At 37.4% G+C, this 144,179-nt stretch overlaps 5 protein-coding genes across 7 annotated transcripts in view; 4 read left to right on the top strand and 1 right to left on the bottom strand.

Annotated features, from left to right (window-relative positions):
* The window catches only part of serpina3k.L (serine (or cysteine) proteinase inhibitor, clade A, member 3K L homeolog), an 8,146-nt gene extending 3,319 nt beyond the window's left edge, over positions 1-4,827 (top strand). The window contains 2 exon segments of the mRNA NM_001093827.2: positions 488-635; positions 4,595-4,827. Of these exon segments, the coding sequence (NP_001087296.1) occupies positions 488-635; positions 4,595-4,783 (337 nt within the window). The 3' untranslated portion in view covers positions 4,784-4,827.
* A 7,478-nt stretch (positions 4,828-12,305) lies between these two features.
* On the top strand, positions 12,306-18,596 carry serpina3.L (serpin peptidase inhibitor, clade A (alpha-1 antiproteinase, antitrypsin), member 3 L homeolog). 3 transcript variants are annotated; one of them, XM_041572112.1, is made up of 5 exons: positions 12,306-12,429; positions 13,905-14,574; positions 14,903-15,173; positions 17,126-17,273; positions 18,066-18,319. In XM_041572112.1, exons 2-5 carry the CDS (start codon positions 13,944-13,946, stop codon positions 18,255-18,257), a joined length of 1,242 nt encoding a protein of 413 aa, XP_041428046.1. In that variant the 5' UTR covers positions 12,306-12,429; positions 13,905-13,943; the 3' UTR covers positions 18,258-18,319.
* A 2,743-nt stretch (positions 18,597-21,339) lies between these two features.
* serpina6.L (serpin family A member 6 L homeolog) lies at positions 21,340-31,172 on the top strand. The gene is given in 5 exon segments (NM_001085634.1): positions 21,340-21,354; positions 23,860-24,589; positions 26,265-26,523; positions 29,108-29,255; positions 30,871-31,172. Coding segments are annotated over 4 exon segments (1,311 nt in total). The 5' UTR covers positions 21,340-21,354; positions 23,860-23,880; the 3' UTR covers positions 31,066-31,172.
* Positions 31,173-37,009: 5,837 nt separating this feature from the next.
* serpina3m.L (serine (or cysteine) peptidase inhibitor, clade A, member 3M L homeolog) lies at positions 37,010-44,285 on the top strand. Its single transcript, XM_018230820.2, has 5 exons — positions 37,010-37,105; positions 39,118-39,769; positions 41,137-41,407; positions 41,566-41,713; positions 43,207-44,285. The coding sequence occupies exons 2-5, from the start codon at positions 39,139-39,141 to the stop codon at positions 43,396-43,398; spliced, it is 1,242 nt and encodes a 413-aa protein (XP_018086309.2). The 5' UTR covers positions 37,010-37,105; positions 39,118-39,138; the 3' UTR covers positions 43,399-44,285.
* Positions 44,286-62,597: 18,312 nt separating this feature from the next.
* ppp4r4.L (protein phosphatase 4, regulatory subunit 4 L homeolog) lies at positions 62,598-142,956 on the bottom strand. The gene is made up of 25 exons (XM_018230455.2): positions 142,118-142,956; positions 140,017-140,090; positions 105,343-105,445; positions 103,545-103,692; positions 99,922-99,995; positions 96,771-96,877; positions 95,639-95,746; positions 88,318-88,439; positions 88,028-88,150; positions 87,289-87,452; positions 85,849-85,968; positions 85,238-85,315; positions 83,476-83,559; positions 83,036-83,218; positions 82,349-82,454; positions 75,338-75,485; positions 73,978-74,122; positions 72,736-72,777; positions 72,565-72,639; positions 70,281-70,350; positions 69,932-70,009; positions 68,391-68,490; positions 65,519-65,571; positions 64,575-64,719; positions 62,598-63,546 (listed from the first exon to the last, which is right to left on the bottom strand). The coding sequence occupies exons 1-25, from the start codon at positions 142,262-142,264 to the stop codon at positions 63,522-63,524; spliced, it is 2,622 nt and encodes an 873-aa protein (XP_018085944.1). The 5' UTR covers positions 142,265-142,956; the 3' UTR covers positions 62,598-63,521.
* Positions 142,957-144,179: the final 1,223 nt, after the last annotated feature.

The following is a 144,179-nucleotide window of genomic DNA, read 5'->3' as shown; positions in this document are numbered from 1 at the left end:
AGACTTAAGTATGAAGATCCAAATTATGGAAAGATCCATTTTCTGGGAAAACCCAGGTCCCGAGTATTCTGGATAACAGGTCCCATACCTGAATGTGCTTAGTGATGACACGTAAATTACATAATCCCTTTAAATTATTTGTGTATTGAAAACTTGTCCCTGTTATATAGTATGAGGAAATTAGAAGTCACCTTGGAGTACCATGATCTGTAAACTGCCTTGTGCCTATATATGGTCCTGGAATTCCACAGAGACTAATAATAGATTAATGGGGTACATTGTTCCCTATTATTCCCTGTATATCTTTTTTCAAATAGGATCATGTTTGTTTATATAGGTTTACAATCTAGCTCTATCTAGCTCTTTCTCTCTTCCTTTCTAAATCTGATCTTGCTTGTTGGCGCTATCATTTGTGTCTCCAACTTTGCATCAGAATCCCAACTGATACTGACAAATCCTCTTTTTTCACATCACTTTTTCCTCACAGGTCTGTAAACCTTACACTCCCAAAATTCTCAATTTCTGCAACGCTTGACCTTGTAAAAGAATTGACTAAACTGGGGGTGACTGATGTATTTTCTGATGGATCTAATCTTTCTGGGATTACAGAAGCACCTCCACTGAGGGTGTCTAAGGTGAGAGTTTCATGAACCAACAAATATCTTATATATAATAAATAAATACATAAATTAATAAATAGATAAATAAATATCACATTGGTATAGGTATGCTCCTATAGGTATTCTCACATTGGAACAGTGTATAATTTTACTTTGTTCATACAGAAAATCACATTCAATTTACCAGCCATTAATAGGGACAGTATACCCTCTTTCCAATATGACAGCAATGAATGACCTTGTGTTGAACATACTTTTTACCCATTGTTTTAATAAAGAAAACCACTCCACTCAAGTGCACAGATAATCCCCCCTGCACAATTGACACTTGCGTATGCATAAAACAGAACAGTCACAACAAAGGTGGGAACAGGGATTGTATACTGGTAATCTAATTATCACCCCTGCAATGACCAAACTTTGATCACTCTGTTTGCCCTATTTAGCTGAGGAAATAACAAAAATCGTAGAATTTTTTTTGTGATTAAAAACAATATGCAAAAAGTATGTTGAATGAGGGGTACACGCGTCCTTAATCCCAATTTGTCTGGATCTCTAACTCTAATTTACCTTGCACTTTCCACCACTGCCTCCCACCCTCTCTTGTGTCTCCAAGCAGTTTATACAACATAATATATATATATATATATATATATATATATGTATATATATATATACAGTATATATATACAGTATATATATATATATATATATATATATATATATATATATATATATATAGGGATGTCGCGGACTGTTCACCGGCGAACTTGTTCGTGCGAACATCGGCTGTTCGCGTCCGCCGCAAGTTCGCGAACGTCGCGCGACGTTCGCCAATAGGCGTTCGCGTCAAAATCGTTCGACCATTCGACCATTCGATCTCTAAAATCGAAGGATTTTCGTTCGAATCGAACGATCGAAGCCATTGGATTGAATGAAATCATTCGATCGAATGGCTTCGATCGTTCGATTCGAACGAAAATTGTTCGATCGAACGATTAAAATCCTTCGATCGTTCGAATTGAACGATTTTCGGATGTTCGAAGTTCGCGAACTGTTCGCGAACTGTTCGCATTTTTTGCCGGTGTTCGCGAACGGCGTTCGCGAACACATTATCGGCGGTTCGCTACATCCCTATATATATATATACATATATATATATATATATATATATATAAACACAGCCGCTTATATAAGCTATAGTAGTGTTTCTGAAGCAAACACACCAGCTTTACCAGTGCAGGGAAACAGTACATTATATTTTTTTTACTTTAAAAATTTTTTATGTTCTTTTAACAGGATTACTAGCAGTTTTCTTATTGCTCGCTGCCGTGACTGTGGTGCCTGTCCGGCCATGGCAGTGTCTATTAGTGGTGCTATCTCATTAAAGGAAAATTTTAATTTAATATAAGCTTCAGCTGAAATAAGAAACTTTCTAAATACAATCAGTTAAAAAGTCTGTACTGTTTCTGAAATAATCAAGTTTATCTTCACTATCCCTCCCTCCTGTTTCTCTTCATTCTTTCTTCATGCAGGAGTTGGGTATGAAATAACCATTGGCAGTTACAGTAGATCCAATATATATTATGTATTTTTGGGGAGCTCTTTGTATTAGATGTATTAGAGCTCACTCTATTAAAATCACCACAACTTCTCTCTCTCTACATGCAGAATTTGTGCAAAAGGCAGTTATTTTGTTAGATTATGTTTGTACTGGAATCAGTTATTTGAGTGAGCTCTAATTCATTTGCTAGGAAAGGAAGTCCCTCTATAAGATATACAATAATATTGGATCTAATCATCAATGAATATCTGACACCCAACTCCTGAATGAAGACAGAATGAAGGGAAACAGATGATGAGAGAGGGATAGTGAACATATACTTGATTATTTCAGAAACTGTACAAAATGTTTAATGAAATGCATTTAGAAAGCTTCTTATTTCAGTATGATGAAGCTCATATAAAATTTTCATTTTCACGATAGTTCCCCTTTAAGGTATAAACAGCTCATCCTGTCAGAACACATAGGGAGTTATGTAACAAAGTACGAATTTATCTCAATATTTTCTGAAAAAAACTCTGACCAAATCCGCATGGGTTCTTAGGGGCAAATTCACTAAGCCGCGAAGCGCCGAACGCTAGCGTTAATTCGCTAGCGTTTGGCATTTTCGCTACTGCGCAAATTCACTAACGAACGCTGGCGTAGTTTCGCTAGTGTTACTTCGCAACCTTACGCCAGGCGAATTTTCGCTAGCGACGAAACTACGCAAATTCACTAACTTGCGCAGTGTACTGAACGCTACCTTTTACGCTAGACTTCCTTCGCCACCTCAGACCTGGCGAAGCGCAATAGAGTATATAGGGATTGTTTAAAAAAAAATCAAGCTGGCGTGTTTTCTACATGATGGCTGATAGGCTGAAAAAGATCAAAACATTTTTGAGGCTCCCCTTCCTCCCCCCTACATTTCCTGACTCATGGCAATTTACCTAGACAGTGGGCACATGTGTAGGGCAAAATAAAATTTTTATTTGCTGATTTGAAGGTTTTCTAGGCATTTGTAGTGCAGATACGTGTTCCTCCACTGAAATTTGAATTTCGCGCCGTATGCAAATTAGTCTTCGCTAGCGTAACTTCGCTTTATATAGCGAATCAACGCTAGCGCAACTTTGCAACCTTACCCTTACCAACCTTACCTTACCTTACCCCTGTGCGCAACTTCGGATTTTAGTGAATTTGCGGAGCCCTGGCGAAACTACGCCTGGCGAAGTGCGGCGAAGTTGCGCCTGGCGCAACTTCGCATCTTAGTGAATTTGCCCCTTTGGATTTATTTATTAATACACAAAAATGTTGTTTGTGGGAAAAATTAATCTTGAAAAATCAGATTTTCATGATTTTTTTCGGGTTTTTCATCTGAATTTTATCCATTTTTCACGATTCTTTTGGATTTTTCACCCGAAAACTCCTAAAACTTCGAGGTATTGCCAAAAACCCAGCGCACATCAAAAAATCATTAGGACTTCTCCCATTTACTTATATGCAACCTTGACAGGTCTGAGATACCGGATTTTCAGATTCTGACTTTTCCCATCCTTGGGGTTTAATAAATTCTGAAAAATTTGTGATTTTTTTTAAAAGTTAGATTTTTATAAAAAAAAAAAAAACACACAAATTTTTTGTGATTTTTGCATTCGGAATTTAGTAAATAACCCCCTTAATATATAAGATTATACCTTTATAAGAGAGTACATTGAAAAATGTCCATTTTGTAGATTATAATATGATCGTTTACAATGTACAAAGGGTTAATTCACCTTATTATTAATTTTAGCATGTTGTAGTATACAATACGTACCCTATACAACATTTTTCTCACAAAATACACTGTGGTTTTGTGAAAAAAATTCACCAATGTTAAGAGTCAGAATTTTAGCGAAATTCATGCCTGCCAAAAATTTTTGCTCATTACAAACTTGTTCCTAGGGCAGATAACTACATTCAGTTTTTACACTTTCTGTGATCAAGTCCTCATTTATTGTGCATCATTTGGTCAGGAACACCATTACCTCATTACAGGGTTTCAGATATAAGGGCAGATTTACTAGTATGGATGCACCATTAAAGTTACAGACAGCAACCAATCAACAATTAGTTCTTATAAGTTTATTTACAAGTTAGAAAATGAAAGCAATATCCAGACTGGTTGTTCTACCTGCTTTATATAATCTGGTCTTGAAGCAATACTCTGTACATGTGGCTACAAGGGGGTTTGGAACCTCTTCAACTAAACAAGGAAAATAAAGAGCAGAACAAGCTAGTCCATTGGTGCACTTCCAAAAGTGTACTGCACCTTTAATTCTGTACTGAATTGCATGTATTTACTGAAAAGTAAAAAAAACATATTCCTCAACAGGGTTATTCATTGTTATTGCAAATATTGTTACTGATGCACTTTATTTCTCCTCCTTTTTAGGCAGTGCATAAGGCTCTATTAAGCATTGATGAAACAGGAACAGAAGCTGCAGGAGTTACAGGCATGGAACTTATGCCCATGATGGTACCTAGTCGCATCGAATTTAATAAACCCTTCCTGATTATAATTTATGGTCAGGAGACAAGAAGCAACTATTTCATGGGAAGAATTATGAACCCTAAGAAATAGTTTTAAAACTGTTTCCTTATAAATAAACTAGCATCTCCAAATCTCATCTGTTACTTTTTGTCAATAAAAAAGTGTACGTTTTACGTTTTATAGTAAATTCATTGGACACATTTAAGGCACCCACATTCACATTTATAGACAGAATAACAGAATAAGCCTTTACCCATATAGGCAGTTTAGCCTCAAGATAAGGGTAAGACAACGGGAATGGGAAGCTTATAGTGTAGGAAGCTTAAAAAATATATTTGTAAACATAGTGGTGAATAACTACTGAGGATGCAGGGGCTGAAACTGAACTGGGTCCAGGGATCTCAGGGGAGCCCGTGGGCATAAAGAAGTCATAACTGAAACATGAAACTGTCATTCTTGAATTATAGTGTTAAACTAAAGGATATCAAACTAAAGGATATGAGTTGATTAAAGGGGAACTCCACAAAAACATAACTTATGCTTTTTGAAAAGTAAACATAATTTCAAGCAACTTTGCAATATACATCATTTAAAAAATATGTAGACTTTTCATGATATTTTTAACACTAAAATGTAATATCTATCTATCTATCTATCTATTATCTATCTATCTATCTATCTATCTATCTATCTATCTATCTATCTATCATCTAATATAACCCAAAAGAGGTGCCTTTATTCAAACGCTAAAAAGATCTTTCACAACTATTAGTTGAGGTCTGACAAAGTCAGAGCAACAAACAAAATTTTTAGGAAAAGAAAAAAGATACCCCACCAATAGTTATGATTCTAAGGTTGACAGAAAAATTCTAATAGGTGCTGCAACCTACTTATTTGACAACAATAATTCATAAGAAATTGTACTATAAAAAGGATTTTAAAGTGCCAGTGCCGTTATAACCACATTAAACTTTTCATAAATACTTTAAGATTGAAAAGTTTGAAAAATCGAACTAATTCAATTCATCAGTGAGATAATATTACTCCTTGAATTCATCCATAAATAGAAAAATTCATTACTTAAGTAAAGTGCAGTGCAATAATTTAGAGTATTAGACCCAAAAAAAATTAATTAGTTGAATTAAAAAGTAGTTAAAAATGACCAAACAAGGTAGTGGGTTAAAAAATATAGTCACAATCCAAAAAATTAGAAATAGTAGAAATAAGAAAAAATAGATGGTGGAGTTGTCCCGAAAACTAGCTACTTGATTTTTTCTAGAGCCTGGGACACCACAAAGATAAGGCAGGACAGGGTAACCGGGGCTGTGGCCTTGGTATTTAGCTTGTCCTAGATGTTTAAAAGAGGCTAGGTAACCATATAAAGCCACAAACCGTCGGCCCCTTAGAATGGAAAGAAGATTATAAGAGGTTGTATAGAGTAGAAGAGGATTTGACCCAAAAATTCTTGCCCCCACTTCCGTTGAAAAAAACCAACCAGACTATTAGTTATAGACCGAATTTACAAAAAGATTAAATTTTAGCAAAAGAGGATTACTGAGAACGCCGACGTACGTTTCGCTAAATAGCTTTGTCAAGGCGAAATTCGGCGACGGTTTGTGGCTTTATAGGGTTACTTAGCCTCTTTTAAACATCTAGGGCAAGCTAAATACCAAGGCCACAGCCCCGGTTACCCTGTCCTGCCTTATCTTTGTGGTGTCCCAGGCTCTAGAAAAAATCAGGTAGCTAGTTTTCGGGACAACTCCACCATCTATTTTTTCTAATTTCTACTATCTAATTTTTTGGATTGTGACTATATTTTTTAACCCACTACCTTGTTTGGTCATTTTTAACTACTTTTTAATTCAACTAATTAATTTTTTTATAGTACAATTTCTTATGAATTATTGTTGTCAAATAAGTAGGTTGCAGCACCTATTAGAATTTTTCTGTCAACCTTAGAATCATAACTATTGGTGGGGTATCTTTTTTCTTTTCCTAAAAATCTTTCTATCATCTATCTAACATCTATCTATCTATCTAACATCTATCTATCTATCTAACATCTATCTATCTATCATCTATCTATCTATCATCTATCTATGCCGCCACCCCCCCCCATGTAACACACATGTAACTTTTTACAGTGCATAAACACTGCCTGTGTCTAGAAGGGGGTTTAGGAGAGGGCCTGCAGGGAGCGGGTCTGGGCCGGCGAGGCCCAAAAGAGCCGGGACTCACGTCCATTTCTCAAACATGAAATATGCTCACAAATTGAATCATGCACCTTATACCCATAAATTCCTTTGTTCCTGCTTACAGCACAACCCACTAGCTTTGTCTTAAAGGTACATGGTCGTATAATGTAAAGTTAAACTTCAACTCACAATGACTCAAAATAACATAAATATAGTTTACAGAAAACTTGTCAAGGTCATGTATAAGTCAATGGCAGATGTCCTGTTTTAATTGTAGTTTTATGAGTCTCTTGGAAGTTATTCAAACACACCAGCTACGTATAAGCAAAGGTTTATTACATACATAGAATGAAAAAGATATACATTACCGAATGAGTAAAAGAGCAAAGCAAACATTCTGCAACCAAGACTGGGAGATCCCGGAACAGTCAGCAGATAGAATTCCTCAAACGGAGCACGGAAGGTCCAGTGAGATCTCAACTGACCGAATGGAGACCCCCAGTTTATATATGAGCAAATACAGTAAGCTCATTTAGTGATTTAGTCAATAAAGAAGAATGATTTGGTTAATAACAGATCTTGCTTCCCATGCGCTCATCAGGATCTGGCCAGACTCCCAACAAGCACATCCGAAGCAGAGATCTTATCTGAATAGCATATTGTGCCCCTAGCTACAATAAAGGAAAGTCTAATAAGGGCTTCAGAAATCATAAAACATAATACATATGAGAATAATGAACAAGTATTAGGTCATCGAGTTGATTACTTCCGATGATTTCTCTTGCACAACACTTTATTATACAGGATTATGGATTATAAAGCCACCTTGTATACTATGATACAAAGCTTTGTTATACACAATTATACATTATAAAGCTGTCTTTTTACACTATATTGGGCTCAACAAACAACATCGGGTTCAACAGTAGAACAGTTCTTTGTGTTATATTTTTATACAGTTCTTTATCAAAGTATTGCAATGAGCTAATCAGAGTATTACCATGAGCCATTATTGAAAAAACTCCTATTAATACATTCCACCCTTTGGCTCCTGGTAATACACATAAAACACACATCTTTACCTTCTCTAACATTATATGATGGCTATTGAAAATACATGCTTTGATAATGAATTGCATCCTCTGGGCTGTTAATTTCATTATAATAAAGAAATGTGCCGTCATTATAGGTGACAGAACATTGTTAAACATTATATCATTCAATACATTAATAGCCTAAAATCAGGTAACCACCCAAATAACCAATCCCACAAACCCCATGATTGTATCCTCTAACGCTAGTATTAGAGTGACTATTCCTATGGACAAAAGCTGTCCTGAAATCTGATGCTTTTAACTAAACTTGATTTATATATTGGAGCAGATATATATTGGAAATTATTATGACTAATTATGAATATTAGTTTCCACCTATTGATTTACAATATATACCGATCTGATCTCATAGACTGATATAAACAATTATTGTACTGAAGTGAGCAACACATTCTGAGTGAAGGACATCACTTGGAACAAAAGATTAAACAAATCTCACGTAGATTCCAAGTCATAAAATATGTCTACAATGATTCCTGTCCAGTGAGAGAATCCGTGTCGACAAATAGAAATTTATTTTGGGCAAGCGCAGCAAAACATGTATAAGCATCCCTTTTGCTCTGCATTATTTTATTATAGGCTATTAGCTGGTCCAAGCAATTAGGCTGAGGGTAGGTTACATTGTAGGCGTTACAGAGTTAAACAGTGCTGTCTTAGAAAACATTCTGTTTACCATGTTATCGCCATGCATTTTTGTAACGTTATAAAGCTATCTGTTTACACTATATTGGGCTCAACATACGACATCGGGTTCAACAGTAGAACAGTTCTTTGTGTTATATTTTTATACAGTTCTTTATCAAAGTATTGCAATGAGCTATTGGGTTTAATCAGAGTATTACAATAAGCCATTATTGAAAAAACTCCTATTAATACATGTCTCTATCCCTATTTCAAGATATTGTGGTCTGCAATGGGTCTAGCCCGAAAATCATACTACCGTATATACTCGCGTATAAGCCGAGTTTTTCAGCACCCAAAATGTGCTGAAAAACTCTACCTCGGCTTATACGCGGGTCACCCCCTTCCCCAGCGGAACCCCAGTTCTCATATGTGCCCTAAATCCCTGCACATAGCCAGTCCCTCACCGGCCGCAGATACGAGGCTCCTTCCGCGGCCCCAATACTCCTCCCTCTCCCATAGCGCATCAGGAGAAGACGTAGCGCAGCTCCTCCTGTCTGGTGATGTAGGAGGTTGTCGCTAGAGGTGTCATGGCTGCTCAGAAGATCAATGAGGCGCTGGAGCACCTAGCAAAAGCAGAAAAAAGGTACCGTAATATTAAGGCACCAGGTGATCAGTTTGTATATTCTCAAAACCGGCGTTGCCTTTTATCGTCGTTGGGGTTCAGTGTGACTTTTCCCGACGAGGGAAGGGCTGCTGTGTTCTAAATAATAATAATGGCCTAGATCAATAAAAGAAGTACACTAAGAGCAGGCACACTAAGAGCAGGCCTACCTTTCATTGTTATTCAGTGGGTGCAGGTACAGATTGTTTATCTGAGAGGACATCACAGCTCATTAGTGCAGCAAATACCTGCCTTTCATCTCTGCAAATAAGGAACACACTGCCCTCTCTATTATACACTAGAACTCACATTTTACATTCCCTGACTTTAAAGGGATACTGCCATGGGAATTTTTTTTTTTTTTCAAAATGAATCAGTTAATAGTGCTGCACTGAAATCCATGTCTCAAAAGAGCAAACAGATTTTTTTATATTCAATTTTGAAATCTGACATGGGGCCCCTAGGCTTATACACGAGTCAATAAATTTTTCCAGTTTTCTTAGGTAAATTAGGTACCTCGGCTTATACACGGGTCGGCTTATACACGAGTATATACGGTATTCGGGTTTTCACTTGATTTTAATTGTGTTATTTTTAAGATAAATAAGGGAAAAATCATGGATGGGCATTTGGTTGAGCTTTCTTTATTAAAAAAAATAGATAAAATTGGATTATGATAAATAACCCCCTAACAGTCCGCAGGATTCCTATGGTTTAGAAGCAAAATAAATCCCATCATCAAGTATAGCAATGCCACCTGAGGCAAGGTATTCACGCGTCCCTGGTATATACCACAATACAATCTGAGAATAAATAGGTACAGCCCAGTAACCTTTCACCTCCAGGAGTGGTGCTGTACCAACATCTATATAAGTCCATAAACATATGGAAAAAATATAGTCTATATTCTATGTTGGTGAACTAAAGAAATCCATACAGTGCGGAGAGGAGTATGTCCATGATATCAATAATCACCCAGAGTTACTGGTACACAAAAAGAGAAGACAATTTGTATTAGAATTGTATCTGTAAAAAATCAGAGAAAGCAATGAAAGAATTCATATTCTCATCTAGGCCTTTCGGCTGAACTGTACCCAGTAACCAAATACATTTAGCTTCAATCAATAAAATTAGTTTTTATCGAATCCTCGTAATGGTGGTTTCACCACTTCTAATATGCACCATTTTAATTTTTACATTTTGTGTGAGTGTGTAAAGTGTGTAATAGCAGATTTATGCTCTTAAATGCTCTCTTTTGCTGACCTAATTTAATTTCTGGCTGTAACCAAAATATATGCTCTACCCACAACACATTTTGGGTGTTCTGTAATGAACGCCACTACAGGGGTTTTTTAGGGTAAAATTTTTAATTTTTACAGGGAAAAATAGTCAAATGTTTCTAGGTTTAACATAACCCAAAGCTGCAAAAGGTTGTGAATAAGTAATTTGGAGATGTCCCTTTTACAATTTGAAAATATCTGCACTGGGTTCCGTCTAATAATCTGAGAAATTCAGGGTTTTCGAGTGATAACCCTAAAAAAATCTAGTGTATCGGGCTTCAAATCTGGAAAATTTGTATCATTCGAGTTTTTGCTTGATTTTATCGAGTTTTTTCTTAACCCGACTTTTTGTAGTTATTTTATTGATCAATAAGATAAAATTGTGGATGAGAGTTTAAATAACCCCCTAGTTTGACCAGGAACAGTAACTAGTTATTGGTTAATGCTCCTGGGCAAACTTAGTGCATTTTATTACATATGGGGGTTAGTCTTTTGTTTAGATGAACAATGAAGAGCCCCACTTTCTACTCCTTTTATTTAATTACTAAAAAAAACCTTCTCCAAAATGAGCTATATCTTTTATAAAAGATTGTTTGAAAATACTGCCTGTTTTGTAACACTCTAATAACTGAACGAAATAAATGATTTATCTAGTCTGTCCTTGAGTGGGGATAAAGTCAGCTATTGGTTGGCTATTATGCTCAAGCACATTAAAGAGAGGATATTTGTAATGCCTTAATAGGTTAAGAGTGCGCTGGAAAAGCTCCAGTCTTGCAACAGCTTCTTTTTACAAAATATTTAAAAAAATATTGTCGAAGCCCTAAAATGTCATTTTAGGTCACTGCTACAGAGGGATTAAAGTTATTTTAAAATAAAATCCTGCCATCGTCCCTTGTCTGCAAATTGGTTGGTAAAAGGGGTGACATATTTAAATCTTGCCATGGGGGTATTCCTGATAATTGGAAAAAGGCAGAAGGTCCTCTGTTCATGAAATAAAATCTGTAAGATGCAGTTGTGGGAATGGGATATTGGCATGGCTATTTGACTATTTTATCCTCTCTAAAGTATAAAGGGCCCTAGGCAGTTGCATACTCACCAAGTGATAAGTAAAATGGTTGGTTAATGGAGAATCTTATAAGAGTTATGTTTTTCAATGTTTAAGTATATAAACATGTTTACAATTAATATGTATGTTTTGAATGGTTGGACAACTCACTATGACTAGCATCTTTTTCCATGTCTGCTTTTCATAGGCCTTATGTTTAGCCTTGCTTTGGTCATTATGCAAATATTTCTGATTCTGATTGCTGTTTTCACCTTGCCCCATCATGGTAAATGGGCCCTTGACAGTTCACTAAAAGAGTAAAAACATTCTACTTTTCTGTTGAGAAGGACATGTGGGATAATAACACTTTAAAATGATCAATTTTGCATTGCATAAAAAAGTTTTTTTTAAATTAAGGATTATTAATTTTTTAGAAGGTTTATCTTGCAAAAGATTTCATTCAAAAGACCACATATTAATCCCTACCTACCATGGTGCCCTCATTGTGTAGGTGACCAGTTGCGTACATTCGCCTTCAGAGTGCAAAGGGATAAAGAACTGCAGAAATCCAAGTAAATAATTTACAAACGGACAAGGGTAGCATTTGGTAATTTGATTAAGTAAATAGATTTTCAACACTGGATTTCAAAAAACGTGTGGTCAGCTTTACAGTAGTGAGTTTCTTCGACCTAAATAATTGACTTTTTCTTGTTAGCATTTATGGTTGGGAAATAATCCACATATAAAACATATAAATAGCCTCTACTGGGTTAAAGAAGTGCGTAGCAGCCCAAAGAGGATCTTTGTCTCCTAACGGTATTTAAGGCTTTAATATCACTATTTTGTTAATACCATTGTATTGAATTATATCACAATAGTATATGCATTTAGCAAGATATATTTTGACAAATAAGACATCTTTTCAAAATAATGAACACAGCAGGTACTTAATTGTTTAGCTATGGAATTAATTAAAAAAGCAATGGAATCATTTATGTTTTTTTATGCAATTGTCATCTGTCGGGTGACATTAAAAACACAACAGATTATTGTGATATCAGAAAAGAGAAGTATCAAATTACCTTACAATTAGTGATGGGTGAATTTGCGGCGTTTTGCTCCGCCGAAAAATTCACGAATTTCGCGAGAAATTCGCGAAATGGCGAAAAATTCGCGAAACTACGCCGGCGTCTGTTTTTCGGAAAAAAAATTTTTGTCGCGAATTTTCGCGGGCGTTTCGCGAATTTATTCGCTAGCGACGAATCCCGCAAATTCGCGCCTGGCGAATAAATTCGCCCATCACTACTTACAATTTGTAATATTGTACTTTTCCAATATTCACTCTTGCCTATCCCATATTAACCATCCTACAAAGACCTGGTGTCTGCCTCTTTTCCGTCTAAATTTTTAGGCATATGGGTAGTACTATTCTTTATAAACATCTATTCAAATGCTGCCTAGGCATCACTAAGGAAAAACTACAATTAAGTTTATAAAAACAACCAGAAACATTATGTCTATTTTAATTTTACCTTTCTAAACATTATTGTGTGTATGGCATTCAAATCCTTAATGAAAAAAATATTGATTAGTTATATGTTAATATGTTAATATGTTTATTTTTAATGGGGAAATATCGTGCAAATTTAAATTTAATATAAGATTCAGCATACTGAAATAAGAAACTTTCTAAATACAATCAATTAAAAATTCTGTACTGTTTCTGAAATAATCAAGTTTATCTTTACGATCCCTCCCTCAGCATCTGTTTCTCTTTATTCTCTCTTCATGCAGGAGTTTGGTGTCAGGTATTCATTGACAGTTAGATCCAATATATCTTATAGGGGGGCTCCTTTTGCCTAAAAGATTTATTAAGGCTCACTCTATTAAAACCACCAGAATTTCTGTCTGTCTATATGCAGGATTTGTGCAAAAGGCAGTTATTTTGTTACTTTTTGTTTGTACTAGAATCAGTTATTTGAATGAGCTCTAATTCACCTGCTAGGAAAGGAAGCCCCCCCTATAAGATATATTGGATCTAACTGTCAATGAATATCTGACAACCAACTGCTGCATGAAGACAGAATGAAGAGAAACAGATGCTGAGAGAGGAATAGTGAAGGTAAACTTGATTATTTCAGAAACAATGTAGAATTTTTAATTGATTATATTTAGAATGTATCTTAATTCAGTATGCTGAAGCCTATATTACATTTTAATTTGCACAATATTTCCACTTTAAATAGATATAATAATATATTATGCATTGATAATCTCTGTTATTTATTCAGCAGGTGTATCACAAGTGAGAAGTCTTCAAGTGAGAAGAGATGAAACTTCTTCCTTACCTTGCGTTCTTTATCATCTGTATAATTGCATCGCACAGTGAGGTCTTACATGATTCGCACCAAGATGAAGACAAGATTGCAAAAGCCCAAGAAGCAATAGAGCCAGCAAATATAGATTTTGCATTACATTTTTATAAACATCTTGTTACTGAAACACAAGCAGAAGAAAAATCTGCACCAAAAAACCTAATTTTCTCTCCTATTAGCATTTTATCAGTATTTTCTATGCTTCTGTTGGGAGCCAAATCTGAATCTCACCAACAGATCTTAAATGGTCTTAGCTTGAACCAAACACAGGTCCCAGAGGAAGACATGCATGAAGCATTTGAACACCTTCTACAGGTCTTAAATAGACCAAAGAGTAATCTGAAAGTCAAAATTGGGAATGCTGTCTTTGTAGAAGATGCACTGAAAATCCTAGACAGTTTCACTCAAGAAATAGAACATCATTACCATGCAGAAATATTCCCCTCACATTTCAAGAACCCAGCAGAGGCTGAAAAGCAGATCAACGACTATGTAAGTAACAAAACAGATGGGAAAATACAGGAGCTGGTCAAAGATTTGAGTGAAGAAACTAAGCTGCTTCTGATCAACTACATTGTCTTTAAAGGTTAGTGAACTGGTTCCCAAAGCAAAATAATTACTGAAAACACAGAAGATTAACTATTACTACCCCAGTTCTCCAAGTGTATATTAATGTTCATCTTAAAAAAGCTGAAAATAAGATAAAAGCAGATGAGACACAAGGTGCAGTAGATTTAACTATCTGTTAAGAGAAAGGAATAAAGTAATAAATGGCATATAACAATAAGTAATTGCAGTATCTTTTCTTTTTCTTTCTTAAAGGTGGCAACATTGTACTGTTTGACCTGATTATTTTTTACGTAGAAAAGTGATATAGGAAAAATAAAGTTTTGGGGTTTTTTTTGTATTTGCAGCTGAATGGGAGCATCCTTTCAGTTCACATTCCACATATTCAGGAAAATTCTCTGTAGATGATAATACCACTGTGGAGGTTCAAATGATGTATAAAACCGACGAATATATATTTTTCAAAGATGAAAAGATTCCATGTTCGGTTCTTCAGTTGCCATATAAAAATAATGCATCTATGCTTCTCATTGTACCTGAACTGGGAAAAATCCATGAAGTAGAAGAGGCCCTGTCTGTTGAAACATTAAAACGATGGAAAAGTTCAGCAGAGAAAAGGTTAGTAGCCAAATCTGTTCATTTATCCTAAAACTATGAAGGACTTCCTTTACGAAGAGCTGAACAGCTATAAACATAGCACAGCATGACTACTAGACAAGATATTCTACTCTATGGGTTCAGTAATGTTATTGCACATTTAAATCTATGTGGAACTATATGACCTTGAGTTATAGAGGAATCATTGCAGTTTAAAAGCAAAAAGTGATGATGTTTGTTCTTGATGTTTTTTTTTTTAGTGTGTGAAAGCACAAAAATTATGTGGATTATGGGTAGGATTTACAGATGTCGGAGCAGTTTGGCTTGTTAGCAGATCTACCAGTTGTGGGTCACACTACAAGCATCTATTTTTTCATCTTTCCCTGCACACGGATTACACCACTTATGGGTTATGATGGTGGCATGTCTGGTCTACAATAACATTGTAGGTTCTTTTGCAGGTCTTTGGGTCAGGAATAAGTCTACCCAATTATATCCACACAGAAACATGTCCTGCATATTGCAGCAATGATACCAGACCCATGACTTCTTTTTGTAATGATGCTATATTATCAACTCTCCGTTTGTCTCTCTGTTAATGACCTTGAGATCTTCTTATAGATAAATGGAGTTATGTAATAAACGGCACTAAGTAAGTCCAGGTACAGTAACCCATTGCAACCAATCAGCTGGTAGCATCTAGTGGTCACCTAATTAAAAGCAAACATCTTATTGGTTGCTATGGGTTACTGCACCTGGGCAAACGTATTGCATTCTATTATATATGTATATAATATATATATTGTAGTGCACTGCATGTGGTGAGCAAGTAATCTGGTTGTGCAAGCATCAAACAGATGCATTGTCTGTGCACAAATGCTTAAAGGGAAACTATCACAAAAATTTAAATTTAAAAAAGCTTCATCACACTGAAATAAGAAACTTTTCTAAATACAATCAATTAAAAAGTTTATCTTCACTACCCCTCTCTTAGCATCTGTTCCTCTTCATTTAGCCTTCATGAAGGAGTTGGGTGTAAGATTTTCATTGAACACCCAATCCAATAATCCAACTGAGTTTGGCACAAATTCTGCACGTACAGAGACAAGATTTGTGGTGATTTTAATAGCGTAAACTCTACATCTTCTATGCAAAAGGCACCCCTCTAAAAGATATCTTGGATTTAACTGTCATTCAAAGTCCAACTCCCCACTCCTGCAGGAAGGGAGACTGAAGAGATACAGATGCTGAGAGGAGGAGAGTGAAGAGTAACTTGAATATTTCAGAAACATTTCAGAATTTTTAATTGATTATATATATAGAAGATTTCTTATTTCAGTATGATGAAGCTTTTATTAAATTTTCACATTTCAGTGTTGGTCTAAAGTGGCAACCTCCTCTTCTTTTCAATTACAAATAAGTTCAAATCAATTTCTTTTGGATTTCTACTACTGTATTGTGTTACCTTTGCTCTGCAAAAAACAGTAACGTGTGTAAGTCTACCTGTAAGTAACTGTAATTAATAATATGGAAGTCAGAGGCTTAGCAGTTTGCTGTGATGATCACAAGAAAACAAATGTTGAGAAGCTTTACTTTAGGGCCTCACCCAGCAACAATGTCTCATATGATTTTGAGCAAGAAGAAAAAATCAAGGGTAGAGAAGCAAAACATTTCCTAGCAAGAAACAACGTTATTTCATTATTTTCCAAACCATAATAGTAGGTGACAGAGGTCTAGAAAGCAGAGAAACAAACATGAGTTTGAGTTTTACCCATGAAGACAGAATAAAAAAATTGTAAGATTTTTTTTCAGGTTATGTTACACTCTAGTACTTAGCCTCAAACATTTATCTACTAACATCTGCTAATTAGAATGTGCTGTCAGGCTTCTGATGCTCAGTCACATTTGTAAGTAGAACTCATGTAGTACCAGTACCAGATATGCCATTTAACCCCGCTTCCTATGTATCTCAGATTCTTTGAACTTCACTTGCCCAAGTTTTCAATCAGCTCCTCTCTCAAACTGAAAGACATCCTCACTGACATGGGAATGGGAATTATTTTCACCGATTCAGCAGATTTCTCTGGGATTTCAGAAAAAAGTCGTTTGAAAATATCCAAAGTAGGTTACAGTTTTAGTTACATTCCTAGCTGCTTAATACTAACATATATCAATTGAAATGCCTTAGATGTAGTTATTTATATATTTATAGGCTAAAGTATAGGGTTGGTCAACCAAGATCTAGCATCTTGTTTTACTGGGTATTTAATGTACAGGATGAGTTATCCAGAAAGCCATTATCCATAATGTTTTGAATTATGGGAATTTTTAAAAATTATTACCTTTTTCTCTGTAATATTAAGACAATACCTTGTAATTGATCTCTACTAAGATTGAATTAATCACTATTGGAGTCAAAACAATCCTTCTGGGTTTATTTCATGTTTTAATTATATTTTAGTAGACTTTTGCTATGGAGATCCAAATTATGGAAAAATCCCTTATCCAGAAAACCGGCAGTCTCAAGCAATCTGGAAAACAAATCCTGTACTTTATTCTACTATAATATTGTATATTTAATGTTCTAATCATGACTTTCTTTATCATTGACACTATATAAACATTTATGACTTACAAGTGCCGTGTGCATAGTGAACTTTCAGTTGCAATCACCCTGGTTTTTTTTACCCACAATGCAGCTTTTTCTCCCACTTCCAGCTTAATCAGAGTTGCAAGAGGCAATGTGTCTGATACAATTGCAGCCTATGTGTTAAAACGCACAACTGCACAATTGCTACTTGGTTCTGATTTGTTATCCTATTACTTCACAATATGTATGCAGGAGATATGATAAAAATGTTAACAATAGTTACTGAGATCTAACACACGCCTATGCTTGTATATGAACTCTAGGTTGTCCACAAGGCTGTACTTGATGTTGATGAAAAAGGCACAGAAGCAGCAGCAGCCTCAGCAGCTGAAGCAGTTCTGACATCATTAATGGAGACATTCAATATCGACAGACCATTTATCACCTTGATCTACAGTGAAGAACCATACTCCATACTCTTTATGAGCAGGGTTATAGACCCAACAGAAAAATAGCAAAAGCAGCATCCTGTTTACCCGGTGATCATAACAGTCAAATAAAGATGTTGAAGTCAAAACAAATTGCGTGTAAAACTTTTAATAAGTTAATTAATACATTGATGTATTATCTATTCAGCAGTTATATTCAGCACACTCAAGGTCCATTAATTAATACATAGTTATTATATACATTACTAATTCCAAGCCTGAATCCTTGATCCATCTCCAGTGCAGAAGTTCCACTACAGCTTGCCTTACATTGTCCTTTCACATTTTACTCTTTTTTTAATGGGTCTTACATTTGGCACATCAAAAAAACAACATAATTTACCTAATAAATGAATAATTTAGAAGAACTGTTTAATGGCATTATTTCATTTCCTGAGTTATGGTCATAACCGGGGCAGCCATCAGGGGGGGACAGGGGGGAGAGATGTAGGGGGCCCGAGGGTAAGGGGGGCCCGGCCACGCCGCACTTTCTTGATTAGCCGGGCCCCCTGCTTTCTGAGAGTTGCTGACTTCGGGAAGGCAGGGCGGGAGCACAAGGGGAGGTATCTTTTGTCCATTCCTTTCCCTTATTGGTCACTGAGTTTAAGTCCTGGTTGAGCTGCTCACGGATTGGATAGCTGAGGTTTGAACTTCTCCTCCAGCTCATCCAATCACCATGCAGCTTTACCAGGGCTTGAAATTTTGTGACCAATAAGGGAAGAAAATGCTGTCACTGGAAGAAGATGCCGCCACCTGTGCTCCCCTCCTCCCTTCTGTAGTTGGCAGTTCACTGACAGCAGGTGGGCCACAACAATGAAGTAAGTGCAACATGGCAGGCCCCCCTAAATGTAACCCTTTGTGGTCCCTGTTGTGTGGTGGTGCCCTGGGCACCAACTTCTGGGGGGTGCAAGTTTTTTTACATGGATGTTTAAGGGGGGTCCTGACCACCAATTATCTTACAAGTGGGGGGGCCCTGGCCACCAATTGTTTTTCCCCATGTGGGGTCCTAGCCACAAATATTTTTTAATGGAGGGCCCTGACCACAAATGTTTTTTTTAATGGGGGGGGGCCTGACCACCAATATTTTTTTATTAACATGTGGGAACAATAGCCACCAATGTTTTTTTTTTTTTAGTGTGTGGTGGGGGGTGGACCTGTGGGGTGGGGAGGGCAGACCTGTAGGTGGGGCTTGTGGTGGGTGCAGCCCAGGGGGCCCAGGAAATTTTTTCGTATGGGGCCCTGTGATTTCTGATGGTGGCCCTGGTCATAACACTGCACAGTTTAGATAATTCATAAAATTACTCAAAGGGAACATTTACTCACCCCAACAATGTAATGTTGCTTAAAGTTCTCTTCCACAATTTATATTGAAGGGGTGGTTCACCTGTAAGTCAACCTTTATTATGTTATAGAATGGCCAGTTCTAAGCAACTTTTCCATTGGTAAATATTATTTATTTTTTATAGTTGCTGAATTATCAGCGGTCTTCTTCGGACTCATTTTGGCTTTCAACAGGGTCACTGACTCCATTTAAAAACCAATGATATTAGTAGTGTAAAGCTGCAATTATTATGAAGTTATTTTAAGGAGTGCATCATACGTGGACTGAGGATATTTAAGCAAATTCAGAAATGTATTAGATGTTTAGGAAAGTGAGCAAATGCATGGCAGGCATTACACTCTGGATCAACATTTCTAAACATAAGGGAAAAACCAAAAAGTAGAGGGGTGACTAGAGAAGTAATTTTGTCAGAAGGGCAATGAGTTCTCCCCTCTGTTATTTTGATTGTAAACTCAAAAACACAAATACTCAACTCAAGAACATAAAATGCTGCAAGCAAGGCCAAGGTGTGCAATGATCACTCCAAAATGTCTTTGTCATCAGGTTCAAGTGGTCCATGCACTATTTCCCATTTATTTTATTGCTACCTCCCATTTATTATATTACTAAGTGAGCGATACTTCACAGTTAGCCACACAACATAGAGAAGCCAGCACTCATAGCATAACTTTTATGCTATTATTAAGTGGAAGCAGCTAGCCCAGTAGTTCAATAGTCCCATAATTCTCCATATTCCATCTTGTTAAGCCACTTTTTGCGAGGTTTCAGAAATAGGCCCCTAAATGTCAGTGATCTGCCTCAGCAGATAAGAGAATCACCGCAGTCCTTTTATCCACATGGATTCTGTGATCTGTATCATAGGGTTAAGTAATAAAAAGCACACAGTATGCCCAGGAGCAGTAACCCATTGCAACCAAAGCAAACATTTTATTTGTTACTCCTGGCGTAGAATTCAAGGGATTCTATAATTTCAGATAAAAAGCAGGAGCAGATGGCTGTGCAGGCATAGGAGCCTTAGCCTTCTTGCAGAATAATTTTGCTAAGATATATTGCATGACTAACTAAGGCATATGTAACTATCATTAACTGGTGGAAACTGTAGCACTGTTTGTACAAGCACCATTCAAGAACCTGCTTACTTAAATACCCAACACCCTTCAAATAGTTAAGGCAGACAGGAGCATTTAAAAATATAAATAGCTATATGAATCCATTAGATTAGCCTCGGATTTTCACAGCCTTTTACAATTTCTAAAGATAAGCCTACTGCAATAACTAAGCCTTTGAAGGCCAAATATATATATACTCCTCAATATAATGTTATCTTGTCAATATGCTCAGAATTAGGATGTTACTTATGCCCACTAAGCATGTTCAGCCTTGTACTGTACATTCACAGCATCTAGAGAGTCAGGGGTTGGCTATATCTTTCATTAAAATGTTTCTCTTCTTTGCCTTGTGAAATGTACTGTTCAGAAGAAAAGAAAGAAAAAGAGGCCGATTAGATAGACAGACAGACAGACAGACAGACAGATAGCTACTGTGCATGACAGATGGATAGATAGACAATATGTTAAATGTAGTTTATCCTGTATTTTGTTTTTTTATCTCATTCTGGTGATTTATTCAGTGTCATTTGTGGCATCGAGTTAGTTCTGCAAGGTCAGGTCATGATGACACATTGATAAATAGGTTTATGTAACTGTCTGTCAGAAGATATAAAGCGTTTATCCCAAGAAGAAAATATTACTTGTCAGCCAAAGGATTTTTACCAAACTTAAGGTATTTTTATCTATCTTCTTTTCACTTTAACAAGTTTGTTCTTATCTTTTTATACCTGCTATATCCTTATTGTTAAAGTATTAGACATAAAACATGCATCTGATCCATATGCCATGAAATTCTATGTTGAGTTAAAGAAATTTAGTTTTTATTTAAACAATTCAAACTTAAATGGCCCAATTCTCACTTTTGTGCAGTGAACCAGGAACTGAGGATTCAGATTTTATATTTAAGTGGTTCTTGCTCTTTTACTTTCTCAAACATACTGTATGTATTTCTAGGCATAGTTTGGATGCAGATACAGGCTTACTGCCCTAACTATACTGAACTGTATTTTACCACCTGATCTTGCACATAACATTCCATGGCTTGGCTTGGAGCACATGTATGCAATCATTGATATTCATTTTTTGTAATCAGCCTCAGTGAGTTTAGAAAAATAGTAGGTCACCTGCTCAACAACGTGGGAGGAGAGCAATAATTCACCTTAAATATCTTCAACTGTATTACTATAGTCTGTCTAAGTCAGTGCAAAATGTTACACATTCTACTTGCTGGTGACAGAACCAACACATGGTAATAAAATTTTAGCTTTTGGGCAGGATTGTAACATGTCTAAGCAATTACTGAGGAAAGCAACACTGGAGAAAACTTTAATCAAATGTGGCAATGTCTATATTTTTTACATTATGAGCATGCATACAGACATATATGAGTAACCCATAAAATATGTGCAGGCAAAGGCTTCCTATAGGGACCCCAAACATGGGGGCAATAGCTCAGTATATATAGTCTGCCTGTTTGGTATCACTGATCTAAATCATTGCCATTCAGTAGAACTATTCAGCATGTTAGCTATAATAGAGGTATTTGATATATTTACAAAGTTTTCTTGGTCATCCATTAAATCCAAGAACTGTAAAGAAGTCATGGTATAAAATCCAAGAACTCTTAATATGTCATGGTATAAAATTCATCACTTTCAAATTGCCAGATATCCCAATGCATTAGATGAATTTTGTGTTCCAGTGTGCTGGGCAAAAGAGGCTTTCCCCAGTAATATATTTCCAGAGCATCAGTGAAGAAAGAAAGATGTCTGGTGCAGCACAGAAAATCTCACTCAACTGAGTCATGTTTATTGTATGGATAGGCTGAAAGTTTATTCAGCCTATCATTAAACAACATTATTTTATTATTACATTATCATGTTCACATTGTTCTTGCATGTATCCAGCAGCATTTTAATGATGGTCTGTATGTGTTTTCCTAGATTATTTCTCAATTGAAGCAATGGTAACACAAATTTTGAGTAAAATTGGAGTAGAATGTCAGAAAATTAAATGACAAAGTCATTTTTTCCCATTTTAGAAGGTTTAGAAGGTTGGTGTAAAGCAATTTCTCAATTTTAAAGCATTCTTTCTGAATTTGATGCTATGAACTTCTGCATAATATAGTCAATAATGCCAGGAAAAATTACACCATCTTCAAATTGGTGTAAGCTGTACTCCCATTTCTCTAAAGTGGTGTTCTTGGAATGACAATTTAACGCCAGAGTGTACAAAAACCATAGTACTCACGAAATGCCTTTTGTGTCTTTTACATTCTTTTAACTCCAATAATGTCTTCTAATCCAATTTCAGTTTACTTCACTTTTGGGAATTCACCCTGTTAATTTTCTGTGTAGTGATATGATTATGCAATTTATCCCATATGTAAGGGACATATTTTAATAAATGAAGGAGGGAATGTAATAGAATTTGCAAAGTTAATACACATACAAAATAAAATATAAAATTATATTTCAAAATCTTGTTAGCCTTTTATTGCATTGCGAATTTTAATTTAAATTTAAGACATACTTGAAGGTGGTGTAATCTTTTGGTGCAAACATAACTTTTTCAGTGAGAAGCTTTATTATATACACTTGCACACTATACAATTCACAATTTTTCTTTCACTGCCAGAAGTGGTCACTAAAAAGTTTCGGAGTTTGCAAAAGCTATATTAAATTTGCGTAAAGGAAAATTTCTTCACACAGAGGCATACATTTTCACATTGCGAATATTTTTATTTACCCTTACCATCTTTTATTACATTCCTCCAAAATGTCTAACAAAGACATCTATGGTGTCCATTGTTAGGCTGGGTGGTAACAACACTAACTAATAATAATAACTAAGAAATAACTAATAGCTAAGCACCAGGTTCTACTCTCAGAAGGCCATGGAAGCACTCTGTGAAAATGGCAACTCAATACCTTGTCACCTTTATAAAAATTCTCTTTATTTCACATTTCCTTTCACATCTAAAAGGTACATAGCTCCAAAACAACTTGATGGACAAAATACTTTTCTTAAATTGTCTTTTTCCACTAGCAATATGTGCTGTAGTCAATCCCCCTATTCCTAGTTCAGGTCACCTTGATATTAACAATGTTCATTATTAAATGTAAATTGTCTTTACTAGTGCATTAATTCACAGTTGTTTGCTATTAATTATTTATAGGCTTAATCGCTCTAAGAAGAAATGCATCTTTTGGTTTATCTCTCGCTATTCTTTGCTCTGGCACTTGCATCGGTCACTGAAATTTCTCTGGATAATAAACACAGACACAGACACGAACAACAAGGCCATCATGACAGTGCCAAACATGGCCACCAAAAAGATAAACAGCAACAAGAACAAATTAAGAATGATGAAGGAAAGCTCACAAAAGAGGAGAAGATCCTATCAGAGGAAAATTCAGATTTTTCTGTTAATCTTTTCAATCAACTTTCTACTGAGAGTAAACGGTCCCCTAGAAAAAACATATTTTTCTCACCTATAAGCATATCAGCAGCTTTTTATATGTTAGCCTTGGGTGCCAAATCTGAAACTCACCAACAAATTCTCAAAGGTCTGAGCTTTAACAAAAAGAAACTTAGTGAAAGTCAAGTGCATGAAGCATTTAAGCGTCTTATTGAGGACTCAAATAATCCAATGAAGGCTCATCAGTTCACCATTGGAAACGCTCTGTTTGTAGAGCAGACCGTGAATATTTTGAAAGGTTTTGAAGAAAATGTGAAGCATTACTACCAAGCAGGGGTCTTCCCTATGAACTTCAAGGACCCAGATAACGCCAAGAAACAGCTCAATAACTACGTGAAAGATAAAACACATGGAGTCATACAAGAAATGATCCGTGAACTTGATTCAAACACTGAGATGGTTTTGGTGAACTATGTCCTCTACAAAGGTATATAAATCTTTATTTTGATTTAAAGTAAAATTGCAGCAATGTTATCTCCAAGAAAAAAAAAAGGTTAAGTTTTTTTCTCAATACATATGCACTCTAATGTAGTACCTGAGCCCTCTATTTTGCAAATTTATTGTAAAGATAATAAATGATTGGTGCATTGTATTGCTTTAAATATGCAAATACATTATGCAGATATTTTGCCTTTTAAAGTTCCACCACATGTGGCCATAGATTATAATGGTATTAATCACCTCAACAACTATTTAATAGTAAATAGGCAACTTGCAGCTTGAGGACAAGTTGGGCAAAAAACTATGGCACCTGTAATTCACCTTTCTAACCATTACTACATACCTGTAAGCCTTAATCATTTTTTTTAAAATTTAGTCCTTGACAAGGGGTCTTGGTGCTAAAGTTCATTCAGTATTTAAAGGAAAAGCCCTGCTCCTTCTTTCTTCCCTTTTTGCGCAGAAATATTTATAGGGGGGTGCCCCGCTAGCACTATTGGACAATACTCAAGGCAATTCTATGGCCTAAGTTATTAACATGTTGGGAGAAAATTACCCTGTGGAATGTACAAGTCATCTATAAGTACATTAAATAGCACCTCGCACAACTAAAATACGAAATGAATGATAATTGGCACCGAATCAACTTTCTAAATATTGCCTTAGTGGATTGGTGAACTATTACAAATTCCGGGAAAGGCTATAACCTCCATTTATGGAATAGGGAATGCTATGAACTGTGATCAAAGGTATATGCATTCTTCAGTGATTTGGTTGTTCTTTTAAGGTTTTTTAAAGATTGTAAATATATGATCTACAGCAATTTGAATAATTGATTTATATTTTTAAATTGGTGAAAGTAAATAAGGTAGGCCGACAGAGTTTTAGTACCAATAACATTAATTTAAATTCTGTTTTATTATTACAGAGAATTTTTTTTGATTATATGATATATTTGTTTATAAGGGAGTCCATGGGGCCTTCACATAATTATTTATAGTATTTATACTAAGATATAATTATAAAGATATGGGATCCATTATCCGGAAACCCGTAGACTCCTGTAGACTTGATAGTTTTATCCAAATAATCCAAATTTTGAAAAATGATTTCCTTTTTCTCTGTTATAATAAAGCAGTACCTTGTACTTGATCCCAACTAAGCTATAATTAATCCTTATTGGAAGCAAAACCAGCCTATTGGGTTTATTTATTGTTTACATGATTTTCTAGTAGACTTAAGTTATGAAGATCCCAAATGCAGAAAGATCTATTATCCGGAAAACTTTAGGTCCCGAGCATTCTGGATAACAGGTCCCATACTTGTAGTAGGTTTAAGATATTTTATTATGAATGTGAAGTATAAGAATGAAAACTTATACTTAGGGGCAGATTTATCATAATGTAAGATTAGCATTTATCACAGAAAAACTCACACACCGTTTATTCATTCCCATGAGATTTTTAGAAGTTTTTTTATCAATTAGTTTATCTGTGATAAACGCTAATCTCATATTTTGATAAATCTTCCCCTTCATGTACCTTTATAGACTTGGGTTAGGCAATATGCATTGTGTGTACTGGTAAATGATATATATTTGGTGCATTTGTAAAAGAAAAGAGAAATTTAGGTGTTCTAACTTTAAAGTTCTCTTGTATTTTCAGGAGAATGGGCTAATAACTTTAATCCAACTCTTACTCAGAAGAGTCTTTTCTCAGTTGATAAAAACACCAATGTTACAGTTCAAATGATGAATCGGCTGGGTCTTTATAGAACCTACCAAGACGATGATTGTAAAATTATAGAACTGCCATATAAGAATGATACAGCAATGCTGCTTGTTGTTCCTCAACTGGGAAAAATCCAGGAACTGGTTTTGACATCAAAATTAATAAACCACTGGTACGAGTCATTAGCAACTAGGTGAGTAACCCATTCCCTAACTATGTATCCCATTCCATAGCATTACCAACAGAAAATTCTAAGCACAGCTACTGGACATTTATAAAAATGAATATGATATCCTTCGGAAAATCGACTATTTCTTTTCATTTTCATTTATTCTTTTGTGCTCTCACTTCTTCCATCTGTTTCATGATCCAATTTTTCTTTATCAAAGTGGTAGTTCACTTCAGGGTTAATGCACATGGGATGAGTTTGAGGCGCTTTGCCCAATGGCTTTTCCACACCTATAAATGTGTGCACCACACCTGAGATCATTTCCCACTGCCACCTCTGTGTTTGCATCAAAAGAAGAATCACATCAAAGCATCAACACTTAGGGGCAGATGTATTAAGGGTCGAATATCGAGGGTTAATTAACCCTCAATGTTCGACTGGCGAATAAAAATCCTTCCACTTCGAATATCGAAGTCGAAGGATTTTGCGCAATTTGTTCTATCGATTCGAAGGATTTTAATCCATCGATCGAAGGATTATCCTTCGATCAGAAAAAACTTGGAAAGCCTATGGGGACCTTCCCCATAGGCTAACATGGACTTCGGTAGCTTTTAGGTGGCGAACTAGGGGGTCGAAGTTTTTTCTTAAAGAAACAGTACTTCGACTATCGAATGGTCGAATAGTCGAACGATTTTTAGTTTGAATCGTTCGATTCGAGTCGAAGTCGTAGTCGAAGGTCGAAGTAGCCCATTCGATGGTCAAAGTAGCCAAAAAAACACTTCGAAATTCAAAGTTTTTTTTCTTCTATTCCTTCACTCGAACTTAGTGAATAGGCCCCTTAATGGTTTTTCAAAAGTGCAGCAAACAAAAATGGGCCTTACATTATGATACAGAAGTTAAAACCTATTCAAGCCTTTTCCTATCCATTAGTCTGTAATTCAAATCACAACCTTGCTGCCAGAGTAAGAGGACCTTAGCAGCCATGTAACAGTTTACATTCCAATGTGTAGTTGAAAAGAAAACTACAAAGTCCAGTAAGAAATTATCTAAGAATATCTACAGAAAAAATAGTTCTGTGCACTTTATTCTGCTTGTTGCACCAAATTCACAGCACTAGGGACAACAGATGTATTGATGTTAGGCACAAGAAATATATATCACAAGCAGATAATCTGCTGTTTTAACATATGCAAGTTGCATATGCTTTTTCTGTGCATTTAAAATGCAGCTTTAAACACACATAAGCCTTTGATTCCATCAAAATTCTGCCTGTTGTACCCTTGAGTTTAACCCAGATGTATTTTCAGCGCATTATTTTAGAAAAAGCTTATAAGGAGGTGTATAATATTTTATTGTAAAGAGTACAGGTGACTGTAGCTTGTATTTTGTACTGTAGGTGGCAGCAACCCCAAAGGTTGGGTCTTGGTTAGGTCTTCCACCCAGGAAATATCTAGAAATGGGAATTTTATTTAAAATATTCAAAAAATACACTGATAACAAATCAACTGAAAACACAGAAAAATACAATTCCAATCAAATATCAAACATTAAGCTTCAACAGAAAGAAAAATTAATACCATTCCACATTAATTTGTCCACATCAGAAAAGCAATTTCTTTGGTTTTGATATATACAACGTACCGACAGATTGCATTTGTAACATTCTCTACTGACAGATGAAGTGGACTGGTGGTCAGTCGGCATTTCATGTGTCATATATGGTACCTCCAAACTGCAATAAGTATGCACAATGTGACCCTGTCTCTCCTCACCGCTCTATTTCCCTCCACCACTCCATATGAAAATTCAGAAAAATCAAGATTTTTTTATAATACACACCACATTTTCCTTTAAAGAGGATGATGTTGGGCATTCTAAAGAGCTGCTGTGTCTTCTCCACTCTACATCCCCATGGACACTCTCTATCAATAATGTTTAGATACCTAAGCAATGTCCCAGAACTTTCTGGGTAACCTTTTATACTTTTGAGAGAGAGCGAATTCTTTCTTTTAGTATTTTCCCAGGACAATCTCTTTTATCCTGTCACGAGTAACCAATCTCTAATAAAAGGCAACGCCCCATCTCTAACACTGAAGTTAAACTTCAGAAAGTTAGTACAGAAGAAAACCACTGGACACAGCATGTCCATCCTCCCCGTTTTCTTCTGCAGGAAGGTGATCCCTCTTTTTACCAGGTTGAGCCAACAACGCCAAAGCGTTTGGAAGAACAGACCCTGGATCATTGCAAAGCAGCCCATAGATACTTGTGATTGACTTTATCAAAGACTTTTGCTTGGTCTAAAGAGAATGTTTTATTGGAGTATGGACACCAGGGTGGGGACGGAAGCTGGGTGCTGCACTAGAGAGCCAAAGAACACTAGCTACAATGCTGTAATAAAATAAAGAACCATATCAAGAATTTGCAATTTAGATTTGTTCTTCCATATACTGTAACTAAAAGGGTGCAATGATTTCTATTTCTTTCAGTGAATCACTTTAGAATGTATTCATCTTCAATAGAGAAATAGTTTATTTAATACATTTATTTCTAAAGATTATTCATTTCGCTGAACAATAAATACATTCCTTCTGTATTTTATTTCCAAAAGCATTGTGGATCTTTATATGCCAACATTTTCTATCAGCGGTAAAGTTGTGCTAAAAGATACCCTCCGCAAGATGGGAATATCAGATATATTCACTGATAAAGCAGATTTAACTGGGATTTCTGAACAAATCAAACTGAAGGTCTCCATGGTAAGTGTTTCTTGCTGTTTGATATTATCAGAATGTTGAAGCTAATGTATTTTACACAAGATGTGTGCTTGTGAAATATTGGCATTGAAACTGTTATAATAAAAATGAATTGGTATTTGGGATGAGCAAGCACATACCCCAGCACAATGTGCGGGAATTTGTGTGTGTGGATGTCGCCTGGCAAAAGAAGGTGCATTTCCACATAGATATCCTGTGATGCAAGAGGCTGCCAGAGAGAAGCCGCTGTGAGTCAAATTGATAATATTGTTTGGACACATTAAAGAGACAGTTTGCAGCTGTGGAACCAATGACCATAATCTAATGGCCTAATATGTGGCACCTACCCAATAAATCCTGTGATTTTAACTTTCCATCTCCTTTAATATTTTAATACCATTGGCAATTATTGAGTTGTGCATTATGCTCTCTTGCTATTCATTTTATCTAACAGCTTTGCCTACTTGCTTGACTGAGGGACTGGTATGTCCATTCTATTGCCACATCTGGCTCAGTTCTGTTAATTGCTTCATCACTGTTCTTCATCAGAAGTAAGAGTGTCTTGAATCTTTGAACTAGTCTTAATTAATTAATTATTACCCTCATCCATGTGACTGCCATGCGGTCTATCAGGACAATCACTTATTTGTCAGAGTTTTGCGAAAAAATCCATCAATGGTGAAATGCTAAATTGTGCAGTCAAGCTCTATCAATAGCTAAACAACTGTACTTCTCTTCTTTAATCTTCTTTCTATACTATAAACCACAACTACTGGTTGCCACCTATTACTGTAACTGCTCAAGAAATTGGCCACATTAGACTTTACACTCTTCACCCCTGCAACATTAGAGGAAGTTGGTATGCTCAAACTCCACAACCTGCTCCCTTGACCCCATACCCTTTCACTTCCTTCACCCAATGTTTGATACAATCAGCCCTACACTTATCCACCTATTTACCCTTTCACTTTCTGCCAGTGTTTTTCTTTCATACAAACAAGCGCTAATCAGTAACATCTTCAAAAACTCTCCCTTGATAGTACTCTCTGTGGGAGAATGACTTTATTATTCAGTTACTCAATGTAGAACATAATGAGCAAGTGCGCTACACCCCCTTCCCTTGGTAAATTTGTAAATAGATGCCTTGATGTCATATTAGAAGGTTTTGTAAGGTGAACTGGCTTTTGTACAAACAATTGCAACAGGGCAGAGGGTCTGGAAAGACAGCTTGCTAGTGATACTTGGCAGTGATACATTTCAAGGTGTTCTGCTTTCCCACTTTGAACTCTGATTTCTACCAGTAGTCTGTGTCCCTCATCTGTCAAGATAACCGATTGCTAGAATGGATGCTTCATAAGGTCAAAGTTTTAAAATATCTGTTTACAACTAAGAGTTTTTTTACCCAGAGCTTTTACTAATTCTTTGAAACAATAATGAGCCGTTGTATGTGTGTGGCACAAGCCATTGTCTGCTAGAACAATGTTTTGTGAAAAATATCCTAAAAAAAATCTCTATTAGAGGAAAACTTCAATTAAATGGTTTAATGAGTTTGAAACAAAATGAAAAATAAAATTCTGTTCAATCTAAATTAAATCTTTATTTTTTTGTTTTTATAAAGGCTTCTCACAATGCTGTACTGAATGTCAATGAATTTGGAACAGAAGCAGTCGGAGCAACATCAGCCCAAGCGAGCCCTACTAAACTCTTTCCACCATTTCTTATCGATAGTCCTTTCCTAGTGATGATCTATAGCAGGACTCTAGGCAGTCAACTCTTTATGGGCAAAGTTATGGACCCAACTAATGCACAATGATACAAAGCTAAGACTTTTATGTCACTCAAATAAATCTACACTAAATGCTGTATTGTGTTAAATGTGTTGAAGTATGTGAACCATTTCAATATTAAAGCTGACTGAACCAGGCTCAATGTCTCTGTTGCCATTTTTTTTTTTAAACATTGGTGGCAAAAGTTTATAAAGGTTTTCTATAATATTTTTTTATTTCACCACCGTACTTGACCCATTCAAGTCAATATGAAAAATTCAAGAGTCAATAAACTTCCAGCATAAGACACTGTGTTAAAATGGAAAAAGTGCACAATTTTATGCAAAGCAGTTGATAAATATGTCAAACATAGACGTGGGGTATATTTAAATGCTGTAGTTCTCTTAAAGGAGTCGTACTTATAGTATAATGGAGAAAGTGCTCTGAGACAGTTTACAGTTGGTTTTCATTTTTATTATAAGTGCATGTTTAGTTATTTAGCTATTTATTCAGCAGCTCTCCAGTTTTCAGTTTCAGCAATCTGGTTGCTAGGGTCCAAATTACCCTAGCAACCATGCACTGATTTGTCAAAGAGACTGGAATATGAATAGGAGAGGGTCTGAATAGGAAGATGAGGAATAAAAAATAACAATAAATGTGTAGGTTTACAGAGCATTTGTTTTTAGATGGGTCAGTGGGGCTCATTTATAAACACTGGCCTAATTTGTACCTGGGCAGTAACTCATAGCAACCAATCAGTGATTAGCTCTTTTCAGCCAGCTGCAGGTTGAACAGTGAATGGGAATATCTGACTGGTTACCATGGGTTACTGCCGAGGTCCAAATTTGCCAAGTGTTTATAAATGAACCTCTCTGACCACTATTTGAAAGGCAATAAAAACTTGAAGAATTGAAGACCAATTGAAAAATTGCTTGGAATTTAACTTAGAAGTTAACTATAAGTTAACATAAAGGCAGTGCCAGGCCAAGTCAGCCGGCCGCCCAAGGCAACCCGGCCGACTACATCGCCCCTTCTGAAGGACGCTCGCAAACACAGGCACGCGTGCACTAGGGAGCTGAAGCACACAAGTAAAGCTTACGTGTGCGCATGCGCAGAAGAGCGCACACGTCTAGGAAGTGCTGATTGCTCTCACAAGCGGAGAAAGAAGCGTCTGAACTAGGGGTAAGGTGGCAAAAGAGGTACAGTGCCTGGCACCCCTCCACATTTGCGCCCTAGGCACGTGCCTCTTCTGCCTAACCCTAGTTCCGGCGCTGCATAAAGGTGAAGCACCCCTTTAATTTGAATTCATAAAATCTGGCAATTGATTAAATCTTTTCGGCACACGGGATATGATGTAAGTGACAGAAGATTGAGGAAGATCTAGCTTCTTTTTAGCACTTTGCCTAAAGTCTGAGGTGGCAAAGTCAAATCTGGCGAAAGAGGAAACATTCGGTAAAACCCACACTTTAGCCAGAGTGAAAAGTTTGCCCCCAGGTATCAGGAAAAATACTTTTCAGTAGTCAATAGGATTTTAAACTTTGTTAGGTTTCAGCTGGCTGGCAACCTTTTTTTACCAAGAAAACATATGTTTATATTTGTTATTCATTTTTTTGGGTGTGTTTTGTATTAACGGTCACTTATTACAGAGGGATCTGTAAATGGGTATAGTTTGTTTTGAGAGCATACAACTATTTTAGCAGATGAAACTTTTAATTAGTAAAGTCTATCAAACCTGTAAAATACAAACAAGTTATTATCATCATCATCATCATCATCATTCATTTATATAGCGCTGTCAAGATACGCAGTGCTTTACTGCAGTTATAGCAAACAGGGAATAAATGGTGGATAACAGACAAGGATTACAGAGTACAATAGGATTAGAAGGACCTAGAGATTAGAGTTTACAAACTAAAAGGTTAGGGTATAATTGAGACATTAGGATTATATAAACACTTTGTCATTTTTGATACAGCAATGATTAATTAAGGTACATCGAATAAGCCTCTTTAAACAGATGGGTCTTTAAGGAGCGCTTGAAAGTTTGGAAGGAAGGAGAAAGTCTGACAGCTTGTGGCAGAGAGTTCCAGAGAAAAGCAGAAGCCCGAGAGAAGTCTTGTAGACGAGAATGGGCGGAAGTGACCAGAGGAGAAGTGAGGCGAAGATCAGAAGCAGAGTGTAGGTTTCGTGAAGGAGTGTATTTGGAGATTAGAGATGAAATATAGGGAGGGGTTTCATTATTAAGGGCCTTGAATGTGAGTGTAAGTAATTTGTATTTGATTCTATAGGTCTACCCTCTGTAGCAAAGCCCCTACACCAAACATACAAGAAACTGTTGATGTTTTATTTAAAGAGGGTTGTGGTGTTGTGTGATACGTTTTACAGATGATTGCAACACAATGTTATATTCATACACTAACATGTATTCTAAGTTGGAATAAAGGACAGTTTTCATTAGTTAGACAATGAGAATTTCTTATGGCCTAAACACCTCCAAACTCTCACAATCCTTGACCTTTCATTAAATTAATTTGGCATTTTATTGAATAAATGATCTACATTAACATTAAAGTTAAAATACTTTGGAAAAAAGATTGAAAATTACAGGTAAATCATTTATTTCATGTTTTTATTTACACCTCTTATGGTGCATTACTGAAACAAGGCCAGAAGCAGTTGTTGCAACACCAGATAAGGCTATCAGTACTAAGCTTGTCCTGGAGTTTGATGTTGACCTCAAACTTGCGGTTTACTATTGGCCTGTTTATGGATCCAAAAGGGAAATAGATATTGCACAATAAAATAACTGTTATTTAAGTTATTAAATGTTAAATATTAAAAATACTTATTATATTGAAGGGTCTCTAATTTAAAATATTTTCTCTTAAAACTTGGTTGACTCCAGAGGAGGAATTATGTACCTACTGCAGTTCTTTTATAGGTGTGTATAAGTGCATATGTATATTTTTATTTCAACAAATCAAAAAGGTCTGCACTCGCAGGTCTTTTGTAAAAACAATTAGGTCAGTTTATTAGTGAAGACTGATGTTTCAGCTACAACAGTAGCCTTTATCAAAGTTCTCACTTTTCCAAAACAAGGCAGTTAAAGAAGACAACAAGGATGCAGTTGTATTATGGCTAATAAGAGAATAAAGGTTTTTCATTAGATGGGAACTGCCAATGATAGACCTAGGAGGATTAGAACAGAGTGATATTTGTTTTTAATAACCTGGAGACTCAAACTTGACTCATTAACAGGTAAGCTGGTAAAACATTTCATTGCATAGGATCCAATACATTATAGGTGCAGAGATAATAGTAATGCAGATTAATCTGATACATTTGTGGATTTTAGAGACAAGTAGTAGAAGAAAGACAAGACAATAGCTGGAAAGACAGGACTGGCCTTTTTAAGAATAGGCTTGACACGGGTCTGTTTGAATACAGAGGCAACAGCAAGTTGTGAATGGGGATAAAAGAAAAGGTTGGAGATGTCAGATGCAGTTACATAATCAAATAAATCAAAATGAAGAAGGATGAAGAAGGATAGTCAGAAAGAGGAAATAGAATATGTCTATTTGGAATCTACTTTGTTTTATAGTTGGAATATCCTGAGGAGAGTGTAGAAAGTTAAGTGATCCTGTAGACCGATACTGAATACTGAAAACAGGTTTTTAGGACTTGGTATTGTTCTGTAGTATTCTTGTTTGGCCTTTGATAGGGCAGATTTAAGGTATGGCAAGAGAAATGTGCAATTATAGCCTTATAGTCACTAACAAGAGTATTAGGATCAGGGGAATAGTTAAGGGAAGAGAGAATGGCCACGGCTGAGTGCAGATCAATAGTACATGTATTTTAAATCAGAAATCTGGTGTAGAAGAAGAATATTAGACAAAAATTGTATTTATTAAAAAGGGGGAGGAGACACTGTAAAAATCAGAGTCTGATTTTTATTAAAGACAGGATTAAGAAACTAGACATCCTTATACATTGATGTGTCTGTCATCTGCTGAAGTTTAAAGGAGGATGAGGTTAGATGGAGAAAACAAGACGGCCAACATTGCTATGTATTATAAATATGGCAGATAAAATGACTTCTAGGTTGTCAGAAATCTTGACAAAAAGCCAAATTTTAAAGTCAGAGAGAACAGTAGCAGAGGAGAAAAAGAGAGGTATCTAAATAACAGCCACACATACAGAGACAGGGTAGATGCACTGATCCACAGGCACCTCAAAATAAATGAATTAAAAAGCTGGAGTTACAGAATTATATTTGCCATGACAACAAGGAGAAAGGGCAATCCCTGAACCCCCACTGCAGTCAGTGGTACAAGTGGTGTGAGAGGGTGCAGTCTGAGAGGCATTCTGGGAGATCCAAGTTTCTATTAAGACAAATAAATTAAATGAGTTTGAGAAAAATAGATCATGCAGTAAAAGTAGATGCTAAGAAATCCAGAAAGTATGGTTAGGAAAAGAGGGACAAAAAAGTTGCCGCACACAGCACAGCAATTTTTACCACGCCCATTTTTTGGACACCCCCCCCTAATTAACATGTTCATTTTACTTAATTTGGCAGTTTCTGAAAGTTTGAACATATTTCTGTGTTTTTTTCAGTTATTACAGTTTTGCTAATAAAGGTGAATTGCCCTTTAAGCTGCGAGTCTAACTTCTCCCATGAGACCTGTTACCTTATATTGTTACAATTACTTATTTGCGTATCTCAAAATTGTTACAAAAGTATCTTATCTGCATCTGTGGCTGTTCTGGGCTCTCTGCCAAAAGCCAATTAAGTAAGAAACATTGTTTCTATTTCTGCCTGTTCAGTGCAGAGAAAATTGGGACTTTCCAGTACAAACGAGGGACTGCGGGTTGAGCTGTCAAAAGAGGGACTGTCCCTCTGAAAATGGGACAATTGGGAGGTATGAAAATGGAAGAGTAGTAGTCTGAATAAAGTAACAAGGGGGAAGTTGTCTACTGTTATGGGCAATTTTCCTCTGATAATTATTATTTACTATGGTCATGATCTGCTAAGGAAATCACTCCCTGGCATATATATTGGAATCAGGGAGTTTACTCTTATTCTAAATTAGCAGATAGAAGGTATGCATTTTTTATTACTAAAGGAAAGTTGCATTACATGTGATCACAAAATTACTGACATTGCTTTAGTTTCAATTCACATGTATATCAGAGAACATTTAATCTGCTCTACATTCCACTATTTCATTCTCACTTCTCCTCAGCAATGCATGATCTAACATACTTTTTCATTATATAAGAAAACCGATTGACCTACAAGTCTTACAATCAATTTTTCTATTAGTTAATGTATCAAATACAAAACTTTCCATTCGCTGGAAGAAACATTATATTGATTACTTGTTCATATGGCACACACTAAAAACCATGGGTAGTTATAACTGTATTGAATAGATTATGCTGTGTATCTGGTTTCAGTCAAAGATTTGCTTGGAATTCATTTTCAAGTCTCCATGTTAAGCATTTGTAATCTGATTGCCAAAACTAAAACTTCGCAACATCAAATACATAATTAATGTAACTCAAACAATTGCAAAATCCCTGTGATGATCATGTGACCATGTTTTGGTAACAAGTTCCCGTGCAATACCAGTGTGCCGCTGCATGTTTCCCTATATTATCTCTTCTATGATGAATTTCGTGAAACACTTTCTAACTGTTGCTTCTTACTGAATGATAGTCATGCACTTACGCACACTCCAATAGTCACAATCACTAACACTAACCATTTTTATATAAATATACTCAAACAACACGCACACACAAAATCTTATATATACAGTGTTTCTTTTTGATAATCCTGCATTTGGAGGGCAGGAAGGGCAAATTTGACAGAACAGAGTAAATTATTTACAACTTGGCAAATGTAACACAGAGGAAAACACAGGGAGTAAATATGCCTTTCATCCCAGGGTTTGATAAATCTTTGTTTGCTTTGTAAAGAAAATGATTTAGTAGTTTATTCATTTTAAAAACACAATAGATACAAAGAGACACCCTATGAATAATAAGGCACCAGTTGCAGTGGAGGATCTTTTACAAGTGACGGTATTCTTCTCTTCTTTTGCATGAATTGCACCCTCTTATACTGATTCTCTCACATGCAGATTCACTCTCATTGTATTCACTTCATCCACAGCACACACTAAAATTATCACTCACTATTCATGTATATATGTTTTTGTATCAGTGTTTGCACAAGTTACTTATAGTTATATATATATATATTATACTTATAATTATAGGCTCAGTCAGAATATTGCACCTCATCACAAGCTAACTTGTATTTGTAGTGCATGCAGGCTCTAGCTACTCAATCAAGTGAAGGGACTGGGCACTTTTACAGGAAATGGTAATGATATTTTAATTAATATCCACTATTTTAAATTTATTGTATTTGACCTGATGAACAAAACATATTTAATGGGTAATGGCAAAGTCCCATCAAAATCCCATAATTTATTGTCAAATCAGAGGAATTCATCTGTAATGTACAAGTTTAACAAATCTGAATGACTGCGGATTTACAAAAATTAAAACTGGGAAGTCCTAAGTATTTCCAGCACTTGATGCTGCTATTTATTACATTTATTAACAATTTTCAAACTGCCAGAAAAATGTGTTATTGAAATGTCACATTTTTCATCAGACTCCAAATGATTTCTTTAAAATAGAGGGAAAGGTATAATCACAGGGGGGTGCCAATGTGTTAGGTACACCCCAGTGATCATAACAAATTACCTAAAGATCCTGGGCAGTGGGCAAGTGTTCCTGCTCACTAGAAACTGCGCCAGCCTCAGGGTACATATTTTGCTGCCCAGGGATCCCTCAGATCTGCTGCGTGCATGAGCAGTAAAGTGTAAAGCCGAACTATGAAGGAAATAGACAGCTTTTTGCTCTACTGCTGTGAATTTAAAGTAGTTGAATTCAGTTCTTTCTAATGGTGTGTTTTATATCAGCTACAGCAACTATAAATGCCAAATAAATCAGGGATTTTCTTTCCACTCAACCTCTCTTTAGTAACACAGAAAATACATTTTTATATATCTGCCCCTAAGTAAATAATAATGGTGGAATATTTAATGGAGAAGGAAAGGTAAAGTCACTGGGGGTGGTGCAGAGTTGTTAGGCACCATCAGTGACTTTAGTCGCTTACCTTTTACCATGGGCTGGTATACCTCTTCTACAAAAAATGGCCCTGCCCAGGGGAACTGTTTGCTACATCATCTTCTTCCAGACGTCCCATCAGGATTTGGCAGGTGCATGCGCAGTACAAAACTTTTTCCAATATTTCTATACTGCACATGTGCCTACTAGAATTGGCGCAGGGGACATCTGGGAGAACGAAAGAAGATGGTGCACTGGCAGTCAGCAAAGAAATGCCAGCAAGGTAGCAGGTAAGTGACTCGAATCACTGTGCGGTACATGACAACTTGGCACTCCAGTGATTTTACCTGTCCTTCTCCTTTAAGAAAAAATGAAGACCCATCTACACGAATTACAGACCCCTGTTGAAGAAAACATTGACATATTTGCCGGACGAAGATATTTATATTTATATACTGAGCAATATGTAGTTCAGTATGTCTGTGAGTTTAACAGGAATAGCCATACTGTTTTTGCCATACTTTTCTAACATTTTTATTTATTTGCTCTAATTTCTTTCTATTATATATATGTATATATGTCTTTATATGTATATATGTCTTATTGTCAGGGTTTAACCACACGAGTCAGTGTTACAGTATCAATGCACTCACATCAACAAAATTTTGCGGTAAAAGTGACTTGTGAATGGCACAAGCCCACAAAATACCATAAACATGAAAAATATACATTTTCATAGATATTTATGAATGTCACCATTTGCATCTTGTTTACTAATAATTTCCTATGGCTGCATTGGGGCACTGTTGGGCCTCTCTGCTCACATTGTTATAGGTTTTGAGGTAGAGCAAATATTTTTCTTCATGTAAAAACAAGTTAGAAACAAAAGGTCATAGGGGTCAACATATGTATTATTTGTATCCTGCTTGACTTATCATTATTGTAATATACAGGTATATCCTTAACAAGAAGAAATGAGGGGTATTTGCCTTGTTCTGCTTATCGCTGTTATTGTAGAATCAGACTATCCTGCTGATGGAATTAATGAAGATAACAAGGAACTCAGTGAAGAAGAGCTCAAAGGATTACTTCTACAATCAAATATGAATTTTGCTGTTAATATCTATAAGCAGGTTGCTTCCTCAGCCCTAACCGAGAAGAAATCCCAACCAAAAAACATATTTTTTTCTCCTGTAAGCATTGCCACTTCCTTAGCCATGTTAGCTCTAGGAGCAAAAGCTGAAACCCGTAATCAAATTCTAAATAGTTTAGCACCAAAAGAAACACGCATTCAAGAAGACAAAATACATAATGCTTTTAGGCATTTCCTCCAGGTTCTGAATAAACCAAAGAAAGATCTGAAAATTACAATTGGCAATGCTGCATTTGTAGAAGATGAGCTAAATATCCTTAAGAGTTTTGCTAATGAAGCAGAAAGTTATTACCAAGCAGATGTTTTTCCCACTAACTTCAAGAATCCTAAGGAGGCTGAGAGACAGATCAATAATTATGTTAAGAACAAAACAAATGGGAAAATAAAGGAACTGGTCCGAGGTCCAAGTACAGAAACTAACCTTCTACTGGTGAACTACATCCTGTTTAAAGGTAATGACATGAACTCTAGGAGGGCAAATGTATATATTTGTATAGTGTTACTTGTGTATGCAGTGCTGCATTAAAACAATAAAACAGAGCAGATATTAGTATTACAAATTAAAGGATACCTAAAGCTAAACTAAAGAATTAGGGTAGAAATGTTGTACACAATGTTTTGGACTTCTGTACCAGCCAAAGGCAACCACAGCACTTAAGCATGGAAAATCTGTGTCTCTGAAGATGCCCCAGTAGCTCCCCATCTTCTTTTCTGCTGAATCAATGCATATGCTTGGTGCTGCTGTCAGTTACAAAGCTTAAGGACAGACTCAAAATATACAATACCCATACAGTAGAATATAAATGTCACAGTATAAAGCTGATTAGTAATTAATATAGATAATTAGTACCTGGTAGCACAGAAACCAGTGCAACTAGCATCAGAATTCAATAATCAGCCCTGTAGCATCAGCTTATAATACAGGCCAACCTAATTTCCTGCTTGATAATTAGCAACGATCCCTAAGCTTAACTTCTCAACAGCTGCACAGAGTCCACTGATCATGTGAGTTTCACAGACACTTTCCAAAATGGTGACCCCCTGTAATAAGTTTGAAGTCCTGGATCATTGCTGCTATTGACAAGTTGAAACTTCAGGCTGGTGCAATAAGTTCAGTATATAAAATATGTCATTTTTAGGGTTTAGTTCTCCTTTAAGAGACAAGAAGTGGGTAATGGCTCCATATTGTTTACAATGTAAGTGAATAAATAATGTACTTTTTATAAACTGTGCATAATTTGCTTTAAACATTTTTAAAGTAATGGCTATTGACACAACACAATAGTGAAAAACTTCAAACTATAGTCATGTCCAAGCTGGTGGTTATTCTATGCATTGGGATCGCGCATGGGTGCTGACTAGTGATGGGAGATTTTTTTAGCCTGCTATGGATTTGTGATGAAATTCCGCATTTTGTCAAATGCAAATTTGTTTGCGAAACTGCAGCAAAAATTCACAGCAGAAAAATTTGCCACGAAAAAAAGTTGCAGAGAAAAACTGTTCATAAGAAAAAACGGCCATTGACTTTAATGCATTTGGACAAAAAAGTAGCCATAAGAAAAAAAGCCCATTGACTTTATTACAATTGGACAAAAAAGTAGCCATAAGAAAAAACAGCCTTTAACTTTAATGCATTTGGAGTGAGAAAAATTGTCGCTCACCTAAAAAATTGTTGCGCGTCAAATTTTTGATGCTCATTGACTACAATGCATTTTACAAATTTTTCAACACAAGAATGGTTTCAATATTATGTCATGACAAAGGCTTTGCCGCTGCTTTAGCTGTTTAACTTTCAAAGCTATGATGATTTATTTTATAGGCGAATGGGAGTACCCTTTCAGCCCAGATTTTACACGTTTAAGTATGTTCTCCATTGACAATAACACTAAAGTGGAGGTGAAAATGATGTCCCGTATGGGTCGTTATGATATATACCTGGATAATGAGGTTCCCTGTACTGTCCTCAAACTGCCATATACGGATGATGCTTTAATGCTCCTAATTATGCCAAAACTGGGACAAGTCGAAGATGTAGAAGCAGCATTGTCTAAGGACACCATATTAAGATGGAGAAATTCAACATCTAAAAAGTAAGTGTCAGATTTCTCTTTCCTAGAAAGCTCAGATAATTTAGAAAATTCATGAATCTATTTATATTTCATTAAGAAAGGCAATGTTTATGAACTTGTGCAAAACAACCTTTCATTTTCCTCAAAAGATGCAGATTATGTTGTTCCCATCTTTACAGATTTCTGCGCCTCTACATGCCCAAGTTCTCAATCAGTTCTTCTCTTAAACTGAAAGAGATCTTCAGCGACATGGGAATGAACAATATGTTTAGTGACCAGGCGGATTTCTCTGGGATTGTGGAAGATGGGAAATTGAAATTGTCTAAAGTAAGCCATTATCTTGGTATATTTTGTGACTGTAATACGTGTTTCTAAGGTACTTCCAATTTATGGGACAGTTTGTTTTAGTGAGAAATCCCTTTTACTGCTAACCTCCATTTTTTTCCCACTGGATTTCTGTATTTTTCCCCATGATTTAAAATCTGTGAGGTACCACAAGTTATCTGTGACCACCATTGTATTATCATCTAGAAGCAGCTGTCTTAAAACAGACAATAACAAAATGGTTGTTATTAGAGGATTTCTTTTATATTCACTTTTTTAACCCCACCCACATAGTTAACAGATCATGAAGGGAAAAAGGAAAAATAAACACTGAATAGACCACCCCTTTAACATCATAATGGCACTGCATTGTACAGATATAATTTTACCAAATTCCTGAACTTTCATTGACATTCTGTATAAAAATAAACAGTCGCAATTTAAATAATATAGTTACAAGTGGTTGAAAGGCATTGAGCTGGATGGTCCATCAGACCTCTCCTTCCCCTATCATATGCCTCAGTTACCAAATGTAAATATTAACAGTTTTCAATGTTATTTACTGACCCCTAATCATTTTAAAATTTCCTGTCCACTAAGACCCTGCTCATTGCTTTAGTATACAGCCAATGACCCTGAACAATGTGGGATACAAAATATAACTAGCTCGATTCTCACCCAAGAAGATAGAGTAGGGATCCTACAATAAACTAAAAACCCTCAATGTAACTGGAGGAGTCGCAATTAGGCTTGGGTGGTTTGAGTGCTATTCTCTTAGCTATCACTAGATGTGGTGAATTGATCAGAGCACAAGTTACATGACTGAGGGCACCTAGGAAACTAGCAACATGTCTAACCCATGTCTGATTTCAACATTTTGGGGTTATTTATTCAAGGTCGAGTTGATTTTTACCCCAAAAATTTGAGTTTTCAAAGGTATTTTTCATTCAAAACTCGAATTTTTGGGTAAAAAAAAACAACTCATGTTACATTTTTCAAGATTTATTATACCCCAAGGTTGGAAAAAACTTGAATCTGAAAATAGTCCAGCTAAAACCTATCAAGGTCATGTAGAAGTCAAGGGCAGAGGTCCCTTGAACCATTTGAAGATGTTTTTTTTCAGTAGTTTTCGCACGAAAACTTGATTAATTTGAGGGAGTCGAGTTTTTTTGCTCAGAAAACTCTATCAATTTGAGTTTTTCATCCTGAATTTACTGGTTCGAGTTTTTCCCATTTCAGTTTTTTCATAAATCAGAAAACATTTGAGTTGTGAGTTTTTTTGAGGTATAAAAAACCTGACAAACCTCTAAAACGCAACCTTTGATAAATAACCCCCTTAAAAATCTGCTTGCTTGTTTGAAAAATGGATTTCAATGCATGATTGGGCTGGAGGAGCGCTAATAATGGATGCATTTTGTGATAGAATCCCTATAAAAAATAAGGTTATAAATACATACTGTGATTTTGACATTGCACATTGTATGTTTGTCCTGTAGGTGATCCACAAGGCAGTCTTGGATGTTGATGAAAAGGGAACAGAAGCAGCCGCAGTAACAGCTGTTAACGTGATTCGCTATTCACTATTAAAATCACAAAAAGTTGACAGACCATTTTTGGTGGTTATCTGTAGCAAAGAAACTGATACCATACTCTTCATAGGAAGAATCGTCAACCCAACAGATATGTGATGTTTCCAAGTTTAATGCACATAACAGTTTTAAGGCCTTTCAGGTGACATAAGGTCTAATTTTATTAACTATAAAGGTTTATAAGAAAAATAAAATTCACAGGATGAAAAGTGTGTGGGTGGGTGGTGGGGGATTTCTACTACCCACCCTCCTTTTCAACTGCACCAGATCTAAAAGTCCATCAAATCACACTGAACAAGTATGTTTAAACCAGGGCTCAAAAGACCTGAGCTCAGAAGATGGTTTAAAAAATATATTATATTAATACATTGGGGGTGTAAGGACTAAGGGAAACACGTGTAATGCACAAAAACACAATAGCCTGCATGGGACAAAACATTATGATGACCCATTTCTGCAGGAATATACCAATAGATGTAAATATGATAAAGTACATTTTTATAGTATTTAATAATAATATTAATAATATATACAGCAGGTAACTCACAGACACAAACACTCAAACATTTAAAGAATACTTACTTTGATATAAATATATGAATACTATATTATAACATATTGAAAAATGTAAATAATTAAATATATATTTTGTAGCATAACGTACCTGCAAATGGTGAATGAAATCCTCCAGCGTGGTTACTATTGCAAATGGTAAGATGATTGTAAAAATAGAGTAGAAATGGATTCTTTTTTTTCTTTTTTTTACTTCTGAAATATATATAGTTTACCCCTGTTGTAAAATTTAGGAATATTAGATTTTCCATGGCCATATAAAGGCATAGGGGTAGAGGCTAAATGACAACTGATATACTTGTATTTAAAATAATTTTCCATAATTACCAAGTTTCAGTGAGTCAATTGGCAAATATATGGTCATTTTTTATTGTCAACTTTAATTTTGTATTTAATAAAATTATTTAAAATGCTTTTCTGAATTATTTTGTATTGGCTGCTGAAGTGAGAGAGATGGGAATATTGAGCTTTTGATTATTCAGGTGCTTGTATGAGTAGTGTGCTGATTAGTGATGCATCAGTAGAGTTTCATATGTGAATTGCCATTTTAGAAGAATATTCACATATATGACTATTGAATAGTATAACCTGTAGCTATTGATCAGTGAAAACAGTTAGGTTGAAAAAAGACACACGTCCATCAAGTTCAAACTTTTATGTCTATATATAACCTACCTAACTACTGGTTGATCCAGAGGAAGGCAAAAAAACATCCTCTGCACTTTGCGAGGGGGAAAAAATTCCTTCCTGACTCCAAGATGGCAATCGGACTAGTCCCTGGATCAACTTGTACTATGAGCTATCTTCCATAACCCTGTATTCCCTCACTTGCTAAAAAGCCATCCAACCCCTTCTTAAATCTATCTAATGTCTCAGCCTGTACAACTGATTCAGGGAGAGAATTCCACATCTTCACAGCTCTCACTTTAAAAAAACACTTATGAATATTTAGACGGAACCTCCTTTTTTCTAATCGAAATGGGTGACCTCTTGTCAGCTGGAAAGACCTACTGGTAAATAAAGTATTAAAGAGATTATTATATGATCCCCTTATATATGTATACATAGTTATCATATCACCCCTCATAGATGAGATTTCCCATGCCTTTTACCAGCTTAGTTGCCCTTCTCTGGACCAACTTTAATTCAATAATGTCCTGTTTGAGCGATGGAGACCAAAACTGTACAGTATATTCTAGATGGGGCCTTACAAGTGCTCTATACAGTGGAAGAATGACCCCCTCTTCCAGTGAATCAATGCCCCTTTTAATACAGCTCAAGACATTATTTGCCCTTGGTGCTGCTGACTGGCATTGCTTGCTACAGCCAAGTTTATCATCTACATGGACTCCAAGGTCCTTTTCCATAATGGATTTGCCTAGTGCACTCCCGTTAAGGGTATAAGTGACTTGCATATTTTTATATCAAGTTATGAACAAGTTATACAAAAGTGGACAAAAGGGCTCTGTATTATGAGTGGGTAAAGTAAATAGTATATAAATACATTTAGGCTTACAGAACCTGTTAATTCTGTATATATATAATTAAGCCCATGTGTGTACATATATTATACTTTCAGAAGGGACATTTCAAAAGTTCAGGTGTAATTAGGTATTAAATGTAATCTAAATAAAATAGAGCCAATTAGAAATCTATATTTTTTTAATTAAATACAATATGTCCTTGGGGTACTTGATCACATAACTCATATATCCAAAATGCCACTCAAATTTAAAAGCTGTAAAATATCTCCTCCTTTTAAAAGGGGTCTGTAATATTGCAATAATCTTTCAAATCCTTCTTCTGGTACAATAATAATAATTTGAACTGTAATAATAAGTAATATAATAATGATTTAAACTGTTTTTCTCGATAGAGTAAATATGCTCCCTGATCCTGCTTTTCATGTGGTCTTTCCCACATACTGTTGGTACATTCTAGTAAAAAAACACCTTTTGTAGTGCAATTGCCATATCTCTTTTTTTATAAATTATGTTACATCTAACCGGTTGCTTACTGATGTTACGTTACAGTCTTGCAGGTTCTTATCCTACATTTGTAGGTTCCTGCTTCATGAAGTCAGTCTCAGCAGCATCTGTAGAATATTAGCAACTATTGTAATGGTTATAACACACTCCCATATTTTCTTGCAGTAGGAGAAAGGGTGGACCTATGCTCCCCCATGATCTTCCATAATACAGTAGGTGAGGCAAGAAGGATCTTACTCCTCAACGTAATTGAGGGACTTAAAACAGGAAGCATAATATGTAGAAGGATGTCATTTTATAATGTAGTACACCCAGACACCCGGGCTGGGGCTGATTTATCTGATCCATCTGATCAGATTTGCTATTTGGGATGATTGATCCCACATTTCTGATTTATCTTTCAAAATCAACTTTTATATATAGCAAGAATCCTTTCTTATTACAATTCTGTTTTTCCATTGACATGGCTAAAAAGAATAAAGAAAAGAATACTTTAAATTTAAGAAAATATACCGGTAAATGGATCTATGGCTTCTGATCCAAGTAAAATGTTCATCTTTTTCCTGAATCTGCAAACAAAGGGCAACTGCAGAGCAAGTAAATTAGCATATTGCACATGGGATTAACAGGGGCAATCAGTACAAGTTTCATCGGAAGGTTTCAAAAATCTCTATCTTTATTTAGCACTTTCATTTGGTGACCACGTTTGGGTAAGTCCACACAGGGCGTTTTGGGGAGATTTGGTTGCCTGACGACTAATAGCCTCGTTTCCAGCGCCGGGTAAAATGAAAAAAATGCTGGAGCTAATCACATGCACATGAATATGTGCTGGCTAAAATGAAAAAAAAAACGCCAGATCTAATCACACGCGGCGATTAGTTTTCCGAAGTCGCCCGAAGTTTACTTGTGAGGCAACTTCGGGTGACTTCGGAAAACTAATCGCCGCGTGTGATTAGATCTGGCGTTTTTTTTTTCATTTTAGCCAGCACATATCTCGGGAAGGCAAAAACGAGGCGATTAGTCACCAGGCGACCAAATCTCCCCAAAACACCCTGTGTGGCCTGACCCTTAAGCGTAAGACAATTTTTGCTTTGTATAAACATAAAACAGGATTGTGAAACAATTGGGAACAAGGTATAAAAAACCTCAACCTCCACATCGCCTCTTCTTCGGGTGACTAATCTCTAGGAAACTAGGAAACTTCTGGCGACTTCGGAAAACAAAGTGCTCCAAGTGCCAACCCGCCGGCAATTTAGATTTTAGCCAGCTGGGAGGCAGTTCGGGAGATTAGTCGCCCTAGGAAGAGGCGAATCTCCCCGAATCTTCTCGTCTGTCTCTGCCCTTAGGAGCTATTAGGAGCAGGTGATATTTATACTGCAAGCTGTCATTTTACGGTGCCTTTAATTCATATGATATGATATATTTCATTTTTAAGTATAGAAATTGTTTTAACTATGAGTCACTTAAAAAACGTGAAAGCAAAAAATGACACGCAACTAAAGGTTTTCATGCTTTTTTGCCCCGATTTTGCAAATATTTATGGAGAATCCAAAAAGCAGTCATGATTATTTAAAGTCAAAGTATAAATTGTGGAAAAAGTCCCAAATTATATTTTTCCATGCATGAATCCTGGAGATACACTTCAAATTGGATTGACTTCTATGGCATGGTTTTAGGCAGTGTGATCGGCAGTACAATTTTGCTGAAGTTGCATTTGCCTGCAATTTTTTATTAACTGTGCCCCTAAAAGATTATTTATGGAATTGTGATGTTTCTAAGTGCACAATGTACCTCATAGTTTCACATGGCCTTTCACAATTAAGTGGCCTGGTTATCAAAGGTTAAAGGAACAGTGACACCAAAAAATGAAAGTGTTTTACAGTCATTAATATACAGTATAAAACACAAGAGCCATGAATATCCTGTAAATGATATCCTTATAAATGCTGCTTAGTGATGTCATTGGTTATAATCTGAGAATTTATTGACTTATATATAACTTTATTCACTATACAATGCACTGTTACTCTGCACTGGTAAAACTTGTGTGTTTGCTTCAAGACTACTATAGTTTATATAAACAAGCTGCTGTGTAGCGCATAATCTTGCCTGCATGACATAAAGCATGTAAATGGCCCTAGTTTGCATAGCTATTATAGCTTTTGACTTTACCATAGCTCTTTATCATGTTCAAAGCTTTCTGCTAATTTTTGGATACAATTGACAAGGAACAAGGAAGAAAATGTGCGATTCCAAATGTATTGGAAGACATAATAAAATTGTGAAATGATATCTGCTTTGTTATGTTAGGAGAACGGGAATCACCTTTTCTATCCAGAATTAACACATCAAAGTACATTCTTGATTGATAATACTACAACTGTAGAGGTTCCAATGATGTATGATTGTTGACTTTTTCTAGACATTTTTCACTTCCACTATGAATTTCAAACCAATTTCATAATAGGCAAAATAAAAACTTGACAAGTTACTATTTCATCTCAGGCTGAAAACTTGCCAAAATGTTGTCATACTGAAATTTTCTTTTTTCAGTAAATCTTTCCCTATGTGCCAAAACCTTTCCAGTAAGAACAAAATTGAAGCTTTTATTTCACAACTAGCTGTTTAGTCCAACTGGAGGCCTGCAGGCAGGACATGGTCCTTCATATAATCTGTATATCTCTCAGACAGATTAACCTTTAATACACTGTAGACATATATAGTCTGAGACAATTTACAATTGGTCTTAATTTTTTTATGAATTTTAATTAATTATTATGTTTTTTTCTGTTCAGCAGCTATTGTTTTTAGAAATCGTATCAGCTTGCTTAGGTACAATTTACCCTAGAAGCCAGGCAATGGGTTGAATGAGAGGCTAGCCAATGAATTGGAAAGAACCTGGATAGAAAAATAAACTCTAAAAAGTAACAATATCATTACAATTTCCTAGAATTGATAATTTGAACAAGTTATTTTGAGCCTGAAATGGTATATAATTTGCTGTCATTTTAATCTAGAATGTCCATAAAGCCGCCATGAATGTTAATGAGAAAGGAACAGAAGCGGCTTCAGCCACAGCAATTGATATGGTGCCATGTTATAGTGTTGACAGGCTATTTCTGGTGTCAGTGGCGTAACTAGTTGTTCCTGGGCCCCATAGCAAATTCAATTTAGGGCCCCAAAATATTTATAAATTGGCCTATTTTTCCAAGATATATTAAAATTGCTAATTAATTAAATTAATTAGGGTCTCACTGGGCCCCCTACACTCCTGGGCCCCCCTGCAACCGCAGGGTCTGCTTCCTCTATAGTTACGCCCCTGCCTGGTGTTAATCTTCAGCAAATATATAAATGTAAGGGGCCCGAAGGCTCAGCCAGAGGCAGCGGACCAAGGAGGAAGCACAGTCCAACCAGATTGAGGTATCCAAGGGGTTAAGAGAAAGTCGGGTCCAGGCAATAAGGTCGGTACAGGCGGCAAAGGTTCAATACATGGTTAAACAGGCAAGGTCAAGATCAGGATCAATAGCAGAAGAATATAGCGCACCCTGGAATTCACTATGTGGAACCAATTGTAGGACAAAGTCAGCAGTGCTCCAGCGTCTTTTATAGGCCTCCTTTGGCGACAAAAACAGACGCAGTGACGTCATGACGCTGGCGTTTTGCCACTGGCGTCCAATCCGATGCCGGAAGAGTATCTGACGCTGGCATGATGTCACAGAGCTGTGCCCAGGAGGAGCCGCATCTTGGACGCTGCCATCATGGGACGCCAGGTAAGTCTTCCTTACAATAAATACACTACTCTTTATGGGCAGAGTTGTCAACCCACTAGAAAAATAAATATACAATTATATATTTATTATCTTTACAAGTCATAGGGGTATATTTATGGAAGAGAAAAGTTAGAGATCGCCACAGTCCTCTAGATTGAAATTCCTCCACTCTCCATTCATTTCTACGGGATTTTGAAAGGCGTATATATCAGGATGAATTTTCACTTTCATTGCACACTTTTAAGAAGTGCTTGAAGGTGTCATAATCTTTTGGAGCAAACATAACAACTTTTTCAGTAAGGAGTTTTATTATATTCACTGCGTATTGGTGTAAATTATAAAATTCACAAACTTTCTTCCACTGTCGGAAGTGGTTGCTAAACAGTTTCTGTGCTTGGAAAAGCCATATTAAATTCGCACAAAGGAAAATTTGTTCAAGGGATGGCATAACTTTTCACACTGCGAATAGTTTTTCCGTTACCAATTTTGTTATACATTTCCCCATTGGTGTTATTCTCTAGTATATGCACCATATGTGGGAATAAGAATCCATTGTGTATTGGAGCTCGCATCTTTCATCACAATTGTGACAACTAATTCAGGTGTTTCCATACCATAGGTGGTCATAGTAGACAGCTGATCTGTATCTATCAATACAACGGTAAACCAGACTTTCCAAAATATTTTATCGGGCAAGGACAAACTATCATATAGATCACAATAGTTGTGGTACAGATAATGTGGGGACATTGCAACAAAACATCTTATCCAGTCCAAATTTAAAACCAAATATCTGATATGCTTCATATTATTTTCGAACCACAGATTCATCTAGATTAGAAAAAAAGCACATCTTAAGGTGGCCATAAACATTACTATTACAATCTTTCCTGGAAAAGATCTTTCCAAGAAAGAACATTCGTTTCAATACACACGTGTAGAGCTGAATCGTCAGATATACAGGGAGAAAATTCGTTTTGCATGATATTATTGGTGCATCTATGGCCACCTTTATTCAACCGCAGATTGCCCCATAGAGCCAGATGCAATTTGGTGAGGAAAACGATCTCTCTTCGTATAACCTGAAAACTCTGTGAATTGAATCTCACCTGATAAACTATAAAATAGATATATTATTGATAAGAGGTGCAGTCTATTGTAAACAGCAGTTACTTGGAAATTTCGGTTTAGAAATTAGTGTTGCCGATCGCTGTTTCTACCACCATCATTTTCTTACCTCTTGACTTTTCTGACTTGAATTTGAGGAGATGTGAATTATAATGACTAGATGGCATAAAAGGAATATACACTTTCCCCACCTAGAGTTTAGTATGTGAATTTTTATATAATAAATAATACTTTCTACCAGGAAATATTTTTTGCAGGTGCTGGACAAACAGGTATAATATATAAATGTATGCAAAGTTCTTTCTGTCTTGTCTGTGTTCAACCCATTGAACAGATGTGTTCTTGCTGGATTTTACTGCACTGTTCAACAGAATAGGAAGTATGAGAGAGCCCTGGTAAGAGAGAACTGCAGAAGTAAATGCATCTAGGTCCACTATCTATATTGTAATTCCAGTAATAGATTTATGCGTTGGCGGTTTTTCCTTGGGAAATGTTTTGGTGACATATCTGTGTGCAAAGCTGTTAATAAATAAAGGGAATGACTGGGCTCATTCTTTATACTTTGGATTGCCAAATATTTGCTGAAGACCACTGATGTTGGACATTAACCTTTGGCTGCATTAGTACTTCTGGGACTGAAACAAGACAACACTGGTAAGAACTCACGATATTTAGCTGTAACTATCGATAACTATAGATACTTGGTGTAGGGCCAAGCAAGCATTGTCTGTGCGGCATTGCTACTAATTCTAAGAGACATTTAAAATATATATTTTAAATAGATTATTATAATTATACAGAGTTTGGACATTAAAGTAAAATGAATTCTCTTCTACAAACTCCATTGAAATGATACCCTCAGGAGATGCTTTATAATATAAAGGGAAGACTGCTTGCTTGGCCTTATTGTCCAAAGCATTGCTCAGAAATTATATTCTGTTCTTTTACATGACAAGAAATGTTGTGCTAAGTCTGTTAGCTTGTTGGGTTTAAATTGTTTTAGTGAGTCTGCATTATAAAAGGTATTGCCAGTGTTAATAATGCATACAGTTCCCTGGTAAGAACAAGGAAAGACAATCTTGAAAATGAAAAAAAAACTGAACATTTTTGAAGCTTTAAGACTTTTTTTTTTTAATTTTTTTAAGGAGGTTGAAGATTAGCATGATTATTAATGAATAAAAATGACAATGAAAACACTTTAAATGGTACTAGAGCCAGCTTCAATAGCAAACAGGAGATAGAGAGTCTGAAATATTATTCATTTTAGTTGATCAGTCTGACATTCACATTTGTTTGAAATATTCCTGGTGACAAATTTAAACACAGTGCAGGAATGGGATCTATCTTCCAGTATGCTTGGGACCTGGTGTTTTCTGGATAAGAGATCTTTCGGTAATTTAGAGTTCCATAACTTGTCGACTAACAAATATTAAGGGGGTTATTTAACAAAGGTTTAGAGGTTTGTGAAGTTTTTTATACCTCGATGGAACTCACAACTTGAATGTTTTCTGATTTAAAAATAAACTCAGATGGAAAAAACTTAAATCTGTGAATTCAGGGTGAATCTTTCATTTAATTAATCCCGTTTTTGTGCACAGAAAAATACTCGAACCGATCAAATTAATCGAGTTTTTGAGAGAAACCCACCAAAAAACACCTGAACATCATGAAGGCTACAAACATCTTCAAATGGTTCAAGGAACCATTGACTTCTACTTGACCTCGACAGGTTTTAGCTGGTGTATTTTCAAATTCAAGCTATTTTCAGCTTCCGGGTATAACAAATCTGGAAAAAATTTGAGTTCAGAAAAAAACCCATAAAAATTTAGTTTTGACTGAAAAATACCATTGAAAACTCAATTTTTTTTAAGTAAAAATCAACTCAACGTTTGATAAATAACCCCCTAAAACATTAAATAAACCTAATAGTATTATTTTGCCACCAACATGGATTCATGCAGCTTAGTTACCATCAAGTACAAGATACTGTTTTATTACAGATACTGTTTTTATTTGTATTGGAGTTTAGTAGAGATGGCCTTCTTTATATTGAAACTTTTTGGATAATGGGTTTCCAGATAAGGGATCCCATGACTGTACAGGTATAGACTCCATTTTATTCAACTAATACAAATTTTTAATAATCATGATTAAATGAATGATTCTTTTTCTCTGTAATAATAAAACAATAGCTTGTACTTGTTCCAAACTAACATATAATTAATCCTTTTTGGAAGCAAAAAACAGCTTATTGGTTTCATTTAATGTTCACATGATTTTCTAGTAGACTTACGGTATGAAAATCCAAATCATGGAAAGATCTGTTATCCGGAAAACCCCAGGTCCCGAGCATTCAAAATAATAGGTCACATACCTGTATATGAGATGACAATTTCCCCAAACCAAGTGATGCGCAGTTTAAATGAAAACAAAAGCTCCAAACTTAGCTTAAGTTTATTTAGACCCTGTACAACAGCGTAAGTAGGAAAAGTGGTATAAAAGCAGCAGAAGCTGTTTTCTCGAATAGTACAGGTATTATCAAGGAAATTTCCGGATAACAGATCTTTCTGTAGTTTTTATCTTCATACCTTAAGTCAACTAGATAATCATATAAACATTAAATAAACCCAATAGGCTGGTTTTGCTTCCATTAAGGATTAATTATATCTTAGTTCGGATCAAATACAAAGTGCTGTTTTATTAATATAGAGAAAAAGGAAATCATTTTTAAAAATGTGGATATTTTGGATAAAATGGAGTCTGTGGGAGACGGCCTTTTTCCGTAATTCAAAGCTTTCTGGATAACGCGTTTCCAGATAACGGATCCCATACCTGTATACATTTTCATGGCCAAATCCATCCCATGTGTGCACTGACTATGCCTGTCTATGCCTACTGCAGACTCGACAGGTGGAAGTGGATCTACATTTTCTCAGTCAGTATATTTATGCCAGCACAATAGGGGTAATTTATTAAACCACAAAGCACACTTATATCTGTAAGTGCTCACTTAGAAACACATTTGCCTTGGGGTAAACCTGGTACAAGTAGCAGAGTGCAGTGTCAGGAGAAACAGCTAGCCCTGTCATTACTGCCTACCTTTGAGCAGGGCCCCGATTTGGGCTGTGCCCCCTAATGCTCCCTAATGCACATCTGTTATGAGGCAGGTAGAGTAATGCCTACGTATCTCCAACAACTGCCCCTCTTGGATCGAGCACTGCCTGACAGACAGCACTTGTACAAAGAAATGGCCTATTGCAGTGTTTTTTTTTCACTTTTCACACTGCTTGGGGAACTGTACATGCTTACAGCTTATGCCAAAATTGGTATTTGATTAAATGTCACTGATGACAGGTGGATTCCAATGTAAATAGACTGTATGGTCAGGCTTGGGCTTTGGCTGAAAAATGCTAAAAAGTGCAGCTGTGGGAGCACTCCAAGGCTAAGTAAAAATATATCAATACTCTGGAAGTGCGACTGATCTGGCCAAATGAGCTACAGGTATGGGAACTGTTATCCAGAATGCACAGGACCTGGGATTTCCAGATAACAGATCTTTCCGTAATTTGTTTCTTCATACCTTAAGGGGCAGATTTATCATGGGTCGAATTTATGGGAGTTTCTAAAACTCCGATCAACTCCCATAAACTTGAATTTGGGTGAATATGATCTTGCTGCAAATTTTAATAAAATTTGAATAGAATTCGATCAAATTCAAATTGAGTTTTTTCACCAAATTTTTTTTTTTAAAATTCAAATCAAATTTGGACTATTCCCTAGTTGAACTACACTAAAATAAACTGGAAATTTGAATTTTAAGATTAGAACTTTCAATTCGACCCTTGATAAATCTGACTATAAATAGAAAAAGTCCTTTATGTATTCATCCATGTGAATGTGCTTCTCAACGTGCTGGAGTGCAAAAGGTTACTTATGAGAAAAGAGATAGCCGGAGAGCACGTGATTCTTCAGTTAAAAAGTCATGTCTTTATTCGCAGACATTTACTGCACAACATGTTTCGGCTACAAAGGCCTTCATCAGGTGCATAAAATCAACTGACACAGCAAGCTATTGACCCCTCACCTCACTAACAACTGCAGACCTGCTCCACAGTGTGGCCAGGTTGATACAAATATATTAGAAATAATAGTATCTTGTGGCCTACTAGTAGATAGCACCAACAAAGAATTGCAATTGTATTGTAGCAATGGTAATACATATTGTCACAATGTATACAAATGTTTATAACAGTAACAAGGTATTGTCCTACCAGTGCCAAGTCATTTTCAGTATTATACTGTATATACGTGTATGTTATTCCAAAGTATATCTGAAGAAAAGAATGGAATTTCAATTATGCACAACAATTACAAAAAGCATTTATAGCTCATAGCTTCATTCATTCCCCTAGGTTCGACTGTGTTCATTCTATCTATCCATCTTGCCTCAGTATTATTATTTCTAATATGTTTGTTTCAACCTGGCCACACTGTGGAGCAGGTCTGCAGTTGTTGGTGAGGTGAGGGGTCAAATAGCTTGCTGTGTCAGTTGATTTTATGCACCTGATGAAGGCCTTTGTAAATGTCTGCGAATAAAGAGATGACTTTTTAACTGAAGAATCACGTGCTCTCCGGCTATCTCTTTTCTCATTAGTAACCTTGATAAATCTGCCCCTTAATGTTAGCTCAAAGGTCAACCACCCCTTTAAGTCTATAAATATTAACTTTTGGCAAATGGAAATACTGTACATATATAACTCAAGTCAAAATGTGTCTCTTTTATCTGTAGTGAATAAGTTTGCATGGATTCTGTGTAATTTCCATAAAACCAGTTTCATCCAAATTAAGCCAGGTGCTATGTAATGAACTGTAACTGTATTCCTGTTCCTATTCTTAGCAGAGGAGCCATGAAACACAGACTGTGCCTGCTTCTTCCTTTTCTTCTAACTGGACTGTGCTTTGCTGACCATGCTATTAAACAACACAAACCATCAAGGAAACAGAGACTTGATGAATCCGAATGGAATAAGCAAATCTCTGCTGCAACAGTGATGGACTCTATGAACACATCCACAAATGATCAGCAGATCCCTCCTGTGCTTTCTGTCTCTAATGTGTCTCAAATGATCAGTGATTTTGGCTTCAATCTCTACAGGAAAATTGCAAATAAACACGACGATAACATCTTCTTCTCGCCATTTAGTGTGTCGTTGGGACTTTCCTCTTTACTTCTGGGAACAAGAGGAAATACGTATGATCAGCTATTACATGGTCTAAACTATAACCGATTTAAAGAGCAGGAAAATCCCTACTTGCTGCCCGAATTGCTTAAAACTATTAAGGAAAAAATTGCCCAAAATGAGGAGCTGGTATTGAACATAGGCAGTCTCTCATTCTTACATGAAACCTTTTCCATGAAAGAGGAATTCATCAACCTGACCAAGACGTATTTTGACATGGAATACGAATTTATTGATTTTCACAGCTCAAAGGCAAAAAACGAGATCAATGCTCATGTTGAAAAACTGACCAAGGGGCTCATTTCCAATTTTTATGATTTTCTGGATCCACAAACGAAGCTTCTTCTCCTTGACTATATCTTCTTCAAAGGTAGATTCCCATCTGTTATGTGTTTGGTCTGTTTGGTAATCCCTTAAAATTCACAAAATAACTTTTGTATAATGATAATTTTATCAAAATGCCCCTCTATTAACAAGAGGGATCTCATGTACAGTATATGTGAGATAATGGCATAATGAACATAATCACTGTGGCCAAGGAAGCCATTAAGACGCTCTCATTCACAAACAGAAAATGTGATTTACATTTCTCCCTTTCATTCTCTTTCTTAGGCAAATGGCAGTATCCATTTAATCCAGCATTAACAGAAGAAGACACGTTTTTCATTGACAAATACAACTCTGTGACTGTGCCAATGATGTACAAATCAGATAAGGTGGCATCCTTGCTTGACAAAGATTTATCCTGCACTGTGTTCAAGCTGCCTTACAGAGGCAATGCCCACATGCTTATCATCAAGCCAGAAAAAGAGGGAGATTTTGGTATTTTAGAAGATCATTTAACAAAAGAACTAATTGACTCTTGGCTGGCAAAAATGCAATCGAGGTACAGTATGGACTTTCAGTTGTACAGCTTTTTATTATATAGTGGCTGTATATTTTATGTATTAGAGTCAATGGGAAGAAAAATGACATTGTGGTAAAAGCGTTTTAGTTCTGCAATTACATATACATTACTCTACCTTAATAGAAAAGCTCATTCTTCTCTGCTACAACTTTTCTTTATAGAAAACATGGCTACCAATTTATTCCAAACATGGAAACAAGACAGCTCCTTTAAGGGGCTCAGCAGGGCCAAAGATAAGGAATGTATCAACTAATGTATCATTTACTACAGTTTACAGAGTCGTTGACCTCCTAGAATTGTTGCTTTAGAAATAAATAACAAGATGAAAAAGGAAACCTTCCACTTAAATATTAGAAACACAGTCACATATAGAAGACAGAATGTAATTGAAAAAAGTCTTTATTTTTAGCGAACTGTCTCAAAACAAGTGAACTGAAAAGAGCATAGGAAATTGAATAACCTGATCCCACTGGTTGATGTGGAAGGCAAGAAGCAGATAAAGACATCTATAGTTTTTCCCGGCACAACAGATTGCACTTCACTTTATTTCAGCAAAACAGACACCGTGGTGAAGTTCTAGCATGGAAAAAATTCAATTTTGCCAATGGCCCAGTTTTATATTTTTTTGAAGACAGAATTGATAGTTTAAAAAGACATTTGCCTATATTTGCAGATACCTAACCATTATGAGTTAAGGAATCTTGGCATTTGCTGTATCCATAAAGACTTGAAGGCACATTTACTTACTTACCAGGCACAGTATTCACAGTAAGCAAAGTGCAATTTTAGGTAGCAAAAATTGTGTGTTATGCATCAATGTTGTCAGTAAACATGCAATGAAACTATTTGTTATTAAATGTATTGTTCTTTTTTGGGGTTTTTTCCATTACTTAGCTTTTTATTTTGCATCTATCCAGTTTGGAATATCAGCAACTATCTGGTTGTCTGGGTGGAATTAACCCTAACTACCAGGTACTTAGTTGAATAAGAGGCTGAAATAGGAATAGGGAGGACCTTAATTGAAAGATAAATAATAAAAAATAACCATAACAATTAAATTGTAGCCTCACAGAGCAAAAGTTTTTGGTTGCTTTGGGTTATGGGACTGAGAACAATTTTTTCTGCTGTAAGGGCTTTTACACACGGGGGCGTATTTACCTGCATTCCAGGAAGAAAGGCCCAGTCTATTCTATTAGTTTGTACTCAGTGGGGGCAGACAAGGACCAAACACAGGTGGAACACAGCTTTGTGCAATGGAACGCATGAAATATCCACTATAGGGGAATACAGGTCTGAAAGACTGTTTGTAAAAGCCCTAAATGGACTCCAGAAAAAACTGTTTTTTTGGGTTTAGTGTTTATCCAGGCACAAGCCCAGCTAAACTTATTTCAGGCAATCTAGGGATTCATGGCAGAATGTATTCCAGCAGCTCTAAATTACAACGGCCTTTGCTTTCTTTCAGGAAAACCGACATTTTCTTTCCAAAATTTAAATTAGATCAGAAATACAAACTGAAATCATCACTCAATGAATTGGGAATAAAAGAATTATTCACTGGGAGAGCAAATCTGACTGACCTGACAGAAGAACGCAATTTATTGCTAACAGAGGTAAGAAAGCTAATACACTTTCTGAGAATTTCATATTCTTACGGATTTTGTTCTATGCTAAGAAATTGTATTGTATAATAAGATATTGAATATTTATGTAATGTAGGTATTATATCGAACATATTCCTTTCAATTCTCTTTCCCCCTGGTACCCCCCTTTCTACTGGGTAGTAGCTCATACAAGCATATGCTGGGCACACTGCACAGGAAGTTTGGTAGGTGGGTAATTCAGGCATACTGTCAGGGCTACTGTCAGGGCTGGATTTATACTTTGGGTGCCCCTAGGCTGGGACCACTCGTCGCCCTCCCTCTCCTCATATGCGCGCGCATGCGAAGGTCTTATCTTGTTGGGTCGGAAATTGCCATGCATGAGAGCTTGCAAATTTCCTGCAAATCTTCAATGCCTCTGAACCCATTGCAATGAAGCTAGGTGGCATATTGCCCCTTAAATTCGTATGCCATAGGCCTGGACCTTTGTGGCCTTTCCACAAATCCAGGCCTGCATAATGTCATATATTTTTTAATTTTTTAGTATGACACTGCTGCCTTGGTGCACTGTGGTCCTGTGTTTCCAACCAGAGAACTATCTGCAAGAAGTTTGTTTGTTCTTCCCATGTCTATATGGATGTACTCTGCTTTATTAACAGTTTTTTTAAAAAAGTGGGCAGGTTAAATGGGTCTTCATAAATATGACAATAGGGTGCTGTAGGAATGTGCTAGGCACCTTAGATGGGGTGGGAGTCATGTGAATGATATATAGTGCTATAAATAAAAGATAAGTGGTTGAAAACAAGTTCAAGCAACATGTTTTTTGCCCACAATGCAGCTCCCTGTTTTCGGGCCACCACTGTTAGGTATAAATATTTGTACCCATCAATGGTGCACTCGAAGGTTCAATGTGCAGAAGATAAACATTTGTACCCATCAATGTTGTGCTGGCAGGTTCCATTTTCACTAAGCACATAGGAGGGACACTTTGGTGGACAATCCATATGCATGCTACTTACTTTTGTGTACTGTGGTGCAAGGAGTGCCTGTGTGCATAGATTGGGAGCCTTTTACATATTGTCTGTTCAAAGGGGTAGTTTACCCCAATTTTCAACATTGGCGTATGAATATTGCTTGTGCTGAACAAACTTTTTGTCTGCAGTTTGTTATTTTTTCTTCTCAAACCACATTCGACTGCCTAATCCCAAGGAACAAAGTCAAAGAAACCAGCAGTCCACTGAGAAGCCTTGTGTGCACTGTTCATTAAACTGTTGTTGTGTTGTTGTCAGGTTACACAACAAGCCATTATAGATGTCAACGAAAGAGGGACTGAAGCGGCAGCTGCGGCGGGAGCAGAAATTATTGCATACTCGTTGCCTCTAACCATCAGAGTGAATCGTCCATTCCTGTTTCTGATATATGAAGAAGCTTTCCAGTCCTTACTGTTTATTGGACGTGTCACAAATCCAACAAAGCTTTGAGAGATTGTTCACAATAACAGAGAATGGAAAAGACATTGGTTAAAATTCCATTTCTATTGCATTTGGTGGCAGATAATCCCTTCATATATATGTATGCCTCTCATGGCTAATCCCCAGTTATGAATCCTTGGGTCAAAAGTAATATATATATATATATATATATATATATATATATATATATATATATATATATATATATATATATATATATATATTGTCCCAGTAATAAATACGGCAGTAGAAATCTGATGCCTATGAACCATGTAAGAAATTGTTTAGATTTTGTCTTCTGAAGATTTCGATTTTTATAGCCACATGACATTTTGTCTTGAGTAGTCGGGTGTGAAGTGACTTGTCCTTATTTACCATGAAATTATGTTTAATGCTAATCTGCATTTTAGAAACCAAACACAATAAATATCATCACAGCTTCTAGCCAAAAAGTGAAATTTACATTTGAAAAAGTGTCTGCACAATTTTTCTCAAATTCATCACTAAAATAATCTCTAGCTGCTTACCTGCTTTGTCATGTGACCATAACAATAAAGTTCATAATTTAGGCATAACACTTCTTATAAAACTTTATATGGTTTTTATGGGATCTTTTTGTTAACCACATTTCAGACAGGAGTGCCTAGCCAACCAACTCACATGAAAATAGAAATGCGCAAATTGTCCTTGCCAGAATGAGGATTGAAGTTCATGTCATGTTATTATACCCTACAAGTAATGGAATGGGTGAAACAGAAGCCATGATAAAAGTTCATTGTGAAGGCTCACATGTACACAATCTCACATGCAGGCATGAAGTAATACAGAAAGATAAAGAGTGTGAGACTTGCAGGCAAAAGTTTGAGTGTATTTACAGAAAAAGCACACTTTTCTTTGTTGTGGAGTAAGTAGGAAGAGAATTAGAAATTTTGTAATGCTTCTTATCATACACTATCTGTGAAAAATCAGTTCTGTATCTGTACACGAGGGCTTATTTATAAGTGTATCTTTCCACACTCAGGTTGAGCCAGTCACTCTTAAAGGGGACCTGTCACACACACATAAAAAAAATCCTTTGCAAATTATACATGAAACTCAAATTCCCTTTTTTATTAAAACATCCGTACCTGTTATAAGGGTAATTAAAGGAACAGTAAAAAATGAAAGTTGTTTCAATTATTTTAAATATAATGTCCTACACTGGTAAAAGTTATGTGTTTGCTTTAGAAAGACTACTGTAGTTTATATAAACAAGCTGCTGTGTAGTCATGAGGGCTGTCATTCAAGTTGAAAAAGGATAAAAGGTACAGGCTACTTAGCAGATAACAGATAATCACTGTACTGGAATACAATGTTATAATGCAGACTGAATCTGTTATCTGCTTTGTAACCTGTGCTTTGAATGGCTGCCTCCATGGCTACACAGCAGCTTCTTAATATAAACTATAGTTGTGTTTCTAAAGCAAACACACCACTTTTACCAGTGCAGAGCAACACTACATTATATTTATTACTTTAAACCACTTTTATTTGTGGTGTTACTGTTCCTTTAAAAATCTGAGCTGTCGTATATTGCCTGCCCCACCTTTATGCCTCAGGCATAGAGGTGGGGCAGTCAGTTACTTCCACTTTGTAGATGCGACTGCACTCCTCACTTTCCCTCTGCTTCCCCATGCTCAGTAATTGTTTAGCTTGTGCATGGGCATTACGTCCCCTATTCTGGTACTTGCACAAGATTTTCGGGCGATACAAAACTTGCCTTAATAAACCTGCCTGCTTGATGTAAGTGTGGATTCTAAGACCGAAGGAAACAACATTTAAATAACTTATATAGTACATTTAAATAACTTTTGCTCATGAAAGAAAAATATTTGCAACTATTTCTTAGGGTGACAGGTCCCCTTTTAAGTGTTAACATTTGTATGTCCTAAGTGAACAGTCTGTGTAAGTGGGGCATGTCGGTGCATGTAGCTTGCATATTGTTCATTAAATGTTCACAAACTGCTCATAGGTCAAGGGAAATTATTCTTTTTAGTTCTTAATTTTAAAAACAACTATATTCTATATACAACCTTTATAGGGTGATAGGCTGAAAAAGATCGATTTTTTTTTAGGGTACCCTCCTTCCCCCCTACTTTTGTTAACATATGGCACCTAAACTATACTGTTGGCACATGTGTAGGGCATTAGAACACCTCTATATAATTTTATCAAGTTTCCCCTGGGCTTGTGTAGTGTTATTTATTTGCTGCAGCATACACGTCCATTCAAACTTCTATTTCACACTGTATGCAAATTTCCGATCGCTAGCGTAACTTCGAACCGCTGATCGTAACATCACTAGCGCAACTTGGCAAACGATCGGTAACTTGTGCGCAACTTCGGATCTTCGTGAATTTGCACAGCCCTGGCGAGGTGCGGCAAAGTCAACGCTGGCGCAACTTCGAAGGTAAGTAAATTTGCCCCTTTGAGTTTTCTCTCAGCCCTTATAGATAAGCCAGAATAGGTTTCCCCTGTTCAGAAACATTTGAGGGCCACAAGCACATTTTATAGATCTATATCCCTTTAATAACCTTTCTTTTAACAAATACCACTGAAGTATGAATGATACATAACTAAAAGTTGTATTAATGTGTGTTTTATTTGGAATCATGCATTGTGCTGTCCTAAGTATTCAACAGATCAGTGCTTTATTATTCACTTTGTAAAAAGTAAGAGCACGCACACTTAGAAACATTCAGAGACTGGACTGACTTTTTCTGTAGAATCTTAATACAATGAAAAAAAAAAATACTTCTTTCATATGAATATACCTATTCTGATTTCACTGCAAATATGGAAGCTGACAATAGCTTCATATTTTGTATAGATTTATATTTCCAGGTAAACTATGTTGTTTGAACCAGGAAATATTGTATTAATACAAGCAATTGTAAGGGACATGGCAAAAGCATGGTACAGTAATTTGTAATAAGAACAGATAAAACTATATTCAGCATATTTAACCACTAGATAAAGAGAAAATACTATCTGAAATACTCCAAAATATTAAATAATGTATATACACAAAATAATCTTTTGGTGATAAAGGGGAATGATTTGTAGAAAAGATATTTGCACTTAGACGTCACGGTAAGCTTTCAGGTGCCTTTGTGCTTCCGAGAGATGGCCTGTGTTCCTAACTGCTGAAGTACAGGAAAGCCTCTGCTTAGGAATTGCTTCTATGATTCTGCTATAGCGAGAAGTAGGAATGTCCAAGCTAGAGGCCCACCTATTGGCTTTGAGCTAAAGAATGTATACATAATAATGAGACACCCATCCCAATTGGCTGCTTTTTGGATTACCACTGCCCACTTGGTATAGCCATCCTCACAAGCAAATACACTATTCGTAAGCAATTTTCTCATTCCAAGGGGAGATCAGCTAGGATATTGTTTAGCACAGCAACATACAAGCTCATCTTTCCATTCGGCGCTAGCACTGGCTGTTGTTGCAGCAGTTGTGTGCATGACATTTCTTTGGTTTCCTTTGTTACCTGGCAGGCAATTATGCTTTTGATTTTCTGCTTTTTCTTTAAAAAAAATAGAAAGAAAAGAGAGAAAATTACAGTTAAGTTATTACAGCTAACACACAGCATTGAGGATTACAATATATTACACTCTGACACTCATTCTTATTTAAACCAACTTTGGTGTGAAAGCCTTACAGCAACCAATTCTGGCCTTGGTGTCATCCATGATTCACTTCCAACAGTGACTTATTACATCCTAGGTTTATACTGTAGCTGTCTTTTTTAACGAGATACATTTCTCAGTATTTCACATTATGTCACATATGGACAACAGGCTGTGAGTCACTAACTAACAAGTACCTCTTTTAACTATTCTTTACTATTACTGCAGCTGAGCCGAACACATATCTACCTTTTAAAAAGATAATTAAAAAGAAAAAAACTCAAAAATTAATTTCTGTAAATTTCTGTCTTTTTACAGTTTGCGCTACAAATTAACTAGTTATAAAAGTGAAACTATATCTGAACTAGATCCTACATATCTAACAGAAAATGAACAGATACTCAATATCTCCATCTTGCACTTATACAACCTAACATGCTGTATCGAGAATTGTGAATGAGTACTGAGTCCACTGGACTATAGTATAGGCTTACCACATTAAACGGTGCGTCCATATGCACATGTCCCAGACCTTCAGCACCACTGAAAAACCTTACTGTTGAATCCAGGAGCCAAAAGTTTAAAAAACACAAGTTTTATTTTACATTATAATTAAAATACAACAGCCTTGCTCGTTTTAATTACATCAAGGAACACTTAATCATAGACTCAATGACTACGTGTTCCCTGGTGACATGAAACGCATACGGCTTTTAATTATAATGTAAAATAGAACTTTTGGCTCCTGGATTCAACACTAAGGTTCTGGATTGGTGCCTATCTGTCATTAAGTTTTCCAGTGGTATACTGTACTGAGCACAAAGTATTCACTTAAACACAGAAAAGTTATTTACATTCTTTCATATAATTTAAAGGTTGTATAGAAATGATACTTATTGAGTACAAACAATGGTTAAAAACGTACAAGCTAAGCTTTCGGGACTGAGTGTCTTTGCCGCCATTTGACTTCTGGTCAAGTGATGACACAGTGCTCCGTGAAGCAGATGCTGTAGAGTTAGTGAAGGTGACTGACCCGCCGGCACAGCTTGTACGACTTTTAATTGAATCGTCTGAAAGGGAACAAGTAGACTGTCATAGGCAAAAAGTGATGCAATTGTGTTCATAAAACTGTTGTGCCCCATTTTTTCAAACATTTGTCAGTGTAAATCGTGAGTGGATCATTTACTAAAAACATTTTACTTCTGTAAAACTAAAGATTCTTATCTAGATCAGTTGCACTGCAACTAGGAATTTCAGGAATCCCCCCCAAAATGACATAACATACACTGTTGATTGTTTTCAGTTGTTTTAAATCATTTGGTGATGACTCGATATTGTAACTCCATGTGTGACTTAAACCATCATTCCTTGGTGACTAATGAAACCATTCTTCTTATCTTAAGGTGGAACAACATGATGTTTTATAGGACAATAATGTTTTATAGGTTAAGTCAGGTGAATAAAGTTTCCACCTATTTCATGAGGATAAAGTAGTAGTGTGAACTAAAACTACCTGCCAATAATAACACATTCACATTTATATGGATAATTTAGGACATCCTGTATAAAATATGAGAAATTATTCTCTTAAAAATATAGGCATCTGTAAATGGCTAAAAGGTAAAGCACTCCTATATTATTTATTTGGTAATGTAATAAAGTACACGTTTTTTGTACGTCATATGGCAGTTTAAAGCCTTTTATTGTTTTTGTTGCTATCAGGGGGGAATACAAATGCATCTAACATAGCTGAGTAATGAAGCAAAAACTGGCAAAATGCCTACCCCATGTGTACAGCCAACACATATCCAAATCATAAATCTGAAATTACATATAATAAAACACATTTTAAAAAACATATATACTTACCTACATATGGAAGCAACATATTTTTCCCCACACCTAACATGGAATTACTTTTGCTGCAAAAAAGACACAATAGATGATAATTATTGTTTTTGATAATTAGATATAAGATGCAAAAGACATTGTTTATATTTTTACATTACCCCCATTGTAGCTAAGCCTATGGTTTGGAAGTTGGTGCAGCTTTTTGTGAAAACATGATTTCCAATTTACAGGTTGCATTATAGGGGAAGAGCTCCTATACAGCATCTCATAAAAGGGGAACTGTTATCCCTCTCTAGAATAAAACTGATATAGGGTTCATTTTCTATTTCTTGATGCCAAAAGGCAAACTCTGCAGGTATATGTCCTGTCTGCTGTAGATCAAGGAAAGGGAGCGGAATTAGCACAGTGGAACCTGTGGGTTATACCCCTCCAATGAAAGACTAAATTAAAAGTGTCTGTGAGTCACAGCTACCCCCAGCAACACCCAAGTCTCATGCAAAGTGTCCTTTGTCTCAACGATGGGGAAAATTACAAGCTCTCTTTGAAGAAATAATGGTTAGGTAAAAAAAAAAGACTTTGCTTTTAATGCAGACCTGGAAAAGTTAAAAGACACATTATGGGTTGTGAAACATAGTCAGAGCACCTTATTCAAATATCTTCCATATTTCATGTGCTCTGACAGTTCACTCCAGGTGAGGCACAAAGCTCTGCAGTAATTAGAAACGCTGCTGTCTAGCTTGTTAATTTATACCCAGTGACAAATGAAGCCTTGAGTTGGTGAGAAGAAGAGGAGGATGAGCTTGAAAAGCTGTGGCAGAATACTGTTGTAATCTGAGCTCAATGTCTGCATGCCTTAAGGCATTACTAACTCCACTGTGCCAGGTAATTCTTTCCATGTTTACATGTTTCCATATTTAACTAGGATCTGAATTGGGTAGTATGCTGTATCTATTAGGAATTCAAACGGGCAGCACTCCATAAGATAAAAGCCTTTATTATTCACATGCAGGGCAACAGCAGAGCAACGTTTCGAGCCGCCTGGCTCTTTATCAAGCTTGATAAAGAGCCAGGCGGCTCGAAACGTTGCTCTGCTGTTGCCCTGCATGTGAATAATAAAGGCTTTTATCTTATGGAGTGCTGCCCGTTTGAATTCCTAACAAATATCGTATTCGTGTGGAAGGACACGTGGGAAAAGTGCACCCGTGAACAAAGTTGCAGACCAGTGAGTGCGACCTAATTGATTTCAATTAGTATGCTGTATCTAAAAAATATTCCTGTTGTTTATTTGTTTAGAATTTTCAGGACCTAATTCAAAATATAGAACTTGTGTATACCATGCTTTCTGTGATGTTGCTTTCAAAGGTGATGTATTGACCTTGGTACCATTAAAGGTACACTCTCTCCTATTGGCCTGTCTTTGTAGTTTCTCTAAACATTAGGGTGTGCACTTTTGATGCTACTTGAAGTACAGGTGTCATTTTTCAACCTGAGCTACCATGTAAGTGTAAACACCAGATTTTATATGTCATGAAATGTGCTGTACATAATCCTAGATTTAATCAGATTGAAGATGCTGGTGTGTATATATCAAAAGGGCACATCTTTAGGGGGTGTGGTCAAAAGTGGGTGTTCCTGGGTTTTACTCTGGAAATATTGTAACCTTTTGCTATGTTACAGTGCTAATTACACTTGTCTCCCACACCAGAAGAAAAAGAACAGCTGAATCAGTCATGTTGTCAGTGTCAGAAAGGAACTCCTAGGGCCAACCAGAGAAACTGATACCCTGGGCCCAATCTCACAGAAATTCCATATAGATAGGTATAGGTTTTTATATAGGCACATGGTGGAAATAAGGATGGATAGATGTGAATTGTCCTAGGCTGGGGATCACAGGTTCTATGAAAAAAGTCACTCCAACTGCAGCAGTTTTGGGCAAACCACTGGGCAAACCACTGGGCTAAAATGCAGCCACACACTGCACTCTAGATCTGCTACAGAGTGAATTAAAATAGCAATGTATTATTTTGAATATTTTAAAGGAGATATTTTGTGTAAAAAATAAGAATGTACCAGTGCATTATACTCATTTAGATATATAAGAATTGTGCTTAGTATTTCAGACTGATTTATTGAATATTTCTGCAAAAACCCTAATAATCCCTCCCTTCCTTTCCACTTCCTGCTCCCTGAATTCCCAGGCTGTGCAGGGGAGCCCAGCTCACTGCCCTGTAGGACAGGAACCAATCAGCAGCTAGCAGGACCTGATAGGTAACCGAAGAATGTCTGTGCTTGTGTGACTGCAGGGCTGTGATTGGCTGATCCCTTCCTACTATGCTTCTGACAGGGACCGTTAGGACCACGCCCACCCCTCATTTGAAACACAGACACGAACCAGAGAATATCTATAAGTAGCTTTAATAAAGGGGCAATATTTAAAGATAATATTTATTTTAAGCATCAATTAAAAGCAACACCATACATTATTTATAATTGCCTACAAAATTAGTTTTTTTTTTCATTTATCCTATACATCTCCTTTAACAATGCATTGCTTTAACAAATTAAAAGTGGACCCCTGACCCTATGAAATAATTCCAAATGCTATTCTAGTGTGTTAGTCGGGCAAAATAAAATTTACATACACTATATAAATGATTGAACTGTTGCTTCCCTTATTCATTTGGAATAATCACAACAAGCAAGCAGGTACCATTTTCTGGACACTGTTATTAAGGCAAGCTTTGCAACATGACACCATTTTGTGTATGTGCCAAATAAGCAGAACACAGCACCTGAATAGCAAAGTATAATTGGGATGTGCAAAAGGTTGAACCTGAGTGTTTTTTCAGCCACAACTATGATGTAACAACACACAACATAAAGTATTTACTTTGAACATTTCTCGATGGTGCTCTGCTTGGGATGGATTACGGTGCTACTGAAAGACTGACTGCGCATTAACTTGGTCTTCTTGCCTTCTCTACTTACAACTATAAAGAAAGGGAGTCATGTCATTAAACATGGGAAACATTTGTATAATGTTACATGGATATGCTCTGTAATAATGCCAAACACTGAAACTCAGCACATTGCATATTTTAAACTACTAAGCGGTATTTTTTGAGAAATAGCTAAATAATTTAGTTTTACCAATTTAGTGAATCATGATACCTAATTACAAATATATACATACTACAAAACTGTTCACAGCAGTGCAGATAACTGTCAGGTAACAGTCAGGCAGATCTAAAGACTAAAACCACTTATTATAAACTGATGCAAACAACATAATGGAAATCAACAGTGAAAAAAATCTTTTATAATGGTATTATTTATGGAAATTGTGCCATAAGCCTATTCAGTTCCCTTACTAGAGACATGGGGGGCATATTTATCAAAAGGTGAAATATACAGTATCTGTATTTTTAAGATTCATTTGTATAAGATTTATATATATGGATATATTTATCAAAGGGTGAATCCCAAAGAAATTAATAGAGAGTGGTCGATTTTCATCTCATTCAGACTGTGGCCAGCAGCAGTTTACCGGTTTAAAAATATATCTTGGTTTGCCAAATTTTCAAAGATTATTAACTGGCTCCCTCATGGGGAGAACGACGGTTGATTATAGAAAGATTTTGTAACTGAAAAGCCTGGAACAGATATGAGGATTTAGTGGGCAGGCCAGGGGCTCAACTTAGGTGTATTAGAAATTTATGGGCAGTTGGAAATACTAAATACTGTATGCCCAATAGATAACAGTGTCAGAGTTACCACCAGGTACTTCCCTTGTAGAAAAAGAATAACATAACTACAAAGACAAAGTAATTCTGCACACTAATTGAAATAAACATATAAAACTATGTATGTGTTAGTGATGTGCGGGTCAGGGTTTTCCTGGCCTGCACCTGACCCTAACCCGCCCTGCTCCATCCCGCGCCTGCCCGCACCTGCACTTCCGGGGTACTTTTATAGACCCGCGCCGCCGATGACGTCACAATGACGTCACAAAAGTGGCGGGGCGAGCAGACGTGAGACTATAAAACCGGAAGTAGGAAGCCGGCATTTGAGGTGGCGCAAGGTGCTCCGCGAGGAGCAGTGCGAGGTCGACCCGAACTAGCCCGACCCGCGGGTATCGGGTGGGCCTGCACATCACTAGTATGTGTGTATTTTTGGATTTATATGGAACTACTTATGCATGCAGAGTTTTACAGCAGAACAATACGTTCATAAACCAAACAGTCATCACAATAATAAATACAAATACATACAAAGTACAGTTACATTAAAGGTTAAGTATTAAAACTACAAAAGGAAGGATATTATTGCCCTGTAGAGTTAACAATCTAACTGGAATACAATTGATACCACTTAAGGACCTGATCTGATCCATGGCAAGTACTTGCAGGGCTTTGAGACAGTTTAACTCACCTGTTGAGCTTGATGAGCTTCCTGAAATTACAGCAGGGAGATTTTTTGGCAAACTTAATCCTGTTTTACTGTCTCTGCCTAAAACAAAGGTGTATGTTAGCAAGGATTTTAACAATGGATTTCCACAAATGGAATAAAATAAATGTTTCATCTGAAAAGCTCAGAGCTAATTTAACAATTGGCACAAAATATATTGTACAATAGCCAGTATTTATACTTGCAGATCTGCAGTGAGATATACTGCAAATATCACTTTCTGTTTAGGAGAAGGTAATGGAAGACATGTTTCTTTATCTCTTAAAACAAGAGACATATTGTATAATAGACAGCAATTAATAAATGCACTTACGCTTCTTATCAAAGCTCTTTTCATTACTAGATCGTGATTCACTCTGCTGTTTTTCCCTCTCTATTTGCTCCTGAGAAAAGAACAAGATGTATAAAAACTGGAAAATATATAAGAGATAATTTACAAATAAAGCCACATTGTGTAAAGTTTTATTTCAGACACTATTTACCATGTTTTTCTTTACCAAAGATGGAGAGTTTTTGTCACAATACCAGCATAATTGCATCCAGGCACAGATCTGCATCCTGCGCAATTGCCTCCAATGTGATAAAATTAGTGCAGCATTTGCTCACAATTGTCTGGGGGGGATTCACTGGTGCACAAGGCAAAAGTGCAGGATAAACCCTTGCAAAATGTATTTACAGAGTACAGAGCAAATGCATTTGTTTTTACTGTGTTGGGGGTGCCAATCTTTCTATCTCTGAGCATCAGGCTACAACTACCTTGTGGGAAGGGTAGGGTGTGCAAGCACTCACTTCAGAGGGGGATTACCATTAAAATGACGTTTTTACGATTTTTTTGGTGTAATTCTGTCTTTTCAGTATGCCTCATATTCATTCATATCTATAGTACATGGATATCAGTTGATCAGTGGGCTGCCATTCACACTGATTTTATAGGCACTGTCTGATGAAAATGACAAATTCTGAAAAGTCCTGCAAGATATGCGGGTGCCAGGCCAGGACAGCAAACTGTGGATTCTGGCAAATACCGGAGGGGCTGCTGTAAGATGCCACAGACAGTCACTACTTAAGGAGCCAGTAGGGGGCTGTTTGGACCTCTGTGGACTTGAAATGCAAGTGCCTATTTTGAGTCCCAGTCCAGACCTGGATGATGCCCAGTCCAGTCCACTGTAGTGTTCAGCTGAGTGCTGCATCTTGTCTTCTGTACCAGAGATCCCTTTCAGCTGTCCTAGACTGTGTGCATTAAAGTAAAGTAATTTATTTTCTAATGACTGATTTTACTGTACTGCAGATACTGCACCATGCAGGGCAGTTTAAAGAGATCCCTGGTACAGAAGACAAGATGGTGCCGTGGTGCTCAACAAAATGGTACCCAGGCCAGTATTAAGCATGTGATATCCCTTAAACCGTGTGCAGCAGCTTTAGGACCTCACGTTGTCTAGATGTATTTTTTCCATTTATCAGTCTGGAACCCTGAAATGCATGACTGGAATTGGATTCCAGCATGGCGTTCTCATTTACAGAGCACTTGTAGAAGGGTATTTGAGTGCAGCCTTGCACCTAGCACTGAATTTGTGGACACATGTTAAACACTGTAGCACTTGCCGGCACTCCCTAACTTGCACATCTGAATACAGGGCCGGAACTAGGGGTAAGCATCAGATATACGTGCCTAGAGTGCCCCACTGGCACTGTCTAAATGATGAACAATTTAGGACGTGTTTATTGGTGCTAGAAACAAGACAGGACGCAAAGTGTGAAATTTGTGCATAATTTCTAGAAAATATGTTAATACAGGTGCTATAATATGGTTAACAACAAATCTGATCTTTGCTTTCATTTTTTAATTTGCATTAACCGATCTAAATTAATTACAGATTGATTGCTAATGGTGCTACAGTTGACACAGTTGCGCATATGTTAATATTAAAAAAAAAAATAATAATTTTTTTTTCTAAGTACTTAATTCCAGGTGCATCATTTTCCACTAACAGCAATAGGAAACACATACTTGCAATCCCCAGTACCCAATGTGAAACAGAGTATGTTCCGTGCCACAGATTAAGCTGAAGGGAAGGGGTGCAAGCAAAAAAGGGAGTATCCCAGAAATAACAATGGAGAGGATATATACATTAGCCCTAATGAGAAAGTACTTATTTATAACAATTTTGTTATCAAGTACAATGACTTATGAACTATGATATAAAAAGCACATTTTATTGCTGCAACATGTTAATAATCCAAGACTACTACATATTGTTCTGTAAAGACATACAGTTTCATAAAAAGTGCCAAACCTTTAGTTTCATGGTCCTGACACAACAATATGTGTAATATGGTGTAACTGCCTGACCTTTCCCTAAGCTCCCAAGTCAGTATTTATATTGTCAAGGTCTAAAATAGACATGAACTTAGCTTTCCCTCAAATTTAAATAAGGATCAAAAGCGTAAATATTCAGTTTTAGCACTGAAAAAAGTACAAGAACAAAAGTAGGTTGTTTTTGTTAATAAACCAGATGGTTTTGGCCTTTAATATAATGTATTTTGAGTTCTTTATAAAGGACACCAAGTCCAGTCTTTATACACCACTCATATTTTACCATTTCCAGAAGAAGGCGCTCCTCTCTCTCTTTTTCTTGATCTAGCAAGTCTTTTTCATAGAAGCGTTTCTGGAACTAGTTAAGCACACACATAGAATACAAATATGAGTGTCAAAGTAAATAACAAACAGATTGCTATACACCACAGAAAATAAAATACTTTGTACGTACTGCATCCATGGATAGCTCCATTCTGTCCAGCTCCAGCACAGTCTGCAAAAAAGTTTTTTTTAAATATTTTATTGTGCATAAAGGAATAGGAAGCATTAGCAAGTTCTTAAATTAAAAACAAAATACCAGTACATACTATAAGTTTTCAAATCGTTTGAGCTCAAGTCACCCCTTCCTAGTCCAACATAAGCATTAACATTATTAAACAATAATTCTAAAGTTGTTGGTACTCATATTTTTCTTAACCTCACTAGCGTATTTTTTCTTATGCAACTGACAGGGTATATTTGTCCTATTGGTTAAAGGTGACAGGTCACTGACAAAACACGCAGGCAGGTTTTATTTATATTTGCTTACTGTTCTTATGCTATCATCTACCTAATATTTCTTTCCTATGTAGTGCATTGCAAATTGCTGGCTCTGGAATACTGGAATCAGTACTATTTGTCAGCAACACACAGCATAACAGCATTGGTTGCAGTAAAATAAACTTGTGTGACATCTAAGAAATGGGAGTGTGTGTGTTAGTGAAAGCCTTTGAGCAGACATTAAAGAGGACGTACTTATACAGAGGCTAATGCCACTTTAATTGGAGTTCCCTACACTTGCCAACATAAACTGCAGTTCCCTGTCCAGTTGCCTCACTGTTAATTGGATAGCATCACATGGGACAAATTGCTGAGACTGCACAGCCTAGGAAAACACCCACAAAGTGGATTAGTTGGGTGGTAATAGAAAGATTTTCAGGGAAAATCCTATATCTGCACATGCACTTTGCAAATACTCTGATAGCAGAAGAGATGGGTGTACCCCACATGGGGGTAAATTTATCAAAGAGTGAAGTTCCGCCACTAGAGTGAAATTCTGCAGCTCACAATTCATTTCTATGGGATTTTGAAAGGCATATTTATCAATGGGTGAAAGTGAAAGTTCACCCTTTGATAAATACACCTTTAAAAATCCCATAGAAATGAATGGAAAGTGGCGGAATTTCACTCTAGTGGCGGAACTTCACTATTAACTTCACTTTTTGATAAATATACCCCTTCATCAGCTTCACTGACGGATTTAGCTGCAAGTGTTTTTTTAATATAGGTGACTGAGGACCACTGCTGCCTCCCTAGGAATGGCCCTATACAGAAAACACGGCCATGCTTATTAGACCCAATCACTGGAAGGAACAATATGTTTCATATGCTTTAATGCACTCATGGTAACTTAATAAACTGGAACATCACTCACCTTTTTAACTACAGCCAGAACATCTTTATCTTTCTCCTGGCACAGCAATTTCCTTACACACATTTCTAACTGCTGTAGCAAATGCTTGTCCGCAGGTAGCTTCAGGGTAGATTTCAACTTTGGCAACATGTAGCAAACTTTCATTCTATAAAAATGAAGTTGTCAGTATTTAATTTACAAGAGAAGGAAAGTTAAAGGACTCTGCACTCTATTTCATAGTGCAAAGACCTGCAGCACTCTTCACTAATACAGCACTGACTCAGTTAGCCAGCCCTATATTGGTGAGGGACGGGTAGGGGGAGGCACATAGGTGTCAATCTCCGGAGCCCTACTTGGTGCGTCATTTAATGGCACTAGGTAATGAGAGGCAGAAGGTGCAGTCTAAATCAGGGCCCTATCCTTACTGCCAGATGCATAAGGACCAAATATTGAGTAGCCAATTTTCAGTCTGCCTATTTAGCTCAAGAAATAATAAATATCACCATTTTTTTGCATGTATAACACTAGGCAAAAATATGTTCACCATTAGCCCTATTTATTGAACTAATCTTAAATGAAGGGGATGTACTGCCACTTTAATTACAGAGTAATAATCATGTGTAGAATGCACTAGGGCACAGTGCTGTGAAGAGGGAAAACAAATTAAATACTCTGCTGCAGTACAGAGGCATTCTGATGTGCCAACATTGCTCATTTATCCACAAAATGATTTAACAACAGAACACATCATCAAAACCAATTTAATACAAGTATAAATAAAATATAGAAGGAACCTCGCAAAATGTGAACTGCTTTTTAGTGATTAATTTATCATGTTCAATGTCATGCATCTTTATAATCCCGAAACAAGGAGTCATGTAACATTTTAAAGTAAAGCTCCCTTACACTGTTATTAACTAGTGATACCCCTTCAGTAGCTAGAACCTGCTATTGCAAAGACCAGTTCTTTTGATGACTACAGAGGGTGTTCTGGAGACAGCAGGAGGACGTGTCAAAAGATATTACTCCAACATAAGATTCTTAACTTGAAAAAGTTGCTTTTAAATGCTAAATTCCACAGAACCTTAAACCTATTTTTCAATGCATAAAGCTAATCAAAGATTATTATCTACATAGGAAGATAAAAGGCACACTATACAACTAATCAGGAATTATTTAGTACGTAGATGTGCTTTTATAAGGTTTTACAAGGTTTGATACATTACAAAGTTCTTTAACAAAGAAGGAGGCTCTTTAGAAAAGGCTTTGATTACACAATTAAAATGCTTTTACTGGCTGCAGAATGCAACTAAGTGCTAAGTGCTCCTTATGCATTACCTCAATTCATTTGTATATGGACAGAAATAAATAGCTCTTGTACCTGACATTAGCGACTGGGTCACTTGTAAGCTCCAAGACTGGCAAAAAGAAGTATTTACAGAAAAAGAATTTTGAAAAAAACTCCAGAATGTATTCACAGGTGTCTAAAAAACGCTGTCTGTTCCAGTAGCTCTTTCCTTGGCCGAGTTCTAAAAAACAACAGAATATATTAATAATGATCAATAAAGTAATATGTAATTTGCAGGAGGGGTTGAAGGGGGGTTAGTCACAAGGAACCTTTTCTTGAAGGTCTTTGTATGCAGTGAAAAGGAATCAGGTTGTTTATGATAAGATTTATGATGGCAGGAGAAAACAGGATTTTATGATACTCACCGTTAAATCCGTTTCTCTGTAGTCGATGGGGGACACAGGGACTCTTGGGGTTAAGCTCCACCCTCTAGGAGGCAGGACACTTAGAACTAATTTGCAGAGGGCATGTCCAGGACTCTGTCTTCACCCCACACTGTCATAATCCCTCAGTTTGTACTAAAGAGACTGCTGAAAAAAGGGATTATCATAATTTAACAATTTGCAGAACAGGTAATTCAGGAAAAAACTTTCCCATGGACCATAGGTCAACTTTCGCTCAGGGTTGGGAAGCCCTGTGCACCCCTATCGACTAAAGAGCAGATTTAACGGTGAGTAACAAAAAATCCTGTTTTCTCTGTCTTCTCAGGGGGACACAGGGAGTCTTGCGGACTTAACAAAGCAGTCCCAGAATAGCAGGGCGGAGCGAATTTGGATCTGACACGTTACTGCACCACAGTGTGCAGTACCTTGTGGCCAAAGCTAAGGAGAACTTGTCAAGGCTGTAGAATTTTTTAAATGTATGTACTGAGGACCAGGTGGCTGCTCTGCAAATCTGATCCAAGGAAGCAGAGTTACGCCATGCCCAAGATGGTCCCAGGGACCTTGTGGAATGTGCACGAACATTCTCTGGTGGAGGCCTGCCCTTGGATAGGTAGGCCTGACGGATTGTCTCTCTGATCCACCGTGCAATAGACGTCTTGGAGGCTGCCATGCCCTTTCGTGATCCAGAAGGCACGACAAATAAGGTTTGAGCCGTCTGAAGGTTTTGGATCGTTCCAGATACCAGTGGAGTGCTCCATCTACATCCAATTTGTGCAATCATTTTTGGGATCCGGACAAAGGGAATGAACCACTATATCCTGGTTGATGTGAAAGGAAGATACGACCTTGGGGAGGAAGGATGGCAGGGTGCGCAGTACTGCCTTGTCCTTATGGAAGACCAGAAGGGATGGGTCACATGATAATGAGCCGAGTACTGACACTCTGGCTGAAGAAATTGCCACGAGGAATACCACATTCCAGGTAAGCCACTTTTCAGATACTACCCCTAAGGGTTCGAAGGGAAGATCCAGCAGAGACTCTAGGACCAGGTTAAGGTCCCAGGTTGAAACGCCAAGGTTGAGTCATGGCGTCCACTCCCATCGGATCTCAATAACGAGCAAAGAATTTGGGCACCTTGCGGTTGGTTCTGGATGCCATGAGGTTGATTTGGGGGTGATCTAGCTGGTTTCAGCTGAGGAAATCTGCTTTTGTGTTGGAAACCCCTCTGATGGGAATGGTGGATAGTCTTACCGATCTGAACTCCACCCAAGTTAGAATTTGCTGTACTTCCGCTAGGGCTGCCCTACTGCCCTGCTGCTGGTTCCACCCTGTCTGTTTATGTATGTGACGGTGGTGGAGTTGTTGCTTTGCACTCAGACAGACTTGGTTTGAAGCTGGCGAGACCAGTGATTGAGGGCTAGTCATACAATTAACAATTATGTTTATGGGTAACTTGGCTTCTTCAGGGGACCATGGACCTTGTACAGATAGATTGTTCGATGTTGCTCCCCAACCTAGTTGATTTGCGTCTGTCGTAATCACAGTCCAGTCTGGGATTTCCCAGGATTGTACTATGGCTAGGTGTTCTTGTCTTAGCCACCAGGTGAGAGACTCTTTTGTTGTGTTTAGAAGAGTGAACGTTTGGGAGAGAGACCCTCCCTTCCCCCCCTGAAAGAATGTTGGCTTGTAGAGGGTGAAGATGTATCTGTGCGAAGGGAACCCCCTTGATGGATGTGACCATCAGTCCTAGGACTCCCATTGCTGAGTGTACTGTTGGACGTCGGTTGTGGAGTAGACGGTTGACTTGGTTTCTGATCTTTAACTGCTTGTCTCAAGGTAAGGTTACCCGTTGGGTTAGGGTGTTGAACTCAAGACCCATAAATATCATCTGGTGACAGGGCCGCAGGCTGGATTTGTCCCAATTGATGGTCCAGCCAAAGCTCTTAAGTAGAGTTATCGCCTGCTGAACACTCTGTCTGCTCTTCCGTCCTGGCCTTGATGAGCAGATCGTCCAGGTAAGGTGTCACCGAAATTCCCTGGAGTCTCATCGTTGCTGCAGAAACCGTCATTAGTTTGGTGAAAACTCTGAGGGCTGAGGACAGACCGAACAGCAACGCTACAAACTAATAGTGTTGATTCTTGAAGACAAACCTCAGGAAGCGATAATGTGGAGGCCAAATTCGTACATGGAGGTAAGCATCCTTGATGTCCAGGGACATCAATAGGAGTCCCGGATCCATCCCCCGGGTAACTGAATGTAGTGTTTCCATCTTGAATCGTACAGACCAAATGTGCTTGTTGAGAAATTTGAGATCTAGGACTGGTCTGAATGATCCGTTCTCCTCTGGGAATAGGAATAGAACCCAGAGAATGTCTCTGAATGTGGCACAGGTACGATTACTCCGTTTCGTTCCATGTTGGAAATGCATTCGTAAAAGGGTTGAGCTTTTTTGGGGTTGGATGGAACCCTGGACATGATGAACTTTCTGGGGGGGGGGGAAATCGAGATGGTTACCTTCGGCTATGATCTGATTGACCCAGGCGTCCATTGAATATCGGTTCCATACCTCCCGGAATCGCAGCAGTCTGCCCCCTATTGGTTGCTGAGATCCCGGAGGGGGTGACCCGTCATGCGGAGGTTGATTTATCACCCGGGGACTTGCTGTGGAACTTGTTGGACTTCCACGTAGGTCGACCCTTGTCGTTTGTCTTTGATCGGAAGTGAGAACGCTGGGGAGAATTGTGTCGCCTGGTGAACCGTCCTCCTTGGGGACGAAAAAACTTTCCACGTGTGGGGAAGGAAGTGGATTTGCTCTTATTTTGAGGGAGAAACGTGCTCTTTCCTCCCGTGGCCTGCGATATAATCTTTTGTAATTCCTCACCGAAAAGATGTTGTCCTTTGAAGGGTAGCAAAGTGAGGGACTTTTTTGAACTGAGGTCGGCTGACCAGTTGTTTAGCCATAAGGTTCTGCAGGCTGCAACTGATAGGGCTGACGTGCGGGCAGTGATTTGCGCCGTATCTAGAGTGGCGTCACATAAGTATGCTGATGCTTCCGCTATGGATTGTACCGTTGACATAATATCATTTCTAGGTACTCCCTCTTGTATATTGTTGATCAGGGCTACCCATGCAGAAGCGAGTGCAGGGCGTAGGGTAGATCCAGCCCAAGAGTATGTTGCTCTTAGGAAACCCTCAAGCCTTCGGTCACTTGGGTCCTTAAACGCTGCGGCATCCGTGACTGGGAGGGTTGTGGATTTAGACAGTCTGGAAACAGGAGCATCAACTGAGGGAGACAATGACCATTTGTCCACCAAGTCTTTGGAAAAAGGATAGGACTTAGAAAATTTTCGGGTGGCTTGGAACTTTCGTTCTGGAGAGTTCCATTCTTCTTGTATAATGTTTAGCAGTTGTTCATGTGAAGGGAAACAGATTGAGGATTTTTGTTGTCTTTTGAACAGGCTGGCTGTTGTTCCGCAGCTTAGGTGATTTTTAGTACTTCCGTTACTCCCCTGATTATGTTGTCGATGTCATGTTGGACATACTTCGGATGGAGCGAGTTCGCCCTCAGAGTGAGAGTTATCCCCTGCTACTGAGGATGCATCTGAAGAAGCATGACAGCCAGTGTCTCCTTTGGGGCTGGATGGTCTCTTGTGTTTCCCATTAGGCCTTTGACTTAATTTGGCTAGGGCTTTGCCTAAATTGTCAGCAATGGAGGGAAGGTTCTGTAAAGAGGCTAATGACTGTGAGAGCTGGATAGCCCATAATGGGGCTGGAGGGTCAGTGGAAGTGCCAGGTACTTCGTCCTGAGCCATGTCTTGTAGAGGATTCCTGGGAGGGGGTGGGATGGAAGAGTTGGCTCCCATGGGGTATGTAGTCCCCTGCCCCTTGGAACAAGGCCTGTACATAGGCTCTCCCTGGCCCCCAGGAATTTTTGTGTGGTAGTTTTTGCAGGAAAAATAGGGAACCTGCGCTGCTGCTGCAGCTGCTCTCTCCCCAGCCCTGTGGGAAAGTTCCCCTGTCTTACCTTCTGCCATGTGTTGCAGTGTCTGAGGTACCTGCTGAGGGAGTATGGATCGAGTAGGGCTGAAGACGTAGTGCTGTAGTGCCCTTTGCGACCTGAATAAGTGCTCTATCTGTGGCCCCCACTCTGCTCCTAATTGAAAGAGGAAGTGTGGAACTGCGCGTCTGTGAAGGGCCTGCGTTCCATATACAGCGCGGGAGCAAGAAAATGGTGCCCGGAACACAGGCACCTCCTCCTGTGCAGTATGACGCGCTGTCCAAAATGGCACCTGGAACGCATAGCATGCGGTCCATTGAAGGCACGCATAAGGAGCCTGTAGCAGACAGTTTCCCATACTCCGCTGAAGTGAATAGAGGACCGGAGGCAGCGGGTAGCTCTGTAGAGAAGGGGGCGCACAGTAGGAATCGACTGAAGAGTGCCTTCAGTCGTTAACAGGCCTTACCCATTCCACATCCCCTGACAAGAGGAGGGAGGGAGGGGGGTGAGAGCGGTAAGTGAGAGTGCAAGGTATACTCACAAGTCCAGAGTGACCTGCGGGACCTTCTGTCTCTCCTATGACCGGGAGCAGGAACTGTCCACTGGTCAGTATAGGCCATGGGCTAGGTTAGGACCCTGGTGCTGTCCCACAAGGGAGGTAATACTCTAAAGGGAACAAGTAATCCTGACCCTAGGATACCCCATCTTGAGTTGTGAAGCTTGTTGTCTTTGAAAATCTTGTTTCAGGAGGACAAGAGTTTTCCCTCCTCCTAGTAAGCAGGACACAAAAAAACGGAGGGATTATGGCAGTGTGGGGTTAAGACGGAGTCCCGGACATGCCCCCTGCAAATTAGTTCTAAGTGTCCTGCCTCCTAGAGGGTGGAGCTTAACCCCAAGGGTCCCTGTGTCCCCCTGAGACAACAGAGAAAATGCCAAGATTGAAGCTACAGCCTTTCAGCTGTAGAACTATTTTATATTGTGTGTTTGAATGTATCTAATTGCTGAGAAGCCTTTGAACTGAAGGGGAAGTCAAGGGGTATCCAATGTTTTTATTGCTCCTCCCCAACTATCAATAACTTTCTAGACTTTAAGAACATTTTCGTGGAAAGGATTGACCTGTATAGTCTTACAAAACAACATACAATCTTCAATATTGTCATTTTCTCCTGACTCCATAAACCTTATCATAAGCAACCTAATTTCTTTTCACTGCATACTGTTACAAATGGAGTCCCAAACCCAGAGCTAGCACCAAGGTCCCGGTCGCGGCCCACTCCTCCACCTATAACAAGCACCTTTTGCTTCAGGTCACAGGCCGGGTCAAACACACTAATATTGTATTGTAGTCAGTATACGGGCATAGGTCAGAACAGGCAGCAGACTAGACAAGGTAAGAGACAGGCAGAGTCAGGAACAGATCAGAACACTAGAAATCGCACCCAGGAACTACTGAAAATAGACCTACATTGGGCAATCAGTTATTGCCCGTGGTCCTTTTAAACATTCGAATTTCTCTGCAACTGCAATGACATCAAGAGGTGTACCGAAGAGAAAAGGATGGACGCTCTGCAAGGAGCACGGCGGTGTCCCCGCTGGCCCACTTGACCACCAGGTATTCTCACACATACAAAAACTGTTGAATAAGGTTCTGTGGTAACTAAACGTCATACAAGACAACCGTAATCCTTTTCATTCCCATTTCCAAACTACCACAGAAGCTTTAATAAATGAAAAGGACACAAGCATTTCATACATATTTTGTTGGAGCTCTGTATTACCTATACATATCTGTACATACACACTCCAAATGTATGAAGCAAATTACCTTCTTGAGCTATATATTCATCAAGTCTTGGTTAGATATTAATTAAGAAGGCTGCAGAAACTTGTCTGGTGATGAGGCCACCATGCAGTACTCTCCCATGGTGTCTGCATAGACCCCCTGCAATATGATCTTTGTCCTAGTGTTAAATTAGCCAAAATATCTGCTACCTTGCTAACCTTGCATAAGTGGTGGCTTGGCCCATGCATGATATGTAAAATTATACAGCATTTTGAAATTTCACCACGTTTTATGGTAAGATCAAAAAGAACAAACCAGACTGAATAGTCAGGAGCCAAAAGCATTAGGAGGCCTGGAAAACCATCCTGAAATTTCTAGTAAGTATTATTGGATGAACCAAAGAATAAAGGCCAGAATGAGCAACCAGGAAAAGTGTGAGAACAGAAAGTGAAAGCACAAGAATAATGGCAAAGAAAAGAAGGTGGAGGAGAACTGTATGGTATGTAAAGTTTGTTTGTATGTTTGCTCTTACTACTGAAAGCATGATTATTTTTTTATTTCCTAAACTATTCTGATGTGCTTAAAACTGGCTATATATGTGAGCCAATAATCAGGTGCAGACCTGATGTGCAGACCTGTCAGCTGATTGCTTCATCTTTAGACCAGTGTGACCCTGAGCCAACAGAACTTTACACCCAGTCTAAATAAATAGCTGACCAAGCCCCAGTCATAAAATAGATTGGAGGGAGAATTATTTTGAACATGAAAATAAAATTCCAAAAATAGGAGAAAAATGGCTACCTGAATCACAGAATTTTTATATTGTCTAGTCTATAGCAAAATAATTGTTATTGTCGACGCGCTTTGAAGTTACACTTACGTTCTATTAATTTCTGAATAATCTCATGTCTTTGTTCTTGTTTCCGGTTATAACGCAGGAATATACACAAAGTCCGAGCTGCTGCTTTTTGGACAGGCAAGACATTCTAAAGATAGAATAAGATATTGCAGAGTGATTTAAATTAAACATTACAAAGTACCTGAAAAATACCTTACAAAAATGAATAATCCCGACTGTCATTTTAGGCTGCACTCATATTTCATATACAAGTATGCAGACTTAGGTGCATAAGAACATAGGTGCTACCAGCTCAGGATGCAAATGAAATAGTGGTATCACTTGGATACTTAATATTACTTCTATTATTTTTTTGACTGCGTGCTCTTAAAAACGGGGAAATGTAATAAAATTTGCAAAGAGAACACATTTGCAAACAAAAATTCACATTTCAGATTGCATTGCAAATCTTAATTGCGTGTTGTGAACTTTTAAATTTTACATAGAAATGGGTGGATCAGATCAAGTACAACATTTTCACACAAAGGGCCACTTAAACTTAAATAACGTTTTCGCATTGGATTAAATCTGGCCCAAAATTCTTTATGCACACCACAACTTGTGTGTATGTGCCCACTGCACAGCTTAAAGGGAACAATTTTGGCACTGGAAGGTAGATGCATTCTAATATACATTCCATATAAAGTACACAAGTGTTCAAGGTCTCACATTGGTTAAAATGATAGTAAACATTCTGTGCAGAAATCGGTAATATATCTGATCACTGGAAATGATGTGTGGAAGGCAGGAATACTTCTGTAGTAGTTTTTCATGACTCCTCCATTTTAAAGAGTTTGCAACTCTCTGCTCTGCAGATGTCAGGGCTGGAATCAGATCTGGAACAATCAGAAGCTAAAAACACACAAAGAATGGAGTTTCAGCTCAGTGTTCTGGACTGTGTTTTGAGCATACAGTAAAATGTCTAACAAGCCACAACAATGCATGCTGTACTCTAGCTGTAAGGCATGTCCAGTAAACCCACCAATGCTTGTCTGGGGACAGACAGTGCAAATTATGTCTCAAACAAATGAAATGCTGAAGGCTTTGGTGTTCTATAAAAATGAGACACAAAAGTAGATTAAAAATATAAATGTTATGATAAAAGTCACCTTGTTCTCTAATGCTGAGTTTTCACCACCACTTGTCATTAGTTCCAGAGTTTCAGGGATGTGATTTAATAAAGCATCTAAGACCTAGGAAATATCACATAACATAAATCAGATCTGTACTGTATACCTTACTATAACAATCTTGGTCTCAAGAGAATATAAACTCCTAGAACTGTTGGCATATATAGCAAAGATGTAATAGAAGATATTCAGATACAAATAAGTTTGATAAAAATCTGTAAAACAGGTAGATAGTGCTGTCCTTCAATTGTACAGCAGCACCATGTTTGTTAAAGGCAAAAAGTATATATACATACAGTATATATACATGAAATATATAAACTTCCCTAGACAATGAGTGGACATATCTGGGATATGTTTTAGCAAGTATAAAAGAAAATGTAGGTTGCGCCAAATATTTTGAAAGTCTGCCATTTCTGGTCAGACATCTGTGCCTGATTCTCAAGTGTGCTGCGCCTATTGATGCAGGGTGCGGAGGGAACCTGGAGCTAATGCTTAGTCAGGAGGTAAAGGTAGCTCCAGGGTTCCCCTCTGTCAATAGGCGCAAAAGCTCCTGATTTGAAACGGAAATCAGGAAGAACTGAGCAGTGCCAAGCACAACTATAAGGAAGTACAAATAGTGCATTTTGACACAGGCAACTTTAATGGAAGTGGTTTAAGCCACAACTCACAGCAAGAAAAATTTCATAGTTTTGTTAATTATTTGACCTTTCCATCTAACTCTTTCAAGCTTTCAAATGGGGGTCACTGACCCCATGTGAAAACAAATGCTTTGTAAGGCTACACATTTATTGTTATTGCTACTTTGTATTACTCATCTTTCTATTCAGGCCCTCTCTTATTTCTATTCCAGTCTCTTATTCAAATCAACGCATGGTTGCTAGGGTAATTTGGACCCCAGCAACCAGATTGCAAACTGGAGAGCTGTTTATGAATAAAAAGCTAAATAATAAAAAATAAATAAATAATAATGATAATAAATAAAAGCTAAATAACTAAAAGCTACAAATAATAAAAAATGAAAACCATTTACAAATTGTCTCAGGAATATCACTCTCTACATCATACTAGAAGTTAACTCAAAGGTGAACAATCCTTTTAATGAAAAATAAATCTATCTCTAATATACTTTAATTAAAAAATATGTAAATATTTATGTTTTTATAATAAACCTGACTGTATGCAGTGAAATTCCCCCTTCGCTTTACTTGCTCTGATAGCTGCAGATAGGAAACTTCAGACAGTCCCTAACTGCTCTGCAGGGAAGCGATCATACTTTCCAAGGGCAGGGGGGAGCCCCCTCACCTGACTTCCCAGAACTCAAGCAGCTTTGTTTGTTTCCCTATAAAGCAGCCGGCAACTGTGTAGAGATTTGTATGCACAGACCCAGTGCAGTCTGCATATTCTGATTATTAATCAGTCTTGCTATATCTGCTTCTATGGCAGATATTATTTGACTTGTGCTGTTTTGATAATTTATGATGATCCCTAAGCTTAACCTCCCAACTGAAGCCCAGACCACACTTAGCATGTGTGTGGTCTTACAAAGATGTTAAACAAAGTTACAAGATGACAGCCCCCTGCGGGGGGCTGTTAGTTTAGTTCGGCTTCTGGTGCAATAAGTTCAAATTTATGTTTAGTATACAAAATATAGCATTTCTAGCATTAATCTATTTTAGACTTTAATTACCCTTTAAGAAATATAACAAACAGGTCCACATAAAGTACCGTGTAGCCATACCTCTAATGAGTCGTCCTGTAATAGAGCTACCAGCTCCTTGTGTATTATATACACACTAGCCCCCAAAAGTTTACTGACCTGAGAAAAGAAGAATGTTATAAAAACAAGGAGAAGAAAACACTATTTCAGACATTTAATTAGGGGTGCTAAAAAGAGGATTGTGATCTACCATTAAATCTTAGGGTGACGGTACTCAAGAAGATTAGTAATCTGCACTAAATCTGCCTTACCAGGGCAACTAATCTCCAAAAATGCTTTCCAACCGACATTATAAAACAATAACATAAAAAGATACAGGATTTACAAACCCCAACAATACAATAATAGCAATAGATCTTGTGTTGGCATTGCTTACACAGACAATTTAGAACAGCAGAGTGTGTTTCAATTAAGGGCATGTAATTTAGATGTAATGTCTATATACATTGGGCTAGAATTCTACTGTATATACTTTTGGCCAAATCATTTAATATTTGATGGGAGGCAGCACAGGGGGTGGCAGATATTGCCTTATTGCCAGCTAAGGGAGTTATAATTGTTTTCTTTTTCTCTCAAAACTAAAATATATAGAACAAATAAAAGCTATAGACATTTAGCAAAAGGATACTTACTTCATAGAAGCCAACGGCCATAGTGTATCGCACTGGCTCATCAGGATCATGACAAAGGCAAAAGAATGTGGCATACAGATCTATATGAAAGTTTTTGGAACCAACAAATATAGCCATTGCCTGGAGAAACAATTTTGTAAAACAAAGAAACATTTAGACCTAAACTGTATACTGAGTCTACTGCTTATCTAAGCAAACATGAGGACATAAGTCAACTTGAATCAAGTAGCTCTGAAATGATACTTTGTAACATTAGGCACTGGAATTATTGGAAATATTTAGGTCCCTTATTTAACCAGGTCACCTAACCTTAACCTTATTTTCATTTTTCCCTTATTTAACCAGGTCATGAATATCCTGCTCGCTATTCCACCCAAAAGCAAAGTCCCTTTTTAGCCTAGGAGTCAGGAATGTTCCAGCTAAACAGTGAAAATAAGAGGTAACAAATAACACTTTTTACCTACATTTTACATTAATCCTACTGCTTATCTGAGCAAATTTTTACATTTGAATGTAGCACACAGGTAAAAAAGGCTGGAAAGCCATGATCTAAAAGGAATGATTTGTGCTAGGGTTTAAGGGACCTGCTGCTGCCACAGAATTTCAAGCAAGAGACCCTCTTCAAATATAGGGACATATTTACTACAGGGCAAAAGTTAAAATGTGGAGTATTTTTACCAAAAATGAAAATTGCCCACAACACTGCCAATTTTCTAATAGAAATCATAGATTAAGCAGCATGAGATGGAACCAGCCAACCCTGATGCACTACACTGCTTGCATTATTGGGGGTAAATATGGTAAGGAACAGTACAAGAGGGGGGCTCTGCAAAGGCACATCTTTATATGCAAGGGTTTTATTACACATGTTAAGACACTTCCTCTTGATTACATTCTATAAGGTATTAAAGAGAAACTAAAATAATAATTTTACATAACTTACATCATAAAATACATAAGTATGTTATGTTATAGTAAGACATTCATGCTAACTCTTCATATCACTGCTATCTTGGATTTACTATTTCCAGTACACATGCATTTTTCAGTGCCTGGTCCTGTGATTTTGTTTAGCGAACTAAGAGACATGATGCTACAATTTAATAAGAGTGGGATTATTGGCAGGCTTAGGAGGGTCAATCATGATGCAGGTTTTCCACTTGCCATATGTCATCCCTGAAGTGTCATATCTAACAGCAGTAGAGAATGTGCTACCCACGGGTTTGTTTCACTGTGCATGAGCATGCAGAGATCTATGGGGATGGGGGTAGGGTATGGCAGGAGCTATTGTCACCTGACTTAAAGCAGTGAGATAAAATATGATTACTGATTTTGGGACAGCTGCAAAATTTTGTGAATTGCTAGTCCATGCTTTTCCTTTAAAGTGAAAAGAGAAGAACTCACTGGGAAGTTGTAGGCACAGAAAAGAGAAGAACTCACTGGGAAGTTGTAGGCACAGTTCTTTCTTACTGCTAGGTACTTCTTCTCCAGCTCCAAGCTCTGAATCTGATTGTCACTGTGTCCATTTTCTTGGTGTAGGCCCAACCTGCAGAGCTTCTTATAGAACTCCAGGAACCAAATATGCTGCTCCTGGGTAAATATTCCTTATAAAGAATTGCAAAATATAATGGTGATCTACAAAAGTCAGTAATTTTAACAACAAACCAAAATTAAAGCTATTTTATGCTCACATTGTACCTTGCCCATCCAGGGCTATCAGTTGTATTTTACACTAAATATTTAACGGGCCCCCTGTTTGGAGCTCATCCACGACATGCAAGTTCTCCAGGGGAATTTGTTTTGCCGTCATCTGCGATAATTGCACCACAGGTAAAGTGCTTTGTTTATCGGTTCTAAGGAGTGTGAGTTTGTACTCCTTAGTACGTCTTAATTTGTGAATCTTTTATTTGTAAGTTCCCATTTAAACATTTTATTTTATTTTCCTGCTGCAAACAAATCAGTCATGTGATGAATCAATAACTTATGTTTCTGTTCTATCAAGCTCTAAACAGTAGGGTATAAATTTAAAAAAAGTTAATAACCACATTTATAATATATTTATACAATTCTAAAAAGAAAAATTTTTGTGAATTAGATTTATCAACTATCCACTACATTTGAACAAGGGGTGGATCTACTGCCCATTTAAAGATATAATGATCCCATTACTTAAACATACCTTGCAGCCCATGGCAGAGTTTTCCTAATTGCAAAGACAAAGAAGCAAGGACTGATTCGTCTGCTTTAAAAGACTTCTCACAGAAAGACTTCACCAGTGGAAGGACAATCTGACTTCGGTCTTCTGCAATGTAACAAGGGACAGACAAAAGAAATAAACAAATCTATGTATCAGAAACACATTGATTTGCAGGTGTCAACAAAAGATATACATGCTTATGATGTAGGAAAATATGCCAGAAAAAGAATGAAATGAATACAAGAACAAAAATACAATGAAAGAAAATTTACCATGGTCAAATATAAGTAGCAAGTTAACCAGGGTTTCAAAAGCTGCCAGACGCACACTACTGCCTTCATCTTGAGCTAACTCGACTAGTTCAGGAAGAACCATGGTTTTAGTTAATTCTGCCCTGCAACAAAGAAACCATTACATTACACCATATACATAAATGCAAGTTGTGAGACAAATTAAGAACTCAGTAAACAGCACATCTAAGGCAGTGGAAAAAAATCCACATCAGTTTTAAAACATGGGATTGTATGAAAACTGGATATCTTTAATTACACTTGCTCCAGCAACTTTTTTGGTACAATAAGTATCAAATGAGCTATAGTATCAACTGAAGTTAACATATTCTCTCATTTCTGTTAGTCCGAGTGACTATAGAAAACCATACTAATTAGAACCTTTTCTGCGCATAATGCACTTTGTTAGCCCATCATTCAAGCAAAATTGCTCCTGCCTCATGTACAGTGAATCCTGCACATGAGAACATTGAATTGAGTATTTCTTTTCATCACTTTGTCTCTCTTAGGCAGTGCAATTCCCATATACCTCAAGGGAAACATTGACTGAAGTTAACATATTCTCTCATTTCTGTTAGTCCGAGTGACTATAGAAAACCATACTAATTAGAACCTTTTCTGCGCATAATGCACTTTGTTAGCCCATCATTCAAGCAAAATTGCTCCTGCCTCATGTACAGTGAATCCTGCACATGAGAACATTGAATTGAGTATTTCTTTTCATCACTTTGTCTCTCTTAGGCAGTGCAATTCCCATATACCTCAAGGGAAACATTGACAGGTCAGTTTTGGCACTTTATTTGCCACTGTTTTCCGCCTGATAACAGGGGAGGTTTGCAATGCCCTGTGTGCAGCAGCCCGTAGAATTTAAGTTAATAAGGCTTAGTTTGCTTTTATGAAAATAAAAGTGTACTTTCAGCTTTGTTTTGTAAAATAATTCTGAAAGCCTTTATTTCTACATTAAAAGTCATTAAAAGGTATCCTACTCTTTTACAAGAGACGGATCAAAATGGGCATTTTGTATTGCTCATATTATAGCATTTTTTGGAAACCAAGCATTTACAGAAACATTTAAAGGGCACTGATATTATTCCTTTAAACTTTATTTTTATTTTATAACCTAAATGACAGGCCAAAGCTATATATGCAGAACCTAACACCAGAACAAAGACTTCATACAGAAGGTGATATTGGATAACTGTGTACAAAAATACATTGTATATAAGAAGAAACAGGATTATATATACAGTGTTGCTATTTGATTTACCACAGTGAAATATATATTTGCCCTGGATATCTAGTAATGTACTTGGAAATGAAATTAAAAAACCTAATCAGTATACAACGCATTCAGGCATCTGTTTATCTGAGCCAAGGGCACTCTGTCTAAATGAAGGTGAACTGCTTAGTCATGCAATTACAATTGAGTGGCTTTCAATACCTTTGTGAATGACATTGTGGCTTGTATCCCAAGTACATCACAACATGATGGTACAATCATTTGTTCCAAGCCATTTACTAAAAGGCTGTAAACCATGAGTCATCAGCTGAGAAGGAATCCAAAGCAAGACTTTGAAAATAGCAGAGTGGATTTCATACCACTCAAAACAGGCAGAGCTGCATTTTCTTCATTGTTTTCATGTTGCAGGCTGCTTGATCACTAATGGGCTAAGGTGAATTACTTTTAATGTATGCATTATTTACAGAATGAGAAAGAAAGAAAGCAATCTCCGTATCAACTTAAACGACCAGTAATACATCCACTTGAATGAAATCTGCTCTCCGTTTACTTGTTAAGACAAAGTGTATGTATGCTAATGAAGGTCTGATATTTTGTATAGAAGAACTTTATTTGTTGATGTTGAAGCTGTCATTTAGCATCCTGTGGGACTCAGGACACAGCAAAAAGCTGATAAACTATGAATATACAAGTGTTTTAGGGCAATGATGCACAGTGCTATTTGTTGCTCAGCGACAAATATATGGTAAATATAAGTTTTAACTCAAACTACCAGCACATCAGAACTAAACTACCAACTTTGGATGTATTGGAAGTGAAGTAAATATATGGTATTTACCCCAAACCCATTTGGACATTGCTCAACACATCCAAATGCATTCCAAATGCAATCCAAATCTATAAGTGTTCCTCATTTGCTTGCAGTCACATCTCTAGAGGGGTTACCCGCGGCTTATTCTGATTTTTCTGATGTATTTTCTAAAAGAAACTTTTGCCCCACATAGGGGTTATGACTGCCCAATTGACCTCATTCCTGGGTCTACTCCCCCTAGAGGGAGAACATATCCTCTTTCTTTGCCTGAAGCCCAAGCAATGAAAGAGTACATCAAAGAAAACCTCGAAAGAGGTTTCATTAGGCCTTCTAGTTCCCCTGCTGGTGCTGGGTTCTTTTTCGTGGGCAAGAAGGATGGAGGTCTTCGCCCATGTATCGACTATAGAGGTCTTAATAAAATTACCATCAAAAACCGTTATCCCCTTCCACTGATTTCTGAACTATTTTATCAGGTCAAGAATGCCTCTATTTATTCCAAACTTGACCTTAGAGGTGCATATAACCTCATCCGTATCAGGGAAGGGGATGAGTGGAAAACGGCCTTTAACACCAGGGATGGCCCCTACGAGTACTTAGTGATGCCATTTGGTCTTTGCAATGCCCCCGCAGTGTTCCAGGAATTTGTCAATGGCATCTTCCGGGACCTGCTGGGGTTATTCGTAGTGGTATATCTGGACGATATTCTAATTTTTTCCTCTAACTTGAGTGATCATCAAAAACATGTCAGGGAAGTGTTGCTCAGGTTAAGGAAGAATAATTTATTTGTGAAGCTTGAGAAATGCACCTTTGAGGTTTCTTCTGTCCAATTTTTGGGGTTCAATATCTCCGGTAAGCGTCTTGAAATGGATCCTGGTAAGGTTAAGGCCGTATTGGGTTGGACTAAGCCTCTTTCTTTACGAGCAATTTAAAGATTCTTAGGCTTTGCTAATTATTATCGTCAATTCATTAGAAACTTTTCTTTGGTGGTGTCTCCAATCATGGATCTAACCAAAAAGGGTGCAGATCCAAGTATGTGGCCTCCCGAGGCTATACAAGCTTTTGGATTTCTTTAAAAAGAGTTTGTGTCTGCCCCCATTCTCCATCACCCCAATACCAATCCTTTTATTGTAGAGGTTGATGCCTCAGAGGTTGGGGCTGGGGTGGTCCTTTCTCAAAAGCATCCGATAACCAACAAGGTGCATCCATGTGCATTCTTCTCTAGGACATTTTCACCTGCCGAAGCCAATTATGACATTGGAAATAGAGAATTGTTGGCTATCAAATGGGCCTTTGAGCAATGGCGACATTTGCTGGAGGGGGCTAAACATACTATAACAGTCTTTACTGACCACAAGAATCTGTTATACATCGAGTCTGCCAAACGGTTGAATACTAGGCAGGCTAGATGGGCTTTATTTTTTACCTGGTTTAATTTCTCTCCCACTTACAGGCCTGGTTCTAAAAACACTAAAGCTGAGGCACTCTCTAGGATCAGACCGTGCCACACTATTATCCTCAGCTCAATCGTCTGCCCCTGTAGATACTCCTTCCTGGAGGTGATTTGTACCTGAGGGCTTAAGGGAACAGGTTCTGGGTGAGGTTCATAATTCAAAAATGGAGGGACATCCAGGTATCTCTAAAACGGTGTCTTTATTGTCCCGTGATATGTGGTGGCCTTCATTTAAACAAGATGTCAAAGATTTTGTTTATTCTTGCCCTGTTTGTGAGAGATCAAAGTCTTCTAGGAATCTGTCACAGGGATTGCTAAGGTCATTACCTATTCCGGACAGACCCTGGTCCCATCTGTCTATGGATTTTATTGTTGACCTCCCTTCATCTCAAAGGAAAACTGTGATTTGGGTGGTGGTGGATAGGTTCAGCAAAATGAGTCATTTCATTTCCCTCCCACACCTCCCATCTGCTATGACTCTGGCTGAGTTATTTATTTCTAATATTTTCAAATGACATGGTTTTCTGGTCAATATTGTTTCTGATAGAGGGGTACAATTTGTTTCTAAATTTTGGCGAGCATTTTGCTCTCTAGTTGGGATTGCGTTGTCATTTTCTACCGCATACCACCCTCAAACTAATGGTCAAACTGAAAGGGTTAATCAGTCCCTTGAACAATTCTTAAGGTGTTATGTGTCTGACAACTAATCCTCATGGGCTGAACTATTACCCTGGACAGAATTTGCTTACAATAATGCAACTCATGCTTCCACTGGTCAATCTCCATTTTTTATTGTTAATGGTTTACATCCCAAAGCATTTTCTTTTTCTGGTTCATTATCCTCTGTACCATCTGTCAAACAATTTGCCAAGATTTGGTCCGGGGTGCACGATTCTTTTTCTACAGCTACGGCCGCTCAAAAAAGGGCAGCTGATAGGTCTCGTAGAGAGGCACCCAAATACCTGGTTGGAGACTCAGTATGGTTATCCACAAAAAACATCAAACTTAAGGTTCCCTCACTCAAGTTGGGACCTAGGTTTATTGGTCCATATCCCATTACTGAAATAATTAATCCTTCTTCTGTTCATCTCAAACTACCTGATAATTTTAAGATTTCTAATTCTTTTCATGTTTCTCTTGTAAAACCAGCATCACAGGTCCAGCAACAATCCTTTCCTCCCCCAGTATTGGTAGAGGGTCAGCCTGAATATGTAGTGCAAGAACTCCTTGACACTCGCCTTGTGCAGGGTAAGTTACAATACCTAGTACGATGGAAGGGTTATGGCCCTGAGGAGAATTCTTTGGTTCCTGTTTGTGATGTAAGAGCTGACCGTCTCAGGAAACAGTTCCATCTTAAATTTCCTGAGAGACTTGGGGGTCCGGTGGGGGGGTAATGTGATGAAAACTCACCCTGGTGGTCTAGTGGGAGGGGGTCTGCAGGGACACTTGCAGCCCCCTCGGCGGGGACGCCAGCCATGCTCCTCTGCTGCCGTTTCTTAGGGCGCGTGCGGCGCGATACTTCCCTATTTATCGGCGCAGTGCCGCGAACTTTTGTGTATTTAAAGCCACAGTATACATTTCACATTGCCCATTATAGGTTCATCTGTATTGAGTTCCTGGTGCTTCTGTGTGTTCATTCTGACTATTATCTGATTCCTGGTGTGACCCCTGCCTGTTTTGACGATTCTAATCTCTGAAATAATGACCGAGCCTGGTATCTGACTCTGCTTTATCCGCTTCCCTCCTGATTGATCTCCTGGTTTGACCCTTGCTTGCCTGACTCCGCTTGTACTCTGCCTGCCCCGACCCGTTTTGACTTTGCCTTTTGTCTACGCCTTGTACTGCGACCTTCTGCCCAAAAGACTTCTGCTTAACAGTTGTGCCCCGTTGCTCATTCAGAACCCCTCGCTTTGCACATCTCTTAATAAGACCTGGCGGCATCTGATTAGCTGAGGGCTCCTCCCAAGGTGAAAGACGGCTGTTAAAGGTGGAAGCAAGAGCCGAGAACAGGGTGCTTAGCAACGGTTCTGAATTTAGCGTGCCAACCGTGACACATAATCTGAGACAATGCAATTAGTTTTAATTTTTTTTATTATTTGTGGTTTTTGAGTTAGTTAGCTTTTTATTCAGCAGCTCTCTTTCTCTCTCTTGCGGTTTCAACAATTTGGTTGCTGGGGTCCAAATTACCCAAGCAACAATTCATTGATTTGAATGAGAGGCTGGAATATGAATAGGAAAGAGCCTGAAAAGAAAGATGAGAAATGAAAAGTAGCAATAAAAATGTGTAGCCCTACAAAGCATTTGTTTTTATATGGGGTCAGTGACCCCCATTTGATTTGAAAATGATGAAAAATAAATATTGAAGACCAGTCGAAAAGTTAATTAGAACTGGCTATTCTAAAACATACTAAAAGCTAACAGGTGAACCACTCCTTTAACTGCTTATTGGCCCAGGAATGAGATCACCAGAAGGGACTACCCAACCAATATCTGTCTGAAAAATCAGATATCAGGCAGATTTGAAAATCAAGTAGGGCAAGGATTACATGGGTACATTAATGCTATCTCCATTGAATGGGTTTCCATTGGCCCACTTTATGATACAATTAATGGCTTGGCACAACCTTGCCAAACAAGCAGATCTCCGCAATACACAAGGTACCTACCTGTTTGTACCAGGTTTCACAGTCTATCTGCCTGATTACTAACTGGTGGTAAGGAATAAACCCCAGGGAATCCCACATAAAATACTACCATTTACACAAAGTGGAACATTTAGAGGAACAATTCAGTTTCTGGCTCTTCAAAGTAGCTTTTAATAGCCCAGGTAGTGCCCCAAAGTTTGTGTTTGTTTGGCAAACATGTATTTGCTCCCATGTAGCAGCATACATGCAAGACTTGTCCTCACACAGAGGACTCAAGCTTTTAACTATGCTAATATGCTCCCGCTGACAGCACATGGTATGTTCACAGGGGCTGGTTCAGTGGCCTGAGAGGGGCTATAGGCAATATTGTATATAGCCTCTGGTGGCCCTCCCTCCAGTCCAAGCCTGCTAGGATCCTCCTTTCCCAAACGATTTGTAAAGAGCTATCAAGTTCCTTCATAAATGCCTCTTCACCACAGATGGAACTCCATTAGTACCCTGGGGTGAACAGCATCAGGTTCTGCACATTTATTTACTCTCAGATGATCTAGTCTCTTTTGAACTTTTTCCAAAGTCAGCCAGTCACCTATACTTTAAACTTGAACTGGGACTATTAAGATGAAGCCTTTATTATCTGGTTCCACAGTGGTTTAAAGAAAGAAAAGAAGCAGTTCAAAAGCTCTACCTTCCTTCTGTTTCCATCAACCATGTTAGTTGACTTTGAGAACATTTTACTTGTCTCAGAAAAGCCTTTTTTTTTGTTGTCAATTTGTACTTGCCCGATTGCTTTTCAACATGTTCCCCATGATACAGCTTAAATAAAATCCATTCTCATTTTCTTCTAACAATATCAATGCAAAATTTTCTATTCAACTAAAAAGTGCTGGAACTAAATTTTGCAGTATAACAAACTGGCCATACACCTAAAGACCTTTTTTTGAGAAGTTGCCAAATGAGTCCATCTTTGTCAGGTTTGGCTACCCTAGCTGATTAAACAGGAAGCAATGATGTCTGTCGGTTAAGGAGAGTTTACTGTGAGTTTATGATAAAAGGCTCTTCCACCTTTAGCAGCCTGTAGATTTCATTAAAAAAGGTCTATAATCCGTTTATGTATAAAGAAAAACATGGATGCTGAAGTTTACGAATAATGTACTCACCCTACACCTTGAGCAATGAATTCAAGCTGCCGGCACATGCATGATCGCACTTCATACTCTACATCCTGGCAGAGAGATTTTACCAGTGGGATTATATCTCTCTTTATTCTGAAAGCAATAGCAATTAATTTATTGCACATAAAATGTATGTTATCTGTTATAAATAATGCATATGTAGGTCTCCTATAGAAGGAACAACTAAGTATAAAACACACTTTATCAAAATGTGAGGTTAGAACTAACAGAAAAATTCATCCACTCATTCATATAGTATTTTTATTGATTGATTATTTATCAATGGTGAACTCTAACTTTCATTCATTGATAAGGAATACTGTACAGTCTGCTGTAAATTATAAGGATATCACTAGGAGCACTAAGAAATTCTCAGAAAGGGCACAGAACTCTAACTCGATAGCCAGGAACATATCAGATTCCTTGGTGCATGGTCCTGTTTGGCAATGTCTACTAGAGAGCCAGGGACCAGAAATCAAGAGGCTAGACATGGCAATTGTTAACCGTGGTTCCTGTTGCTGCTATATAATGCCAAGCACTCTTGTTGTCTTGCAAAGTCATGTATTTTTTTTACCAAACCCACAATCAGCCATTTTTTTGTCACTTTGCACACTGTGTCCGGGTGTATGAAAATATCCACCTTGAATTGAAATGCTGCCTGCATTAGGCAGTGCTCGATTCAAAAGAGGGTTTTCTTCACTGTTCTGGACACTAATTTGTATTGTGAAATTATAATTTGACAGCACTGATATTTATAAAATACATTATTGTTATTAACACTTATGTTCCCAATATACTGTCCACTCAAATATTTTAGTCCTTCTCTTTAAATACATCCATTCTTCGTTCCTGCAGTCCAGCTTTTGCTTTATATACTGCATTGATTTACTGAGCATATTACACAAACTCTTTAGCATTCATGTCAAGGGCAAACTGCCATCACCAGTCAAAATGCTCTATGACCCCCGCCCACAACCAAACCATTCAACATTCCAAAATATTGTATTCACTATATGAGATTAGACAATAAACCTTCAGTACAAAATCATGTAAATGTCCAAACAATGAAACAAGGTAATGGGGAAGGAGTACAGAAAAATTCAAGGGTGTTACTTACATGTGGGCTTCAAACTTGCTTGCAAGTTTTCCCAAGATTTTACAGCTAGCTAAACGAGATTGCAAAGTCTGGGAAAGCTGAGCTTTTGAAACAAGTGGATTTAATATCTATAAAAAATAGACAGATATACATGAACAAATCATAATGCTTAGGGTGAAATATAGTCTGTTTATGACTATGGGATGATTACACAGGAATAAAATACATATCTTATCCAATGCAGCCCCAGCAATAATCTCTTTTCACAAACCTCTGCCAGGGGTGTATCGAGGAGAAATTTGCCCTGCTTATTGTACATATCTGGATAATTAGGGATACACTGAATCCAGGATTTGGTTCGGTATTCAGTCAGAATTTGGACTTTCTTAGCAAGTTTTGGCCAAATCCAAGTGCCTGGCTCAAACAAATCCAGTGTCGGACTGGGATACCAGGAGCCAACCCAAAAACCTTAGACTAGGGGCCCACTCTCAGTACTATTATTCTCACTCTCCTCACTCAAACTCTATTCTCCTAGTATACTATAATCTATTCCATCTATTTAGCCTCTTTGTTCTCATAGAAATAGGGAATGACCATGAAATAGGCCAAATGTCTAGCAGCATGAGGGCCCATTGACACCTGGGCCCACCGGGAGTTTTCCTGGTATCCCGGTGGGCCAGTCTGACACTGAACAAATCTGAACCTCTAGGTCTAGGACCTTTGTTTACTTTTTCACATGTTCCAGGCTCTTTTGAATTTACTTGTGAGTGATACATCAACAGTATTATCAGAATTCAGATTATCAGAAACTCTTTAAAGTGAACCTGTCACCTTAAGAAATAATTCCAAATCCTATTTCATGGTGTTAGTAAAGCAAAATAAACTTCACTTACACTATAAAAAAAAAAATTTGTTATTGGAATTCACAATCACAGCAAGCAAGCAGGAACAATTTTGTGGACACTGTTATTAAGGCATGATTCCTATGCACTGGCTACAAAATTAGATGGTGAGGAGGTAGGGGGAATGTGGGGCATGCAGTGACATCTAGAAAGTGCAGAATGTAAGAGTGAAAGTGAAAGTAATCGTATATATGATTGACAGCTGAGACTAAAAAAAAAATACACAGGTATGAATGTTTTAATAAAAAAAAATTTGTGTTTCAGGTTTATATTTGAAAATGTCTTGTATTATAGAACTTTTTTTATGTCTGGGTGACTGTTCCCCTTAAACACAACATATTTAGGAAAATTCCTTATTTTACATAAGCTTTTCAGTCTATACCTTTTGATTTGACATACATTTGGATTCACTTTGCTCCCAGCTGCCAGGCCTGGATTTCCTTATTTGGCGCCCCTAGGCCTCCAGGTCCTAAAGCCCTACAGCTTTGCCACCTTCTGTCCCGTGGAACTATGGGCAGGGGGGCAGAGCTGCAATGTAATGGGGGCGGGTCTGTTATGCAGCAGGGGCAGACCATGACATCAGGGCTGGCCAATCGCCACGTCAATCATAGGAAATCCTGCCCAGTTTTCCTAATTTGGAAAACCGTGCCTTAAGTAGTGCATGCAAGGCCATGGGACCATCTGCTCATAGTACACTACAGTAGAACCCCTATTTTACGTTTTTCAAGGACCAAGAAAAAATGGTGTAAAATCCAAGAAAATGTAAAATCAGGTAAATATGCCAAAGCAACTTCAAGTCTGTTTTACTTGAACACAATACTTAATGTGTTAATATACAGTAATAAAAAATAATTCTAACAATCAATACATTACAAGCTCATATTATCTATCAATTTAAGGAAAATAAATTAAGGTAAAACGTAAATGAATAATCATTGAATTATCATGTTCCAGAGCTAGCAAACATTGTTGAGAAGGCCAAATGCACCCTCTGTCTACTGACTACATACAAACAGAAATTATTAATTTATTGTTTTTTTTTTTTTACTGGAAACCCACAAATTATCCATTTGTGCAACTAAATATGGCACACCCTCTGTATCTGAAAGCCTGCATAAGTTGGCACAAACAAAATCATTCTTTTATGGGCCTAAATTGGTCTCTTGGCAACTTCACTCTGTCTGCCTAGATAAATGTACTTCATAAGTACTGTATAAAGACACAAAAAGCTTATTTGCAATGCAGATGTCTCCTGCTAAAGCTTCCTGTTGCCAAGGAGCAACCTTAAATGTAATTAGAAAGTTTTGGCGAAAGTGACAGTTATAAATTATTGTATTTCGTTATATGGAATTTAATTCAAAGCCTCCTGCTGAGCTGACACACAATAGAAAGCAAACAGGAAAATATTGCCATAGGAATCGCTTTTCCATTAAAAAATTAAGCTGTAATTTATGTCTCTCATCAATAACACACATTTTAAAGGAGAACTAAACTCTAAAAACGAATAAGGTTACAAATGCCATATTTTATACAATGACCTTATTGCATCATCCTAAAGTTTCAGCTTCTCAATAGCAGCAATGATCCAGGATTTCAAACCTGTCACAGGTAGGGTTGCCACCGGGCCGGTATTTTACCAGCCTAGCTGGTAAAACACCTGCCAAGGCTGGGGTCGGTATTACAAATTTACCCGCAATGTAGCTGCCGGTAAATTTGTAATACCCTTAACAAGACCCCTTGGTCCGCCCCCAATTCCCTGGAAACGTAACTTTTGTCCTCCTTCTGGCGATCTCTGTCGCGCGGCCCGCCCCCCTTTTACATCACAACACCACCCCCTTTTACATCACGACCTGCCCCCTTTTGTTCCAGCCCCCCACCAGCCAGTAAAAATTTTAGGAAAAGGTGGCAACCCTAGTCACAGAGGGTCACCATCTTGGAAAGTGTCTGCGACATTCACATGCTCAGCTGTTGAGAAGTGACACATTATCAAGCAGAAAATGAGGTTGGCCTGGTTTCTGTGCTGCCATGTAGTAATTATCTGTAATTATTACTAATCAGCCTTATATTGTGACATTTATATTCTAAGTGTACTGTATATTGTCAGTCCCTAAGCTCAGTAAGTGACAGCAGCACAGAGCATGTGCAGTGAATCAGCAGAAAAGAAGATGGGGGGCTACTGGGGCATCTTTGTAGGCACATATGTAGGTACAGAAGCACATTTAAATAACCATCTCGCTTAAATTAAAATATTAGACGCTTTCTATCATTACCTCATGCCTGATGGTCTCCTTTGGTGAAACTTCTATAACTGCAAGAAGGGTGTCCAGCCAAGCATTGCTAACCCCTGTCTCACAAAGACACACAAAAGAAACAAAAAGGAATTAGAGATGATCACAACAACTTTAGTGGTAATCAAGTGGCTGCAGACCACTAGTTTTGAAGGATATTAGTCCCTTTGGTACAGTATGTCCAAGTGAACAAATATGATGTTTTGAATGAAAAGATGCACATTGATCATAAACCTGGTATCATCCACCAAGCACAGCACAACACTGAATTATCATGGGCTATGAATTGTTTTCACGTCTCTCTATGATAAAGGATAGACAAGTGCATGGCTCAGTAGATTCAACCTGGTCATTATCTGCAAGGAATTTACATGGGCTTCCTCACATACTCCAAAATCACACAGGCAGGTTAATCAGCCCCTGATAAAACTACCCCTAATGTTTGTGAGTTGCAAGAAAGTAACAGGGAACTTAATATAGAAAGCTCCATTGGGACAGAGACTGATATAAATAATGAACTCTCTCTGTAAAGCACTGCATTAATGTGTTAATAAAGGATAATAATGAATACAGATCTTAGTTTTAGCTGAGGTGTAGCACATCACTAGCCTACAGTCTTTACATGGTTGGTTTGACATAGGTGTGCATTTACCATACATTTATCCACAGTCAAACAGTCAAAGGAAAGGATGTTTGACTAGAATACTGCTAGGTTGGGTGCAAGCCAGGCTTTAAAACAGAGCACAGCAAAACAAGTTTAAAGGGAATGTCAACCCAAAAAAATATGTTTTTGCCTAATAAAAGAAAATATAAGTCTAAGCAACATTGCAATATATATTCATTACAATTTTTCTATGGTTTTTTATTTGTTATGCTCGGGCCGGAACTAGGGTTAGGCAGAAGAGGCAGCTGCCTTGGGTGCAATAATGGGGGGCTGGGCAGCTACCTCTAAAACTGTCTTCTGCCTACCCCTAGTCCGCACCTCTCAGTCTTAATTTTTCCCTCTTGACATCCTCCCCTCTCTTGTCGCTCTCCCTCCCTCCCCTCCCCTCCATTTCTGACCCCTCCCTCTGTCACTCACCCCTTCCTCCCTGTCCGTCTCTTCACTTTCCTTTGCTAGTGCAGGGTGCCGGGGGCGGGGCTTGCTGACCTGGGGTGGGGATTTTTGCCGGCCTGGCCCAGCCATGGTTATGCTATTAAAAGCAGTGTTTATCTGTCCTGTTTTATTCTCTGCCCTGGTGGCTGAGACTGCTGATACAATGTAAGACATGCCAAATGATTAATCTGTCTTTGCTGGGGAACTTTTGCAACATTGTTTAAAATGTAACAACCAGGCGTTAGTCAAATGCTGCTTTCTAAAGCAATTGTTTTTACAAAAAACTTTAAAAGCACTGAAAAATTTTAATAAATGTACATTGGAAAGTTTCTGAGAATTATGTTTTCTTTTATTAGGCAAATTTTTAATTTGCTGTTGATTTGCCCTTTAAAATACACTACACATGTTCCAGCAATAGTCAGCAATATTCTAAAGGAGACTAGAGAAACTACAACACACCCGTTGACAAAGGCGCCTGGCGTGTTTATACAAAGACACTGTTGTTTTTGTTCCCGTTCCATATTGCCTGATGAAGCAGGAAATGCCTGCGAAACGCGTTGCAATACTGTTTTGTGAATAAACTATTATTGAAAATTACCACTTTCGTTGGTGTCTGCTTGGAGGAGGTAAGTTCATTACTACCTCCTCTGAATTACCCATTGGGTTTTTAAGTGCTTTTAGCTATTTTTATCCTTTTGGCGCCTCTGTTGTGTCTTACTACCATATCGAGTCCACCCCGAGTGGAGGGGTATCATCCCCGTTTTCTTCTTCTACAGAGAGCGACGTCTTATTCCTGAGTGGGGTCAGGATAATCTCCCCACCTGCCTATACAGTGGTTGCCTATCGGTAACCCTGGTTTGTGAGTTTTAACTTGTTTACTCTACCATTACTCCTTGTAAAAACATATTACACTATTTGGGCTCTTGGTGTTCCTTTTTGTCTCCTTTTTATACAACACACCCGTGCTATAGTTTGTGATATTTCAGAAAGCAATATTCAGAATGCTGTAGATTGTAAAATGCTGAATAGAATTAATATAGCATGGAAAGGGAAAAAACTCAGAATGCCCTATTTTGACATTTTTATCGTATTGTCCTGTAAAGTGCAATTAATGGCATTTGATGTAAGAACTAACTCTACCATTTTACAGTGCTACGCAATATGTTGGCGCTATATAAATACATGTTAATAATACCAAACTCTACTGAAGTTATCTGTTATCTGCTGTTTAAACATGTGGCTTTTTTGCCTTTGAAGCTATTATGTCATGGCTACACAGCTGCTGTAATAGTGTTGTGTTCCTGAAGTACACAACCAAGTTTTACTAGTGTAGGTTAACTGCATTCATTTGCAGATAATACAGTTAAAACATTTTTATCATTGCTGGATGTTTAATGACTCAACGGAATACTGTGACTAGCTGCCAGGGTACAGAGTTATAGCAATTCAACTGCCCTTGATAAGTGTTTCAAAATTTTAGGCATTTTGGGCATCCACAGGGCTTTTTCTTTCTGCTCATTGTTACATGAAACCCAATTCAGTGTGTGCCAAAAGCTGCCACAAACACTTTAAACACTTTCCTGAGGACAACATTGAGTAGGGACGTAGATTGCTGTCGCTACATGACTGCCCGTTATCTGTACAGATGTTCATTTTGGGATGGGTGTGATTGTAGAGGAAACACCATTCTGGAGCATATGGGGGTGGGGGAAGAATGTGTAAAGATGGTGTAAGGATGTCTAGAAAGAAAGTAATGATTATACATAAATAGAAGGGTCGGGACTGGGAGGAAGGCAGAACTGAAGTTGCAGTGTCCATAGATGGGAGGGGTAACAGAAGGGGTAGGAGAAGAGAACAGCATTGTGGGAAAACAGAAATAATTACTTTTGGGAGCAGGGAGAGTACCCACTCTGGTAGGTGTTTTGAGAGGGTATATTTCTGTGATGAAAACAGATGAAAGGGATTGTACACTGCAAGTGGGTGAAATATGCTGGGGATGTAGTTTGCACTTGTGGTAGGAGAAGACAAGAAGGGTAAACTGCTGGGGGTGTGGTGCCCAATAAGCAAACACTGCTGGTTAGGTCAAAAAAAGGGTGAATGATGGGACAGAGGACAGAGGAGATCACAATTATTTTGTTTATTGGTGGAAAAACCAGTGAACAAAAACAGCTGAAAACTTTTACAGAACTTTATGGTAAAAAAAAAGACCAGAAATTTGATGAAATGAAACAAGCACAGTCACGTCTTTCAGCAAGCAGCAATTTTATCTTTAAACTAAAAATACAGAGCCCAAAGACGTGAAGGCCCAGTCTAGGTAGGAATGAATGAGGATATATATAATTCTTTTATATTGATTGGTAAGTAGACATATCTTCATTTATCTTTGGTCATTATTGACTATAATAGGTCTGACCAATTATTAAATATTTTACATAATACAGTGTATTTGTAAAACAGTAATACTACATAAATAACTTATAATTATCAATAAACATAATGCAACCCTCACCAGCGTCTCTGTGCTCCAGATTCTGTAAAATGATTTGCAGGAAGGAGTGGCAGTATGAATGGATCGATAATGATTCTTCTTGTAAAATAGTCAGGAAGGAATAGGCTGCTGTTAGCTGCATCTCCACTCCTGCAACATGGAGAACCTCCTGTCAACAAGGGAATAATGTAATAGGATAACATTAATAGTAGAGTTTATAAAACATCTTTTAGCAGAAAACTCAGTGTTGTTCTAAAGGCATACAAGGGAAAGGTGTGTGTGTGTGTGTGTTGCCTACCTTTCGCCCCATTATTTTGCCCTTTCTTCTTACTCTTACCCTTTTGATAACATCTTTTTATATACCATTATACCATATACATTTCCTTTTGGTCTATCCTTAAGGTAGGTGCGGAAGGTATATGAGCATCCTCTTGGGTGCTGCCTAGCTTGACTGCCATATAGATGTATAACATGTGCAAGATGCTGCAGAGCCTTGTAGGTGCCACCTGCAAATGGCAGGCATTAGGTTCGGTGCTATGTTGCATCCCTAGAACTGCAGCTTATTCTGAAAACAGGTCAGTGAAAGGCTATACTGAAATCCACTGATGCAAGTGTTCTGTAACGTGCCAAATGTAACTGATACCCTGGGCCCGTGCCCTGGTAGCTGAAAACAGCAATGGCCCAGTGTACTTCTGTATGAGCACATTGCTAACTTCTTCTTTTTCCCTAGGCCAGTACATCGGCAATACAGTGAAAAAGTTGGCTTTTTTGCGTAATGTTGAGCTTTTTTCCCTACTGCGCAAGCATACCCATCCAAAAAAACGAATGAAGCAGGAAGCGAATGGCTCAGTGCTAATAGTAACACTGGTCTGGGGTATAAGGTAAGTGATTATAATCACTGGGAGGTGTTTAACATTTGGCAATTTTAACTTTCCTTCTCCTTAATTTTAAAACACAAACCTTTTGCAAAGTGACTCATTTTCTGGTCAAATACATACAGGTGTAGCCTCTCCACTACTGGATTTAGCAGAAAGTATACAGTAGTGGGCTGGGAGAATTGTTTTGCCAATACGTTTTTTTTCTGTATAGGGGTCGCTTAAATTTGCCTCTCTAGCCACACTCAGGTGCCTGTATGTAAATATGGTCCTGATGTTGAAACTGCACTGATCTGCTTTGTTTAGAAAACTGGATAGGTAAATGGATCTCAAAAAAAAAAAAGGAGGTGAAGTACCTGTCACATTTTAAATAGACACTAATAGAATTCCCTAACAGAGAGGAGTTCATTTTTCAAAACACAGCAAATCTGTGTCTGGAAACTCATGGCAGCCAATCAAATTTTTACTTTCTTTGCTCTACCTGAAGTGAACTGAAAATGGATATGCTCATTCATGAGTTGCTATGAGATCATAAAATGATCTGCCAAAGGAATAATTACAATCCCTATACTAACAACTTGCACCTTTCTAAAATCTAAATATGTAATCTGCTTTGGCTAAAATGGTATGCAACACAACATCAGAGCCTCCCTTATCCATACAAATGATTTTGTTTTCATGCGGACCTTTTACTTTCAACTAATTAAATTAATGGTATGCTGGATGTACTGTGTACAATATACAATAAATTCTACCTGTGTATTTACTTATACTCTCAGATTTTGAGCTTGTTCAAGAAAAACAGCATAGCTTAACAAATTAAACCAAATCTATTTCATCAGAGAAATTGTATTTGTTAAATGCTTAAATCTATATAAATCTATTAAAATGATCATCCTGGAGATAAAAGAATGGAATATAATTACAACTTGTATCAAACGTACTCTAACTTTTGGCACCACCCTCCTCAGTGTATCTGTAGGACTCTGATGTATTAAGACGGGTAGATTGGCAACAACACTTGTCCCCTGAATATCTTGGCCCGAACTGCAATGATAAAAATAATATATTAAATGCATGATAAATATTTAAAGGAACACAAAATATGATCATTAAAAGTATCATAGCTACAGTACAGTAACACAACAAATATACGAGAAGATCATAACCCTTCTTTTCTATGGAATATTTATTAAATTGAGAATTACCCACAGCTAAGGCACTATCAGATCCCAGTTACATATAGATTTTACATATAGATTTGCTGTTAATAAAGCTAAAGCATGAACTGTATTACATTTTCTGATTAGCATGCAGACCCAAGAGATGAGCTTTACACTAGAGCACATTTATAATGAAGAAAGCAGAAACAGAGTATGAAAAATGGCATCAATTCCTTTGCTTCACACATACTCTCCAGGGTCAGAGCGCTGTTCTGATATATATATATATATAAATATATATATATATATATATATATATATATATATATATATATATATCTATATATATATATATATATATATATATATTCTTGTGATTACTGATGTGCTCAGTAATAATCGGGGCTTACATATACAAATGGTGTTACATGACTCACTGAAACTTAAGTATTATAATAAATAATGTACCGTCTGTTGTAAAATATGAGGATATTTGAAGTCACATTTGAGTTCCATGACCTGTATAAAAGCACTCATCCTTTGGCCTTATGCTTTTGTTATGGTCATGGCATTTCTCTAACTTACAATATGCTTAGATTTTACAACAGAGTGTTTATCTAATTTATGGTTTTCCATAATTTGGAGCTTCCTGTCTCATAGCTATTAAAACAGTATGGGAAATGGCAATTCATACTTAGAAGCTTTCTGGATATTGGTTTTACAAATAATATATCCAATACATGTATATATTTATATACGTAAAAAATGAAAAAATCCTTTTCATTGTTCAAAATAAACGTTTCTGTCACATATTCAGACCTTTATCAAGATAGCCAATAGCCATGCATTTGAAGGTAGGAAAACTGTGGCTATTGGAAAGAAAATGTCTAGCAACCGGTTGTGCCGCGTGGGCTTTACTGATGGCCAACTGATGATTACTAATCCGCTCCCTCAGTGTGGTGACAGTCTTACCCACATAGTATAGGCCACATGGGCAGGTGATAATGTAAACAACATAGATAGAAGTACAACCCAGTCAGTGGTTGATCTTGAGTCTTTTACCTGTATGTGGTGGAGGAAAAGCCAGACCACTGAGTAGGCAACGACAGGTTGTGCAGTCCGGGCAATTGTAGCACCCCAATTTTATCTTACTAGATAACCAATTTGCAGGATAAGGGTTTTGTAAGGTGTCCATTAAAGTTCGTAACCATCAAAATGTCTTTCAAATTCCTATCTCTTCTGTACCCCATCATGGGTGTCGGGGCCCTAAACAAAGACAGTTACTTGTCCATATTAATCATGGGCCAATTGGACTTAATTTTCTTAGAAAAATTGTTTGCAACAGATACATATATACCAATAGTTTCCAAACCAGCACTCCCTTTAATGATAAAATTTAATTTTATTGTTACATAGTATCTGCTTCCAATGTTTCGGTCCCCATTGGGACCTTTTTCAAGGATGATCCCCTCTCTTTTCTATATTGCCTTGGAGTGCGGATCCTCATTGGAGAATTATATATATATATATATATATATATATATATATATATATATATATATATATATATATATGCTTTTATAAAAGCAAAATGATACTTTGTATAATATGTGACATCTTGATTGGATTTTATGAATTTATTCTTTGTTTGCAAAGTAGGTAAACTTTCACCTACAGGTCCTTTGCAAAGAATGTATTTTCTACAGTTGCCAAGGTAACAGTGTTTCTAAAATAACCTTAACGTAGCCTGGCCATTTCCGATGTATACTATATATATATATATATATAGATATATATATATATCTATATTTGCCTGCAAAAACATGAGGGTTTATCAAACATTTAATGGAGAGAAATTGATTTATAAATATGCATTGTCACTGTGGCTACAAGCTGTGTACTTCATTTTTCAAGGCAACAAAGATCTTCTCCGTGTTGTATATTTTCCTTTCTCATTGCTTAAAGGGAATATTAACATAGCCCCCTTCAAAAATTCCCAATGTACAAAAGGAAGGAGCCAATTCTGAAACACCCGTTGCCTCCATTGAGACAGTTATTACAACTTAGAGAGCCTAGTCATAAAATAGTGAGTCTTGCTAGGGGATAACTTTGGATAATTGGTACAGGTATGGGACCTGTTATCCCGAATGCATGGGACCTGGGGGTTTCTGGATAAGGGATCTTTCTGTAATTTGGATCTTCATCTTAAATCTACTAAAAATCCCCCAATAGGATTGTTTTGCCTCTAATAAGGATTAATTAAATCTTAGTTGGAGTAAAGTACAAGGTACTGTTTTACTATTACAGAGAAAAGGGAAATCATTTTTTAAACATTTTAATTAATTTATTGAAATGGAGTCTACGGGAGATAGCCTGCCTATACAGAACAGAACCCCCATTTTATGTTTTCCAGGGGACAATCAATAAATAGTATAAAATCCTGGAAATATGTAAGATCAGGGAAATGTTTCAAAGCAATCTATTGTTCAAGTACACAAAGGATATAAACACAGGAGTCAGTTTTACTTTGAAATTAAGTAAAAAAAAAAACGAAATTAAATCCCAAGCAGTTTGTATGCGATTACCTTTACAACTACATTTGCTTTAATTCGTTTGTGCCACGTCAAAGAGAAAAACACAGAAAGACACAATGAATGATTCCAAATAATTATTATTAGCAGCAATAGTATTTATATAGGGCCATCATCTCCCATAGTGCTTTATAATCAATATTTTTTTTGCTTCTATTAGAAACACACATCCTTGGCAATGTGCATACAAACTATGTTTGTTCCTATAAGGTAAAATCCAACGTGCAGTTAGTTAACCTACACAAAACAAGGCGAAGGAAGCTACTTTGTACCTGTGTATGACAGCAGTGACACCATATGGCTGTGTTGTTAGCAAACCCCTTGCCTTTCTTCTACCATTGAGTGAGGTGCTAGAGCTGCTGTTGTAACTGTGCTCATCATTACAACAAGCTACATCAGTTAGGTTCACAGTGGGCAATATAGCCATTATGTTCAAATATATCAATTGCTACACTGGCAGCAAATTACAACTTCCCCAGAACTATGTTGTATAGATATAAATATGGAATGTGCATTGAGGGCACCAGACACTAAAGGACTAGTGTTTCTTATCTACTCCATACTACTCCAACCATCTTTTACTCCATACCAAAGAGGCAACCCTTTCATTGACTGTCATACAAAATGGTTTAAAGATACACTTCACTTAGATGCAAATGACTGGGGTGACCTTACCAATATATACATCATTGGCAGTAATGCTCATATACAATAGCCCACAATACACAGAACGTATCTTACGTGACATGTCTCCACTCTATGGGCCTTAGTCCAGATAATTTATGCTTCAAATATGAAGTGAGGTAAACAAATTTGTAGGGCAGAACTTGTATATGCCAAACATCAGAAAGCATAACCCTTTATAGATAACACTGTATCCATAAGACTTCTATTATTCTATGCTAGGAAACAATTGGCGTAAGCTGCCCCCTCAAATTTCCTAAAGTATTGGAAGAAATTCATAAACCAGGCCTTCCCACCTTATAAATAGACTTAACTATGCAGGCAGCCAGACAAATTTGAGAAAATATAGAACCCATGGATAGATGGTTGGACTACAGCCACAATGTTAACTGATTGAAAATTGTATAGAATGTTTAGGACCTGCAAACCCAAAAGTTTAGATACAGTGGTGTATATTCAACAGCTGCCATCCTACTCTTTTATATATACTGTGTGTGTGTGTGTGTGTGTGTGTGTGTGTGTGTATATATATATATATATATATATATATATATATATATATATATATATATATATATATAAAGTAAGCTTGAGGCACTCACAGGGTTTATGTTGCAAAAAACAAAAAAGGTTTATTTAGCCTCAACGTTTCGATCCCCCACAGGGATCTTCGTCAGGAGCAGTATACAGACAAACAAACAGACCCCTCGGGGGTCCTCCTAGAACCTATTTGGAGTCAATTGGTGGACTTTGAAAAATTTAATTTTTTTTAGTGAAAAACTTTGATTCGAATTTGCCCGAATACAGACCTATTTGAACGAAAACTGACCTATTCGGGCAAAAAAAAAAACAGACTTAATTTCGGTTGGTCTTTTTGAATTCTAATTTCGAAGTTTTTCATTTTTGAATTTTTTTTTGCATTTTGTGCAGTAAGCTACAAGAAAATGCCCTCTACAAAACAGTGATTGTTCATCCATATTTTGTAAAGTATTTAAGCTGACCAACTATGTCAGTCATCCCTGGTCTGGCCAGTCCTACACTCACTTTACTTTGATTCATTAAGAATTTTTTTTAAAGGGGAAGGAATTTTCTAGTAGCTTAATACACAAAATGTCTCAATGTCCTTAACATATTGGGTTGAATGCAGAGGACCCCTTGTCTTTGTATGAATGCTGTGGTCACAGACTCATTGCACAGTACAGTTTTAAATTTAGCGGTGTGCACAACTTCCCCTTTTTTTCTATAGTGTATATGCAATATATATATATATATATATATATATATATATATATATATATATATATATATATATATATATATATATATATATATATATATATATATATATATATATATATTGTGTACCATTAGAGAGAGCAGCATGTCTACGGGCCTTGTTTCTCAAAATCCACATTTTTCGGAAAATTTTAAATAAAAAAGTCAGACCAAACTAGAATCGACGATTGAACCTTATTTATTATTAAAGCACAATTTTTTCAGATCAGGTAAAAACTCAATAAAACCGATCGACAGTCCAAATCGCAAGATTTTTTCGGATTTCTTTCGCGAATCTCTCGTTTTTTTCTGCCTTTTCCCCGAAAACTTAGAATTTTTATGATTTTTGCACAAAATAGTCAGACTAATTCCAGAGCAGACCACAGGAATTCCAAATAGGATAGGGATCTTTCCCATTGACTTATATGCAACCTCAGCAGGTCTGAGATGAAGTATTTTCAGATTCTTTTTCCATCCTCGAAATATAATAAAGCGTGACAAATTTGATTTTTTTTTCCATTAAAAATTTAATTTTATAGTTAAAATAATGTTTCATAATTCTATATTCTCTCTGTTAGTGGATGTGCTTTTCTGCTTGCTATATACAGTTAGATATCTGTATTTCTTGCAAATGTACTGCACAACTTTCAATGTATACACATTATATGTATATCTCAAATAAACATCCTATATTTAAAACATAATTATTTACCAAGAGCCTTTTTTCTTGCTAGGCTATCAGCCAACGAATGGACAGAAGTGTATTTTATTCTTCCCTTTATACTTCTCCCTGTTAAAGTTAGAACACACATTTCAAGCTAAAACATTAAATAAACATGTTGCTTGCCATTAGCTCGGTTTATTCTTTATAACAATTGCTGAAAAGCCTCCCACTCAGTTTAAACCCCTTTTCTACATTTCTCTATGGACTTGGTAAGCTAATTGAAATAAACTGACATGCTAGTCATGTGTATTTTACTATTTGACACTAAATACTTCTGTTTAAAAAGTTAATTTGCAATAGCTCTATTGCATCTGAGGGATTAAGCCTCACAGATAATGTAATTATCTGATTATATTCAAGGTAGAGGGTTGTTAAATACTAGCCGTTTCTTTTGTTGACAGTTTAAACAAATATACACATTATGAGATTGTGAGGGTTCTGCAAGCCTCAAAAACAGAGAAATAAAATGTAATCCCACGCTGAGCCCCCTTTATGTTGCCAAATCTAAAACAGCAGCTCACACAGAAAAGAAAACAGGCATAGGCAGACAAGCCAATTTGCATGATAAATAAGACATACAATCTTTTCAAGGTATTACTAACAGCAAGAGATAAGATTCATTTCAAACTTTACCTGAACCCAATGTGTTTCCTTGTTGCATATAATTCTGTCTAAATCCCAATATAATTTTATTAATCATAATTATTACAGGTATGGGATCCCTTATTCGGAAACCCGTTATGCAGAGAGCTCTGAATGCTGGGAAGATCATTATACATATAATCCATTTTAGGCAAATAATGCTACTATTAAAACTTGTTTCCTTTTTCTCTGTAATGATAAGACAGTACCTTGTATTTGATGGTAACTAAGCTTGAATCTACACTGGTGGCAAAACAATCCTATTGAGCTTATTTCATGTGTAAGAAATTTTTAGCAGAATTAAGGTATGGAGATCCAAATAATCCACAGGTCACAAGCATTGTAGATAACAGATCATACTACTACCTGTAGTAGGGTTTTCTCAGCTAGCAGAGCCTACTGCAGTGATTTTCAGACTAAGGGAGTTATTTATCAAATTCTGCTACAAACTCCGATAAAATCCGCTCGTCTTTTTTACGCTTATTTATTATTACATTTTCCCGAAAATTTGCTTTGCGTGTAATAATCAAATATTCACGATTTTTTCTTCAGTTTTTCACGAATTTCACGATTTTTTGGCATTTCCACCCAGAAACTTTGGGGTATTGCACGAAACCCAGCGCACATCAAAAAATCATTTTGACTTCTCCCATTGACTTATATGCAACCTCGACAGGTCTGAGATGCCGGATTTTGAGATTCAGACTTTTCCATCCTCAGGGTTTAATAAATTCCAAAAAATTCGTGATTTTTTTAAAACTCTGATTTTATAACAAAAAAATTACAAATTTTTCATGATTTTTGCATTTGGAGTTTAGTAAATAACCACCTAAATGTTGGGTTTATGGTTCAATATTTCTTCCAGGTTCAATGGATGTGATAATAACACACATATATAAAAATATTGTCATCCTAATAATAACTAATACATCAATTAAGTGTACATAAACGGCTTTGATGATTTTCCAATACAATCTATGGTTACAAATAACCATAATCTCAAGATAAATGGCACATGTATTGGGGGCAAATATCTCCTGTGCCGTGCCCGTGTTAACCCTTAATGTACCACCAACTTTTGTGTGGGGGAAATCTTCAGTGAAACACAAGATACAGAGAGTTGCAGTACAAACATGTTCTCTTTATTCTCACAGCCTTTAACAGAACAGCAACACATTCACAGGGCTCAATCTCCTAGCCTTTTGCAGAACATTGCCCGTAACTGCACACTGCAAGGAGGAACACATGATCACAGGCACCCCTCTTGGGCCCTGGCCGGCTCAATCCGGATCTAGTCTTTCCTCTTAAACCCTGGCTGGCAGGATTTCCGCTGGGAACACTATGCCCACTCACTCCTAGTTGGGGCCATAGCTGCCCATGCTAGTTACCTCTCTAACTTACACTCCCTAGAGTTTAGTATAACGCCACTAGGCCTCATACAACCTATGCTTAGTACCTTTTCCAGGAGATGACTCTACTGCTGCAGTGTGCTCTGCTCATCTAGCATCCCACAATGCATCTCTAATATCACTTCCTGAAACCTTTCCTTATATAACTTACTATTCTCTACCCACTGGGGACGTTCCCTCACAAATGTTATGCTCCCCCTAATGGCCAACTAAATATATGTATTAACCATTACTTAAATATTTATATTAACTCATTACGATTTTACCCTATTACACCCTCCTGAAAACCAGCCACATCCTTGTGTCTGCTAATTAAACTATTAATATATATATATATATATATATATATATATATATATATATACATAAAAATATATACACAGACACACCTAGGGGTGCCAACTTCAATGTGGCCTGTTCGGGCTCAACTTTCTGTTCGATTTTCAGCCTTATGAAACCCGAGCAATAATCTGGCCAATACATGAAAAACATTTAAATACTAAGATATTCACCTTAACATGGCATAGTAACTATCAAGTGCAGTTAATTTCTTATTATTACAGATACAAAAAAAGCAAATCAATCAAAAAATTTTTTTTCTAAATTAACATTTCTGGATTTCAGAGCTTTCTGGATAACTGATTTCTGTATACTATAGAATTCATACCTGCACTTAAAGGTTTGGGCTTACTTATCAAGCAGAATATACTGTAGCTAGAGATAGGGTTGCCACCTGTGTGGTTTTGAACTGGGCATCAACACTTTAAAACCTTGGCAAAACTGGATAGAAATCAAACCAGTTGCATTATGCAGTAGCCCCGTCCTGGTTTCATAACTCCACCAACATCATTGCTCCCACCTCTGATGTCATCATGCCTGTTATTACATCACTGCCCCCCAGCAAAGGTTGCCACCCTAGTCCCTAAATGCTTTATATATAATTAATGAAAAAAATATGGGGCCAGTAATGCATTGTTATCACCACCAAACACAGAAGCAATAAAAATCCCAAACATGCCATAGCATCAGAAAATAAATACCACAGTGTAGAAGTGATTGACATTTGTCAGCCTCTATTTATTCTTCTTGTTCTCTTTATAGACTAAATGTATATTTCTCTAATTCAGAATGTAAATAAAACTACCAAAACCATTGTCAGAAAGGAACATACAAATACAATAAATATAGGTAAAATATAAAAATAAATTACATGAAGAAATACTAGTTTTGAATGGTGGAAATGTGTTATTCATTCTTCTGTGAGAAGCAGATATTGATATCAGCGGCAATAATATGTTTCCCTAGCAATATAAAATGAATAATCATGCAGTGCCACAGCCATATCTGCCCCCCAAAAACCCTCCAAAACAGTTATAGGTATTTTTAAAGGAGAACTAAAGCTTAACTAAAGAAATAGGCTAGAAATGTTGTACAGAATGTTTTGTGCTTCTGTACCAGCCCATTCACCAACTGATAAATATGATTTTAAATATCTCATAGGAATGAAAGGAATAAAAATAGAAACTGGGTGCATTTTTCTATCGTAAACTCTAATCTCACATTTTGCTAAATATCAATACACTCTTTATACACTTTACTTATGTAAAAACTGCTGCTGCTCGCCAAACTTTAAGGATTCTCTCCATGTTTTTCAGCAGAAAAAGAAGGTTGAAGCAGGTTGAGTGACCTCTCTACTGCAGCCATTCTTTACCAGTACTTACATTCTTAGTGTTCTGCCCACCTGTTTGTTATATATAAAGAGGACTTAAATAATATTGCTCGCTGTCTTTGTGTGTCTTTTACTGTAATGTGTACTTCTGTCAATCTTTTTGTAATTCCATGTTCTTAAAATGGAAATAGAAATAAATATGTCTGAATGTTACAAAATATTATTTTCTATTTCTATTTGGTTTTCCTTTAAAGGGGCAGTTCACTTTCACAAATTGTATTGCTCTTTTAAACACCAACTATTTTAGTTTTCCTTCTCTACTTTCTTACAGTAATAGCTCAGGAGCCTTGTGGACATCTAAACTATCTAAGCATCAGATGAGAAATGCCAACATATGACTGTAAAGGTCTGTGTAACTTGTGGTGCTATATAAATAAATGATAATGGTGAAACTAAAGTATAACATTGTAATAGTTTAAACTTCAGAAAGTCAGCTGCTGAGCTGCTACTGGAGGTAAGGTACACACCTAGTGGCATATTTATCAAAGTGTGAAGTGACAATCTGTCCCAAATGAGTAAATAGAGCAATATAATTCCCTTCTCGCAAACTGTAAGTTCAGACTTTGATAAATATAAAACATACATCTTAACAGTAGAAGTTTAATATAAAGAAAGATTTTCTGGTCCAGTTAGGCTACTTTAAACATTATAGATATATTCCAACCTATTCCTGCATATTGTGTTTTGAACAGTAACACCAAAAAAGTAATTGAAATATCATATAGTGTTGCACTGCACAGGTAAAACTGATCTGTTTGCTTCAGAAACACTACTATAGTTCATATAAACAAGCTGCTGTGTAGCAATGGCTGAAATTGAAAAAGGCTATATGGCACAGGATAAATATTGCTACAGAGCAGCTTATTTATATAAACAATAGTATGCTGTGCAAACACAGTAGTTTTACCAGTGCAGGGCAACACTGCATTATATTTTTATTACTTTAAATCACTTTTTTTTGATGTTACTGTTCCTTTAATCTTATTGAATCACCTCTGCTCATCTTTCTCCAGCTCTACTACTGGATGAAATAAAGAGTGAAACCAAAAAAAAAAGAACAACAACAACAAATAATCGAAATAGAAAATTAGGCAGATATATATATCAAGCAGGTTTGACTATCCCGTCAGACGGAGAGTTTCAAGAGTGCAATCATATGATCCTCCTCCTCTTTCTAAAAAGATTTCAGGTACACCCTCGCTCGAATTCCAGTCCAGCCATTTAAAAAGCATCTCACAGCACTTGAATGGTGCAAAGGACAGTAGGAATTACCCTTTATTCTTGCTGGATTGGGCAGTCTCAGAAACACTAAAAGGCATATTTATAAAAATCCAAATTAATTTTTTAAATTAAAAAAAAGTCTGAACAAACTAGAATCCACAATTGGACCTTATTTATTATTAAAAAAAAGCACAATTTAATTTTTTTTGATTTTTGTCTGAACAGTCCAAAATAGTCGGATTTTCAGGCTAATTCCAGCGCAGAGCACAGAAACGTCAAAATAGGATCGGGACTTATATACAACCTTGGCAGGTCTGAGGTGCTGAATTTTTAGGATTCAGACTTTTTCCAATCTCTGGGAATTATTCTAATGTTCTAACATTTGGCTAAAATTGATACAGCAACCCCTCATATTGTTCCCTGTATGGACAAGTTTACTGTTAGAACTTTATTTGTGGAGAAGGGAGATATTTACTCACACAATCACTTCTTTTGGCACTTTGATTTTGGCACTTTGCACCACATCTTTTACCCACCAGCATTGGTCACTGAAAGAAATGTTCTGCTTATTCAAATATTAGAGGCATATGTGAAAATAATACATGCATTATTGGCATTGCTTGGGAAAACAGGTAGGCAACCTCCCCCCCCTTTGCATACTATCTGTCCCCTAACTTCTGTATCATTCAGATGTGCAAGTTAGAGAGCGTCCGTAGGTACAGGCTGCCCTTTGGAAGGCAGTAAGGACAGGGATACCTTGGACTCACCAGCATTGGTCTCTGCATCTTATGCCTGATTTTCAATCCAGTACAAGGTTCAGAATGCAGAGAGACCTCAGAAGCAACTACTTGCTGAATATGCACCCTTTGATGCTCTTGAAGTTGAATATTATACCTTTAAGGCAGTGGTGCCCAAAAAGTAGATTGGGATTTACCAGTGGATCTTTAACTGGTGATCAGTAGATCTCAAGACACTGTCAACGAACAGCTTCACTAAATTACACTTCTGTTTAATTCTTTTCATTCAGATATTTACTATGGTTTATTTATTAAGGTTACATAATAAAAAGTTGTTAAATACAACAATATACATTTGCTCATGAATCAATATAGAGGTTAAGCAATATTTTCAATGGAACAGAATGCTAACAAAGCTTTTATGGATGTAGGTCATAATAGGACAACATCACTAAAAGCAGACCTTACATTAGTTAAGTATGGGCACTCCTGCTTTAAGTTATCTGCACAATCTAGATTTGCAGATGCAGATACAGATACTGTTGATCTCTCTCTCTCTCTCTCTACTTCAACAATGCCAAGTGCCACATAAACTACCTTGAATCACTTTTAAATAGCACTGCCCTGTAATCCTTTTCTTCCATTCAGTTGCAGGCATTTAATGTACAATATCTGTAATTTTAAGAATTCAACATTTGGCACAAAGATAACATGTAAATTGTAATCTACTAATTTCTCATACTTTACCTAGTGTTTTGTTAATGTAGATAAATATAAAATGTTAAGATTTCCTATTTAAAACAGCCACCAGGTGCTTGTGACAGTAACCATAGATTGTAAGTTCCAAAGTGGAGGAAACTGATGTAGCACTGTAAAGCACTGGATAATATATTTAATATATTGGTGCTATATAAAGCATAGTAATAATAATGGCCTCCTCAATTATATTTAAAATAAGTTACAACATTTTTTAAAAAAAAAAAAGGTTATCCATGATTCTATTCACTTGCAGATATCTATCTTCCTTGGCATACATATAACTGCAAGAGTGTCACAATCACTTCTAAACTGCTTTATATTATAAATCTATCCAGACCAAGAGAACAAATGTCCAAGGAAGTTGAAGACATATATACAGTATGATGTTATATTATTGCCAGCTGCAAGTCATCAAACTTGTTGCAACATTTTCTTGAACTCCAGTGGCAAATAAAATTCTACTATAATGTAGAAATGTTTATTGAAACACTCCACTAATTATATAATACCCTTGAAGCTAAGCACTGAGCTATTTATTGCATCTCCATTTCCAGCAGCTAATCAGTTAAATAAAGGAACAATTAGATGAGCCATAAAACACATGGTGACGGTTACTGTATTGTCCCAATGTCTAGTAACAGTAGGTTACCATGGCATTTGCTAAGAGAAAGTGCAGAGCAACCAAAAGTGAGCCTTGTAATTTTGCTAACAGTAGGCGGAATCTGAATCCTTAATTCATTTTCTCTAAGGAGAATTTCACACTCTGCTAAACCAAATTGTTGTATACATATATATATATATATATATATATATATATATATATATATATATATATATATATATATATATATATATATATATATATTGTGACTCGAGATGAATGCTCTTATGATTATGCAATATAGAAATCTTAAACTATGAAATATGCATATTTGAAAATAATCTGCCCTGTGGCAGATGAGACTTTAAGATAGAAGGTAATGCAGATCTGGACTTCGGCTATGAATAAGGCAAGGCCAGGTGTGCAGATGGGGTTACCAGGAAAACAATTAGTGTGAGTACAGTGCTCTTACAGGTATTACATAGAGAGAGCAGTCTGAGAGAGCAAAATGGTACATAGCACCAAAGAAATCAGCACCACATGTCAGTTCATCTTGGCCTTTTCAGGAGACTGAAATATCTTCTGATCAAGATGAAACAGATAAAAGAGCTCATTTACAAAGCGACAAGCACTGTGCAAAGTTCAAAAAAAGGTTGCAATCGGCTCAGTGTTGGCGTACAGAGACCTGTGAACTGCATCTTGAATTGAGTGCTGCATTAGGCAGCTCTTGATTCAAGAGAGGCCGGAGCGGGTAGGCATGTAGGTGTCCCCCCTCCTGCCCCCTACCTTGGTTGTCATTTAGAGGTGCAAGGTATAGAGCGGCAGGTGGCACACCCAAGTTGGAGCCCTTTCCTTACCACCTATACTAAGATTTAATCTTCTGATCCATGAAAAGAGCAGCCATCCCAGAGACACAAGTGCTGTGGCCCATATACTATCTGTAATACTTCTCAGTTTTTCATTAAAATTCCATATGATTCCATAAATGAACATTTTTATCTTTGTAAGGGAAATGGCACATGAGGAAATTATGGTTTTTTTAACTGCCTTGTTTTTTTACTTGCCTAAATTTAGGGCTAACACATCCAAAATCACCCACCTCTGGTCTGAGGAGAATCACCTACATGTGCAAGCACCAATGTAGTATAGATATAGGTAATATAGATAGAAGTTGGAGAAAGCCAGTCCTCCCTCTTTCCGTGGAGCATATAATTTGGCCCAGGCTATTCTAGGTGTTTTATTGTTCCATAGGAATGGGATTAGAAGTTGATTCAATGTTTTGAAAAACATTTTCTGAATGTGGACCGGGGCATGATGGAATACATATAATAACTTGGGGAGAAAAATCATTTTGACAATGTTAACCCTGCCCAAAGGGTTAATGGTAATTTAGTCCAGTGGATTAGGGTTTGTGATAATTTGGTAAGTATTGGGTCCAGGTTTAATGTTAAATATTAATGATATCCGCATGCATTGTGACCCCTAAATATGTGAATTGATTGGCCCACTTCAAGGGAATTCCAGATGGTAGATGTTGAGGTTGTTTAGGGTCTATCGGGAATAGAACAGATTTCTCCCAGTTGATCTGCAAGCCTGAAAAAAGGCCAAATTGGTTGACTACATTAAGTAGCTCAGAGAGGGAATTGTTAGGATCAGCCAAATATACTAAGATATCATCAGCATACAAAGAAATCTTTTCTTGTATGGTGGATAGGGTTAAACCTTTGATTTGGGAGGATTGTCTAATTAGGATCGCCAATGGATCAATTGTCAAGGCAAATAGCACTGGAGAGAGAGGGCACCCTTGCTTTGTTCCTCTAGTTAGTGGGAAGGAGGGAGATTTAAAGCCGTTGACTCTGACTTGGGCTATGGGATTCTTATAGAGGAGTTTAATCCAAGTTAAGAATTTTGGGCCCAGCCCAAAACAGGTTAAGACCTCCCATAGGTAATCCCATTCTACTGAGTCGGAGGCTTTTGCAGAGTCCAGTGAGGCCACAACTCTGGTTCCTGTCTCTATGTGTGGGATTTGAAGATTAGTAAAAAGTCTTCGGAGATTGATATTGGTTGAGCGCCCAGGCATAAAGCCTGATTGGTCGGGGTGTATAAGATCAGGGACCACTTGTTTGAGTCGGGAGGCAAGGATTTTGGCCAGGATTTTGGTATCTGTGTTAAGGAGAGATATAGGGCGGTATGAGGCACATAGGGATGGATCCTTCCCTGGTTTAGGAATGACTACTATTAATGTTTCTGCAAATGTCGGGGGCATGGAAACACTATCATATGCATTTTGGAGAGTTTCCAGGTACTTAGGGGCAAGTTGCTCCGAGAGAGACTTATACCAGTCTGGGGGTAGCCCGTCTGGACACGGGGTCTTATTAGAGGGTAGCAATGTAATTGCCTTAGTGACTTCTTGAACAGTGAAGGGAGATCCAGAAATGGTCATCTGGAGAAGCAAATGTTATTTTTAACTTATAGGGGAACCCTGGTCACCAATTATTTTTTTTAACTTGTAGGGGGGCCTTGACCACCAATTTTCTAAAAAAAACTTTTATGGGGGGCCCTGATGCCACAGTTTTTTTTAACTTATAGGGGGACCTGCCCATCAATGGCTTTTTATAACGTGTGTGTGTGAGGTTTACCGTTTTTAGCGCTGATGTCTGTGTGGTCTTTTAACTGTGTTGTGGGCTGGATCTGGGGTGGGCGGGGCCAATAGGGCCCCGAAGATTTTGTTGTACGGGGCCCCATGATTTCTAATGGCGGCCCTGTCGGTAAGTATATACAGTTGGCATATTAGTCATAATCATTCCCCAAGTTTAGAAAGTTGGCCATGAGCCCCATACCTTTTCAAATTTCCCAGGGGATTTTTTTTTGGTATAGAGGTAAGACATACCGTTAATATACTTCTGAATTTGTTCCAGCCATATTTGGTGAGTTGGGGGGTCTACATTTTTCCAACTATGAGTTAAACATTTACGTGCCTGAAATAAACTATGCTGTATAGTTGTCAAATAGTGTTTATGTCAAATGGAGATTCATCACATGCTCCTAATATAGCTAGCTCTGGAGTTGGAGCAAGAGGTATTCCCAAAGAGTCCGCTATTGCATCAAACACTTCCTTCCAGTACCTTTGTATTCTTGTACAATGCCATAACATATGTTTATAATATAACTCAAGTCTGGCATGGCTGCACCTCCACTATCTGTGGCTTTCTTAAGGGTGTCTATTTTAAGCCTTTTTCTCCCAGCTTATCAATTTATCCAGTTTTTGGAAGAATACTTTGGAAATTACTATAGGCGCCTGCGTAAGTATATATAGAATCTTGGGGAGTATTGTCATTTTAATTAGTCAACTACACTCTTGTGGACTAAGCGGTAGACCTGACCATTGTTTAAATTTAATTTGCACCATCTGCAGTAGAAGTAGGACATTCATTGGCCAGAAGGAAGATATTGGCATAGATATCCTAATGCCTAGGTATTTGAACTCTGAAGCCTCCACTAGTGCTGGTTGGGGATTGTATCTCCCTCATGTTTATCAATTAGGTACAGTGTGTATTTTGACAGGTTTACTCTCAGTCCTGAGTGGTCCCCAAAGGCCCGAAGATGGGATGCCAGTTTATCTAACAAGGATTTGCAATCTGCCAGATAAATCAATGAATCATCGGCGTATAACTGTATTTTCTCCTGAATGGGTCCTGCCTTCCAGCATATTATCTCAGGGTATTTTCAAATAATTGCAGATAATGGTTCAATCGCTATTGCAAAGAGGAATGGGGACAGGGGGCATCCTTGCCTCGTTCGTCATGCTAGTGTGAGGTATGGGGAGGCCATTCCATTTAATACCACTGATGCCACTGGGTTGGAGTATAATACCTGGATGAGTGCCAGGAATTGGGGGCGAAACCCATCTTGATCATCACCTTTCAAAGAAAGGGCCACTCTAATGTGTCAAAAGACTTGGCAATGTCCAGCATTGCCAAGGCCCTGTCACCCCTACTGTCATGGTCTATAGTTAAATTTATATATAGCCTTCTAAGATTTATTGCGCTGCTCTTGTGGGGCAGGAAGCCGGTTTGGTCAGGCGCTATAAGTGTCTCTATTACTTGCTGTAATCTTCTAGCCAACACTTCTGCCAGGATTTTCACATCACAGTTCAATAGAGAACTGGGTCTGTAAGACCCACAGTCTAGTTTGTCCTTACCAGGTTTTGGAAGCACTATAATTGTTGCCTCTCTCATTGAGGGGGGGAAGGTCCCCAGTGACCAGGGCCGACTTATATACTGACAGTAGTTGGGGGGCTAGTGTGTCCGCGTATGTTTTGTATATTTCTATGGGGAGTCCATCCCTCCCAGGCGACTTCCCACTAGAGAGTGATTTTATGGCTTCCAATATTTCTGTATTAGTGATTTCCGCCTCTAGGCTATTTTTATGTTCAATTTGTAAGGCTGGGAGTCAAGTTTGATCCAGGTAGGTAGATATTTGGTTACTATTACGGTCCAGATGTGATTAGTATAGGTGTTCATAAAAGGTTCAGAATATCAAACTGACTGCATTAGGTTCTTCTATTATGCCCCCTGCTATATTCCTAATTGCTGAAATAATTGGAGGAGTGGATTCTGCCCTTGCTAAGTGGGCTAGCATTTTCCCTGTTCTAGCTCCTGTTCAAACAGATTATGTTTAGGAAATATATATTTTGGATTTAATAGTGTTAATTTCAGATATATAGATGCCCCGTAAGTATGCTTTAAATGCATCCCAGTTGTATGGTGCATCCCCTAAGGGGGTATTGTTATTTGAATATTCTTTTATTAAGGCTTCTATCCTCAGTTTTCCTTACTAGATCTATCCAAACTGGGTTGAGGCGCCAGCTCCTTGAACCTGGGGACTCTCCCCATGTCCATACCATTTCCAAAGGGGCATGTATTTTTATTGTGCCCCAAAACAGCAAGGTGCAGCCAAATCATTATTTCCTTTTAATCTATCTATATGCTCTAGCTTCTAACCAAATTACTCACTGCACATAACAGGGGAAGTATAGGGAGGGATACAGAGATTGATTACTTTCAAAAACATGACTAATTTTTAATTTGTTCAAATGAAAATAGATATGTTCTGGAAAGATTTAATACTAATTGTGAACGTACACATTTCTCTTTTAAATTATGAAAATTGAAAACCATGCTAGGAAAAAAAATATATTCTTTTTAGGTAAAGCTGGGGATGTCTTTCTTCTGAAAAAAGTACAGTGTGCAGGAACTAAATTGCTAATTTACACAGAAAAGAAAGGGATACTGCTACACAACTTTGAGTACCTCATCACATTGCCTTTATCACCCTTATTATGCCATGTGTTAGTATAATCTTGACTTTATCTTTGCTCCCATCAGTTAAATGTAACTACCTTTACAATGTTTCGCAAGTAAAAATAATAATAATAATCTAATTAAATGTCAGCAATGTTCTTTAACTTTTGAGTTTGTCTAAGCATACAAAAAAACACTACACTACCACTACTAACTACAGTACTTTACACATGACCTCAAACTGCCACTTCAATTCACCAACTTCCAGTTAGTAAAGTCCATCTATTTCTGTTGGGAAGCTGTGGAATAGCAACAAGTAAAGCATAAGCACTGCTATATGAATATGGACTTATGGAGTTATGAGAGGAAAGCATTAGCCTGCCTATTTAGACCTAAGTTGTTCATTCAAGCATTTTGTTAGTCTTGCAGGTATAAAAAATATATTTCTACTCTCCTTTTATTTATCAATAGTACATTCTATTGAAGTTTCCTTAACTTGTCCCTGGATAGTGATGCCAATAAGGGAACAACTCACCTTCTAAAAATTAGGATGGTGGGCCTCAGCACATATTTTCAAAAAGACAGGAAGGGTAGAAGGATACATGTCGATTTTTATTGATCTAGTCCAGATTTCTGGCTTTTTTTTTGTTTTATTTTGTTTTTTCCAGCCCAAAAATCTACAGGTAAAAATGAGTTACCTTACTAAATTCCTCTCCTTACTAAAGACCTTAATGTAGGGACTTGAAGAGCAATGTGATGGGAACGGATGTCCCCATCTCCCAACCTGCCACTAACCTTCAGTTTAAAGGAGAAGGAAAGCTACGGAGGCATTTTATTGCCAATAGATTAGCTGCAATAGTGCAAGCTAGAATGCTATATTTATTCTGTAGAATGTTTTACCATACCTGAGTAAAAAGCTCTAGAAACTCTCTGTTTGTTTAGGATAGGAGCTGCAGTATTAACATGGTGTGACATCACTTCCTGCCTGAGTCTCTCCCTGCTCTGGGCTCAGATTACAGTAGAGAAGGGAGGGGTGGGGGGAGAGGAGCAAACTGAGCATGCTCTTGCCCAGGGCAATGAGGTTTAAGCTGAAGGCAGGAAGTCTGATACAGAAGCCCATGTGTACACAATAGAAGGAAAGAAATGCTGTATTTCTTTTGACAGGGGACTCAGAGCAGCACCACTTTGGGGGTTTACTGGTATATTTAGATGGACCTTTCTGATAAGGCTTACTTAGTTTTAACCTTTCCTTCTCCTTTAAATCAAGTAGTAAAAGAACAGATCAGACAATGGTCTGGCCTGACAGCAATCTTACGAAAGTTTTTGTCCGACAAAAGCTAGTGACAGTCTCCCACTGAAAATCGTCCGATCGGCAATACATGCAGAGATTTAATCTGGCTGATCGTCCAAACGACCAATCTCCATGGGACAAAAAAATGTCTGGGTTCTTCACACACGTACGAATTGATGATTTGTACGATCGGATCTTTGCATCTATGGCTAGCTTAAGGCTATTACAGTTTAGTGGTCAGAATCTATGCAAATGCATATTTTTGCAAATACAATTCATTTTCTTTCTTTATTATAAGACACTTGTATCAGGGCAGGAGAATTAGTACGAATTAGTAAAGAAACTAGCAAGTTGTTAATAGTTAATGTAAACACATTCCATGACACTGCCAAAAAAAAGCTGAGTAAAAGAAATCTACTGAAGAATGTAAAAAATTTAAACAAACACAAAAATTATTTGATGAGAAAAAGCTTATCTCACAGTTTATCACATGAAAACTTTATTAAAATCGAAGGGAAAAACAGGATTTAGGAGAAAAGTTTATTCTCCTCAACTTGAATCTTGACCATAAATTTTTACGCGATAAACAATAAAATTAAATTTTCTCATTGATTTGAATCTGGTCTAAAACATAAGAATAGAAAGTAATGAACAAAATAAATTAAATGTAATTTGAAGTAAAACACATAACTGGGCAACTTCCCTGCTTTATATACTCAATATATGAGAAAACATGAGTGCTTGCCTAATGGTCAATCCCGAATTACAGCATTGTCTGAAGGAACAAACCACTAAAAACTAGACAGAGTATCAGAGGGTAGAAATGCAACACAAATTTTGAAGAACAAAACAAATACAGGTATAGGATCCCTTATCCGGAAACCCGATATCCAGAAAGCTCCAAATTACGGAATGGCTGTCTCCCATAGACTCCATTTTATCTAAATAATCCAAATTTTTAAAAATGATTTCCTTTTTCTCTGTAATAATAAAACAGTTGCTTGTACTTGATCCCAACTAAGAGATAATTAATCCTTATTGGAAGCAAAACCAGCCTATTGGGTTTATTTAATGTTTAAATTAATTTCTAGTAGACTTAAGGCATGAAGACCCAAATTACGGAAGAATCCGTTATCCGGAAAACCCCAGGTCCCGAGCAATCTGGATAACAGGTCCCATACCTGTACTTTAAATGAACAATTCTGACTCCTTAGAAGAGAAATGATTCCCTCCCTTGTTGGAGTGCAGCCTCCTTTATATGTATTATGAGGACTTGTGGCAAAATAATTTTATATGAGAAATGTTGGAGAAAGCTACTAAATATGAGATTTCACTTGAGCTTATTATATCAATGCAATTTGATTAGATCTCAAACATTCAAGTTAAGCCAGTCATATACTATTGCATACATTAAGAAAGATGAGTTGAATGTGACTTTTGACTGGTGCGCACTGAGACAGAACACAAATATTTAGTCTTTATTAACAAAACTGATTGGTATAAACAAAGCTACTAAGAATGCAAGCGATCGTGAATATGAGATTCCTAATCATAAGCAAAAGTCAATCAGGATGAACGTACATAGCAAACAAAAGCAGGCATACATGGGTGTTTTTTATTTAGTGATTAATTTTCACATATTACAAAGAAACTGAGACACACCTTAAGCCAATGTTATACAAACAATCTTTGCAAGACTACTAAAGTTTCTGACAGGTACACATTACTGCCCTGGGGGATGTCTGGAGTTTGGTTCAGGGATGTGGTAGCAGATCAGGTGGATGGAGAACACCCAGTGCAGGAGGCTTCTGCTTGAGAGTCCTCTTGAATAGGGAATTAACCCCTGGACCCCTAGTCCTGAAGCAAACCGTATCACCTGTGAAAAGGGCTTTTAAACTTTCATATTGTTTTGTCCTTTTTTAAGACTAAGGGTGGTGTTTTGTAATAACAGGCAAAGGTCAAAGATGTTTGTTGTGCCTACTACTTGGTTAAGTGACATGTAGATACAGGGACAAATATAGAGTCCCATTGTTAATGGTAGGTAAAATGTATCTGTATCTGTATCAATATTTGTTTCACACTGGTGTTGCATGAATTGTTTCTACTACATACTTTCCAATTTTTCACTATTCAGTTACACAGAGCCCAAAGGGATCACTAAACTTACCATGTGGCTAAAGGCATATGAAAAGCCTTTTGCACCTGGAGTTGGACTTTTTCCCTTTGGAGGGCCAGACAGACAGTGACATAAGGGAGTGTGGTACATTACATCAGGGTGAAGCAGATGACATTAGGGGGTTTGTAGCATGATGCAGTAAGGACCAAACTTTTTATTTAGAGATGGCCATACATGGCCAGATGTGCTACTTCTGGCACAGTCACCAAACATGCAAATATGCTGAATCAAATCAGGCTAATTTATTGGAGCCTAGGGGACCCGTCGGATGAGGACTGCATCAATGTCCCCCATATGCTCCTCATCCACCAATCCTGCTTATATAAGAAATTTCCATGGTATTTGTTATTTTTCACCAAACAAGGCAAAGACTGAAGTTGAAAGCAGTTTCATTTACTTTACAGTTGGTGCATCTCCAGTCCACATAATCATCTTCATCTCTATTATTATTATTATTACATTATTTTATTATCACATATTTATAAAGCATATTCCGAAGCAATGTACAATAGAAGGGTGTATAAATCAAACATATAAGTTACAAACAAAAATACAACTTATGCAAGAGGTAACAAGTGCACTGCTCAACAAATTACAATCTAATCTTATTTGAATTAAGTTGTGGGACTGTCACAACAGACTGTGTTAGTCAGTCAACCTGTATTTTGCTAGTTAATCAGACAGACCTCTAGTGCATGTATTGTTTAATTTTTTGGAGTGACCATTTGTTTTCTCTTTCCTATAGCTTTATTGCAGTATATGTGTTAATTATTACTCCAGCATGTATACTAGTGTATAACCGTGTACTTTTTAGATTAAATTTCACAAAATATTATAGAAATATGTGAATATCATGTTAGGTTAAAATCCATCCAATTATTTATAAACCCTTCTTCTTGTGAGATATCCTTAGCCACCTATTAACCCTGTTAATTTCAGGCTAATCCTTCTGCTTAAGCATGGACCTGCCACCATTTTAATACTGCTACATTACAACAATGAAGGACTTTTATTTACTTGTCTAACATAGTTTTTTTAAGGTTTTCAGACAGGGGGGCTCTTATCTACCTAGCAACAGGTGACACTAATAAAACACACAATTTCACAAACTTTACACAACTTTTCCATGACAATTAAAGGAAGTCCATCATCTGATCTTAGGCAAGCAGAACTAGGATTTGTTGAGTAATAACATAAATCATTACCGGTCTTACAAGGCTTTTGCTGATGAGTTATTTATCCTACAATTCCATTCAAGAAAGCACATTATGTAGACAAGCTACAGAAAATATCTTACCTTGTGAAATCTTAATATAGATTAGTTTTAAAAAAACATTCATGAACACATAAGTTATAATAACTGCATAAATAATTTAAACAAACAAACTGAATAACTGATAAAGTTTTACCCACCTTGAGAAGTGATCAATACAAATTACTTGCATGGGTGCATAATCATAAGAAAATACAACACCATGACCAACAGTTCATTAAATGATATAGGATAGGTTAAACTCCTAAAGTAGAAGTAGAAGTAGAATGCAGTTTGTAAGCCTATAGTGATGTAATCAAAGTATAATGACAAGTATGATATTTGGTGTTATTTTAATCATGGTATGGATCAAATTCTAATGGCTCTAATGTTCTTTTCACAGCATGTGATTTAGCAATTTGATATTCAAACACCTTACACAAGAACCAGTTTGTATTCTGCAAGTCATATGCAAAACATCCTGAAGTGACCATGGAAAGCAAGAACTACCAACAACACAAACACAGATACTGATTGTAGTATAATAGTAGGATATTGAAAACACACTACTTAAATCAAGAGGCCAAACAAACGGAAACAAAAAAGAATCAGTAGAGTAGAGGCAGTAGAGGTCCAACGGTCTTTTAGTAAAATAAACTCAAATGTGACTAACATAAAGTAGCAATTAAGGTTGAAAAACAAAAAATACATCTATCACGTTCAACCCTTGCGTTTAAATTAAACTAGCCTGGCTGCTAGTTGATCCAGAGGAAAGAGAAATCCCCATTTGTAGCTTCTCCAATTAGCTTGAGAGGGTGAAATAAATTCCTTGCCTACTCCATGATGGCAATTTACATCAGCCCAAGCATTATCTTTATACTGAGAGCAAATTTAGTAACATTGTATTTTATAACTTGCTTATATAACCTTTATCAGCTTAAATGCTCTTCTGAGGACTTTCTCTATTTAAGTAATATCCATTGTGAGCACTGCCAAACAAGACTGCACTGGATATTTAAGATGAGGCCTTACCAGACTATGGTTTATAGAAGGGTTTCATTTGCCGGCAATAGCAGAGCAGTTCTGCCGTGACCCGTGTTATTTCTGCTAATGGCAGGCTTTATCTCCACCAGCAGAAAAAAGCCAATTAAACTACCTGTTTTGTATTCTGATTACAGTGCCATTTTAATGGACAGAATAGATAGACCAACTGCTTTTTTTTTCTACAATTAAATTTTGTGTTTCAAATTCTATAATATTTTAGCTCAACCTAAAGTCCAAATGCAGCGCAGCCGACAACAGATATGTAAGCTGTTCTGAGCTAGCCTGACAGCTCTTCAACCTATAAATATATATTGTTTCCTAGTGCAAACTAAACCTTCATCTTTTTTGGATGACACTATTATTTTACTAACTTTATGCAAACCAGAGTTACTTTTCAGTTTAGAACAAAAAAACAAGAAAAGTTCCATATTTAGCTGCTATACTATGCCACGTAAATATTAAGGAAATCAGCAATCAAACACAACGCAATCTTAACTATTTTTTCTCAAAATGAACAGCAACCACTTTTTTAATGCTTTCATATAATGTGTTAAAGTTACAAAATAGGCTTTAAAAGAATAGCAATTTACATTAGCCATCAAGTTCTTTAACAAACCATAGAGGGATAAAATGAGTGAAAGCTTTTTCAGATTAAGTGGTTGCCATATGTTCTTTTGTATATGAAGGAAATAAGATACAATGCCTTCCAATTTTTCCAGTTCAGCTTGGCAAATGTCATCTTTCCGTAATAAGAACCCTGAACTAAAAGCTTTTTGTAGGCTGTAATTAAGCCAAACATATAGTCAGGATGTTTCCTTCAACCTGGGGTTCAGGAAATAATTATCAGCATAAAATGTAAAAAGATATTGTTGATCTACAGTCCCATAAAATCATTCAGAACATTAGGGTATATTGTAATTATTGTAGGACAGTGTAGACCTACAAACAGCAAATCTATTCCTACTCTATCTATCTAGGAATGAAGAGGTGGTTATTCTTCAGTGGTTTAAAGAACTCATTTATTGTTATAAACAGAAAATCTCTACAAATGTTACAAAGGGCCATTAAAAAGGTAAGGGCATGCATTAAGTTGTACACAGCAGAACGGCTCTTCCTGCATCCATCTTATGGAATTTCTTCATATTTGAAGCAAGTGCACAAGCAAGTGTATATGCAGGTGCAGGCACCCACATACCGGGCTTGGCTCTACTGTGCAAGTGTGCAGGGGGTTGCCTGTGTTTGGGTACATCCTGACAGTGTGGCAGGGCATATCCTATTCTACTAAATATTGGAAAAATATTGAGAAGCATTGAACATATTTTAAAAAAGAAACTTGTATGTATGTCCCAGGATCTAGTTTTAGGGGAATAAAGGTCCTGCAGGTTAAGTAATTGATCCCCTAGTTACAGAATTATTATAGAAGTAAACTAGTGTATTTATGTATCCAAATGTATGTCTAAGCCAGAATTTGAAAAAAATGACCACCTGATTTGATGCCACTGCAAGAAACATCAAAAGGGTGGTGAGCAACGTGTTGCTCGCAAATCATTGGTTGCTCTAGACTTAGGGACTGTATATTAATTTTACTTTCAATACATGTGCTAAAGCTCACTGTATTTCCATGGGGCTCTTTTTAAAATGTAACTGAATACAGTAAACATCATGTACTACTGTTTCTCAAAATATTTGTTTAAGAGTTTGGCAGCTACATTTGTAACCATTCATAATATAAATGGAGTTCAGTCTATCCGCACAATGCAACTTCTTTACTTTCTTGTTGCTCACCTATGAAAATAGCTAACTTATTATATGTTTAACAATAGTGCTTGCAGCAAGCCACATTGGTCATTGTCTGTATACTAAATGTTTCCTTGGGAATAGTCACATTCCTCTTAAAGAGAGGACTCAAAATGACTTTACACACACACACTGCATGTTTTTGAGAAACACAAATTGCAAACAAAAAAAATCTAAAATAAAATGTATCATGTAACCTTTTCTAGGGGTACATTAAAGGACAACAAAGGTCTGCAAGATAAATACTAATCATATTGATACCAAGTAAATATAAAAAGCTGCTATAGACTTTCAGCAAATGTATTTATCCCTCTCGCTTACTCATCTTCCCCAGGCTCTGTGTTAGTGACTTAATGCAAATTCTTCTGATGCTTCTATTACATTTAATGCACACATTTAATGCACAATTAATGCACTTCATAGGTCATTCTACAGATGTTTTGCAGGCTAATTTCTAAAACTGGTCACCGTCGCACCCTACCCTCATATACTCCTGACTTTCCTCTGCATAATTCAACAATTACTAGTCACTAATATGGATACTAATTGCAGCTAGCATTCAATGATTCCACTGTCTCCCCTGCTGCCAACATTTTGGAGGCATGTCTTAAATAAAGATGTAATTGGATTTTAATTAGGATCAAGTTATGTTTGATGCATCTGTCATTGCCTGCTTGTAGCGCACATAAAAAAAATGTATGTTGCTTAGCCCTGAGCTGTTGCCTGTGGTGAATATTGTCTGGCCCAGAACTGACCCTGGATAGCTCTGACATTTCTGTGTAGCTTTCAGAAAAAATATCTCAACCTCTTAAATTCTCATATATCAATACAAATGATTTGCAATAAATAGCAGCAAATAGATGTTTTGAACATCAGCATACAGTCATATGAAAAACTTTGGGAACCTCTCTCAGCCTGCATAATAATTTACTCCACTTTCAACAAAAATGTAACAGTTTTATGTCTTTCATTTCCCAGGAACATCTGAGTACTGGGGTGTTTTCTGAACAAATATTTTTAGTGAAGCAGTATTTAGCTGTATGAAATTAAATCAAATGTGAAATAAATAAACAAATGTGGGTACCCTTGTAATTTTGCTAATATGAATGCATGTAACTGCTCAATACTGATTACTTTTCCGAGGAGCTCAGAAAAAAAATGATTAGAACTCTATAGTGGTATTTTGTTGTTTAATTATAAAGGGGGGTGTTATTAACTTTTATAAGCATCTGTAATGAGACCAAAGAGTTGTTTATTTATTTCAACACCAACACCCTTCATCTCCGCCAAATGTGCCCAATAGAATCACTATGTGCATATAACATAAATTTCAAATTCTCACAAAGGTCACTCTACCATTATGTTTGCTATAAGGTATGTTATTGCTAGTGCAAGTCTATAGAATGTTATCTTATTCACTTGTGAGTGCTGCCCTAATAAGTAAATATGCATTGTGCAGGTATGTTATCATATGAAGCCAGGCGCCCACTGGGGGTCATGGTATGCAAGGTTTCCTGAATTATAGGGCTACCTGTACTAAAGAGGTGATGCGGAATCGGCATTCCACCCAACAACCATCTGTAGCGCACACACACTAGTATCACCCAGCACAGAAATGGCCTGACCACAAACCAGTGAATGCATACGTACAGGTGAATGCATAAAGGCCTGCCAGTGTGCACAAACTTGTTCTGTGGTACCCAGATATATATTTTGTGGAGCTAGTTACCATAAGATACACTCTTACAGCGACTCGTCATTTAATTGTAAAAATAAAAAAAAGACAGGTCATAACTGCTTTTTGCACAGGGTCACAGAATTTTACACAAATATAAATGGAAGAGTAAATATAAGAAAGGATGTTCTGCATTCACTGTCGTCTTGTTATGTGAAAACGGATGCATTCATGGCAAAAAACTTCACAAAGAGAGGTTTTGTTTCTTTGGAATGATGAGAAAAGGGTGCGTTCAGTTCAGACACACCTCTCTAGTGACTTTCCAAGAAAGTCCATTCTACATTTTATCATTGCTGGAAAATGGGGGGGGCACCAATTTTATTCTGTTCATTGCTTTTAAGGAATCTTTCTAAAATGTATGAACGGTTGCTGTTCCTATGCAACCAAACATTTAAGTGCTTAACACTTACACTGAAAAGCCAACCTACCACTGACTCGAATTGGGATAACTAAAGCTCTCTTTGGCACTAAAATGATTAACAGAACATAGTACAGCACATCTAAGAAAATGGAACAGAACACTGTAGCAAAAGGAGCCTTATGTGCTGATTAAATCCTCTTTTGACTGCAGGCTATTATAGTTTCTGCAGGGCTGAAAACAAGTGCATCTTATATAATGAGCATTGTGGCAGCAGCGGTTTGTGCAGTATACAAGTACTTTGACTGCTGTAAGTACCCCCTCCCATCATTTTGTTCAGCACTTATACAGAGACATTCTACAAAGCAGTGTTTCATTACACAGATTGAGCACCATTATCTTGACCTATATTTCTGTATATACTCTAAAATGGAAACAGTTATTCTAACACCATATATTTCTGGGTTTTTTTTTAGGAAGATACCTGGGTAAGCCATATTTCATACATAAAATGCTGTTTACCGTAGTTATCATTATCCTCCTGAATACAGATCCTCCAATAATAGAAAATAGTAATTAACCAGATGCATTCCACTTTGAGAAAGGCCTCGGAGGAGGCTGAAACGGCATTTACAAAATAACAGCAACAGCACAACTCCTTATTATGTGGTGCTCGTCCCTTGAGGTCTCCAGTCAGTCCTCCACAATATGTAGAAAAATAGTAATGGACAGCACTCACTTTTATTGTGCGAAAATTTGTATTAAATATTAAAAAACGTTACATCGCCATATATGTGCACATAATAAACAACAACGTTTTGAGCCATGGGCTCTATATCAAGCCATGTGAAACAATGGTGCAAAATTCAATCATAGTCCATAGAGGTTTTTAAAATCCATCATAGGAAGTGACATAGCATCATTTTCATTGTGCTTTGTGCAGGGTTCCTGCCATGTATGCTGAATAGAACACAAATAAACTTGTCTATATCAATTGTATTTTGCTACAATGTATAAACAGGATATGAAATACAGGGACAGATCATAAAAATAGACACAAATTCTAATCTTTATTTAAATACAGTAGATGGAGTGAATTCAGATTTTTAATCCACCAAACGTCCCTCTGCTTTAATCTCAATTTACAGTCTCCTCCCCTTTCCAGTGGGGGCACTGTCTCCAATGGCCCTTTACCTTAAAATGGCGTGACAGTGGTAATGCGGTATTTCCCAATTTTATGGTTGATTTATGTTGGGATTAGGGATGCACCGAATCCAGGATTCGGTTCGGGATTCGGCCTTTTTCAGTAGGATTCGGCTGAACTGAATCCTAATTTGCATATGCAAATTAGGGATGGGGAGGGAAATCACATGACTTTTTGTCACAAAACAAGGAAGTAAAAAGTGATTTTCCCTTTCCACCACTAATTTGCATATGCAAATTAGGATTCGGTTCAGTATTTGGCCAAATCTTTCGCAAAGATTCCGAGATAATCGTGGTCTCACGATGACGATCGTATCTTTTAAAAATCTCAACATCTATGGCCAGCTTTAGGTATGCTTTTAAATCCTCTGAGATTATATTATTTACTGCATTCGTTAACATCTGTTCAATCCTTCTAGAGACCCCTATGATTGGATCCCCAATAGTGTGTGTGTGTATATATATATATATATATATATATATATATATATATATATATATATATATATATATATATATATATATATATATATATATATATATATATAAATTTATTACACATAAAATTGCAATTTGGGTAAATGTCCTGGATCACAAACATAATATGGCCTCCTCACAGCATTTCTAAAAGTAAAATCATAGTAATGCAACAGGGACCGTGATTGTAGGCCAGTACAGTACATATAGCAGGGGACAATTCTTAACACTGGGCAAATCTGCACCTGGGAAGTAACCCATAGCAACCAATCAGTGAATGGCTTTTTACAGCCAGCTGCAGACAGAACAATAAAAGCAAATGTATTATTGGTTGCTATAGGTAACTTCCCAGATGCAAAATTGCCCAGTGTTGATAAATTTGCCTAAATACCAGTAATCAGCAGTGCTCATCCTATGGCCTTTTAGTTGTGTTTGAACTTCAGCTTTCTGCATCAAACAAGAGGCACCCGGTCCAAAAAAATTGCCAGTGGACAAAATACCGACTCAATGCCCAATTGGGCAGCCCGGCGGATGGACCAGGTCCTTATGGATCTTTTGAACTTTGAACTTCAGTTTCCTGCACCAAACAACAGGCAAACATGGTAATGCAATAAAAGGAACCATATTTACTCTGGTAACTAAACTTTTAACCAGATAATTAGTTGCTATGGGTTTCTGGAACAGTAGCGAACTATTTACCTTTTATTACGTTACCGCTGAATGCTATTAGGGGCCCTGGTAGATGCACTCAGTATAGGGCTATATAGGTGGAAAAGGCATAAAACTCCTGCTAAGTCCCTTTTGCACAATTGCAGAATATGAGCATAGTCATTAAAATGGCCTTGATTAACAGATAAAGGCTGCTATATAAACAACATTATAAACAATTATATCTGTGCTGTAAAACTATAAAGTCCCTCCTGATTAGCATGTACTGAAACAAATCATCATAACAGCACTTATCTTGTGCTCTAAAATATATTTACTTATTATTTTGGGGTTGAGAACTTTGTTGGTACAAAGTTGCTAAATAAATGAAATACAAACAAAACCAAGCCCCTAGACACGTTAACATTTAAAAATGTTATGGGTCCTTTAAGACTCACGTGCAATATAAGGGTTAGGCCACACTGGGCGTTTTGGGGAGATTTGGTCGACTGGCGACTAATCGCCTCATCTTTGTGGCGACCAATCTCACCAAATGCCTTCCCTGACTCTGCGCTGGCTAAAATGAAAAAACGCCAGCGCTAATCATACACGGCTATTCGTTTTCCGAAGTTTCCTAAACAACAACGTATGCACCGAAAAAGCAGAACAGCAGCCCAGTTCTAGCGCTTTAATTAATATGTTTTGTTTTTTTTTTTAAAGTAAAAGAATATACAGAACACATTTTCACAACTCTTGCTTTTTGTGCTCATATTGCCCCTTTAAGAGGGCTATCAGTTTCTGAATACCCCAGTACTGAAAATATAAATTGAAAGTATGACTTTAAATGATAAATGTAAGAAAATAAAAAGTAGTTTAACAGAAAGTGGATTCAGTGATAATATCACAAAAGCTCAGGACTGGTCCAGTGTAGAATCCACAGGATGAAGAACATAGAGAAGGTGAGAAAACCTTATGAACAGAGCTTACTAATGGATTTCAACCATCTTCCATACAGCAATTTGCAACATAAGTTCATGACACAGCAAGTGTATTTCCCTTGCAATAGTCATATACTCATTTCTGGCTGAAATTCTTTTGTAACTGCTGATGACAGGTGGTTATGATTCACTTTAAAGGGGCTGTTCACTATCCAAACACTTTTGTCAGTCGAGTTGTTTTCCGATTGTTCATCAGAAATAATAACAATTTCAATTGCTTTCCGTCTTTTTACTTGTTTTTTTTTTCAAAGGGGAAGATTAAAGTTTAATTTCTCTGGTGTTTCAGTCTGACAGCTCAATGATCCAGGTGCACATATTGAACTGTTACAATTTTGCAACATTTAGGGGCAGATTTATCAAGGGTTGAAGTGAATTCGAGGGAATTTTCGAAGTAAAAAAAAAGTCATTTTTGCATACTTCGACCATCGAATAGGATACTACGACTTCAAATTTACTTCGAATTCGATTCGAAGTAAAAATAGTTAGAATATTCAACCATTTGATCATCAAAGTACTGTCTCTTTAAAAAAACTTTGACTTCAATACTTCGCCAAATTAAACCTGCCGAAGTGCTATGTTAGCCTATGGGGACCTTCTACAACATTTTTCTATGTTTTTGAAGTCGAAGTAAAAATCGTTCGATCGTACGATAAAATCGTTCAAATCATTCGATTCGAAGGATTTAATCGTTTGATCGTTTGATTTTACTTCGACCGCAGAATAGCCAAATTAGATGAAAAAAAGTTTGAATTCGATATTCAAAGTATTTTAATTCGATGGTCGAATTTCGAAGTATTTTTAATTTCAAAGTCGACCCTTGATAAATCTGCCCCTTAGTGGATACATTTCTCAGCAGCATCACTGGAGTATTATCAACTATTGTATCAATTGTAACAGCTGCCTTTAAAGAGGTTGTTCACCTTTGTGATAACTTTTAGTATGATGTAGATGTAGAGAGTGATATTCTAAGACAATTTGCATTTTTTTCATTTTTTATTATTGAAGGTTTTTGAGTAATTTAGCTTTTTATTCAGCAGCTCTTCAATTTGCATCTTAACCAATCTGGTAACTAGGGTCCAAATTACCCTAGCAACCATGCATTGATTTGAATAAAAGACTGGAATATAAATAGGAGAGGGTCTGAATAGAAGGATCAGTAATAAAAAGTAACAATAACAATACATGTGTAGCCTTACAGAGCATTTTTTATATTTAGAATGGAGTCAGAGACGCCCATTTGAAAGCTGCAAAGGGTCAGAAGAAAAAGGCAAATAACTATAAAACTATAAAAAATAAATAATGAAAACCAATAGAACAGTTGCTTAGAATTGGCCGTTCTATAACTTAATAAAAGTTACCTTAAAGGTGAACCACCCCTTTAATGAAACTCGGGGATTCTGCACAGCAAGGACAAAGATAAAAAAAATGGATCAACTAATGTATCATTTAATATCAGTTACATATTTGGCGACCCCCCCCCCCCCCGAGCTGCTTTAGAAAGACATAATAAGGTCAAAAATTAAACTTTGCACTTCAATATTAGAAAAACAGTCACAAATAGAAAATAGAAAGTAATTGGGAAAAAAATATTTATTTCTAGTAAACTATCTGTAAACAACTGAACTGAAAAAAGTGTGTAAAAGGTGAGCAACCCTTTTAATGGCATACAGTCTGAAAGGTGACATAAACTTGTACTGTATTCTGTACATCTGCAAAAATACATTGGTGGAGCAAATTCCTGGTTTACCATGGACTTTACTATAGGACCTGCTATCTACAGTGAGTGGTTCTCTGGAAAGCAGAGGGCAGTTCTGGACTGGGAGTCAAAATAGGCCGTCATTACAAGTACAGAGAGGCCCAATCGGCTCCCCACCAGCCCACTAAATAGTGACTTTCTATGGCATTTTATGGCAGCCCCTCTGGCATTTGCCAGAACCCACAGATTGCCAGTCCTTGCCTAAGCAGAGGGACTTCAAGTCCCACAATCCATCATTTCACAATGGACCTTAGGGAGGAGGGGAATTAGTCCCAGTGAACAAGAGACAGAAAATCATGATTTCCTTTTACTCTGTGGAATCAGGTATGTCTATTTAAAACATATATTTATATTTTGTTATGGAAGTTCAGTGTTAATGCACCTTTTCTACATCAGTGAATGAGCTCATGTCAGAAGGGGGGAGTATATATTCCCTTTAAAGGTTAAATGACAAAAAATAATAAAGGCATTTTTAAGAAATGTATTTCTGTTTCCTGTACAGTTAAAAACATTTAAGCCCTTGTTTTATTGCAATGTTTGCAATCAGCTGTACTCTGTTTATCTGTTGCATAAACATTGCCCCACCCAGTCTGTTGTGTACAGTATAACTTTATACAACACATTCTAACTAACTGACCAATAATCCAGAAAAAATACGGGTATTTTCAAAAGTACTGATACATTTGTCTTTTCTTTAAGATGATAGTTTTTACACATATTTCATTATTCAGACCATAAACATGCTAGAAGTTAGCAACAACTAAAGGGCATATACATACACTATTTACAATTCTTTCTTAGTGGGGGCCATATCAGTAATATACTGTTAAAGCTTAAGAAGAATGCATCAACAAAGGTAATCACTTTTGCCCATGTACAATAATGCAAATATGCACAGAAGATGTATTTAATGCAGACAAAAACATATAACCTCAGTACATATTAAGAGAAAATTAATGGAATATAGAACATTTTAATGAACATATTTTATTTTAATTCAGGAAAATATATCAGAATATAAACTATAAGATAATGTTGTTTCTTGCTGAAAAGAGAAGCTACAGTGCCTAAAGTAGTTGAGGGTATGGTGAAAAAATTACTTGTAACTGCTGTCATCAGTAACTAAAATAAAAGACCACAGTTCTGGGGTAAATAAATGAAGAGGTATCATATATTTGTATTCTTAGTGTAATTTTTCAGGTAATGGCACACTGGGCATGATGTCCGCGGCTACTATTCAGCAGAAAACAGCACAGGCATTTTGGCACGGAGGTCAGCCTATCATTGCACCATGTATGTTTACCAGTGCTCTTGACATTTAGGGTCAGGGAACACAGGCAGATTCGGGAACATTAGTGACAAATCTCCTCTTCTTCAGGGGCAACTAATCTCCCCGAAGTGCCTTTGCTTTTTGAAGTCACCCATTTTGTGAGGCAATTTTGGAAAACGAATCGCTCCGAGTGTCATTCCGCCGGCGATTTACATTTTAGCCGGTGGGAAGGCAGTTCGGGGAAATTAGTCGCCCTGAAGAAGAGGAGATTTGTCGCCGGGCGACTAATCTCCCCGAATCTGCCTTTGTGCCCTGACCCTAAAAAATATGAGGAGCAGTAACAGGCAGAGAGTGGCATTTTGACCACGGCTGCGATCCAATGGAAAACAGTAATAGACAAAATGCCCCTCTCTGTCTATCATTGCTCCTAATGTTCTTGAAGGACAAGCATGCCAAAATTTTTAATATTACTTACAAGATAAATGTGTGGGTGCATACATGGGGATGTAATGAGTGCTGTGCAGACTCAATGACATACTGACCATTATGTCAGGCTATACTAACTTTTCAGTTAACTGAATAGCTCTATAAATACATTTTTTGACATTTCCCCACAGCAGCTAAGCTATCATAGCTGGCACATCTGATTAAAAATGAGCAAGAAAAATGATTTATTATATCTAGATACGTTCACTTGCATAATGCTGGATAGCTGATTTCAGACGTTACTTGAAAAGTATAATTTCCAAGCTGAATATTTTACAGTGGAAAATACCTGAGAAGGAATACAGCTCTTTCAATGTCATTCAGTTCTTCATCAACGGTTAACCTTTCAATTTCTTCAGGTGTCTGAAAAGTAACATAAAATATGTTTTCATAAATTTCTGTTATTTGCATATCTTAAAGGACCACTATAGAGTAGGAAGGTTCGGAAAAACTGTGGTTAGTGCAAAGGAAAGCCTATGATGGCCTAATGTCATGGTTTATTTCAATAAAGAATATGGTCAAACTGGTGCCCTTCTACTACAGCCATTCCTGTATAATCCAGTTGCCAATAATGCAAGAATGAAAATTCATGCTGAGTTAGAACTTCAGGCAACATGGAAGCTGGACAAAATAAGACAAGATAAATCCACCATATTTCCCGTAACATACGTGCAAAGGAAAAATGTAAAAATCTAGGTATTGTGGCCCATTAAGAAGTCTATCAGTGTAACTTATTTAAAGATGATATCTGAAATGTATTGTGGTGCTGGTATTTTCAACTCTGACCAATTGCAATAATGATTATTCTTCATTTCTTTAGCATGGATATATTTTGCAACACTTTACAGGGATGGTTCATCACTCAAATCAGTCCCTGAACCAGTGGCGTTTATAATCACATTTATGCAACACACATAAGATGAGGTTGGTTTCCTCAAAAGCTGATTAATCTGTCTGCATGGTTCTGGAGTGTGGGAGGAAACCTGGCATTTTGAAATAAACTAAAAGCAAAAAAAATAGGTCAAACAAAGAGCAAGCAGGCTTGTATATTGCTGGCAGGAAGGTTCTTAGTGTTCCACAATGACAGGCCATCAGTTGCCCTCAAATTACTTAATAAACCCCTGACTCTAGGATTTTAGGTTGATGAACTCATCTAAGCATCTTTAGTCTCCATCTGAAATGTATGGAACGCAGGGCAAGAGTTGTTAAACTACAACTATGGTATAGTATGCTCTAGAGCAATGGTCCCCAACCAGTAGCTCGTGAGCAACATGTTGCTCTCCAACCCCTTGGATGTTGCTCCCAGTGGCCTCAAAGCAGGAGCTTATTTTTGAATTCCAGGCTTGGAGACAAGTTTTGGTTGTATAAAAACTAGGTGCACTACCAAATAGAGCCTAAATGTAGGTTGACAATCCACATAGGGGCTACTAAATGGCCAATCACAGCACTTAGTTGGCACCCCAAGAACATTTTTCATTGCAGTGTTGCTCCCCAACTCCTTTTACTTCTGAATGTTGCTTACAGGTTCAAAAGGTTGGGGATCCCTGCTCTAGAGCAGGAGTCCTCAACCTTTTTTACCTGTGAGCAACATTCAGATGTAAAAGGAGTTGGGGAGCAATGCAAGCATGACAAATGTTCCAGGGGGTGCCAAATAAGGACTGTTTAGCAGCCCCTATGTGAATTGCCAGCATATAGGAGGGTTTGTTTGGCAGTACACTTGATTTTCATGCAACCAAAACTTGCCTCCAAGCCTGGAATTTAAAAATAAGCACCTGCTTTGAGGCCACTGAAAGCAACATCTAAGGGGTTGGAGATCAACATGTTGCTCACGAGCTACTGGTTGGGGATCACTGCTCTAGAGTCTACAGGTTCCAGCAGCTGTAGATCAACTACAACTATAGGGTATTGGTACTAGATGATCCTTTTGAAGCATAGTATGCCAAAATATGGCTAAAGCAGGAAGGGAAGTTGAATCAGAGTAAGAAATACATTTTAATGGCAGTCCTGGAATCTTTTGGCCTTTTGTAACAATGCCTCCCTGTATATGTATAAAATAAAGAAATACATATTGCCTTTCTTTTCTTTTCTTTTAAAATTCTTTTTATTGAATTTTCATGAAAATACAATGAATTAAATATATGAACAATCATATTATGGAATAAAAGAACAATTCATATGAGTAAAATTCAAGAGATGTTTTCATGTATCTGAACCATGAAATAACCAGAAACAAACATATTGCCTAAGATAATCAGAAGATGAACATTGTTTTGGTGTCAGTGCTGTCATGGGCTATTACATTTTTTTTTATTGTATTCGTGGGCTATCACTTACTAACTGCGTGTTCATGTTATATACAGAGTAGTACATCCATCCTGAGTAAATAATACCTTGAGGCTTCTGCGGACCGGTCTCTCGATGATCGTCAGTCCCTCCAAGTCCTCTATGTAGCCAAACAAGCTGCCCTGGCTGAAATCCATCCTGAAGAAGCCGGTGGGATGCATGGGGGAATCCGCGAATCTGACTGGGCAAAACATGAAGAGGCAGAGCAGAAGCCAAAGAGACGTTCACATGGCAGCAGCGCCCGAGCAAGATCCGAGCAGTGGAATGAGGGGAGGAGGCGGGGGGGGGTCGGAGAAGGAGGTGCGAGGGGAAATCAGCAGCAGTCGCGCGATGCCATCGGGGGTAACGAGCTCAGTTGGCCCCACTTGTGACACACCTATAGTATTGGTGCAGTGTAGCGAGTGACGAGTGCTGCAGCCCGATCCCGCGGAGGACCTGTGCCTCTTATTGCCCTTGCTCACCAGCCTACAGCTGCCCGTGATGCTCCCTGGGCTTCAGCCTCCGCAAGGACATTCACAAGAGCGCCGTGCGTGGGCTGCCCACAGCTATGCCAGTCCTACGTGAGTCCCGTAGGCTGCAACATTCACCCACTGCCAGAAGCATTCATTGGAGCTGTCATGCGTGGGCAGACGCCTTCGCCTCCTCTTTTGCGTGGGATCCGTGAGCTGCCGCTTTCACCCAGTGCCAGGGATCCCTTCAGCAGCGACGCGGAGTATGCAGTGTTTAGCAGTGTTTAGCAGCGCGGCTACAGGGACAGCAAGCGACAAATGTTTGGGGAAGGATTAGTATAAGCGGATCAGAGGCCAGAGACCAGCGCGTGCTATAGTGCTTCCCGTCCCCATAGTAACGCGCCGCTACAGTGAACCCCGCGGCGCAAACTTCCTTGCTGTGACGTCAACATAGTGAGCGCGTTTTCCCCTCCCACCTGAAGGCACGGGAATGCCAAAAGCGTTCTGAACTCCTGACAGACTTCTTGCCCCCTTGGCCTTTGTTGTGACCAGTAACACTCATAATGTTTCGTAAGTGTAACCAGGTCACACGAGTACACTTACAACAAGCCCCGGCAACTTCTTTATAGATTATGGTCGTGGAGATATTAAAACCAAGGCAGGGGGTAGAAAAATGGGCCGCTGACCAGGCAGAAATCATAATCTTGTGGCCCTACAGTTCATCAATATTGCTTTGTGATCCGTTACATTTTGGAGCTGGACCAATGGACTAAAGTCGTTTAATCACTTGTATTCCAAAAATAATTACTAAGAAACTTAAAGTCCTCCAAATAAGTTTGTTGTGGTTGGACAGCGGCAAGTCCTACATTCTGATCTCACTTGATACTCAATCTAATGTCTTTTGTACTGTTGTGTACATTTCTACAAGGGGCCTTAGGCAAATTGCTTCTCTGCTAAGGCTAAAGGTGGCCATACACGGAGAGATTCGGTTGTTTGGCAATGTCGCCAAATGAGCGGATCTCTCCCCATATGGGCAATATCGGGCTGATCCAATCATGGGCCCTAGGGCCCAACTATCGGATCCTAACAATGGGTAACGGGCGATCGGATCGCGGGACCGCATCAACGAACAGCCGCGATTCAACGGGATTTTTAGTCCAGTCCAATTGACATCTGGCTGACTTTCGGCCAGATATCGACCGGGGAAGCCCGTCGGAGGGCCCCATACATGGGCTAATAAGCTGCCGACTCAGTCTGTCGGCAGTTTTATCAGCCCATGTAGGCCACCTTTAGATATCATGGTCACTTCATGCAAGTGTTGGCCTTTGCCAACTGTAATTGAATGAAAGTGTCCTGATTTTACACATAGTCTGGCGTACGTAGCCTGTGTCCTACCCCAAGAACTGTCCCTGGAGGCACTGTTACAATTCGATACATCTATAGCAGCAGTCGTTTTCTTGTTTCTTTTCTTGTACGTCTCTTTTACTACAGCCTAAAATGTCCCAGGTGGTGTGCAGCACTATCCCAAATTGCAGTCAACAGGAAGGTGTTTGTAGGTTAGAGTGAAACCCCACCACAGAATAGATGAAAAAAAACGTGCACCTCCTCACCATTTATTGCAGTTTGTCACAGGGACAGATAGTTATAATATAACTTTTAC

This window comes from Xenopus laevis, chromosome 8L (assembly GCF_017654675.1).
Source record: "Xenopus laevis strain J_2021 chromosome 8L, Xenopus_laevis_v10.1, whole genome shotgun sequence".
Taxonomy (NCBI): domain Eukaryota; kingdom Metazoa; phylum Chordata; class Amphibia; order Anura; family Pipidae; genus Xenopus; species Xenopus laevis.
The sequence above is the reverse complement of the archived record's forward strand: the minus strand, read 5'-3'. Positions and strand labels throughout refer to the sequence as shown.

Bases quoted from the DNA above. Each gene is read 5' to 3' on its own strand.
- serpina3.L (XM_041572112.1), top strand. From the start codon at position 13,944: ATGAAACTTCTTCCTTACCTTGCGTTCTTTATCATCTGTATAATTGCA. The intron at 14,575-14,902 runs GTTAGTGAACTG...TTGTATTTGCAG, and splicing joins CAACTACATTGTCTTTAAAG to CTGAATGGGAGCATCCTTTC. The intron at 15,174-17,125 runs GTTAGTAGCCAA...TATGTATCTCAG, and splicing joins AAAAGTTCAGCAGAGAAAAG to ATTCTTTGAACTTCACTTGC.
- serpina3m.L (XM_018230820.2), top strand. From the start codon at position 39,139: ATGAGGGGTATTTGCCTTGTTCTGCTTATCGCTGTTATTGTAGAATCA. The intron at 41,408-41,565 runs GTAAGTGTCAGA...CCATCTTTACAG, and splicing joins AGAAATTCAACATCTAAAAA to ATTTCTGCGCCTCTACATGC. The intron at 41,714-43,206 runs GTAAGCCATTAT...TTTGTCCTGTAG, and splicing joins GGAAATTGAAATTGTCTAAA to GTGATCCACAAGGCAGTCTT.
- ppp4r4.L (XM_018230455.2), bottom strand. From the start codon at position 142,264: ATGTTTTGCCCAGTCAGATTCGCGGATTCCCCCATGCATCCCACCGGC. The intron at 83,219-83,475 runs GTGACTTTTATC...GTGTGTTTTTAG, and splicing joins ACTCAGCATTAGAGAACAAG to CTTCTGATTGTTCCAGATCT. The intron at 65,572-68,390 runs GTAAATACTTTA...TCTTTTTTGCAG, and splicing joins ACCATCGAGAAATGTTCAAA to CAAAAGTAATTCCATGTTAG.